Consider the following 143,631-nt stretch of genomic DNA (forward strand, 5'->3'; position numbering starts at 1 on the left):
GACAGTCACCAGGCTCTGTCTGGGACCCTATTCTTTGGGGGGGGGGCGCTGCAGGCTTTGGCACTGCTGTGAGGACTTACCGAAGGCATTTGGTGAGACTCAATTTCAGGGCTGCCAAACGGGAAACCGATGAACTGAAATAGCTCTGACAAGGTCCCCTCAGAGGGTGGCCGAGAGGATGACACTCTACCTCACCCATGAGGCACAGTCCCCAGCTTCATTACTGATGGGCGTTTTGCATCAACTAGAACAGGCCAAGCTTGTTCTGGGAATCTGGGATTGGCCACCAGCTGCTGTGTACACTGTGGGATGGGCCTCTGCCCCCCCAGGGAGTCACGAACACAGAAACTGGGGCCGCAAGGAGAGGAGGGACACCCACAAGATGGGACGGGCCAAGATTTGCCAGAGGAAGCAGGACCTCAGTTGCCATGGGCTTTCCAGATCCCGTGGCTGGTCCCGCCTGGAGTCTTCTCCCTTCTAGCTCCTGCATTCTCCGACATCCTGAAGCCTGCTGTGTATCTTATCCATGCATGCTAGCTATCACGTCCATGTTATGGACAAAGGGTCCCTTGTGTTGACACAGTTGTGTTCATATGAGACTTTTTAGACAGTAGCCTTCTCACCTGTGGTTGCAACAGAAGGCGGGACTGGCCACACCCCCAATGCCTTTCGACCTGCGAAGTGCCGCCACTCTCCATCCTGGTGCTATGGTTTAGATCAGAAATGTCCCCCAAAAGGCCGTGTATTACTGACAGCCCTGTTATAGCCTGGGGCACCGTGAGGAATTATGGGACTCTTAGGATGCGGGGCTTTGTAGAAGGAAGTCTCTGTTGCCTGGCTGCAGCAAGCATCCTTCAGCATGTGCTCCCCACCGTGATGTGCTGCTTAGCTACGGGCCCAGAAGCAACAGGACCAAGTGAGTACGGAATGAAAGCCAATGAGGGTCACATCTCTCTCTTCTCCTAAAGCGATTACTCTGTGTGTATCTCACCCCAATGATAGAAAGCTGGCTAACACACTTGGTACTTACTAGCCAAGTGACTGCATTCTTCGGGCGCCGAGCTGGTGTGCACAGGAAAGCTTAGAGACGGTCTATCGACAGACACAGCACTGAGTCGGGCTGGGTGCTCAGAACGGTCATTAGGGTTTGCTAAGGTGTGGGGAGTCAGAGAGGTGCCTGGCCTCATGGGGGCTGTCAACGGTCTCCAGAGAGGTGGGGCCTAAGATGGATAAAGATGTAAAGTTAAAACGTGCCATCCACAGAGGCAGGAAAGAGATGCTAAAGAGAACTAGCTGTCAGCCGGGTGACAGTAGGGAATTCCGTCCACCTGGCATTTAGAGTAAGCTGGCACGGTGACCCCAAATGGGCAAGGATAGAATACAAAAGATGCCCATGGGCAAATGATACAGGTCAGATGAAAGGCCAGGGCTGGAGTACCTGGTGCCAGAGCAGACAGCATCTATTAAGAGACGGAGTTCACCTTGAATGACCTTGACTGCAATTGTCCTGAATCATGTGCCATCTTACAAAGCCCAAAGTCATGTGACATGTAACAAACTCAAAATCAGAAACAAGTGTCCAGGACTTTGAATCTAAAAAAAGGGGGTGGGGGAGTGGGTGGGTAAGCAGGTGCAGCAGTTGAAGCTTCGGTGGTGTTTCCTTTGTCCCAACCATGACAAACTGGCCACGACAAACTGGGTTAAAGTTCACGAACAAGTAAAAAGGGGCTGCCATGCATGCATCATGTGGCTTTCAGTCTAAAATATGGAACCAAGTGAGGCATGTGACTTTAATTTTGGAAGTGTAAGGGATTCAATTAGTAAAACAACACTAGACTGCTCACAGGACTTGATTCATTACATTTATAACAATTTCAGTTGTTTTGTGCGGAGCCAGGATGTCTCTGCTTAATGTGAATACACCAGAGTCTGAAGTTTAGGATCTTGGGGAGGGAGAACCATTGAGACATTTAAGTATGGTTTAAAACATTCAAAGAAGTTTAATGAAGTTCTCCAATGGGATTGTTATGAGAGAGGGACGAAATCTGCTAAAACGAACAAATGGTTTAAATAGCACGAGATGTATATAAGGGACCCTACAAGCCTGTTTTAAGGGCTGGAGAAATTAACTCAGTGGTATAGTGCTAGCCTGACCCACATAAGGACCTGGGACACATGCTCAGCATTGAAAGAAAACCTAGGTTTAAAATCCGTATCCTCAACAGACTCAAAATTAATTTATGGTGTAATCTGGAGGGCACACTTTTGTTCAAATGACTTGCGTGACTATTAACACTAAACACTTATGAGGGGCTTGCCACCAGGCTTGGTAATCTGAGTTTGATCCCTGGAACCCACATGACGGAAGGGAAGAAGTCAACTCTGTCATCCTGTGACCTTCTCATACTCACTGTGGTACATGCATGACAAGTCTGCTAAGGACACAGATTAAGCACACCTTTGGAAACTGGAGCATCAAAGTTTGTGTTTCCTGGGTCTGAAAAACTTCCAGTTGGAATGATTTCTTCCTCTGAATACCTATATTTATCTTTAGTTAATTTGCATGTAAATAGCTAAGAACCAGTAAGTCTGCCCTCTCAAGATTTTGAAACCAGGACCAGCTACTTCTATGGCTTTCCCTACATAGATAACACTCATTGAGTATACCATTCAATGGCAAACCCAGGCTGAGTGCACAAGAATGCCCCCTGAATCAATTCCCTACAATAGACTTCTCTAGCTCAGCCCAGGAAGTTCTGACTTGGCTTTAGTCCCCTTAACTGAGGGGGCACACCATGTTAAGGATTGTCCCGTTTAAAACAAAACAAAACTTACATTTATTTACTTAGCATATGCAAGTACATGTACCCACATCCGTGTGTCAGAGGACAAGACAACTTTTGAGAGTTGATTGTCTCCATCATGTGGGTCCAGGGATCGAACTCAGGCTCGGCAGCAGGGGCCTTTACCCACCGGGCCACTCACTGTCCCCACTGGCTTACTTTTAAGTGATTCCTCCAACTCAACGGACTCCTTAAAGCGAAAATTAGGTCAACCACAGCCAACATGCATACATACTAGTCTTCTCCGCTCTCTATCTACCACATTTCTAACAGCACCACTTAATAGATTAGGGATGGCAGATCGCCGGTTCACTATTTTTTGGAGGCACAGCTATGCATTTTAAAACTGACTCCAGGCCCAACTCCCAAACACATCTACACAGCTTTACTTACTAAATTATCTTAAACATGATCATTTTCACCACTCTGTACTTTGAGTAGAAGTCTCAAAGACATGGGTAAGGAGAAAGAGGGCTCTGGCAACATGGATTCCCCCATTAAACTTAGATGATAAGTTGGAGTTTATCATATCATCTTAGATGTGTGTGTGTGTGTGTGTGTGTGTGTGTGTGTGTGTGTGTGTGTGTGTAAATGAGCTCCCTGTGAGGCTCAACAGCTGTTATCTGTGGTACATTTTGGGGTTCTAGGGACTAGCATATGCTCATCACATACCTTGCCACCCAGCTACAGCCCCAGCCCTCTCTGTGACATTTAGAGTATGAAAAGGGGAATACAACCCTGACACAACTCCAACTGTCCTCTGTAGCAAAAACAAAATGGCTGGGAGTCATGCAGAAGCCACAGATGCCACAGAGAACCAAGAACAGTGGAGCTCGCCATCAGGGAGATTCCCCTTATGCATTCATGACCTTTCAACTTCCAGTACACTGAGGAAACCATCTTTCCCTTTCCAAAGTAAATACCAGATTCACAATCTAGAGGTGTGTGGGTACAGGTATCCCACCCCATTCTTGACACACCCCACCCTCACTTCTGGAAGTCGGTGAAAGGAGCGAAACGAAGTGGTGTCACGGGAGTGTTGTTTTAATACAGTCTGCCAAGCAACATCATAATCTCCAAGTCCGCCCTATCTTCAATAGGCAATATTCAATTTTTTTTTCAAAAGTCTGCATTCATAAAACAGGCCAGCCACACTTTGGAGGAGACTTAAAAATGAGAAGCCATGAATTATCTTCTTTGAAAAGCAGCCATTTCAAAAGATTTTCTTTAATATCATAAAATATTCTCATGGACAAGTGAGCTAGCAAACACACACGCACCGCTGTGCCTTTGACAAGAGTGCCCACCTACCCCCACTCCCCAGGTGGACACGAGATCAGAGAAATGAATACAGCAGACGGGACAGGAAGAAGGAAAAAAGTCCATAAAAAGAATGGCATGTAACTTTGTGCTTGGTTTTCCTATGTCACAACAAAAACATCTCGGTGCAAATAGTTAATTTTTCCTCTTTTTCCATTTAAGACTGGTGGAGAAAAAAATACTTTTTTTTTTCTATAATAAAATATGTAGTTTTTTGGTTTTTTTAACTTTTTTTTTTAATGTAACTTTTTTTTTTTCCTTTTTTGCAGAAAATAATTTTGTAAACTGTCACTTCGCGGGCAGGGAGGCTTGGGGCCGCCCGGGGTTGCAGCTAGTTCCCTGGTGGCTGAGCTGAAACCGAACCCGGGCAGCCGGACTGGGCGGAGGAGGAGCGGGTGGGCGGAGCGCACGCGCAGAGGGCCGAGGGGGGGGCGGGGGGCGGGGCCCGGTTAGAGGTCACTCTCGCCGTACAGCGCGGTGGAGAAGGACATGTAGTCTAGAGCACCGGGCACGGAGTCGGGGCCCGCGTAGGGGGCCATCCTCGCGATGCAGTATTCGGCCTGGTCAGGGGGCAGCTCGCGGCGCAGCTCGTCCACCGTGATGTAATTCTGCGGAGACAGCATGGTCAGGGTCGCAAAGCTTGGCAGCGGCCGGAAAGCAACGCGGCAGTGCCGCAATTCCTAGGTCGCAAACTTGCCGACAATGTTCGGTACCTGTTTTCTCCCTCCTAGGTCTCCTTGATCCGTACAATACACGCATGCGTACATATAACACAGACATCTGTGTGTATGCACATGTATATTTAAGTGCATATGATGTATTTATATATTACATACCATATGTACATATAATTTTTAAAAACTTTATGTTTTCCATTTTAGTATCCACTTCAACTTTTTTTAAAAAAAGATTGATTTATTTATATTGTATGCAGCATGTATGACTGCAGGCCAGAAGAGGGCACCAGATCTCATTACAGATGGTTGTGAGCCACCATGTGGTTGCTGGGAATTGAACTCAGGACCTCTGGAAGAGCAGCCAGTGCTCTTAACCTCTGAGCCATCTCTCCAGCCCCCCACTTCAACTTGTTTCCAAACTAATTCCGCCCAGATTCTTCTCATTCATCCTACTGGTTTATAGTCACCATGTGCTGGCTCGGTTTCAAAGGTTCTCCAGCAGAATGTAACTTCCTAGGAGCCCTCCACAGCTACTCAACTGGCTCTTTAAAGGCCTCCGCCAGTATCCAAACTTAAGGAGTGTCCCACAGAGTAAAATGAATGTCCAGTTTAGGAATCACAGCTACAGACAGCTCTCTTAACCAGTCTGCAAGTGTGGGTCTTGCCACATACCTCAGCCAGCTCCCAGCCTGGGCCTCTGAACTTCCGTTCCTTCCCCACCCCATAAATCAACTTGGAAGCTGCTGTTTATAGGAGTTGAAGGGGGGGCTGGAGAGATGGCTTAGTGGTTAGGAGCACTGGCTGTTCTTCCAGAGGACACGAATTCAATTCCCAGCACCCACATGACAGCTCACAGCAGTCTGTAACTCCAGTTCCACTGGATCTGATACCTTCATGCATACATAGGAGTTGATGGGTCTAGGATGGCAGCTCTCAACCCATGTGATCTCAACCCATGTGTCGTGAACCCTGTGGGGCTGAATGACCCTTTCACAGAGGTCGCATACTAGATATCCTGCATATCAGATATTTACATTGCGATATATTAACAGTAGCAAAATTTCAGTTATGAAGTAGCAACGAAAATAATTTTATGGTTGGGGGGGGTCACCCCAACATGGAGAACTGTATTAAAGGGTCACAGCAGCATTAGGAAGGTTGAGAACCACTGCCCTAGGACTTACCAAAGACTTTACAGCTCCAAGTGCTACAACTGTGAGTCCCTTGGGCCCCAGTGTGAGGAAGAGTGGGGCTGCCCTCTGTGCACTCCAAAAGTCAGGAGACCACTTCCCCTTTCTGGACTGTTTTCGTCCTCTACAAAATTAGTCATTTCGACTAGACAGCTTCTGGGTCTTACAAGGTGGTTTGACTCCTCCATCTACACATTCCGAAGCACCTGCCTCCTCCACTCAACCCAGTGGCTTTTGGTGACTTGCAGGGTTCCTTGCGATGGCCCTCCTAAGCCAACACCATGTCCCAACAACTTAGCTGAGCCCAAGGGATTATAGATCGGGCCGAGAGGCATAGCAACGAGGCCCTAGGAGGAATGAGCAAGGTGCTCATATCCTAGCCATGTGTCTGACAGACCAGAGTCGAGACGGTGCCTGAGCCACAAGAGACCCACCTTATCTCCAGCCAGGATCTTGAAGGAAGCCATGACCTGATCTGCTGTGTCTGTATCAGCTGTCTCTCGGGACATGAAGTCGATGAAGGCCTGGAACGTCACTACCCCCAAGCGGTTGGGGTCTACAATGCTCATGATGCGGGCAAATTCTGCCTCTCCCTGGAGGAAACAGCCAACCCACACCTGTCAGCTAATGGCCTACTGGAGTGTCTCAGGTAGACCTCGAGCCCTGAGTAGCCTATGGAGGGCACGACAGCCCTCTGCTCTGGCTTGGGTTGCCCCAAGGGTGTGACAAAGACTTAATAGTTGGAGACTCAGGACTTCCCACCCCCTATAGAACCCTAAATTCCCTTTACAGAAAATAATGGTGGTATTGATTATAATGACAATAACATTAGCAAGGATAACACCTATATAGCACGCACTACATGCCAGTTACTATTCGTTCTAAATGTTTTATATGTTATAATTCATTTTATCATCACCACAACTAAATAAAATCATATTATTTCCACTGTATGGAAGTCTGAGGCCAAGACAGGCTAAGTGATTTAAGTCACACAACTAATAAGTAGGAAGCTAGGATTAGAACTCAGACAGTCTGGCTCAAGAATTTGCTGTTTCCCGCCGGGTGGTGGTGGCGCACGCCTTTAATCCCAGCACTCCGGAGGCAGAGCCAGGCGGATCTCTGTGAGTTCGAGGCCAGTCTGGTCTACAAAGCGAGTTCCAGGAAAGGTGCAAAGCTACACAGAGAAACCCTGTCTCAAAAAAACAAACAAACAAAAAAAGAATTTGCTGTTTCCCTATCACTCCATATTTCCTAAGTACCAGTCATGTGCACAGTACTCATAATCACTTTATTTAACTCTTAAAACTAAGGGCTTCCTTCACTTCAGATGAGACTACAAGCTGTTGATGGCAAAGTGGGACTTACTGTGTACACATCTGGCCAAGCCCTTAACCTTGCGGGACATCACATGGGTTTTGTATTTGGCTCAATAGGCCGGAACCACCTGTCTATCCAGCTAAGTGTCCTGTCCTGCTCAGAAAGCTGGATGAAGTGGAGACACACTAGAGAGAGGCCTGGGCCAACCAGAGTGGTGGCTGGCCTGGATGGGGGCTGTTATCAGGGCAGAAATATATGCCTCCATGTCTCACGTAAGGCAAAGCAGAGTTATCATTCCTATATGCCTTGGGGTTGGCCGCCCACAGTTGGTGTCCACCATGGGTATGAAAAGCCCTTTCTCCACAGTAAGTACCATAAGTTGAGCTAGTGCAGAGACCAAGATAATAAGAAGGCCAAGCCTCTCGGCCACACCCTGGCCCCATGGGTCGTCTGGTTTTCAGGTGCCATCTTCCCCAAGGATGGGGGCAAGGGGCTCCCCTGGGGAGGGCAGTGCTAACCTACGGGCCTCAGGTCCACCATTACTAAGACTTAGCTTCTCCGGTTAGGTGGCTGCCTCCCGGCCAGGGCAACAGAAAGCCTGGCAGGTAGAGGATGGGGTTTACGTTACCATGTTGTAACCCATGGAGATAAGGCAGGCGCGGAAATCATCCGTGTCCATCATGCCTGTCTTCTTCTGTGGGGCAGTAGCACCAAGACACAGGACGGACAGACAGGTGGGAGGAGGAAGGGCCAGCCAGAGGCCAGGAAGACAGCAGAGAGGAAGGGCGGAGTTAATGGTGAAGATTCGGAAGAATGGAGCCGAAGAATGGAGGAGGGACACGTTGAAGGAGATCAGAGAAAAGAAATGCAGCGGTCCAGTCCAGAGATGAGACGGGATGAGGGAGGAGAGGCGGATACCCAGGCAGGTAACCAGGAAAGGTAGCCGCGGGCCGAGGACAGAAGTCAGAGGAACCCAACAGGGGACGACAGGCAGGGAGAGCCGAGGAGGACGAGCCCCACGGCCCACAGGAAGGGGGACAGGGAGAGTCAGACAGAGAGAGAGAAGAGAAAAAAGGAGAAACGCGTTATTTCTCGCCCCAGAGGCCACCCTTGAGCGTGCTCCATGCAGGAGGCAAGTACCTGGGGGTCGTTGCCAATATCATAACCCAAGCTGATGAGGCAGGCTTTGAACTCTTCAGGGCCCAGCGTGCCGGAGTGATCCTGGGGCCGTGGTGCGTCAGGCAGCGAGCCATGCGGTGCCAGGGAAGAGGAGGAGGCCGTGAGGGGGTACGGGTGGGGGGTGGGGGGTGGGCCATGCCCCAGGGCGGGAGGTGGTGTGTGTGTGGGGAGACACAGGGACAAAGGCATGCGGGGTGGAGAGGGTGGAGGGGAAGGGGTGGGGGAGAGGGGAAATAAAAGTGCACACAGTTAGACACACGGACAAGGTTCCAGAGGGGGCCCTGTCCCTGGCACACATAGCCCTGCTTGGGAAAGCAGGGCCGGAGGGGGGGACATGATGAGCCACAAGGGTGAGAAGCTCCCAGAAGTGCCCCGGGTTACCTGAGGTCTCCCGGAACCCTACCCCGCCCCCCCACCTCGCCAGATACCTGGAGGGCAGTGACGCAGGCAGGGTGGTGGACTGGACAGCACCTGACCTCATGCCTCGCCTCCCTTGTGGCTGTCCCCACAGGCTCAGGGCACCAGGAATGTGCAGCCCAGTGACAGTGCAGCCTGTCCTGAAGCTGGCGTGAGAAGCCATGACGGTGGACTCTGACGTCCCCAGTAGCAGGTCCCAAAGGCAGCCTCAGTATGGGCAGTCTCTTTTTGCTCCTTTGTCCCAAGGCGGAGGTAAAGGACAGTCCCCACAGCCAGTAGGCACAGGGCTTTACTTGTGGCTCTGACAGCCTCATTCCCAAAGACTGGTTTCTCACAGGAGAGGAACAAGGATGAACGGTTCTCTCTCACCCACGGCAGCACTGTCTTTAGGAATGCCGTGAAAGCTTACAGGGCAGGGCAGGCTTTCCAAGTCCAGCTCAGAAAGCCTGGCTCTAGGGGGTATACTGAGTCAGGGCAGGCTGTTATCAGTTCCTCCCACTCTCTCCTCCTCACCTACCCAAGGACCAGGCTCATGCCCTGGGCAGTGCCCTCCAGGGCTCTGGGTCGGGGGTTGGGGGCCACTCGAGGTGAGCAAGGAGTAGGGCTCTCACCCGGTCGAAGTGATTGAAGGAGGCCCGGAACTCGTTCATCTGCTCCTGGCTGATGCCTTTGGCATCCCGGGTCAAGATCTGGTTCTCCACTTCATTGATGGTCCTGGCAATGGTGGTGAGCAGCTGTTCCCAGCCCACACGGATGTGCTAGGAGCAAGTGACGAGCTTGTCAGCAAGGGACACCAGGCCCGGGCTCCAGGCTGTCTACTTATTCCTCCTTCCAACTCAAAAGTGGTCCAAAGTAGGGGCTAGAGAGATGGCTCAGTGGTTAAGAACATTTGTTGTTCTTCTAGAGGACCCAGGTTTAATTGCCAGCCCCCATATGGTGGCTCACAACCATCTATAACTAGTTCCAGAGAATATATCATGGCACACACATGGTGCATAGACACATACGCAGGCAAAATGCCCATATCCATAAGATAAAATAAATATATATTATTTTTAAAGGCCAAAACAGTTAGCTTGACCATCTATCTGGAGTCACAGTATGACCAGCTGGAGGGACAGAGCACACTCTACCAGGACGGAGGGCCACAAAGGGGCAGGAAGAGCAACAAGAACCAGATTTGCCAGTGAACTTTGTCAGTGAAGGAAGGTAGATTTTGTGGTGGGAAAAACTGAACGACAAAAAAACAGAGCGATCCCCTCCCAGGAGGTCCTACCCCACAAAAACCAAGATTGGCACCACATAATGGCCTTCTGGTCAAAGACAAGCCAAATACATCGTGGTGGTCTCAGTGATCACACAGTAATACTCCAGCCAGTGTAAGCACTCTCTATGATATCTGAACAATGAGGAAGCAGCTGAACAAGGCAAACCTCAGGACACATCCTACCATGAAGGGACGGACAGCAGCTAACATCATCGAGAAAGCAGGTACCCAGGCTGGTCTTGAGCCCACCAGCATCAAAATCACTGGGAAGTGCTTGTTAAAAACTGAGATTCATTAAGTCCCACCCTAGAACAAATGAACTGAATTCTGGAACTAGGGACCAGATGGGTACACCTGCAACAAGGTTCTCTGGGGCATCCAGAAGGTGAGTGGATTGAAGGTGCCGAGTCTGGGGGTAGAGTGAGTGAGCGTTCCTCCTGCTACACCCAGATTCCTCGGGTGACGATGCTCCAAGTGGAGGACAGGAAGGGCCCCCAGCTTCCTCTCAGAGAAGCAGGACCCAGCCTCTTTACCTCCATGGTGTAGTTGGTGTGCTTATTGTCGAAGATAAGCGCCTCCTGGATGAGCTGGTGGTCACACTCCAGCAGGTCAATCTTTGGCTTATAGTTGACAATGCTCTTTTCATACTGCCGCAGGTGGCTGAGCTGGTCCTCCAGGGTGCCGTGCATCTCAATGGAGATCCTCCCAATCTCCTGCGCATCAGGAAGGAGATAACGTCAGACCAGCCCGCTCTGCACTTAGGTGGCAGGGACCAGTCCCCCCCATGGTCACCTCTGCTAGCATCCCAGCCCTAGAGAGGCTAGAACTGGCAACATTGAACATAAAAAAGTTTATTTAGCATGGACATCCCTTGGTAAGGGAGCTGCATCCTGTAGTTTGATAATAAGCCTTGGCACTGGGTGATACATCGTCCACCTTAGCCTGAGGAAAGGGTTGGAAGGCAGGGTCAGTGGCTGACCTGAGTGCTCATTCCTTTGCTTGCTATTTATTTAAATGCCTTCCAGAGCCTTGCTCGCAGCCATTTCCCAACCATCTCACGTTGAGCGGAACCCCTCATATTTCTCAGTTCACCTGGTGTGCCTCCTCTCCAGCTATTTTTGTTCCTGCTCTCCTGCCTCTAGGATGGCTGGCCAAGCCCTGCGGAGCCACCCAACTCCATGAGCCAGGCCTAATGTACACTTCCGCCAGCCCCTGACTCATGGAAGCGGCTCTCAGTAAAAGCAGTTTGTGTTCATTCAGTTCGGTCCTGTTAATATTTACCGAGTATTTACAAGTAGAGTCTTGGGGGTGCGTGTACGTAAGTGCACGTGCCTGCGTGCGTGCGTGCGTGCGCAACCCACATAAGCGCGCGCGTGTGTGTGTGTGCATGTCTGTGTGTGTGTGTGTATGCACACCCACGTAAACTTGACATGGACTCTCTACTCAAGATGCTCAGTGATCACTCATCACACACATCCCACAAAACATTCTATACTTGTTATAAGAGGCTCGTCGGCTCTCTTTCTAAAAAGGATCAGGCCCACTGCCTGGGGGAATGGTAATGGAGACAAGGCCACCCAGAGGGACTGAGCTCACCCGGGCATTCAGTTGTTCTTCCTGTGGAACTTCCTTAGGTAGTTCCTTAGTAGTGTCCTACTTTGCCCCAGTGAGACACAGGGATCAAACCATTGGCATCCCCTGCCACTGAACAATCATGAGCTCAGACCTCAGTCCTCATGGTTCTTCCTAGTAACCAGGTGACTTGGCTGGCTGGAACGGTGCCAGGAAGAGGCAAGACATTCCCAGCCTGCTTCCCATGACAAGACTCACCTCCATCTTGGTCTGGATCCAGGGCCCAATGACATTAGCTTGGGCCCCAAACTGCTTACGTAGCCTCTCATTGTGCTGCTGGCGGGCATGCTCCTCTGTTAGTGCCTGGTCCCTCCGGGGCACCAGTTGCCGTACCTGGGGTGAGAATAACCATGGGACTCTGTAGGTAGGCCAGCCACACATCTCCATACTCCCAGGTGAGGAAATGGGGGTCCCCCGTGAGGGAAAGGGTCAAGTCAGAATGCAGTAAGAGTGAAGGTGTCAGCTTGGACCAGAAATTCATTCACTAATAAATGAAAACCAGTGAGATACAGATAAAAATCCTGCCCTTAAGAAATGTATAATAGTGCTGGGCAGTGGTGGCACACGCCTTTAATCCCAGCACTCAGGAGATAGAGCCAGGCGGATCTCTGTGAGTTCGAGGCCAGCCTAGGCTACCAAGAGAGTTCCAGGAAAAGGTGCAAAGCTACACAGAGAAACCCTGTCTCAAAAAACCAAAAACGAGAAAAAAAGAAATGTATAATAGCCAGGCAGCGGTGGCACTCTCCTTTAATCCCAGCACTCGGGAGGCAGAGTCAGACGGATCTCTGTAAATTTGAGGCCAGCATGATCTACAGAGCAAGATCCAGGACAGGCATCAAAAACTACATGGAAAAACCCTGTCTCGAAAAACCAAACCAAACAAACAAGAATGTATAATGGCTCAGTCTATGCCCATTAGCCCTTCAACTCACATGGTCCCATTTGCCATTGATCTCCTGAGGCGTGATGGTTGTATAGGGGTTGGTGCCGGCCATGTTGACATGATAGGTCTGGACAATCTTGGACACTTCATTGTGGATGCCCAGGATGGCCAGGCGCTCTTTGTCGGCATCTGGGAGGGTGGCCTTGAACTGCTCATGGGCTGTGGTCAGTCCCTGGATAGACAATGGCAGGGTTAGTCAGTGCTCTCTTCAGACAAGATAAGCAAAGGGAGGGGTTGGGGATTTAGCTCAGTGGTAGAGCGCTTGCCTAGCAAGCGCAAGGCCCTGGGTTCGGTCCTCAGCTCTGGAAAAAAGAAAGAAAAAAAGGAAAAAAAAAGATAAGCAAAGGGAACCCAAGAGGTCCCAAATAAAAGGTGGAAGGGCCCTGAAGGCCAAGTTCCACACCTATTGAAGATGTGAAGACACCAAACCAAGTTCTGATGGCAGAGAACCGGCAAGGCAGGGTGGCCAGAGGAAGGCAAAGCCACAGCTGTATCCCAAGGGCTGGTACAGTTGGCGGCCACCATTCTGAGGTGTTCAACACCCCACCACCAGATCAGGGACCTGGGTGGGGCAAGTCCCGCTCCCCAGGTATTCTCTTTCAATACTGGCTCCCTCAGCTTCCTGCAAAACCCTTCTTTCTTCCTCTACCTTGGGAGTGCTGTGGTTAAAGACATGCATCACACATGCTCCATTTTATGCAGAGGTGGGAACTGAACTCAGGGCTTCGAGGGTGCTAGACAAGCACCCTACCAACTGAGCTACATCCCCAGGCCCTGCAAACGTTCTAATCTAAGATGGGAGCCAATGGGAGCCCCACGATTAATGTTAAAGTCAAGATTTGGGATCTGGTATATAATAAAGTCTACATTTTTTGTGTGTACAAAGAACACATAAATAAATACATGTCTGTTGGGCAGTGGTGACACACGCCTTTAATCCCAGCACTCAGGAGGCAGAGGCGGGCGCATCTCTGAGTTCGAGGACAGCCTAGTCTACATAGTGAGTTCTAGACTAGCCAGGAATACATAGTGAGACCCTATCTTTAAAAGGGGGTAGAGGGAGCTGGAGAGATGGCTTAGAGGTTAAAAGCACCGACTACTCTTCCAGACGTCCTGAGTTCAATTCCCAGCACCCATATGGTGGCTCACAACCATCTGTAATGAGATCTGGTGCCCTCTTCTGTATACATAATGAATAAATAAATCTTTGGGAAAAAAAAAAAAAGCCACACAGCTTTCAGGCTGGAGATATGGCTCAGTGGTTAAGAGCACCAACTACTCTTCCAGAGGTCCTGAGTTCAATTCCCAGCAACCACATGGTGGCCACAACCATCTGTAATGAGATCTGGTGCCTCATCTGGCCTGCTGTCATACATGCTGTATACAAAATAAAAAAAATAAAATCTTGGGAAAAAAAATTAAAAAATAAAATAAAAGGGGGTAGAAGGCTAGGAGGCTAGGAGGCTAGGGAGATGACCTCGCAGTTAAAAGCACTTGCTGCTCTTGCAGAGGACCAGGGTTCCATTCCCAGCATACATAGGACTGCCAACAACCATCTGTCACTCCAGTTCCACAGGCATCTGGGCACTGTATCTAAGTGGTGCACATACATACATGCAGACAAAACACCCATAAAAACAACATAAAAATAGAACAATCTTAAAACACACACACACACACACACACACACACACACACACACACACACACACACACGCACACAACCTTATATGCTAACACTTTCAATCTATGGAACCCTTGGGTCTTCAGTTTATCCTAAAGAGGACCGGCCTCTCTGGGATGCCCACCTGGATCTCCTCAATGGTATGTACAATGAAGGTGTCTTGAAGGTCCTCCATGGCTCCCTCCATCCAGTTGTTGAAGGGTGCAGCCCGCTTAGCATACTCCAAGTAGAGCTGGTCAATGGTCTCCAGCAGCTTCTCTGTTCTCTGGGAGTTTCAAGGGGGGTGGAATGTTTAGCAGAGTCACACTCAAAGGCCAACCGCTGCCCCCAAGGCATCTTGGTCTAGAAGCACTGGACCAGATGAGGCAGGAAGAACCAGTGCCTGAGTGGCTCTGGGTCCTGGTTGTCAACTGACAGATCACCTCACACTGGAATCACTTGCCCTGGTCCCAAGAGGGTCTGGTTTACAGAACAGGACAACCCTCCAAAGGTCGGAGCTGGACCAACAAGTTCACTGGGACAGGAGCAGGATCTCCATCAAGGCCAAGTTCACACATTCTTAGCCAAAGGGAGTCTTCCCATTAGGCCAGTGACGGGGATGGTCCAGGGAGTCATGGAAACTTAAAAAGCAGAGAACCGAGGAGGAGGAGGAGCAGGAGGAGGAGGAGACACATGGCACCGCAGGGTCCTCACCTCTAACGCTTCTCTCCGCTTCTGAGTGAGGGCTCCAAGATTGTCCCACTGGTCACAGATCTTTTGGCAACGAGCGTTGACACTGGGTGAGTCATAATAGTCCAGCTCACTGTAGAGTGGGAAGAGGCAGCGGTCAAGTGATGAGCGACACAGGTTGAGGGGGGTGGGTAGGGAGCCTGTCATTCTTGCTCCCGGGGATGCGAGGAGCACTAGCGGTGTTGGGGGGCCCGGGGGTGCTCCCTTCGGCACACCTCCCAGCATCCCTCCCATCCCCGCCTCTTTGGCTTTCAGGAAATGGGGAGCAGGAGACCAAAGGGGTCTGCTCCTCTCCAACAGTCCCTGCCACAGACCAAGTTGGTGGTGACTCTAATGACCAATGACGGGAAGCGGCTGGGGCCCAAGGAAAAAAAGCTCAGAGTCAAGGACTAAGGCTTGGCAGCCGGGCATGGTGGCTCACGCCTCTAATCTTAGCATTCTCCTGGGAGGCTGAGACAGGGGGACTGCCCCGAGTTTGAGGCTAACCTGAGGCACACACTGAGTTCTAGGCCAGTCTGGGCTACAACTGGAATCCCATCTCAAGAGAAGACAAAACAGAACACACAAAAAAAAAATAATAATAAAATAAAATCTGGGCTGGCAAGATGGGCCAGTGGGTGAAGGCACTTGTGCAACCCTGAGGACCTAAGTTCAATTCCTGGAGCTCACAGCAAAAGCAGAGGAAGAACCAACTCCTTCACGTTGTCCCCTCATCACCACCTCTCTCTCTCTCTCTCCTCTCTCTCTCTCTCTCTCTCTCTCTCTCTCTCTCTCTCTCTCTCTCATACACAATTTAGAAAACAAAACAGTACAAAAATGTAACAAACACCATTACTTTTAAGTTAATCTAAAAAAAAAAATAATAATTAAAAGGTAAAGTCATATAAAACAGGGCTTGAGCGCCCCTTGCTCCTATCCTGAAAATCGGTGATGACCAAACGTTTGCACGAGAATGGAATGGACCAGGCTCTCCCCCACCAGGAAGAGTCCTTGCCTTCTGTAATGCCTCCTTGACCACATGGGCACGACTCTTTCCCCCATCAAGCGCCGCCGTCTGTCTGTCTGTCTGTCTATCTATCTGTCTATCCCCTTCCTTCCCACCGTCACCGATAGCAGCTGAGCAAGCAGACCTCGGCTTCACACTGGGGCCCCCAAAGGAAGGAGACCGAAGGGGGCCTACTTGAGCTCCTGGGCGATGGCGGCGATCTGTTCCACGCGGTCCTGGTGGGCGGCCAGGTCACTCTCGAAGGCTTCGTGTTTCTTCAGCAGAGCCTTGATCTCTGACAAGGTGGCCGTCTCGTAATCCTTCTGCTGCAGCATGGCTTCTTTGCCTGGGGTTGGGGTGAGGGAGGCGGGAGACGGGGATGGGACACAGCTGAGCAAGAGCCAGGCAAGTGTGTTTGGTCTGGGCACCTCCTGTGGAAGTGCTCACTGCACACCAATCTACAGTGTAAGAGAGTGGACATGCAGCAAGAATATCCAACTATGGGGAGAGACTGGGAAGACCACTGCCCTCCAGGGAGCATTTCCAGGGCATTTAGACTAGTTGTCTAGGAAGGTTATGCAGGAATATGTAGAAATGCATGAGGCCAGACATCCACTTTCTAACAGTAGGAAACACAGCCATATATGTTCTATGAAATAACGGGGGAGGCGGCGGAGTACCTCATAGGTACTTTTGGATCATAGAATCTCTCTAGTTACTAGGCTAAGTCCTGAAAGCCCTATAGGGATCCCCTTCCCAGATAGTCTCAGCACAGCCAGTGAACCTGTGGCCTCTGCTGCTCACAACCACTGGTGACTAGAGCCTTCTCGGCCCGTCAGTAATGTCCTCACCCCAGGGCAAAGGCAGCGCTTGTATTTTTGGCCCTGCTCTTAAAGGAGGAAGGCAAGGATGAGAAATGACCTCCCTAAAAAGCTTCCAAGTTGCCTGAAGAAGGACCCTCTCAGGACGGGCAAACTTAGCCTTGTGTACACGAACATTCTCTGCCTATGCCATCACAGGACGGCATACCTTCTTGGTCCATAAAGGCCAGCCTGTGAGGCTAAGAGCTATGTCCAGTAGCAAAGCATTTCTTTGTCTCTTCTGGTATTGGGTTGGTTCTTTTGTTTTGTTTTTTTCCCTTTAAAATCATAACACAGTAAGTTTAGATTGAATTTATAAATAAATGCATTTATCTATTCCTATATAAATGTTTTCTGCTTTAATTTTGTTTTGTTTTTTGAGACAGGGTTTCTCTATGTAGTTTTGGTGCCTGTCCTGGAACTCCCTCTGTAGACCAGGCTGGCCTTGAACTCACAGAGATCCGCCCGGCTCTGCCTCCCAAGTACTGGGATTAAAGGCGTGCGCCACCACCGCCTGGCTTGCTTTAAAAATATTTAGCAGCACACACTATGAGAATTTCTACTTGGACCTCAGGGTCTTCCTGGGTACAGTGGTCCTTCAAGATCTGCAGGAGATTCATTTCAGGGCTCCTTAAGAATACCTAAATCCCCCCCCAAAAAAAAAAGAAAGAAAGAAAAAAAAAAGAATACCTAAATCCCAAGATGCTCAGGTCCCTTATATAAGATGACAGAGAGTGAGCGTGTGTGCAAGTGCGTGCGTGCGTGCGTGCGTGCGCGTGTGTATTCTCATATATTCTCCTATATCACTTTAAACTACTCAGAGGTTGCTTACACTATAAATGCTCTCTATGTAAACAGCTGTTTGTCCATAGTCTTCAGGGAATTATGACAAGAAAATAGCCTGTATGAGCTCAGCATAGACATAATTCCTTTTTGTTCTTAACATTTTGCTTCAAAGTTGGTTGAATCCAGAGACACAGAACCCATGGATATGGATAATTTCTTGGCCAGATGTTTCCAGCAGAGCTTCTCATTGCTCTGTGGGTCCTGGATCCCACCCCACCCCAGCCTGTACTGTGCCAGATTTCCCACAGATAACCCTGCGCACACAATGTCTTCCATGTTTAGGTTTAATTCCTTAGTCTCAAGAAATGGAATTCCAGTTGGGAGTGGTGGCACATGCCTTTAATCCCAGCACTAGGGAGGCAGAGGCAGGCGGATCTCTTAGTTCCTGCCCAGCCTGGTCTACACTGTGAGTTCTAGGTCAGCCAAGGCTACATGATGAGCTCCTATTTCAAAATAAAACAAAAATAAAATAAAATAAATACCAGTGGGCGGTCAGAGCCATCTCCACCAATCCCCTTCACACCGTAACTCCATATGCACTTAGATGGAAACCTAAACCCACTCGCTTCACTGGGTGTTTTCCTACCAAGCCAGGCCACTCCCAGGTGGCTACAGAATATAGTCCTCCCTATTCACTTCCAACCCGAGGCCAGAGGAGCATGAACCAGGGCTGGGTAAAAAGATCTTAGGCACCAGCGGCCAGTGGCTCTGCCTCAGGAGCTCTAGCCACTGTGGCCAGGAGCCAGTCCTCACTCGAACCCTAGCCAGTTTCTGGGGGGAAAAGACCATCTCGCAGACAACTGTTGTTAGCCTTTTGGTCAATAAGCAGAGGCCAGCCACCAGCCTAGGAAATGACACAGTGGGACCTCAACATCCATGTTTCAGAAATCTGGAAATAGACAAACAGACACCGCTTCTCAGGGACAACGCCAGGACTGACAGCCACACACTGAAGGACTTGGAAAAGAACGATGCAGAACAAGGAAGAAGTAGCACTTTCCCCAAACTGCCGTCCGTCATCCTCCACAGCACGCTCGTGCCCTCGGCCACTTAGTTCTCACACACCGAGGAGTTGGTACTACGGTTCCTACTTGGCAAACACGGAAACCGAACCCAAGGGTGAATGAACCTGTCTGATGCCAGAGAACTATTCAGAGACAAACAAGAAGACACCAACGAGGGCAAAAGAAAAGAGGTGCAGCCGGCGGCGGCTGGGTGGGAGTCGGAAAGCAGAGACCGGGCGGGGAGGCGGGAGCTGGCTCTGGCTCACCGTCGGTCCAGGCCTCGTGGATGGAGGCTTTCTGCCGGAACTTCTCTGCCAGGTGATCCAACCTCTCCAGCCTCCGGATCTCATTCAGCAGCCACTCTTCATAGCCCTTCTCTGCCTGCTCCAGGCAACCCCAGGCATTGTTGATATCCTGCAGAGGTGGGAGACACGGGCTCAGAGAACCTGGAGGGGTTGCAGCCTTCCAGGCAGAGATGCTCCGGATCTTTGGCCGCCACACACATGGCAGCCCAACATCCAGTCTCGCTCTTCCAGCGCCTATTCGGACGACCCTGCCTCCTGGAGAGGGAGTGGAGCTTGAGCCTACCTCCAGCAATGGCGCCCTCCCCTTCACGGACTAGCTTCCAAACAAACCCTAGCCAGTCTCAGAGGCCCAAGATCAAGCCAGGGGGCCAAACCAATTAAAAACAAAGCAAGCTGACAGTAGGCCTCCAAGATATACACAGTTCTAATAGGCCAAGACTCCCAGATGCTGGCCTTTGGGCTCTGGAGAGTGGCTAGGGAGAGGGAATCAGCCACGATCCTGAGCAGAAAGAAATACACACAACCTTTGTACAAGGCACCCTACAGTTAGCACAAGCACTCAGCTGGAAGAACTCGAGTAGGACCAGTCTGAGGGCCATCCTCCTGGCCATGCACTGGCCATCTGCCCCACATCAGAGGCACGTCCTTCAGCTCTCAGGAGTATCTGTTAGCTGCCAGTGACTCTGACAACCCAAGAGCATCTGATTAAGCCCTGAACTTTAAAGAACTGGTGCTCCAAACTGCATGCACGACACCACAGGCCTGCTTTCTCCCTTCAAGATCACCTTGTTCCTGCCTCCCCCGACCTGGTCCTGCCCAATATGCCTGCTTGTTTTTGTTGTGTTACGCTTTGTTTGAAAGGATAAAAGGTTCTGGCCTTGATGAATTTGTCCTGCATTCTCCTGGCCCATAAAGTCCTGGAGACAGGATAAAGGGGAACGAAGGACAGAACAATAAAAGGGGACACAATGGAAGGGCAACCATGACACAGAAAATTGATCGCAATATTAGGGTTTTGTCTCTATTTTCTAGATAGGACCTAGCTATACTTGCTGTGATCCTCCTGCCTCAGTCTCCCAAGAGCTGGGATTATAGACTTGATTCACACCCAACTTGTTATAGGTGTTTCTGTTTGAAAGAATCTTACTATATAAAACATGCTTTAAGAGTCACTTAAAATTATATTTATAGAAAGATTAAAACTGGACTTGGCAAGCATAGGCCTGTAATCCTAGCTACTTAGAATGTCAAGGCAGAATCTCAAGTTCAAGGCCTTCATGGTTGAGTCCTAGGCCAGCCTGGATGAGTTGACACCCAGGATGAGTTATCTCACAGAAAAATAATAAAAAGGGTGCTGGGGATGTGGTCCTGTATCAGAGCACTTGCCTAACACGCATGAAGACCTAGAGTCAAGGCCTAGAGTCACAAAAATAAATAAATACATAAATAAATAAATAAATAAATAAATAAATAAATAAATAAATAAATAAATGGATCTTTTCAAATTAAAACAAAATCGATGGTAGGTATAAGATTATAAATAACTTCTACTTTTTAATACTTTACTTATTTGTATATTAGAAATACTCTACAAAAAAATAGTTATTTAAGATAATCAAAGTTTTGCTTTGTTTTTGCGGTTGTTATTTTATTTTGAAAGTACTTAAAGTTACATAAAATTAAAAATTAGCCGGGCAGTGGTGGCGCACGCCTTTAATCCCAGCACTCCGGAGGCAGAGCCAGGCGGGATCTCTGTGAGTTCGAGGCCAGCCTGGACTACCAAGTGAGTTCCAGCAAAGGCGCAAAGCTACACAGAGAAACCCTGTCTCGAAAAACCAAAAAATAAAAAATAAAATAAATAAAAAAAATTAAAAATTAACATTATTGCTTGGTTCAGTATGACCACACATCCTGTTTAAAACACTATTTTTTTAAGGGGCAGGGGAAGTTTGGAACGCTCAGGGGTTGAGAAGAGCAAGCCTGACCCAGAGCAGTCAGGGGAGAAGGTGGCTATGGCCTCTGCGCCTGAGCTCAAGCCTGGGCAGCGACAAAGTGAAAGAAACGCGGAACATGGCAGGTAGGTAGAGGAAAACCCACCTCCAGGCACCTGGGGGACGGAGGTGGCCAGGCAGGCCCCACCCAGACCTGCCCCTGGCACTCACCGAGACCATCCTGCCCTCGGAAGGCATGAAGGCGGGCCGGTTGCTGAGCCGGAGCTTGGTCTGCAGCGTGTTGAAGTTGATCTCCAGCTGGCACTTCTCCTGCACCTTGGGCGGCTTGTGCAGGCGCCGGTAGTCTCGGAAGTCCTCCAGCTTCTGCTGCATGGCATGCATGGTGTTCTCGGGCACCCGGTTCTCCAGCCAGGGGATGGTGCGGCGGATCCACTCCAGCAGCTGAGGCGAAAGGGCAGAGACGAGGCATGGGGCGAGGATGCCGGAGGACGGTGTGGGCAAAGGCCAGCTTGTCCTCGCAGGAAGAGGGCTGGCAAAGAGTCTCTCCTGATGGTACACTCCCTTCCCAAGGACCCATTAGGGCCTCACCGTGCCACGTAGGAAGGCTTCCGGGTGCTCCCTCCAAGGTGACCAGGATATGGTCAACCCGGAGCCCATGCCCCTCATCTTCTCTGCCCTGAGAGGGACAAACCAAAGAACCACAACCTGCTTTGCAAGGAGACCTGAAGTCTCAGTTTCTCAATCTATACCAAGCAGGGATGTAACAGAACAGGGATCTCCAGCCTCAAAAAAGAAGAGGCTAGAATCCGGGACAGCCTAGATTTCTATCCGGGAGCCATGGTGGGGATTATGAAGACGTAGGACTGCAAAGATGGATGACAGGAAGCCTACGGGAACACCTGCATATTGCCAGGCATGACCCACGGGGGTGACTCACAGAAATAATCATAGAAATACTACATGGTCAAGTGCTATCAGCACCCCCACATTATGGAGGAGGCACCCAAGGCTCTGCTCTGCCAGGTCACGCAGCTTGCTGTGGTGACTGGCTGAACCGATGAGGCACGGATTAAAGCCTGGGCGTCTGGCTCTCACTAAACTGGAAGGCAGAGCCACCAAAAGGCCAGGGGGAGCAGTCCAAAAGGAGCAGCACTTTAACCCAAGTGACAGGGGGGCAACCGGCTAACTTCTTGCCATCCTGTCCCCTGCTGGCCTGACTAGTGAGCCAGCCTGAGCCAGTACTGAGTCCTCCCAGGTGCGAGGCTTCTCAGAACCTGACATAGCCCTGTACTATCAAGTTTAGACAAAAACTTACAGAGCAGCAGTAGACCAGGCTGCAAAGGCCTCTGAGATCCCAGGGCTCAACTCCCACTCAGTAAGCGAAAGAAAAAACAAGAGCCAGAGAGGTGGAGGCATTCTCCCAGGCTCACTGTAAGCCAGACACCTCCTCCTCCTCTGTCTTCACTTCTGCTCCCCCAGAGGCCCAGAACCAAGCTACCCTAGGTTAACTGTGCTTGGCTCATGCACTGCACCAGCCTGGGACTATGTCCACAGAATGACTGTGCAGGCACTGAGCCTAAGAGCTTTCTTCTCTCAGGGTGTAATGCAGGGCCTGGTGGGGGGGGGGCAGTCTGGAAGAACACAGGGGTACCCACATCACTGGCCAGCTTCTCGTAGTCTTCCATAAGCTGTTCATTCTCTTGATTGACGGCCAAGACTTTGCAGATGCGGTTGGCTGCTGTCTCCGCCTGGCGACGAGATAGAAAAGTCATGACCAGCCTGCCCCAGCAATGGGGGGCCCCCCAACCCCGGACACACCTGTGTCAACAAGCCCCTCCCCTCTGCTACTCCATGTGGTTGGAAAGGAGCCCCTGAGGCCATGTCACACTTCCCTGTCTCCTGCATCATTCTCTTGGCCAGCCCCGGACAAGGGTTGATTCCCGTCATGCATGCTGGGAAGAAATAAACCAAGTAACTGAGGCATTCTAAATCTTAGGCCGGGTGGAGAAAGGAAGAGATTCATGCCCATCCTGGGATTCCAGGGATCACAAGACTTGGGACCTCGGGCTGGATCTGACAGGATTTTGAAGATGGGAGAACTTCAAATCTGAAAGCATGAGAAGGTGCTGGTGGACAGTGAGGCCTCTCAGGTTCCCTGAAGGATCTCCGGAGGCTCCTGGTTCAAAGCCCTTTAGGGAAAAGCTAAAGGCATGGCAGTGTATGGAGGAGGAGATGTAAGGCTCAACCCAGCACAGGTGCCGACGGCTCAGCTAAGATCACACCATGCACCAAGCACTGGACCAGGAGAGACCAGAGACAGAGAAGAATGAGGAGAGATGGAATGGTAACCGGCCACAAGGCCTAGCACCCCACAGAGACCCAGCCTCTGGTGACGGCAAAGGGTCCTGTGTACCCAACATCAGCAGGGATCCTGTGTTCTCAATCCCACTTCACTTTAGTGATTTTGATGTTAGGATCTCACTAGGTAGCCCTGGCTATCCTGAAACTCGCTCCTGTTGACCAGGCTGGCCTCGAACTAACTCATAGAGAGCTGGCCACCTCTGCCTCCCAAGTGCTGGGTGTGTGTAAAGGTGTCCACTGTCACACCTGGCCCACTTGAGTGGTTCTGAATTGAGTTGTGGCCTTGTACATATACCAACCCTAGTCCAAGGAGAAGTGGAATGTGAAGTTTTTTGGGGACCACAGGGCAGAAAGGAGACAGCTGAACCCTGGGACCCTGGAGACAGGTGACCTATAGATGATCAAGGACACCTGGTGTGAGAAAGAGGAAGGCAAAACCCAAATCTGGTTGATGAACAAAAAGAGTTTCTGTTACCACAAAACGAGACTGAGTATAAAGAATTCCTTGAGAACTGGAAGAAATGACTATGATACATGTGGGGTTTTTTTTTCCAAGAAGAATTTTTCAAAGAGGAAATGCCAAGCAAATCACATGCCTTGTGGGGGAGTGAGCTGGGACCCACAGGGGATGATACAGAACAAAACTGTCCTGAAGGTCTCTCAAGTGAACAGTCCAGAGACTGTATCCTACAGTGTGGGTACCGAACAGCTGGGACTCCCAGAAGAGAACTCAAGAACGGCCAGAGAGGGACTCTGGGTCCCCAGCTCAGTCATCATCCCTGCCCTCAAACTCAACCCCGTCCTGGAGACGACAGGGCCCCTTCTCATACAGACGTCCTGCTCGCCTGCCATCTTCTCGAGAACCACTGAGTAACTGTGGCGAAATTCCCTGAGGCGCTGAAGAAATGAGTCGCTTCCCAGGAGCCTATCCCTAAGGGGCAGGATCCAGAAAGAATATAGACTTTTGAGCACCAGGTCAGTAGGCTTCATGAAAACTGGCTGGGATGATGATCCTGCCTGGTGTTACCAAAACTACTTCCACCAAAGTTAAGGCAGAGAGAGGACCACAGACAACCAGGAGGTGGCTGCAGACACTGCCACAAACAAGTCATGGGTAGCTCCTCATTGCAGATAAACAACAGCTGCAGGCTGGCCAGGAACCTCACAAATCTCCTGCTTCTGACCCCAGAGTACTGGCATTAGAGGCATGCACCACCGTGCCAGCTTGCTGCTATCATTGCCAATGTAAATAAATCCCAACTTAAACTTGCAGTCCTCCAGATGCATCCTGAATCCTGCGCTCAGCAGCCGTAAACTTATCTGCCAAGTTGGTAGGCTGGGTGGGGTACGAGTCCGTACAATTTTAAGAGCTGGTCTCTTAGAGCCTTGCCGCAACCTGTAGATAGTTCCACAGCCAAAGAAGAGTCCTTTGGATGAAACCTGGGGAAGACTTCTACATGGAACTCCTGAGGATGTTTTCCCAGGATCTAACGCCTGACCTTTTCAGGCTAGCCTCAGCAGAAGAGAGCTGGAGGACTCTACCAGCATCCCCAAAGGACCAGCTTTGGAGCAAACAGACCCATAGAGCACAAGAGTGCTTTCTTTAAAAAGGTCCCACCTGTGAACACTTGTGGGTCACCTTGAAGGACCTTTGAGAAGCAGGTTCTTGAAACACAGAGGCTAAAGTCCTCAGAATACTGTCTCCCCGCCTCCCCCACTTCCTTCCACAGGCTGCAGCCCTGAGTAAGCCTGCCAGGGGCATAGGGGACACACGCTTTCAAGTGGCCCCCTTATGAAGACGGACAGACCAGTCACTACCAACCTCAGCCAGAGGGAGACAAGGCAACTTGGCTGGCCTTGCCGACCTCACCCACGGAGTGAAGGGAATCAGGCTGCAGATGGCGACAGCAGCCCCGTGACAGCCATCCTAAGCATCTGGCTTCTCGGCTTCCCCTCCCCAGAGCGACAAGAAGCCCAGGGCAGGCTGGGAGTGGAGGGGAAACTTAACAGCAGCACAATGTGTGAGCAATGCTCGCGAGGCTGCTGGAGTTCAGAAACACCAGGGAGGGACTTGGACCAGGAGAGGAAAAAAAAGGGCCCTGGGAGAAAGGCAGAGAGGAAGCCATCCAGAAGAAAACCCGGGTCGGGTTCGGGCTTTGGGTTTTCTATGACGGGACGGGCTGTTCTAAAACCCACGCTAGCGAAGCAGGCTGCCCAAGTCTTTCCGGACGACAGACTGCATGAGATAATGCAAGGAATCATAGACGCCAACGGGTGGGCCGAGAATACACTCCAGAGAAAAAGAGGCCAGATGCATATTCCCACATTCTCCGTGACCACTTTCAACCGTTACTACTGTTGGTACAACTTAACATACAACAATTTTCTTTGTTTTGTTCTGACACAGGGTTTCTCTATGTAGCCCTAGCTGTCCTGAAACTTGCTATAGAGACCAGGTTGCCCTTAAACTCAGAGAGCCACCTGCCTCTCTGCCTCCTAAGTGCTGGGGTTAAAGGCATGCGTCTCCACACCCAGCCACACAACATTCAATTATATATGTATATGTGTGTGTGTGTGTGTGTGTGTGTGTGTGTGTGTGTGTATACATATATATACACATCCATGACCTATTATTCTTAGAGATTCAGCTATCGCTTGCCAGGGTTCCACCCTGATAATCAGAGTGCCAAGTCACCGGAGACAGATCCATCTATAGAGAGGCTGTCATCAATTAGAGTGTCATCAAATATCCAAACCAGGCAAAGCGACACACCAGGGCTCCACCACCCACAACCCACTGTTTATATGAATGCTACAAAGTTCTCATTGGTCATGTTTTTAGCAAAAATTCCCCGAATCTAGCTAAAATTGCCTTCCCTCCTGCCCAGTGACTGCCATCTTGTCTACCCCCACCCCCACAAGCCAGGCTTGCTAAGCCCAACAGATTATGGCTTCTAGCCCCAGAATGGAGCTTCCTCAAGACAAGCAGGCTGGGGTGGGTTTGGGGACACATGTCTGTCCCGCCACCTGTGCCTCGATTTCCCCAGAACTCCCCGTCCTATGGTGACTCAGCAATGCTGCTTTCTTTCCTCCCCTCTCACACCTCAAAGCTTCCGCCTGATCCGTGACGACCTTGTTTGTCCCCGCTGTTAGTAGTGAGTGACTCCTTAGTGACGGTCTCTTCGCCCTTCCCTAGTGGTACCCGAGCCTTTCCTGGGGGAATGTTTTCCCACCCCACACCTCCAAGCTCCCAGCTGCTGCTCAGGGAAGGCACCCTGCAGCCCCCAGCTGTCTCCTCTGGACAGAGCCGCAGCCCAGAAGCCCTGCTGAGGGCGCCTCCTTGTCCTCATGCCTTTCCAGACAGGTACAGCGTCTGTGGATGGGGATACATTTTCTCCCTTAGAAGGCTTACACTCCTGGACCGAGTGATTGATGGACAGGTGGATGGATGCACACAGCTCCACCTGTCCCTAAACATCCAGAAACACGCACAGCAGATCCAGTTTGCCCCTTCGGGGGGCCAGCTCCTAGAAATAGCTCCCAAGAGACCTCCGAAGCACCAGCTGCATAAACAAAACCCTGATACTCTCTCCACCCATTCTAAACCCGGGAAGCAGGGAATCAGAATCCAAACCAGCCTGCCAAACAGAAGCTGGTCCTCACCCAATGAGGACAGTCCCTCAACAGCTGTGTCCATCATATGCTTGCGTGGAAATGTAGAGAGGCACTCGCATGTGTCTATTAACTGGGACCTTTCCACTTCTATTATCCATGAGTGGCCAGAGAGAGGCAAGGAGAAGAGGGTGGGCCGTGGATATGGCTTGGCTCTGGAAGATGTCTGTCATGGGGACCAGGCGCAGAGGCAGTCAAGACAAGAGTGCGAGATGCAGAGAGACTCCTTCATCTCCTTGCCCCCCCCCAACCAGAGGGACACGTCCTTCTGGGGCTGACCACTCTAGGCAGATGCTGTAGAAGTGACTGGGGACAGCTCTGGATCAAGCGAGACACCCCACACCCCGCCACACTGTCTATGCCCCTATCTATCCCGGGATGTAGACAAAAGCATGAAATGGTTGCAACAGGGATGAGAAACGGGAAGAGGGCACAGGGGAGGGAGGGTGTCGGAGGGAGAGCCACACAAATCCCACACTCCCTACTGCACACTGGATACATACACCATACCACATCTCTTCCATGCCATGCCTGTGTGCACGCAAGTGCGCACGCACGCACACGCGCGCAAACACACACACACACACACACACACACACACACACACACACACACACACACAGCCCTCCTGAGCGTCATCATCAGCCAGGCCACAGAGAAGTATCAGAGACAGGCAAGGCCAGTGTCAGGAGGCATGAAGCCCAGGGCAGAATCCCTAAAGGCAAAGGACATGAAAAAGAGGAACGGGATAGTCGGACAGAGGGGACCGGCCACCTCAATCAGCCTGGCCAGGACACTCTGTGTGGTTGGTAGGCTGAGCACACATGCTCAACCAAGGCAAGCAGAGAAGCTGCCCATACTCTGGCTAAGAGGTCAGGGACAGGGTTCCGGAGAGGTTGGCAGGAGAGCAGCAGAGGTGAGGGGCAGAGGAAGAGAAGGAGCCAGGAGGCCAGCAGGAGGACTGGGAAGTTGGAGGCTGGCCACCACTGAGAAAGGCAGGTCTGGGGCACCCATCCAGTGGGTACCAGGGTTACTGCCAGCCCATCTGGTTGTCTTTGGGCATTTTTTTTTAAAGGTACCCTTTATTTAAAAAAAAAAAAGACTGATTTGGTTAGAAGACATTTTACCGCTAGACCTGAAGCTTGGCAGTAAAATGCTTACCTAGGAAGCACCAGGCCCTGGGTTCAAACCCCAGCACCACTACAAAAAGAAAGACAGAGAGTGAAAAGAAAAAGACGTCTTTTGCTGCCATCTGCAGAGTAATTTTATTTTTCTTTTTTTCGGTTTTTCGAGACAGGGTTTCTCTGTGTAGCTTTGCGTCTTTTCCTGGAACTCACTCTGTAGCCCAGGCTGGCCTCAAACTCACAGAGATCCACCTGCCTCTGCCTCCCGAGTACTGGGATTAAAGGCGTGCCACCACCGCCTGGCATGCAGAGTAATTTTAGTAACTAATGTTTGAATCTCCACAGTCCGTGGCACACAGGTGGCACTCTTTTGTATAATTTACAGCTATCCACGAGAGGCCTGGCTGGCAAACGGCATGCAGGACTCTGACCTGGACGTCAGGGAGAAGGCAGAAGACATCTCCCAGCCCTGGCTCCGGCCTAGATTTGAGAAGATGGCCTTGCTCCGGCAGGAAGAAGGGAGGGTCAGCGGGGAAAGGGATTCTGGGTATTTAAGGGAAGGGCTTAGGATCCAGGCTCTGATAGCTTGGCCGCCTTTCCCCTCTGTGGAGTCCACCCAGAGGCTGGGCTTCTCCGGCCTCTGCACGTGGGCATTAACTAACCCTCTCTCCATCAGGGGGAACTGCTGCTGGTGTCCAGCGAGGAGAACAAGATGGGCCAAGGGGCAGCGGCGGGGAGAGTGGGCGAGGCCAAGGGCGAGCTCACCTTCTGCGCCCCAGAAGGCGTGGCAGTGACATGAGACACTAGGTCACATGGCCTCCCCCTCCGGCCTTAGCGTGCCTACACATCTGCACAGAGAAGGAGAAGAGGTTGAGGAAAGAAAGCAGAACAGCGTGGAGCAAACCCGAACAGCAGCAGTGGACAGAGAGCACGAGACAGAAGGGGGACGGACGGACGGACGGACGGGAGGACAGACGGGCGGGAGGAGAGGAGAGGGCCGGAGGGACGTGAGCAGAGAGGGAAATGAGCAAGGGGCGGAGGGAGGGATGGGAGCGGAGCTTCCACTACGCACTTCAGATAGGCCACTCAGAGGCCAAGAGGACCGACCCACGGATCTCCCACACCCAGCCCTCTGGCCTGGGCCACGCAGCGGGTTCCAGAGGACTAGCACTTGCTAAATGTTCTTGGTCCTGATACATGGTGAGAGACCGCAGAGGAGTAGTGTGAGAGAGGAGGCGAACAAGACCTCTTCATAAATACAGCTGGCTAGCCACGAGACCAGAACCCAGGCCTTCCAGACACCTGCACCGGGACATGGAGGGATGGACGACGGGGGGAAGGGTAGGAGGGCATGGCTGGGATCTGGCATGAGGTGTGCCGGGCAGAGAAGGGGCAGGGGTCCCAGGTACCTTCTGGGCTCCAGAGAAGGCATGGTAGAAACTAGACACGTAAGTCATAATGGCTTTCTCATCCGGCCGGGCAGTTCCGACGATGTCTGGAGAGAGATAAAAAGAGAGAGAGAGAGATGCAGTTACAGCTGAAAACTGAACATACCGCGCATCTCACAAGGGGGTGGATGGATGCAGAAGCAACCTTGCCTTTCAAAGGCCCATCCTGAATCTAGCCAGCCTCCAGAGTCAACTTCCACTAACAGGAGCATGGACACAGAGGAATGGGGGAGGTGATACCCCAGGAGGCAAGCAAAGAAGCCCACAGGGAATACCCTACTGGTGGCTCTCCTCAACCACAAGGTCAGCGGCATCAATAAAAGGAAGCAGGGGAAGGGCTGAAGATGGAAATGACATATGGAACTCACCAACCAAACACATGCATGAATACAGCCCACCCATGGACTAAAGCCAGCCCGCTCCCAAGGGCAAGTTTCAACAGGGGACTCTGGCTATGAGCAGGTGATATATCTGGAATTACTGTCACGTTGGCTGGATGTGAAACAGACTTTTAGTGTTTTTGAGAGTCTCACTTAGGTAGCCCAGGTTGGCCTCAAATTCACGATCCTCCTGTCTCAGCCTCCCCAGTGCTGAGATTACAGGCATGTGCCACACATCTGGTCTGTGGACCGTATTTTGATTACATGCAAGATACCCATCTTTCTCCCCTCCCTCCTCCCCAACTTGGTCTTTCAAGATAAAGTTTCTCTGTGTAGCCTTGGCTGTCGTGGAGCTCAGAGATGCGCCTGCCTCTGCCTCCCGAGCGCTGGGATTGAAGGTGTGGGCCACCACCGCCCGGCTAATACCCATATCTTCAAGGCACGTACTTGGAAGCAGGTAGCGGTGACTGAGATTGGATTTAATACAGTCCAACAAAGACAGCAAAAGGATGAAGAAAAATAAGGTGTGATGGACTATCAATAACCCTTCTGGCACGGTGGGCAATACACCATCTCATACTTCTGTGCATGTTTGGAATGTTCCTGAATGCCGCTGGTGGGGTTGCCAGGAGCACAGGGCTGGGGGCAATCTTGGACACCCTCCCCACCCAATCCCCACGCACACCCTAGATTCCCTTCAGTTCAACATGGAGCTGCGGCACTGTAAAATGGTCTCAGCGCTGAAGGGAGCCCAAGGGACAGTGGCCACGGTTCCCGCTTCTTCCAAGGACAAGGGACAGAGGAGGAAGACCTCCGCTCCCCTCCCCTCCCTCCCCTCCCCTCCCCTCCCCTCCCCTCCCCTCTCCAAGAAGCTCGCTCTATGCAGTCTGCGTGCTACCAGCCAGTGCCTCTTCCTCCGAACCACACAGAATCCCTGGCAGGCAAGTGACCCCCAGCTCTTCAAGCTGAGGACCCAGCAAACAGCCCCTCCTGCCTCAGCTGCCGGGGAGCAACGGGGGAATGCCCTCACCTTCGGCATCCAGCATCTTCGGGATGTCCAAGAACTTCTCCGCCACGTCAAAGGCCGTGTTCAGGTTTGTGAGCGGATCGTCCTAAAGGAGAAAAGGGCAAAGTGATGGATCTTACAGAGAGTCACACGTCACAGCCTATCCCAGCTGGGAGGGGACGGGGGGCCCCCCCCCGGCGTGATGACGCTCCCCCAGCTCTTCCCAGGTTCTGGGTAAGGGAGGCTGGCCTCAAGGCCAGGGGCCACTAGCCGGAGGCTTAAAACATTCTCCTTCCCACCTCAAGCTTCAGGGAAAGGGGGTGCAACGCTTGGGCCTCATGCTAGAGTTGGGGTAGGAAAGAAGTGCTAAGAAACGACGCTGGGGGCAGGGACCCATCAGTCCTCACAGGACGCGCGGGTGAGGAACGCAGACGTAGTTTCCTCCCTCCAAACTCAATAGCTGGGCTATGCGCTCCTAACGCCGAAAGGTTAGTTAGAAGCCGAACCCCCCCATCCCACCCCACCCCCCACCGCCACCGTCTTTTTCCCACATGTTGGGTTCTTCTAAGCAGCCATGGCTTTTTGGTAATTCGCACCTCTGCGATCCTCTCCAGAGAGCTAAATGGGGAGAGAGGGGTGCACAAGGCTGTGGGGGATCTTGGGTCCCTGCACCCTGGAATGTACTTCAAACAGGGAGTTAAGGCAAAATGGCGCAGCTGAAGGCCTCCCTAGTCCAGCAGGCAGCAAGCACGTCAGTCTCACAGAACGGTGCAGCTGCCGGGGAGAAGGGCCTGGGAGGGGGGGGGGTCCTCGAAAAATTAAACACCTGCACCTAAGGCCCGGGGATCACTGTGAGAGAGGGGGCAAAAAGACTATAAGAGCCAGAGAGTTTGCTGGGGTCTTGTCTCCTACAGATGCCAGAAACTCTCCCCAAGAAGTCTCACCAACAGGGCTGCCTAAATGTGACTGAACAAAGACGACGTGGACAGACTGGCTAAGGTGGAAGGGAGAAAGCTTCAACCTACATGAAGAACCACAGGCAACTGAGGAGTGCTGAGGGCTGGACAAACAGTCCTCTCCATGCCAAGTGGACATCTAAATGTCATCATATGGTCAGCCCTGAACATACGCAAACAGGTAACGTTATATGGACTGAACAGTTTATGTACTTAGGAACACACACACTAACAACAATAATAACGACAACAACAATAAGAAGAAAGAAGAGGCCACAATTTGAAAGAACAACGGGGAGGGGGGGGTGACGGTTCATGGGAGGGTCTGGAGGGAGGAAGAGGAAAATGATGTCATTTATTTCTCAAAAAAAAAAAAAAAAAAATTCAACACGGAATTCCCATTCCATCTCGTGGTCCACAGGATTCCGAGAGACACCAAAAGAACTGAAAAACATGGTCTCAGACAGATGTGTCTGCTGGTGTTCACGGCAGGCAGCCTTGTTCACGTGTCAGAAAGCGGAAGTCGGAGCTCACCAATGGGCACATGAAATACAGACTTTCCCCCGCAAAAACAGCCAAGCTGGTAGGCTGGGACTCTCTTCTCCCTTAGAGGTTAGCCTGAGAACGGTGGCCCCAGCCCTGGACACTGGGCCAGGCCTCAGGCTCCTCTCCTGAGGAGACGGGCCCTTGCCGGTGAGCAGGGGGGTGGGAATCTGTCTCTCTGTCCTAGCAAATCTTGGAGGGGGGGGCATTGGTTTTGTTTTGGGCAGCTTGCTCATCTACCTACACCCTTAAAAAAGCTGCCAGGGCAAGAACATCTTGGTGAGCAAGATGCTGTGGGGCACAGGTGTGTCTGTGGAGGGTGGGAAGCTAGACTGAACACTGCCCTCAGGTATCCTGGGGGAAGGGGAGAAACAGGCTTGTATTCCTAAAAAGATCCCTTGCCAAGAGGCCTACACACTGGTGGGTTCCATTTCCATTCCATTCCAGGTCAGTGTGCGGCTGGGGGAGCTCGTGACACCAGCTTCATGGCAGGTAAGAATGGTTCAGGCCAGGCCTCAACCAAGGTCAGGGCCAGCATCCTTCCAACAGCTTGGACACCTACAACCACCACGAGCTTACAAAAGGCCAACTCCTCTCCCCCTTAACATACACTTCTCACTCAAGAAAATCATCACTGATACCCAGATATAAACGAAGGTGACATAATGGTACACAACCAGGCTGAGGCAGGAGGATCACTTGAGTCCAGGAGTTGGAGACCAGCCTGAGCAATAGAGTGAAACCCACCACCACCTCAAAAGACATAAATAAAACCGAGTGGCAACACAGGACACCAAACCTACAGCGTCTGCCTATGACTAGACACAGGTCAGGGACACTGGGACAGAATGTCTCTCAGGACATCATCCATAAGTACTGTCGCCTTATGAAACCAGAAATAATGTAAAGGAGAAATGTCACCCAACATCCCATCACTCAAACACTGTGGCCTCCGTGCTGGTCGCTTTCTTGGCGGGCTGTGTATGTACACAGGGATCTGTGACATGCGCACTGGGTAATGAATAGAGAAAGCGATTTTTCTGCTCGCTTCCCGAGCTGGCCCAGAAGGCCCACACCTTTCAGGCTGGGCATTGGGCTCTGAGCGGCAGTCCTGTCCTGTCTTCCCTCCTGACAGGAGAAGACAGCGTGAGATCAGGTGAGCACACGTACCTTCCGCAGCTTGCCATAGTCAATCAACTCAGGCCGGTGGCGGTGGATCAAGGCACAGAAACCAAGGCCGTCCTTCCAACTGTCCAGGGAGAGAGAGAGTGGGCCAAGGTGATGACTTCTGCCATTCATTAGGAAATCCTCTGGAGCAGGATTTAAAAGGCAGGAGAGAAAGGGAGACCTCTGCCTGCCACATTCCCAGGTACTGGGGTCAAGCTTTTCTGAGTGGTTACAAGTGTCGAGAGGAACCTGCCACGTCCACCCTCCCCTTGCTAAGGCCCACACACCTCAAACCGAGCTCTGGAACCCTGGGCCGGGCTTCCTGACATGATCTTTGAGGGGGTCTTGCCAGTATCATAAACATGAACAAAGCTATACCAGGCAGCAGTCAGGCCCAAGACGCTATGGGGAGGGACAGCGGATTCAAAGAGACAACACCCTTCCCCAGAAGGTTTTTTCCCCTGACTCTTCCCACCCAAGGGATGAGGGGAGATCCTGAGGAGGCCGGCCTCTGTGGGAGCCCCTGGCCCCAGCACTCACCTGATGTGGAAGTTCTGGATGTTGACATTTTTATATGGGGCCGTCTTCCTCTGACACCACAGAAGCAACCCTTCTTTAGCCGATGTCTCTGTGAAGATGGGGGACGGGGTCAGTGGGGGGAGGGGAACGGGGTCAGTGGGCTCACCTAGGAGAGTGAGGATGCTGCTACTAAGAGGCCCTATGGGGGCCTCAAGACCCCAACTCTGTTGCTATAAGGAAGAAAGAAGTCCGGGCCACCCTGTCTATTTGTTTGGCAAAGTTGGAAAAAGTTTCCTTAAGAAACAGGAAAGCGATGCCGGGCGGTGGTGGCGCACGCCTTTAATCCCAGCACTTGGGAGGCAGAGCCAGGCGGATCTCTGTGAGTTCGAGGCCAGCCTGGGCTACCAAGTGAGTTCCAGGAAAGGCGCAAAGCTACACAGAGAAACCCTATCTCGAAAAAAAAAAAAAAAAAAAAAAAAAAAAAGAAACAGGAAAGCGGAACTGGAGAGACGGCTCGGTGGTTAAGAGCACTGGCTGCTCCTCCAGAGGTCCTGAGTTCAATTCCCAGCAACCACATGGTGGCTCACAACCGTCAATAATGGGATCTGATGCCCTCTTCTGGCATGTAGGTGTACATGCAGAGCACCCATACATTATAAAAACAAAAACAAAAGGTAGAAAATCAAGCCACTTGCACCATGGACTAAAATGTCCAGACAGCTGCAGCTTGCCAGGGTATCTGCCCAACTCCCTTTTATTCAAGAAGTGATAGTGATAAACAAAAACTCAGCAGCTGCTTTCTACTTCAGGGACAACTGGAAGAGCCTATGAAATTCACATGACCAGAAGCCCCTGGACAGGGGATCACGCAACCTGTGGGGCGAACATGGAGGAACAGGAAGAACGGATTCCTTCCTGTCCAGGTTCATCTGAAGTCAGGCTTCCTCCTGTTACTGCACTGATTTGGCTCTGGTGCCCTGTCCCCTCTCTGAGGGGGAAGGAGGGGGGAGGGCACGGGACTGCAAGGTTACAGACAGCACTGCCTCCCTGTGTTCAGACCTGTGAACTGCAGGTGGCGGCATTTAGTAAAAAGAACCTGACGGACCTCACGTATTTTTAACTAACAAAATGGACTTTAAAATAATGCTAAAGGATCTATAGATCTAAGGATTATAAATTTTCAAGCACAATCAATTGGTACGGGGAGACAGGTGTAGTGGTGCATTCCTTTAATCCCAGCACTCTGGAGGCTGAGGCAGGTGGATCTCTGGGAGTTCAAAGCCAGCCCGGTCTACATGGCAGGTTCCAGGACAGATAGAGGTACATGGTGAAATCCTGTCTCAAAGTAAATTAATTATATTTTTGGTTGTGAGCCTAGCCTTTAACGGCTGAGCCTTCTCTCCAGCCCAAAGTAAATTAATTAAATAAATAATCTGTGTATAAATTGGCATGGGGCTGGAGAGATGGCTCGGCTGTTGAGACCACTTAGTGCTCTCCTAGAGGTTTGGTTCCTCACGCCCATGTTAGAGTAGCTCACAATCATCTGTAACACCAGCCCCAGGAGCCAATGTCTCTGGCATCTGAGGGCACCAGCACCCACCTGTACCTGACCACATATGGACACACATGCAAATACACAATTAAAAAAAAAATAAAATAAATCTTCATGGGACTGGAGAGACGGCTCCAGGGTTAAAAGTACTTGTTGCTCTCCCAGAGGACTCAAGTTCAGTTCTCAGCACTCACACAGGGAAGCTCACAACTGTAATTCAAGTCTCAGGAGAGCCAATGCCCTTTTCTGGACTCTGGGACATGAGGCACACACACAGTAAGTACACAGATATACAGGCAGGTAAAAAAACACCCACACACATAAAAGAAATAATTTAAATATGCATATTTAAAAGCATTTTAATCTCAATCTCATCGTTTAAGAAGGCGGTTTTCATATGCATATACCATGCACATAGCAAACCACAAACAGTAAGTGATAAGAGCACCGTATCAGACACAAAACTCAAAAATGGCGGAGTAAGCAATCATACCAGGGCAACCTGTGCCGACCTGGAAAGTGGCCACCAGGGGGTGCTATGGGAGCAGTGGTGGACAAGGGCCACTCACTTTGCTATGATTAATCCTTTTCCGCTAAGGGCCCAGTGAGGCTTTAAGACTCAACCACAGTGGCCTTGGCCTTCAGGAAATGAGGAATGTTGCTAGGTCAACATATTTTGGGGGAGTTATTTGAAGTCATGGTCATGGTTGCCCCAGGTGAGGAAGTTCTAGATGAGCCTAGAGAAGAGGACTAGGTAAGGGAAGGCAAAGGGAGGGGTAAAAGTTCAAGAGGGAACAGAACACAGCAGAAACCCACCTTCCACAGAGATGTCCTGGATGGCAAAGCGAAGGATGATGGTCCAGATCATGCCCAGGGTCATCTTCACATTCCCATCCACAATTTCTATAGAAACGGTGGCCAGACGGGTTAGGTGGATCATAACAAGACGGACACACATTCCCAGCATTCCCATGTCACTTCCTGTACCCCTCAGAAGTCAAACATCACAAATCCCCCACTTCCAGAAGGGGGAAAAAGTATTTACTTATTTATTTGTGCTGGAGATTGAACCTACGCACCTCGAACAGAGTTCCCCTGGTCTAAGGCACACCCAGCTCCACATAAGAAGTCTGTGAAAGTGAGTGGATCGACCAGGATGGATACCAAGAGAGAAGCCCATCTGAGCAAGATTCTCTTGGAAGAGTGGGTCCATCAGAAGGGACGCTCTACCTGAACCACCGTCACCCAGTCTGACAGACAGGAGGGGACAGATTTCTAAGCTCTCACAGAGGTTCTAAGGAGGGGCAATGAATGACCTAGGGGTCTGTGGCCAATCACAGCTCTTAAAATAGCCACTCATGCAGAGAGCCAGGATGAACACCAGCAAGTCACACACATCCATTTTAAGACTGCCATCTTAACCAACCCTCTGATTGGTCAGCCTCAAAATGCCCTTAGCATTAAAATAGATTTTTGTTTTTAAAACCCATTCAAGACGACAGCTCAGACAACCTGCTATATTTGGGCCTCACATTTTTCAGACCTTATATGCTGCAATTCTATTACATTTCCCTTTCTTCTTTTCTCTCTCTCTCTGTCTGTCTGTCTGTCTGTCTCTCTCTCTCTACACACACACACACACACACACACACACACCCCTCCTAGAAACAGAGAAGTAAAAATATAAATCAGGGCTAGAGAGATGGCTCAGGAGTTAGAGCAGTGGTTGCTCTTCTAGAGGACCCAGGTTCAGTTCCCAGCACCCACACATGGCAGCTCACAACCATCTGTAATTCCAGTTCCAGTGGGTCCAACACCCTCTTCTGGCCTCCACAGGCACCAGGCGAGCACGTGACACACAGACATACATGCAGGCGAGCGCATACAAAATAAAAGCAAGTAAAAGTCCATTCCTCTTCCGAGGACGCGGATTAGTTGGTTATTAATTATTGGGGAGGGCAGAAAAAGAGCAACTTCCCTTGAGGACTCATATCCCCAAGGAGTAGATAAAATACGCATGTAAACAAGTAAATAGACGTACTACATCAGCCTAAGCCACAGAGCTCTCTTGGTCTTGTGTGGGCTGAAAGGTGAGGTTCAGCTGCGCTCCAGACAGTAAGCTGGCCCATGGCGAGGTGCTCAGTGAAGAGCAAGGTACCCCAGGGATATCTCACTTACGCCCCTCTGCAACACTACTGCATTGGGTCTGCACTGGTGTGCTGGGCAAAGGAACACCAGTGTTCACTTGAGACACGAGCCACATTGCTGAGAGAGCCACAGACAGCAATGGGCCACGGGTCCACGTTAAGAGTCGCCGAGAGCCTCGGCAGCAGGCAACCGTTTCCCTGATCAGCACGCTCAGCCAGAGCTTTGCAGGAAATTACTGCTGGGGAGGCGTTTGAATCGGTACGGAGAGCTGGGATGGGGGAGGGTCATGTCCTCAGTCTGACCTGTGGATCTTCCCGCTCCACCTCCCTAAGGCTGGGATTACAGGTGCGCTGCTACCAAGCCCCACCTCATCATGACTTACTTTTTCTAAAGATGTGCTTTCATCTACAACTTCCAGTTCATCAACATCCGTAACACTGAAAACGTTTAAAAGGACAGACACAGACTCTAAGCTCTCACAGGTAAACAGGTGAAGAGACATGAGCGAACACAGAACATGAAAACGGGTCTCATTTTCCCAGACGTTAAATTAGTAAACTTTAAAAACAAATTTAAACGCACACACATTATTATGACACTGTTTACTAGGAGCATAATCTGGCTTTAAAAAGAAAAAAAATCTGGCTGAAAAAGCTGGCAGCGGGAAGTAAGCATCTCAGAGCTGTTCACTTCTGGCAGTGAAATTCTATCTCTGTCCCTGGCCAAAGACCCGCGGTGCGGAGTGAGGTTCCTGTCTAAATACCCTTGTTGTTGAGTTATTTTTCATGGAAACTCTGTTCAAAGGACAAAGAGTGACTTAAGACCCCAGAGCCTGTCTGCTGCTCAAAGCCATGCATGCCTTTCTACCCCACCCAGAGTCCAGTGGCCAGCGAGGCCCTCTTGAACTGGTTGAGCATCCTGGACCCCCTTCCATCCTCGCTGGCATCCTCCTTGTTCCCTCTCCAGGAATATCCACGTGGCCTGTCCCTCCCCTCCCTACAGGCCATCCCACAGTAGCCTTCCTTGACCACCCATCTGACTCCTCCCTGTTCTCCACCTGACATCTGCAGGTTCCTCCCGTTGTCCTCTGGATGGACAAGGGTCAGGACTTGACTTGTCCCGCCATCACCGCTCAGAGCCCAGTACAGGCCTAGCACTGAGGAAGGCCTCCAGGAATGAATGAATGAATGAATGAATGAATGAATGAATGAATGAATGAAGCATGAATGACAGTGAGCACACAGGCTTGTCATTGGCCCTGGAGGACTTAGCAGAGCTCAGCCACTCCCAAGGCAGGCCCAGGTAACAGCTCAGCTGTGCTCAAACAGATATTAACGGAACCATTCAACATTGCATTCCTGAGGTTTTAATGACTCAGAGAAAAAAAATCCTTACAATGAAATTTTACGGGCAGCATTTTGACTCTGAGGGGGATTTTTTTTTTTTTTTTAAAGCTTATAAAAAGATGGACACTGAAGTTCAGCCTTCCTGGAATGGAGGCTCCCCTCCCCTCTGCCCGATTCCCTGAGAGCCAAACACTACGCCCCGACTGGGGACCTTTCCAGCACTAGCAAGACAGTTCTTTTGGGGTCCTCTGGCCCTTCCCCAGAACTTAGTGAATTCTAAGTCACAGTGAAAAGTCAACATTAACACTAGAGAAAAGGAGAGACGGTGGGGTGTGCTTAGCTAAAGAGTCCCTCCCTGCCTCGGCCCCGTTATTCTGCCTTGGACCCCAGGGGACACAGTGGAGCCGGTCAGGATAGATGAGGGTCGGACCTCAGCCCTGGAGCCTGACCTGGGCTCTGCTATGGAGGCGCAGTCCGGTTTAGAGAAACCTGCCATTCTACCTCTCTGGTGATTTTCCTGAGCCTCGGGGGGCCCCCCTCCCCCTAAAAGACGGTCTGTCAAACCCACTCGCTTCACCACTGTCCTGAGGAGGCACCCAGGGATGCTTCCTGCTGGGTCAGCTTCAGGCTAGCCCAGGACACTGACACATCTCCCACCTCTCTCCCTTCCTCTTCGGTTATCCTTGGCCCAATTTTCCTTTCTAAAATTCTGCTTTTTCTGACTTCTTTTTATTTTTAACCAGCCATAGTGGCCCTGCCTTCCCACTCAGCAACAGTTGATGGGATCTATGTGAGCCCATTTTTTGGAAGGAAAAGCTCTTTCCAGTTCACTGCAGTCCCCACCCATCCCTCTTGTTCACCCAAGCCCATTTCCCACACTCTCTCCTTTCCTACCCTAGTGGGGACCTGCACTGGTGCCAGACCATTGAGTGGCATTTTTCTTGGCTTTCCCTGCCTGAGAAAACGTTGCCAGGCTTCACCCTTCCCTAGTAGAACAAGATGTTCTTTTCTTTTTAGTAAGAAGCAAAGAATGTTTTTCCAGCCACAAAGTAAGTACCTGCCACACACTCGTGCTTCGAACACACACCCAGTATCAGTAGCTAGAGGCTGGGGCCACAGGCTGAAGAGACTGCAGCCTCTGTCCTTGAGATGCTCAAAGCCACAGGGGTGCCAGGATCCAGAGGTATGGCTGCCACCTTGAGCACCAACCCCAATAGTTAAGAGAAGGGTCAGCCAACTTTTTCAATACAGGGCTTGCCAGGAAATAGTTTTGGCTTCACTGGCCACATGGTCTCTGCAGCAATGACTGAACTTGACTGCCCACACCCAAAGCATTACCAGATGACGGGCAAACAGATATGGTTTTGTGCTCGGCTGTTCACCAAAACCTTTGTCAACCAGACTCAACCTGACACACTGCAGTTTGCTGCCCCGATTAAAGCTGATGAATGGGCATAAAACCCTTCTGTGTCTAGAGAAAGAAAAAAAAAAAAGAACTTTTCTCGTTACCCACAGGAGATCGGCTCTCACAGATTTAGGGGGAACAATATCATCCTCACCCTGGTGAATTTCTCTGGTATCATACAGAACTGGACTTGTGCCATGGAACAATATTTGTACAGTGTAAATATGTATTACTCTCATTGGCTAATAAAGAAGCTGACTGGCCAATAGCTGAACAGGATAAGGTTACGTGGGAGAGCCAAACTAAGAATGCTGGGAGGAAGAAGGGCGGAGTCAGAGGAGTCGCCATCCAGACACAGAGGAAGCAGGACGTGTATGAAATGAGTTATCTGGCCGGGCGGTGGTGGCACACGCCTTTAATCCCAGCACTCGGGAGGCAGAGCCAGGCAGATCTCTGTGAGTTCGAGGCCAGCCTGGGCTACCAAGTGAGTTCCAGGAAAAGGCGCAAAGCTACACAGAGAAACCCTGTCTCGAAAAACCAAAAAAAAAAAAAAAAAAAAAAAAGAAATGAGTTATCTGGGTTAATTTGTGGGAGCTAGTTAGTAATAAGCCTGTACGATCAGCCGAGCATTTACAATTAATATTGAGTCTCCATATCGGTTATTTAGGAACTGGTGGGCAGGGAAAGAAAAGTCCGCCTACAGACTTGGGTTCTAGCTTGGCCACTTACAGAAGATGGGACCAGAGCAAGCATCATGGTCATCTATAAGCATATTTGTCTACAGTGAGGGTAAGCATTAGATACTCCGCCCTATGGGGTCACAGGTTAAAGCATTTCAACGCGGCTTTCCTCACGACAAATGAGCCCTCATCTGCATAACCAAGGCCACGTCTTGGCCCAGTGAGTCAGATGACGTCTTTCAATCCCTTGGCATCCCGCAGCAAGTGCCCAGTGAACACATGCTGTGTTCATAGATTATGCCGTCAGAGGGACCAGCTAGAATATTCTAGCTGCTCTTCAAGCCGGCACAAGATACACCAGAAGCCCTGCCACATTCTAACTGTGAAGAGCACGCCACAACAATGGCTTCAACAGCTTTTTGTATTTAAAAAAAGAAAGTCTTGATGTGATGGGCAATGAACCAGGGAGAAGCTACTAAGAACACTGCTTTGTGAACAGCAGTGTCTCCCCAGGGCACGGTCAGCCACAGAGCACTCCTGCAGGACACGGAGGGCAGGGAGGTACTGGGTGAGGTGCTCAGCACTCGGGGTGCAGCTGCCCATCATAAGGACTACAGTGAAAGACTGGGGAAGGGGTGAGTCCTGGTGTGGACCTGGCAGGCCAGTCCTGTCGTTACAGGAGTCAAAGCAGAAAGGACCCAGGAAACACCAACCACACAGCATCATTCTCACCTTCGGCCCCGATGGACACCAGCTTGACTCCTTTGCTGGCTATGAAATCCAGGGCCTTGTTGACGTTGGAGATCTTGTGCACTCGCATCTTGCCCCTCTCTGGCTTGGCCAAGCGTTCGCCTGATCAAGAAGGAAGAACATGAAGGTGAGGTAGGATTGTCCAGGAACCAGGGCCACCCTCACCCCCCTCGTCCAAAAAATGCTTCTTAAATGGGCATAGGCATGATTCACCTATCAGATGTTCAGAGTTATCACTCGGGAATCAAAGAGAAGTTGATTCTGTCTCGCTTCTCCCTCTTCCACTTCTCAGAGACAAGCCTGCGTGCATTTGCTCAAAATGTGTGTGTGTGTGTGTGTGTGTGTGTGTGTGTCTGTCTATGCATGCCATGTATGTGCAGGTACTTGAGGAGACCAGAAGAGGGCACTAGATCCCCTCGAGCTAGAGTTACAGGCAATTGTGAGTCATAAGCTGTGGGTATTTGATACCAAACCCAGGTCCTCTGGAAGAGCAGCAAGTCTCAGTCTCTCTGGCCTCAACATTTATTTATTATGTTCCTCATAGATGCCAGAGATTGAGGTGCTGGGTCTATGAGAGCAAACAGGTTTCTTGCCTTTCATGTAATTGTAGTCCAGTAGGAAAGGACAGGTCTTAAAAGGCAGACAAATTAACATATACAGTAACAAATACCACAGCCTTCCCACTATGATGTACTTGCAGGCCCAAATGGCATTTGAAACAGGTGTATGGAAAGCTGTGTATGGAAGAATCAGTAGATGCGGACTAGAGGAGCCCAAGAATGCTATAAACGAAGCTTAAAGATCGCATCTGGTGGGATTCCAGCAACCAGAATAACAACAGAAACAAAGTCAAGTCTGCACTCAGAAGGCTTCAGACAGGAGCAGGCACATGAATGGACTAAAGGCGTTCACGTAACATTTTGGCAAAGAATTGGCCAATATGTTGTTGGTGTCCTGGAACTCTGTGGGAAGCTGGGTTTTAAAGCTAACAGTTGGGTAAAGAAATCTCAAGACAGCCTCACACTCAAGCTGCGGCACAGTTCCTGACAGGTGTTCTTAGCAAGGTTTACAACAAGAATCAAGGGCAAAGTGCAAAAGAATGGAAAGACCTGGAAAAAGCCTGAAGCCTCGCCCCCAAAAGAACAAACTCAAAGTTGTGGACAGACAGGGTGTGACTGCTGGAGATCAGTGACATTAAAAAGAAGCCAAGACAGCATTGATAGGATCCAGCAGTTTCTTCCTCAATGGTCTTCCCAGCTCTTCCTCTCTCCTCTGTGTTGGAGCTAACGACCTGTGGCTAACAGAAATGTTCCGGATTCTATCGACTTAGCACATCACTAGCTTCCATCACCCCAAAGGCTTAGGATGGCATCAGATAGCATCCTGGGCCTACGGAAAAGGCTCCCCCATCTTGCTGTAACTGTCTCTCTGATGTACCCACTACTGTATTTTAAACTTGCCTTGACTTATGATTCCCTTTGTTCTGTAAAACTGTAAAAACTTCACGAAACTGCTTCCACACTAGAACATGGAATTCAGGGTAACTTAAATCTGTGTTTCTGGGCCATGGTCACTCACAACAGCTCCAGAACAAACTATCTCTTATTCTCTTTTTTAAAAACAAAAACAAAACAAAACAAAAGCCAAGTACTTTACAGTGGGTCAAGAGGAAAAATGCCTTAATAAGAAAGATGCCTCTGACACCTCAGGAACTGGTCATCCGCCACAGGCTCCATAATATAAAACTATAAAATCTTTTGAAAGTGTTCCCCTTCACGGGAGGGCCACGAGGAAGGATGAATTAGAATGAAGTGTTAGGGCATGTGCATATACAATAAAACCTATTACTCTGTATGGTGATTTTAATAATACAAAAGTAAGTCACCAGTAAAACAACATTTTCCTTTCAGAAGAGACCTGCTAGGACTTCCTAGGTTCAGCTTCTCAGGCACCCCAGGGGCCACTGCAATGTGAGATAGGGAGGGACAGGCGGAAGCCTTGGCTTCATCCATATGAAGCCGATTTTGCAAGCCTGCAGAATTCAGGAGTTACAGCGCTCTGGTGGCTTCTACCCAGAGTTCAAAGGAAGGCCTGGGAGGCCAGGAAATGTATAACACGGTTGAATTACCTACCAAGCGCTCTGTGGGGGTGAAGCCTAAGCTGCAATGGAAACCCCTTGAAGATGCTGGGAACGTGGAATGTCTGCTAATGAAAGCCCTGGGCAGTGGATGCAGCAGACACGTGGAAGGAAGGGGTACCCAAGCCCGCTGAAGTTGGATCACACCATCATGCCTCCCCAGGACTGGATATGGCTGTACAGGCTGTAATCTTCTGAGTTCTGGTCTGATTTTGGTACTATTCTCCCTCTCCATGCCCCGAGTCCTCTCGTTCGTACCACTGTATGTTAGAGGCACGCAAATTTGATTTACGTATTTATTTATTATGGGGTTCAGAACTAATAGATTGCCTTGCAATTCAGTAGGGACTCTGGATTTAATCTTCAGAACAATGCTGGAATTATTAAGATCATGCAGACTCATGGAGAGAGATCGAATGTAGTCTCTTGGGGTTCAGGGGTGGAATGTTAGGGTTGGACATGACGTGTTTGGGTATCAAGTTGATGCTCAGTCTTAAGTGTTGACTTGAATGGATTAAGAGATGCCGAGATTAGTCAAGCGCAGGTCTGGGTGTTCTCAGAGATCATTAGGGATCTGACCTAATCAACAGATTAATGCCCTGTCAGATTCATAATACGGTGGCATTATTAAAAGGTGGTGAAAAGCAGAAGGTAGGGCTTTTGGAGGAAGTCCATCATTGGAAGATGTTCTGGCCTCTTTGTCTACTCCCTTTTTTGGCCTCTTGCTGCCTTGATGTCCACTGATCTGCTCCTCCACATCCTCCCCGCCACAATGGGCTGACATTTGTGAAACCAAGAGCCAAAGTAAGTAATTCCTCACCAAAAAAAAAAGGCTAAAACGGTTATATTTCCCATTGTATATATTTTGTCCTACCCAGGTTTCACTCTAAAGGATATATGAAAAAGCTGTTCTCAAGGAAGCGAGCCTGTCAGAAGTCCCCAGCAAAGCACAGGGAATGGGACATGTCATGTGGGGAGCCGGGAGAGCTTCCCAGTGTGGCGGAGGGAGGGCCTGAGCGCTGCTACCTTTTTGGGAATAGTTAGTTGGAGACAAAGCAGGTGCCAGCTCCCAAAGGATCCTGAGGGCTCTGCAAAGGAATGTGGACTCCTGCTGGAAGCCCTGGGGAGGCACAAAAGCCTTTGGAGCAGGGAACAGCGTGACCATATTTGGGCTGTCAGAGTGCCGGGAAGCAGCACAGAGCCGGGCTGCAGAGAGGAGGGGAAGGGTGGAGACTGGATCTAAGGTCTTAATGGTATCCTCTAGGTGGGAGTCACCTAGAGGAATGCAAAAGGTTAAAAGGGGGCGTCAAGAAAGAAGGGAACAGAACACAAAGAGTGTAAATTTCTAGTTGGAATGAATGGCAGAGGCAGAGCAGTCTGTGGTCCTAGGTTTAGGTTTAGGATGACCAGATAAAGTCTGCAGCAGTAAGAAAAGAGGGCCAGCTACTGCTTTGGAGCACCCAAGTGGACATGCACGATGCCATGGTTTGTCCCCTAGTGGTTCAGGCCCTGGAGGCTTGGCTCCAGCATGGTGATATTCCAAGTGGCAAGACTTTTAAAAGACAGGGCCTAATAAGGTCATTGGAGTAATCCCTCCACGGAAATAGAATAAGTGATGTGGCATCTTGATTGACCCTTTCTTTGTGATATATATATATATATATATATATATATATATATATATATATGAGTGTTTTGTACTATATACATACACATATGAGTGTTTTGTACTATATACATACACATATGAGTGTTTTGTACTATATACATACACATATGAGTGTTTGTATTATATACATACACATATGAGTGTTTTGTATTATATACATACACATATGAGTGTTTGTATTATATACATACACATATGAGTGTTTTGTATTATATACATACACATGAGTGTTTTGTATTATATACATACATATATATGAGTGTTTTGCCTGTATGTATGTAAATACACCATGTGCTTGCTTGGTGCCCACAGAGGCCAACTATGAATATGGACAGAATACAACCAAGTGTTAGGACAGAGCCCAGAGGGGACCACCATGTCCTGGGCCAGGGCCGGCTCACCTGAGATAACCTCCAGGAGCAGCATGAGCTTCAGGCCATCTCGGAAGTCCTCCTCGATGTTCTCGATCTGTGTCCCTGCCTTCCGCAGGTGGGAGTTGCACCAGGCCGTGAACGTCTGACACGTAAGGGAAGAAAAGCAGGCGGTCAGTCTCCTCATGGGCCATTCGGTCTCTGAGGCCCTCACCGTAGGCCTCGATGGCTTCCAGGACCCCCACCCCACGTCTTCGTTCCAGCTGTTCTGTGGAAGGCCCTCAGCAGACTCATGGCAACCTCACTTGATAAGTCACGGGAAGGGAAGAGGGAGGATGGCCACCCACTCAGCAGAATCCACAGAAACTCTCCCCATGGCTGGGCCACACAGTCATGTCAACCAATCAGAGGGCCCTTTACAGAAATGCAAGGGAGGCAACCAATCAGAGGGCTCTTCACAGAAATGCAAATGAGACACCCTTTGGGGCCTATGGGGGGGTGGGGTGGGAATGAACCCCAGCCCTCCTCAAAAGCATCATTTCTACCCACACCCCAAAGTGCCTCAATCTCATTCTTAGCAATCTCCCTTTACAGTTTTAAGCAAGAGTAACAAGCCAGAAGTTACTTGAGAAACCCACATGCACCTCTGGCTAAGTTATCTTATAAAATCCTTTCCCGCTTGGTAGCCAATCGGGGGAAAGGATTCCTTTGGGTTAGGGACGGAGCTCAGAGGCATGGTGTCGGCATGGAGAGAACCCCAAGTCCCCCAGCATGCATATGTGGGTATCTGGGTTAGGATAAGCATGGAGAAGAGTTTCAGGATGGATGGAAGGAAGCTGATGTAAAGACCATCAACTCTGTAGCCACTTCTCTGTGAGATGGGGATGGGGGCGATCAGGCCACCAACGGTAGGCAGGCCACCAACCAAGGGCTTACCTCCTGGTGGTACAGACATAGAATGGGCTGACTCTGCAAACAACAGGGAACAGACGTATGTATTTCAGTTTCTCATGTCCATTCAAAACTTGGTCAAATCCCAACCCATGACATGAGGCTCAAGAGTCCGGTCCCTGCTCACCTCACTGTAGGGTCTTTCAGCTCTTCCCACCCACCTGCAAATCCCACGGATGAGCAGCATGCCCGGAATGTTCTCATTTAGGGGAGGTCACTCGTGCCCCACCCTCCCCTTGCTTTGGGAACCTCCAAACTGAAGAGGCAACAGGTGGGCAGAGAGAGAACATCAAACTCCCTGTTATCAGGGGAAAATAAAACCTGGCTGTCTGGATTTACGAACAAAGTTTAAGAGCCCGTGACAGTGGGGGTGAGGGGGGTGGGGTGGGGGGGTGGAGAGATGGGAGAGAGAGCTGGTAGAGCTTTGGGCTTCAGTTCTCAGACCTCACCAGTAACTTACCAAGCCAGGGCTCCCTCTCCCCTGCAAACACCCACCACCACGACAGGGGAGAAGGGGTACGGGCCATATCAAATCTTTGAGAAAACCACATCAGATCAAGGTGGGCAGAGGAAAAATAAACCATTCCTCAGTCTGCTCTGTCCTTTGTACCTTGCTTGGCTAGCACATCTGCCTTTTAGGACTGGGTCCAGACGTCACTTCCTCCAGGAAAAGGTATGTCTGGGTTGGGCACAGAGCCCGCAACACCATGTTCTACTGTTGCTTGGACCCAGCAACATGACCACTGTTTGGCCACCGCTCAGCCCGACACCCCAGACTGGCAGCTCCTGAAGGCCAGGCCTCAACGCTCACCTGCGTTATCCTAGGGTACCAAGGGGCAGAATCACAACTGCGGCACCGAGAAAATACAGCAGAAGCCCGGGCCCTGGAGAAGCCGGGCACTGGACAGAACCCGATGCAAACCTCAGGGGGTCCCAAAGAGCCAACAGAGCCTATGGGTGATACTAAGTGGTCAGGGCAGGGAGTGGGTGGGTGGCCATTCTCCCTGGTGCTTAGAGACCCTCTGGCCTCAGAGAACAGCTCAGGAGAAAGGAATGACAGAGGGTAGTATGTACTGGATACCCTGGCAGGGGATGGTGTGCTTCTTAGCTTTTATTTTCATTTTGTTATAGCTTCTTTCGTTGTCATAAAAAAAAAAAAAATTGCAACCAAAGTATTCTTGTGTTGGCATAAAAATACTGCAAAGCATGTTTAAATCTTAGAGTAAGCACAATTACTCTGGTTCTACCATATTCTCTCCCAACATACTTTGGCCCAGAGCCACCACACTGCACATTCACGGGGGGGGGGGGGGGGGGGGGGGGGGCCGCGGTATGGGAGGGTCTTATTCCATGATCAGCATCTCCTATCTCCCAACAGTTTGTCCTTAAACCTCTTCCCAACCCACCCTCCAACTTTCAGCCCCTTCAACCCTCAGCCAAAGGCTTCCTAAGGCCTTGAGGGAAACTGGCTAGTTAGTGCCGGCGCCTGGAAGCTAAGGTTCCCGGTGGGAGTTACCCAGCAGAGGGCTGTGAGCTCTCCCTGTCTATTGACCTGGTCTTGAAGGCAGGCGGGGAGGAGCCGAGGAACCGAGGGAGGAAGAGGCTGTTGTAAGAGGACCGGGCTTGTGAAAGAGGCTAAGGGCGGTAGAAAGCAGCTGGCCCCATTTCCTGGGGAAGCTGCAGGAGCCAAAACAACACCTGTGTTTGTTCAGGCCTCCAGGACAAAGCCCTGGGGCTAAGCCTGCCAGAAGAGTCAATAAAAGCCCTGGTCCCCAGGGCCCCTCGGCTTAGGGCCCTGAACCCCTCCATAAAGGACCCTACAAGCAGTAGCCACAAAGCTCAGGCATGGGGGACGGTGGTGTAATTCAGTGTTAAGAACACACTTCTTCCTGCAGACTGTTCTGAATTCACTGTTCTCTGGCCTTTCCAAAACTCCAGTTCCCTTAGCAGTAAAATGGGGACCTCATGGCACTTCCAAGTCCACAGGATTTAAAAAACGATTTACAAAATGCCTACCATTATATCCACACAACGGCCCCAAAACAACAACAAACCCCAAACGTGCTGGTTGGTGTCTGGGCCTGGAAAGGCTGGCTCTCTCCACAACCCCTCCCTGCCTCCAGCCACCACACTCTCGAGGTCCCACCTTCCAGGTGCTGCTCTGAGGAACCTTTGGGACCCGCGCTACAGTTCCTGAAAGAACTGATAGAGCAGAGGGTGCAGTAAGGTGATTTTAACAGCAGCCCTCTGCAGCCCAGCAGACAAGCCACAGCCACCATGAACCACGCTACCATGTTCTCTCTTCAGGCTACAAGGTCCCCGCAGAATGACCATCTCCTCAGCAACTGCCCCCAGGATTCAGGGAGGAAGAGCTAGCAGCCAAGGGACACCCACCCATTTCAGACACCCCCGGGGCCCCACACAACACCCAGCAGGGTGGGCAGTGCTACACTCAGAGAAGCCTAATGGTCCGACTCTATTCTAATAAAAGGGCAAGGGACCACACGCCTGCCTGCACCCCAGGGGGCCCTGCTTTCTGTAACTTCCACCTCACCCCCAAGTCTTTCACGCCCCTCCTGGAGCCTGCTCATGTCACGTCTAATAAGGAGACAGATGACAGGCTTCCCTTCACTCATGTACTGCGCTCTAGAAATGTGCTCAGGTTGGGAGTGTACCACAAGGTCTCGGGAGCCATGCTTAGGCAAGGACCACACTGGGACCTACTCCCAGAGCTGTGGCGGAGTAAGCATCCCTCTCTGCCTCTGCTTACCTCCCCATACCTCTCCATCTCCCCCCATGCACACGTATACACACATACATGCATGTGTGCGCATATGTGTCCAGCTGCCAGGCTCTGTAGATCTTGGACAGGGAGGGGAAAATGGGAGGAACCAGGGTCCCCTCACCTCTCCATGACCTTGGTACCTAATGGTGGCTTGAGGAGGTAAAGAATGTATCGATGTATCAGGGTTATCTTAGGGTCACAAAGGGTGGGGGTCACAAAGGCCAGTGAGAGACAGGCACTTTGCCCCCAGCTCCTAGGGCCTGGGTCTTGCTTCCTTGGTTTCTACCATGTTCTCATTTTGCCATTAACAACTACCACGGCAACATGTCTCCTTTAATATACCTTGAGAATGCCCCTGGCATTTGAAAACGCATCCTTCCTGGCTCAAAGATGTCTACAACCACAACTTTTGAGTGTGGTTATACCACACCCGAGGTTATATATATACCCTTCTCCATATACCTCAGTTTTCAGAACTGTACAATGGGGACAATAGTTGTCTACCAGACATGCCCAAGGCAAGGCTCCAATGAAATAATACTAACAAAGCAGTAGTATTTGTATTAATAATGGCCCCATCACATTAATGTGTCTGAAATACAGCAGGCCTGATGTGGCCACTGCTGATATCACTCCCTACTGTCTCTATCGTAGTTTCTATAGAAGTCTCCTATAGAGACTGGGGTACAGAAGGTTGTCCCCCGGGCATGAGCCAGGGGCTGAGTTTTTAATGTGTCAGTCCCGGTCTTGACCTTAGTGGAAGGAGGGAAGCAAGAACAGGAAGGCCCACATCCTCCACAGAGCAGGGATCTGCAGGACAGCACAAAGTGGCCACAGAGATGCCCACACAGACTCCACGTCTATCACCGTGGGTGAGTGACCTGTCGCAGCTCCAACAGCAACATCGGAGTAGCAGTGGACACTGTGACCTGTCAACAGAAGCTCTGACGAGAGTCCCCTTAAAACCAAGGGAGGCGGGCATAGGGGTGGTACGCAGCTTTAACCCCTGCAATCGAAAGCAGAGGCAGGGTGGATCTCCATGGGTTCGAGACCAGCCTGGTCTACATGTTAAGTTCCAGGACAGCTAGGGCTACAAAGTAAGAGCCCATCTCAAAATGAAAACAACAAAAACAAAACATGAAGGGGGGACCTGGCCTGGAGCGGGGGTGGTTGCTCAGTAGCTTCTAAGCACCACTGTCTCCATGGCCAGAGAAAGCTACCGTCGTTATAGTACATGCTGTGAGCACACGCCATTGATGACCTCAGGGAGCACCCAACATCCTCACCGTACAACTGAGGGCACATGGGTCGGGCCACCAAACTGCCACCAACTCTAACCCCCCCTCACAACTTCTGCTGTCCAGAAGGACACGGATTTCTGGCTTGGGTATGGGTGGGATGCAGAACCAAGACTGGCATTTGAAGTGGTCAAACCCGTGAGCCAAATTTCATGGCATCCACTGAGAACCTGTCACTGGAAAGTGACAGCACATGCCAGACGGGTTCAGGGGACCTCACCATGTCGGCAGCACTGGCATGAGAAAGGCCGGCCTCTCTGAGCGGCATGGCAGAGAGCCACCGGCGAGGGCGGCGGCACCTGTGGACTGGCTGCCAGGTGACGACTGTCGAGAGAGAGATGGGAGACCACCCAGAAGGGAAGGAGACCAGAAACACATGGGCAGGAGGAACAGGACTCAGGAACTGGGTCTCTGACCAGCAAGAGAGAAGACGTGTTTGAGGAAGTCACCTCACTTCTACAAAGAAGCTGGCCTTGGTGCAGCCCCAGGCAGAACAGACAACAGATGAGAGATGTGGATCCTGCAGCTGGATAAGGAGACAGCTGTACCCAAATGACCCTGTACAGGTGACTTCACTTCTTCTTCCATGGCCATATCTGGAAGATCATTGTGACACGGATCCTAGCCAGCTGCTTTCATGAAGATAAAAGCACAGAGCTCAATGGACTGAGGGGACTCAAACCAGACATGCATTATGTCCCGGGAGAGCACCGTGTAAACACTGTTGAAGGGGTTCACATAGCTCCCAGGCTGAGCTGAGCTGAGCTGAGGACGGCCCTTTATAATCGTGATTCTACAAAAGCCCAGGCAGCCCCTGAAAGTGTTGTTAAGACCAGTGTGAAGGGTTCAGCCACACTAAGAGTGACGTGCATCAGTATATAAGCAGGATGGGGAGATATACATATGGTTTTTTGATACAGAGTTTCTCTATGTAGTTGTGGCTGTCCTGGAACTCGCTCTGTAGACCAGAGATCCGACTGTCTCTGTCTCCCAAGTGCTGGGATTAAAGGTGTGTGCCACTGCTGCCCGGCATATAAGTGGGGTATCTTGACCTTGATACTTTGGGAATCTGGGGTCAGAATATTCCCCGTTGGAAGAGTAGTGTGGTCTTAGACACCATCAGACCATCATGGATCCTACCCACTAGATGTCAATCACAGTCTATCCCAAGCCAGGCAGTGGTGGCACACGCCTTTAATCCCAGCACTCGGGAGGCTGAGGCAGGCGAATCTCTGTGAGTTTGAGGCTAGCCTGGTCTACAGAACAAATTCCAGGACAGCCAGAGTTACACAGAGAAACCCTGTCTCGAAAAAAAAAAAAAAAAAAAAAAAAAAAAAAACCACAAAAAGTCTGTTTCAAACTGAGACACCCCAAAATCATGCCCTGTGGAGAATCTGCTCTAACAGAGGCAAACATGTATGCCACAGATGACAGAAGTGTGTTTATTAAGCACGTATGCACTTAGCGTGGGTTGGACCCTCTTCTGAGTGTTTTACCTTATTTAACTCATCACAGTAACACTCAACAAGAAAAGAAGAAGAGACTTCTAAATGGAACCCCTCGATCTTTAAATGCTGCTACAATTGAAAACAGAATACATGCTACAGGGACCCTGTCTGCCTCAAAAGAGTCAACAGCCAAGTCTAAATTAAGTCTCCCTGGGTATCTCTCTGCTCCCACGGTGGAAAACCATGGGACCTTTCTAAGTCTGCTCACAAAATAAATTATACACACACAACGTGCAGTGCACTCAATCAGCACATAGCCGATACCCGTGCCTGTCACAGGTAACACTCCTAAAGACCACTGACGACATTAGCCATCTTGAGAATCTGGTAGCAAGAACCAAGGGCATTTCTGTCAAAAGTAGAGGGGACATCCTGTGAGGAAGAGAGAATATTCCACAGGTGGAACCGATCAACAGCCCATGTGTTTCAGGAAGGACTTTGGATGACTACACACATTTTGCCATGCCTCGGGAGTTTAAAACAAAGGGTAAAGCCATCGGTCAACTTGACCCAAGCTAGGGTCATCTGGGAAGAGACAACCTCAACTGAGGAACCGCCTCCGTCAGATTAACCTGTAGGTAAATCTCTGGGGGACATGTTACTAACTATTGATTGATGGCGTGGGAGGGCGGGCCATCCCCAGGAAGGCGATCCTGGGAAGGCTAAAAAGGTAGTTGACTGTGAGCAGCTATCTTCCACGATTCCTGCTCCCACTCCTGCTGGAGTACCCGCCCTGATTTCCTCCACTGTCGGAGTATGATTAGGACATGTAAACAAAAATAAATCCTTTCCTCCCCATTACTCGTGGTCACGATGCTTATCTCGGCAATAGAAAGCAAACCAGGACAGCCATCCATTATAGTTGCAAATAGAATCCCTGCTAATTCCTGTTGGTAGAGTGTGCAAGGCAATGCCCCATCCAACTGTGTGCAGGCTGATTGTTACGACTCCAAAGGAAAGCAGCTTGCCAAAGTGAACCAGAACAGGCCTGAACTATACCCCAATTTGGAGACTCTATCCTGGGTATAAAACGCCAAATAAAGAAAAGGCTGGAGGGGCTGGAGGGATGGCTCAGCAGTTAAGAGCACTGGCTGTTCTTGCAGAGGACCAAGATCCACTTTCCAGCACACACATCTGTAACTCTAGTGAAGGGATCCAACACCCTCTTCTGGCCTCCATGGGCACCAGGCACACATGTGGTGCAGAGACATCCAAGCAGGCAAAACACCCACACACATAAAATAAAAAATGTTTTAAAAAGAAAAGGCTTTAAGCATGAAAAGGTGTTCCCTAGCCTTAATGAAGTGAAGAAAACCAAAAATACCCCGAATTACATTAACAAGGTATATAGTTGAGAAAATCACCACGTGTTCACTTAGAAGATGACGAGTATGATGGGTTTTGAAACTACATTATCACAAGAAAATGCTTATATATAATTAACGAAGTCTGAAACAAGCTTGTACGTACTGCCGTTTATAAACACAGGTTTAAAACTGAGTACAGACACACAAATACAACACAGTGTCTAAGACCAAGTGTATTCAAATGCAAGCACACTTGTGCGCCAGGAATTGAAGTTCCCAGGATCCTTAGCTGCTCTCCCGGCCAAACCACCTATAAATACAGTTGGTTTGTGATACTCTCTGCCTTCTCCCTGGCTAGCCTCTTCTTTTGGATATTTATTCTTTAAAACAAAATCCAGGCTGCCCAAGTTCAAGTGACCGACCAGAGAGGCCTCTGGTGACACCAGTACAGAGTAAACAATGCCCTGCAGCCCATTGAGACGGGTCAGGCAGGGGCAGACAGCAGCCTACCACAGGCCCAGGCTTCACCTGCGGGCCACACCTCTCCCGGATACATCTTCCTCTTGGAATCAAGGTTAGCAGCCCTGGTTCACTTCAGGGAAGCTTTTGTTCAAAGGACAGGGGTCAGTCAGGAAGCCTGAGCTTGCCCTGGTTCGGGGAGGCATGTGACCTCAGATAAGTTAACCCCTCAGCTCTGAAATCCCATCATCTGGGGCCTCAACAACACAGCTAAATAGGACACTTGGTAACGACCTTTTGTTCCTCCTCAGTTTCTTCCCAATAAACTCCACAGGGACGGGTGGTTTAACCTCAGGGGACTCAAAACAAGCCCAGTGTTTCAGTCTCAAGATTGCAGCTCCTGACCCTCCCAGACTAACAGATAACTGTTACTAGTCTACTGGATAAGCTAAAGCTTGGGAGCAGGCTGTGCTGGTGGTCCACACCTTCAATCCCAGCACTCACCAGGTAGGGGAAGGAGAATCATCAGTCTGACGTTAACTTGGACTATAATGAAAATTAAAAAAAAAAAAAAAAAAAGCTTGCTGGCAGAATCTCCCTGGCCGATTCAGGAGAACCTGGGAACAGTGGCTGGCTCCAGGGAAGAGGAAGAGAAGCCTGGAACAGGGCAGGGAAAGACATTTGCTTTTCATAGAATATCCTTTTGTTTTCTTTTGACTTTTATACCACATGTTGTCATTATCTATTTAAAAAGTCATGCAAATGTAAAGAAAGTCTGCCTGAAGTGTGTAAATTTCACCATTATCATCAGGCCCCTGGGATGGGACAGAATAGACTTCCTCTTTCTCTGGGATCAGCTGATAGAAGAGTGTTGATGCCGTTACTGTATTATTGACTGTTTCTATAATAAAGAGGGGCAAAGTATCCCTTACATTTAAAAGAGTGAAGGCTGGGGGTAATGACTCATGCTCATACACCCAGCACTGAAAAGCTGGAGGCAGGAGGATCAGGTCCAGGTCATCCTCGGCCACACAGTAAACTGGAGACCAGCCTAGACTACATGTGATGCTGCTTCATAAATCCATGCATGCATACATACACAGAGTAGGACTATGACAGCACTTGGGAGGCAGAGGCAGGCAGGTCTCTGTTACGTTCAAGGCCAGCCTGGTCTGCTATGGAACATTACTGTGTAAAGGTGTGTTGCATTTGTTACGCTGCATTTGTTTCATGATATAAAGATGTGTTGCTTTGCCTGAGGCACCTGACTGGTCTAATAAAAAGCTGAATGGTCAATAGCTAGGCAGTAGAGGGATAGGTGGAGCTCGTGGACAGAGAGAATAAACAGGAGAAGGAATCTAGGCTCGAGAGAGGAGAGAACAAGGAAGAAAGAGCGGGGAGACGCCCACCCCGGCCAGCTGCCAGACAGACACAGAGTAGACACACAGAATGAAAGAAAGGTAAAAAGCCCCAAGGTAAAACACAGATGAAGAGAAACAGGTTAGTTTAAGTTATAAGAGCTAGTGGGACAAACATAAGCTAAGGCCGAACATTTACAACTAATAGTAAGTCTCCATGTCATGATTTGGGAACTGGCTGTTGAAGATAAACCTGCTACAGGTCTACAGAGAGTTCCTGGACAGCCAGGACTACACAGAGAAACCTTGTCTCAAAAAGGGGGGTGGGGTGGGGTGGCTGGAGAGATGTTTCAGTGGTTAAGACCACTGACTGCCTTTCCAGAGGTCCTGAGTTCAATTCCCAGCACCCACATGACGGCTCACAACCATCAATAGTCGTGTCCAATGCCCTCTTCTGGCATGTGGGTGTACATGCAGACAGAACACTTATACATAAAACCACATAAATAAACTTTTAAAAAAAAAAAAGAATATGAGGGAGACGGAGAGCTCTGAGAAAATCCCCTGGTAAAATCCTACAAGTAAAGGCGTAACTAGAAACAGGGACAGAGGACAATTCGGCATCTGGAACACATTTCCTCCATAGCTAAGTCTATAATGGTAAATTGCGGGAAGAGTCAAAGTATAGCCCCTTGGCCACACGGTCCCAGAACCTCCAAAGGAGCAGCTAAGTTTCTTGAAGGTGGCATTGGACTTTCTATACAAGCTGGAAAGTCTAGGAAGAAAAACAAAATCATTGGATCCTATAGTCTTTCATGCTGGTTGAGATGCCTCGGGTACGGGTCAGAGCCAGACCCCAGCTGCATTGTGAAAGCATCAGGGTCCCTGGTGTGCTTGGGTCTAAGTCCCCTACTCCACCTGCCAATTAACAAAGGGAGGGGAGGGTCACTCCCCAGGGCCACCCTAGAGTCCTCTGAGTCCCCACACATGCGGCCAGTTTGGCCAGGGCGTGGGCTGTATAGGTAGTCTGTCTAAGCAAAGACCTAACCCAGAAGAGATCTCAAACGCCTGTGTGCTGGTGATGTAAACAGGAGTGTCTGGTTAACTTATCAAGGGCACTCTGCCAGCCTTTCAGAGTGAGCGTCAGCTGCTTCACCCGCAGATAAAAGGCAGAGCTCCACGGAACATCTCCACCCAGATCTGTTTACTTTCCACCCACCTGGAGTTGCTGTGCAGGAGACCTCAAGCACTGGTTGCTCTCTAAGTCACCCCTCACCCCCCCCAAGCCCTCTCCCACCCCCGAACGGAAGGATGTTGGGGTCAAGGAAACCCAGAATGCAGGTGGCCAAACAAGCTAAGCTTTGGGGGCCAACAGGCTGGGCTTTAGCCCCGGCCTAACCTCTCACTAGCCCTGACTCCTTGGACAAGGTTCTCAGCCTGAAGATCCTCATAGGTAAAATGGGGCTAACTAGACCTATACGTCCACAATGGACAGAGACCTAAAAATGCCAACCCAGCTGGTCCAAGTGGTATTACTTAATTCACCTGGGCCTAAGTACCTGGCCTGACAGAGGGGATAAAACCATGTCCCTACTTCAAGGGCTGTTAGGATCAAGACAACGCATGCTAACCAGTGAGCAGACGCCCTGGTCATAGCGGAAGCCCAATAAATGTCCATTGTCACTTCCTCTCCCTTGTCTGTTTAATCAGAGTTAATCATTCACAGAGTACCAAGTATTAGCAAGAAAGAAGCCCTGTTATTTTTCTCCCACTCCTGAGGAGACCCAAATCAGCCTGTAGCTGAAGGGGAGCTGTGCCTTCTGGTTTGTGTCCATCTAGAGCCCATTTCAGGAGAGGCAGTGCCGGAGACCAGGAGGGTCACCCAGGTCAAAGTGGCTACTGAACCTAAGGAGCATTTCCCTGCTTGTAACGGGCCCACCATGAGGACCTGGCAAGGTCTTCCCTGCCCTGTGCAGACTGAACCTGTGCGCCCTGGGAGAATTCAGGGCGCGGAGACAGAGAATCCCAGTGAAGAAACAGTCTGTCCTCTGAACCCCTAGTTACTGAGAGTCAACTGCACGTACCTATGTGCCACCGTCATACTCCACCCCACCCCCGTCTTGCTCCTAGAGACTGAACAGTCCACAGCAAATGCCCCAGCTGCTGCAAGCTCTGTCCATCACCAGCTTTATAGTCCCAGGCTTGCTTGGTCTCTCTTTCCAGCACTAGTAAAGGGCAAAAACAACCTCAGTTCCAAAGGACTGTTGTGAGCTAGTGCAATGGGCTCAGTCCAGTGCTAGTTCTACTCGTGTGTGTGTGTGTGTGTGTGTGTGTGTGTGTGTGTGTGTGTGTGTTCATTCCATTCCCTTCACAGGGACAGGAAGTATATTAGCAAAGCTAGGCAAAGGGCTCAGGCTGTAATCCCAGCACTTGGGAGTCTGAGGCAGGAGGATTATGAGGTGGAAGCCAACCTCTGGGCTATAGAGCAAGACCCTATATCTCAGAAATAAATCAATATGGCCGGGCGGTGGTGGCACACGCCTTTAATAATCCCAGCACTGAGGAGGCAGAGGCAGGCAGATTTCTGTGGGTTTGAGGCCAGCTTGGTCTACTTAGTGTGTTCCAGGCTAGTCAGAGATACACGGTGAGGTTCTGTCTCCAAAATTAATTAACTAATTAAACAGTGGTTGCTTCTGCTGGGGGCAGAAGAGTGATAGCCAAAGGGTATGAAATGTATTTTCCTATGTTCTCAAATTGGTTGCATTTACCAATAAAATACAGTGAAAAGCATTAAGTTATAAAATTCTAACCTTCCCCCCCATAAAGTGGCTATTTAAGTTTTTCTTAACCCAACAAGTTAAATATTCTAGAATCCCACTAAATCTTTTTTGTCTCTGTCCACTTGGCCCTTTGGAAGAGAGTGGTCTCCAAAGCAGGCCCCGGATCCTTCACTGCTAGAGAAAGGGACTGGGTTCCCTCTACTCCTACCCCTAGGCCTTCAAGCAAGCTGGGATGAGGATTCGAAGGTTGGAGGGGCAGGCCTTCTCTCAGCAGAGTGGCACCCCATTCCAGGAAGCCAGTGGGGCGGGAGGAAGCTATTGTTCCCCCGGACTCACATCCAGAGTGCATGACTCTGCCCCTTGCTGATCTGACAGCACACAGACCTCAGCAAGCTAGGACCCACAGGGCTGGCCTGCACATTCCTTCCCCATAGAAGGAAAAGCCACCTACAAGTGAGCTCATTTGGTTTTTCTTTCTGGCACAGATCCTGAGACCTACAGGTCACCCGGTTCCACAGAGCACTCCCACAGATGACAAGCCCTCTAGTCTTGAACGTGGGGCTCTGTGGTCTGGCAGGGTCTATCCCCTAACACATCTCTTCCATGGTGTTGAAATATGGCACTGACGCACTAATGGTCACACCTGTGCGTGAGAGGATCCATCTACCCCTTCTGGGCTGATGGGAAAACCCTTGATTCACGGTGGGGGCTCAGGAAACAGATTCGGGTTAGCAACCATCTCTTCCTGGGTCATTTCTGTGGAATGCACTGTGCTGACCGGGAGTGAAGAGCTGGACTGGATTCCAGGCCCCTCTGTGGAATCTGCTCTCAGGGGTCAAGGCACAAATCACAATGTGTTTGGATTTGTTTTTGAGACAGTCTCACGTAACCCAGGCTTGGCCTAAAACTCAGAGGCTGACCTTGAACTCCTGATGTTCCTACAGATAGGAGATAGATCCGTTTATGTGATGCATTTTTACCAACTTACCACATCCTCAGCACAAATTCCAAGGAAGGACAAAGTACTGCTCGGGTGAAGAAACTGTCCGCGTCTCCCCTCTGTCACTCTGGACCTTCTGCTCGGCCCTCTACCGCAGGCCACATCCAAGCTCATCTAGACCCTTTGGCACAGTGCCCAGGAACTCCAACCTCCAGGCAATGGCTGGAGACAGCTGGAATCCTGTCCTGTCAACAGGTTTCGGGGATTGGAGGGAGGGGGGCGGTGTTCCTGGAGGTCTCGGGCTCCACAGAGATGTATCTGTCTGTAACACACACCAAGCACCCTGAAGAGCAGTCTGGGCTCAAAGCCTGGGTTCACACAGACTAACCTGTTGTGGAATAATCTTTTTGTACGCTGTGAAGATACGTCATTCTGGTTTGGTTTAATAAAAAGCTGAATGTCCAATAGCTAGGCAGGATTTTCAGGCAACACGGGACACTGGGAAGAAGAGGGGAGTCGCCAGCCAGATGCAGAGGAAGCAGTATGGGCAGTACAGAGTAAAGGTAATAAAGCCACGAGGCAAGAAACAGATCGACAATAGCAGGTTGATTTGAGTTGTAAGAGCTAGTTAACAACAAGCCTAAGCTATCGGCCGATCTTTTATAATTGTTAAGAGATCTCTGTGTGGTGATTTGGGAGCTGGCGGCAGGACAGAAAAACCCACCAACACTAACCCAAATGATGGGAAGGTAGGAGGAGGAATGGGAAGACAGAAGGATGGAGGACAGAAAGACAGAGGAGGCAGCTCAGCGGAATGGGCCTCCCACTGGCACTCACAGCAGAGCCACGGGAGCGCTTGTTAGATTACGGACAGACAGACGGACGGACCGTGCTCCACCACCAGAGCTCCTGCTTCCAATGCTCTGGGAAGGTGGAGACATTCTCTTTCCCCAGGCGCTGCTGCTCTGAGGACCCCACTGTCTAAAGACCTCAGGCTTGGTGGTTAGGACGTAAGTTGACGCACTCTTGGCCTGCCGCTTTACTGACCTGGGGATCTAAATTAATTCCTGGCCCGTGTGAACCCCAGTTTCCAGGATACTTGCTTGCTGGGTGTCACAGAGGGCTTTCAAGGAGCTTGTCCATGCAAACCACCTAGCAGGCCACAAAGAAATCTGAAGTAGAAGAAAGGAAAGGGTAAGGATGGCCAGGCAAAGAAAGGAGACTATGGGAACCATTCTGGGGCAGTCGTGGAGGACGCTGGGTGACAAGTGGGCTCTACAGCACTTCTAGAGAGTGGCCCTGCACCTCAGGAGGGACTTCCATGTGTATTCACTGTACAGCCCAGCAACCCCGTCCAGGGCATTCTCCCATGGCTGAATCCTGGGGTTGCCAAGAGCTGAGGAGGTCTGAGAGGGTCTGTCGTGGGGAGTGCTGTGGAGGAAATGTGGCAGTCACAGTCAGTCATCTGGCATCGACCCACAAATGCACAAAGAACCTAATTACCTCAATTCCCTTAACGTGAGGTCCAATCATGTTTCTTTTCCTCGAGTACACACAGCACAGATCAGCACCTTAAAAAGTAGTCCAGGCCGGGCGGTGGTGGCGCGCCCCTTTAATCCCAGCACTCGGGAGGCAGAGCCAGGCGGATCTCTGTGAGTTCGAGGCCAGCCTGGGCTACCAAGTGAGTCCCAGGAAAGGCGCAAAGCTACACAGAGAAACCCTGTCTCGGAAAAAAAAAAAAAAAAAAAAAAGTAGTCCAGAGCTGGGCAGTGGTAGTGCATGTCTTGAATCCCCTTCACTCAGGAGGCAGAGGCAGGCGGATCTCTGAGTTTGAAGCCAGGCTAGTCTACAGAGCAAGTTCCAGGACAGCCAGGGCTCTACAGAGAGACCCTGTCTCAACCCTCCCCTCAACCACAAAAAAAAAAAAAAAAAAAAAAAAGTAGTCCAGAGAGCTGGGGCCATAGCTCAGCATTGGAGCACTGACTGGTATGTACAAGGCCTTGGATTCAGTTCCCAGAACTACATACGTGCATGTGTGTGCACACACAGAAAACAGCAGACACTCCAAACTCCCTTCAGTAAAGAGAAGCAAGGATCCCTCACCCGTGGTTAGTCAATGGGGCCTGTTACCATCACTGCGCTCCCAGCCTGTCCAGGAGCCCAGCCCAGCAGACCTGCTGCCCTGGCAGCTGGCCATACCCTCAGCATGACCAGCTGGGCTCCAGGGACAGGGCAGACAGATCTGCAGCAGGCCCCTGAGGCACAGGTACGGTCCTGTGGCAGTGTGAAAATGAAGATCTGGCAGACCATTTCTGACTCTGCTGGGATGCTCAGAGACCTCCAGCTAGCGCTCGACCAGAGGCCTTATCTGTGCTTCCTTCGAGATCAAAGAGACTCCACCACTCATTATTAGTCCCCTAGGAGGGCTCCTGGGCTTCAGAGACAGTCCCAGGCCTGCTATCATCAGTCCAGCCTCCTCCAAACCTTAGAGGAAAACACAGTGTCACAGTCCCACTTAAAGGATGGACACTGGATGCAAAGAGAGCGGCTTGGATCCCGGAGGGGAGAGGAAGCAATCAATCAAGCCCTGTAGCTATTCAGTGACTTGGGCTATTAGAACCACCCAGTGAGCGGCTCCCTCCGTAAGTCTCTCCAACTCAGTCACCACCGAGGCATGCGTCATCTCAGCTGATCTGCTCCACAATCCTCCATGAAAGGAGGAGACGGGGTGGGTGGGAGGCAGCGGTGGCCTCCACAGCGGCGGCCGAAGGCAGAACTGAGATCTGCGCTGTGGTTCATGGGACCACAGCTAAGGCTCCTCTAGGGGGGCCACTCAGTCATGAAGACTCCATTTGACTACCCAGATCAGGACACAAGAGCACATGTGGAGATTTTTTCAGCTGTCCCCAGACAGTCTGGGACCGAGAAGGGCAGCTAAAGGGCAGGCCAGGACACAGCCCGGAGACTCACCTCCAATGCTTAGACTGAGCCAGGAGAGGGGCCCTGGCCCTGGGGCTCCCTGGGGATGCAGAATGGGTTGGGTCAGGCATGGCTCTCTGCTAAGGCTCAGTTTTTTGGGAGGTTAGAAAGGGGGTTTGAATTCTTGTCTCTTGGCTTCTGAACACAAAGCCCATTGAAAAAGACAATGAATAATTAAAGAGGCAGCCAAGCCGGTGGTGTGGATGCCAGGGTGTGAGCAACCAGCTTGTTTGGGCTTGGGCTGGCCCCCTCACAGCAGCCTCCCTCGCAGCAGGCCAGTGCAGATCCTCCCTGACCTGCCCATGCTCTCTCCACCTCCCTCAGGGAGTTGGAGCTGACTCACTCATTCATTCACTTGTTCATTCATTCATTCATTCTCACGGAGTACTGATACCGTAAGTAAACAAAACCAGTTCCTAGGTCACGGAACCTAGGGTTTCAGAGGGGAGATCAATGACGAGCGATGGGCATCCAGGAATCGTCAGAGAAGCATGAGGTTATGAGTGGCGGGCGGGTTCTGGCCTGACTCCTGCTCCAAAGAGCGCTACTTACGGGGAAGGTTTGCAAACGTGAGGCTCTGATAATAAAAGCTATCCATATTACATCACCAACGAGAACTGAGCCGCACCCACATGCTGGGGTAAGGGGAGCTGCCATCCAAGCCGAGGAAACAAGACAACTAAGGCTGCAGGTAGGTCAGAAGCCTACTCACAAGAAAAGAAAAAAAAATAGCCCCTGTGGCTAGCACCAGAGGTGAGCACGGTACCAGACTCCCAGGAATCTGGGTGCCCACAGAATGTTAAGATTCTTTCCACTGAGAACAATGGAAACCACCGAAGATCTCTGGTCTGATTTCAGCCAAAATAAATGGAGGGGTGACAAGGTGGGCATGAGATATGGGTGGAGGTTAGCCCACCATGATGCCTGCATCCTGGACGGAGCCTTCAGACTGCGGCGGCAAGCCGGGGTGGACAAAGGGGCAACCTGAGACAAGAGCATCTCAGCCGCGGGTGGTGAAGGCAGAGAAGTAGGTGGAGATGAGAGACACTCTGGGAGAGCGGGAAGCGAGAGTTCAGAGACCATTACACCACTACCCCACCAGTGCAGACCTGGGCTGAGTCTACCAGGGAGTGAAGCGGAAGGTAGCAGAACCGGGCCCCAACCATCCTCGACTACCTCAGCAGCGGCTCCTGCTGCTCACCCACGCTCAGCCAAACCACCCTGGAGTGGAGGGAGCCTCCCCAGTCCACCAGTAGAGCAGGGGTGGAGAGAAGCTAAGGAGCATCTTCTCCAAGGCACCGGGCCAGCAAGCCGGCCTGGCTAGCTGCCACAGCTATACATGCTCCCATCTGAACTGGGGAGCCAGCTTTGCCCAGGCTTCTACAAGGCTCTCCGGACCAACCAAAATGGTCCAGGGACACTGTCTACTCCTGTGACTTCCCCAGCAGCTCGGGATGCACTGCAGCCCTGCCCACCCAGCCTGTGCCCCCTAAAGCATGCCTTTCCGATCTTTTTTACATCCCGACACCTGCTGATGCTCAATGGCTCTGGGAAGAAGCCCGAGGCCCACCAGGCTCACCTGGGTCCCCACCTCGCCATCTGTCCCTCCGTTAGTCTTTATAGGCCCTTAAGACAGCCTGAGCGAGTCACACCCCCTTCCCATCACCCTCGTTCCATGCCCCACTTCTCCATGCTTTGAAGGAACATTTGCAGGAAAACAGACAACATAGCATCGGAAGACCTGAATTCAGATTCTGGGTCCACCACTGGAGACAAGCTTCCCATCTACAGTGCCCCCCACTTCCCGAGGAGTCATACCTGCCTCCTATCAATGGGCTACATACATCTGGTGGAGATCAATTCTACAGGGCGAGTGAGCTAAAGGGGGAGAAAAAAATCACGTTTCTCAGTTGGCCCCATTACATCAAATGCTGTCAGAATCTCACCCTGACCAACGCCACTCCAGTTTAGGAATCCTAGGGTGGGGCCCGCAAATTGGTATTGTAACAGGCATCCCAGGCGAATCCTGTAATCAGGCAAGCTTGGGCAACTGTGGGCTAGAGAAATGCACAAGAAGTCGAGGCCCCTGGCCTTCGCAAAGAAGGATTTGTGGCTAAAAGCAGAGTTTGGTTCACCCTGCTACATTCACACCTCTCTACACAAGCTCACCGGGTATAAGACACCAGCCCAGGTGGCCTACATCCACCATCTTGTTTAGTTCTGTCGGCGTCCGCACAGGGCACACAACCCTCTCTCCACTGATGAAGACCCTGGGGGCCAGGAAGAGGGTCCAGTGGGTAACGTGCTGGCTGCACAAGGTGACCCAGAGCCCCTGTAAAGGCCTGGTGTGGTGACACATGGCAGTCACCGCAGTGCTAAGGAAGCAGAGACCAGCGGTACCTTCAAGCTCCCTGGCCAGCCAGCCCGGCTCAATTAGTGAGCTCCAAGTTCAGTTGGAGCAACTAAAGAAGACGCCTGACATCAAGCCCACATTGCAACCACATGAACACATACCTCAAAAAAAGAAACGAGGGCAAGGGGGGAAACTGAGGCCCAAAGACAAAGATGCTAAGATGCCTACTCTCTCCCAAACACCCTGCAACTGTTGCAGATCTTCTCTCCTGGAACTCAGGTCGCCTACCCATTCCCCAGAGCCTGGACAAGGTCCCACACGGGAGTGGACAGTCATCCTGCAGGAGGAAGGGACACCCGGAGGCATGCAGATGGAGAACAGAGGCCCTGGAGCTTGCCATCTAGAAAGGAAAGTACGGCCCGTCTATGAAACAATTACACAGTAACCAGAGAAGCTGGGATTCTCCGTCCAAATGCCTGGAGCAGGAGTGGAGGAAGGACCTACGACATGCAAGATGAGGGAGCACAGTGCTTCAGAAGGAAGCCCGAAGCGCCCTGGACCCCTTCTCACCCTCACACATAATCCCAGTCTAGAGCACACAGCCGGCACCATGCCAAAGTTTAGTAACTCCTCTTGGCCCAGGGAGGAAGCAATTTCCTTCGGCAAGAGAATGCCCACCACCTGGCACCCCCTTCTTCTCAGGCAGCCTCTCCAAGGAGCCTGGCCTAGAACAGACCAAGGAGAAGCAGAGGAAAAGCACAGGGGACCCCCCCACCCCGAAGTCCCACCCTCCCACAGTCCTCCACAGGCTTCCCCCAGCTAGTGGAGGGACCCATCAAGAGACAGCTGGCCCTTATTCACTCGGCACTTTATACCAAGGGTCACACTTACTCTTCACAGTTTATTAAGAGGCAGGTTGCTTTGATCCCCATTTGAGAGATGGAAGCACCAGGAGGGGTAGGTAGCCAAGAGAGAGCCCCGGGGTGAAAAGATGGCTGTTAGTAAGGTGCTTAATGTGCCAGAGTTCCATCCCTGAGACCCACACAGTGGAAGGAAATGACTCCTACAAGCTGTCCTCTGGCCTCCTCAGGAGCACCATGCTCACACCCATACACATACACATACATGCTAAATGTAGTATTTAAAAAAAAAAAAAAAAAAAGAGCTGGCCCCAAGCCCAAAACCAGAGTTCCCTAACACCAGATCCCTAATTTCCTCTGCCTTCTTGCTGTCTCTGGGTGTCCTCAGTACAGAGGCTCCTGCCTTCCTATGATTGGACTTAATAGTTTGTCCATTTTCTGGTGCTTCTGAAGATGGATTCAGCAGAAACCCTATTGGGATTCTGAACTTTGATCATCCCCCAGGCTAGTAATTTTCAGAATAATCTTCCTGTGATCCTGAGCAGTGGCAGTGACCGCCGTTCCCGGATAGCAGTGCATTCACAAGGGGTGGGGGAGAACTGGGCTGGAGAGATGGCTCAGGAGCAAAGAGCTCATAATTCTCGAATAGGACCCAAGTTCAGCTTCTAGCATCCACGTTGGACAGCTCACAACGACCTGCAACTCCGCCTCCAGGAGATCCAAGACCCTTCTCTCGGTCCTTGGACACCTGCACTCACATGCATGTACCCACACACAAGCAAACACTTAAATCTTAGGCCGGAGAGATGGCTCAGCAGTTAAGATTGTATAATGTTCTTGCAGAGGACCTGAGTTCGATTCCCAACTGCCTGGAACCCCAGCTCGAGAAGATCCAACCCTCCTTGGGCATGCACACAGGCACACGTATGAACACATAAATAATATTAAGTAAGTAAAATCAACTTTAAGTGGTGGGGGAGAGAATAAGTGAACCATTGGCTAAGCTACAGTGCTGGGTAAGTTAGCTGTGTCCCCTGCATCTTGAGAGGCTGTTTCCAACTTCCCAAAGTTTTATTGGGAACGTGGCCTCATTACAAGAAGCATCTGCACAGGGTACTGGACCCATCACTACTAGGCCCTGAGAAAGAATAAAAAATGGCCCCACTCTCAGGGAGCTCCCATTAAGGGGCAGGCCCACTATCAAGGAGGCACATGCTTCATAAGTAGCATAGAGCACCCCGGAGGGGACCACAGGCAGATCTCTGCAGGGAGTGGGTCAGGAATGAACACAGGCAGCTTGGAGTGGAGCCGCACTAGCAGCAGGCAGAGGCCGTGTGCCCGTGGTGACTGAAAGGGCTGGTATCTGGAGGCTGAAATACAGGGGCCAGCCACCCGCTGGCTACAGCAGCCACTGAGAACAGGAATCAGGACAGAGGATCCTGCTGTTAAAAACAGATGGTGCTCAGCTCCAGGGGAAGCGAGGAAGCTTTGCATTAGCGTCTCTGCAACTCACTGGCCAAAAATGTGTCGTAGACTAACCCCTTGAGAGAGGAGCCGCTGGGGGTAAAAAGGGAATGGAAGGAGGTGAGGACAGCCGCAAACGGGAGTGGGGAGTGGGGGGCACTAATCCCTGGGGTGCCTAGGAGGACGGAATCTCCTTCCCCAAGTCTGAGGCTAGAGGAGATGGGGAGGAAGGCAGAGAGGGTGGAGACCTGGCCCTCAAAGCCTCTTTTCTCAGTAGGAGATATTGAAACTTCATATTAGCCCTATATATGGTTCCAGACTTCCCCAGAGCTGTGTGGCAGCCAGGGCTAGACATGGTGCGTCCTTGGGGACGCAGCTGGCTAGCCTAGTGGCCTTTACAGACAGCTACTGTGGCATGCCCAGTCAGGGGGAGAAGGGAATGGAGTCTGTCTAAGCCTTCTGCTGAGCTGCCAGCCTCACCCGGGGGCGCTCCAAGTGCCTCACAAGCACACACACACAGATGCCAAAACTCAACGATCCACCAAAATTCACAGCAATGGTTTTGGGGAGGTTTTTTTTTTTTTGGGGGGGGGGTTCAAGACAGGGTTTCTCTGTGTAACAGCCCCGGCTGTCCTGGAACTCACTCTGTAGACCCAGCTGGTCTCGAACTCAGAGACCAACCTGCCTCTGCCTCCCGAGTGCTGAGATTAAAGGCGTGCGCCACCACCGCCCAGCTTCATAGCAACATTATTCACTATAGTCAAGATGTGAAAGTAACCCAAATGTCTGTTGACCCATAAACAGAGAAATAAAATGTGCTAATACAATAATGGAATATTATTCAGCCTTAAAAGGGAAATTCTGACAAACCCGAAGTGAAACAAACCAATCCCAAAGGTAGGACCACTTCTATGAGGGACCTAGAGTAAGAGTGATCACCTTCACAGGAAATCTGAATGGCAACCAGAGGCTGGGGCAGAGGGTACAGAGTTCCAGTTTTACAGGGTGAAAAATGTTCTGGAAATGATGGTAATCATGGCTGCACAACAATGTAAGTGTTTAATGTCACTCAATTATAAATTTAATATGGCTAAAAATGATAAATATATACATACACACATATGCTTACTACAGTAAATATATGTACATATAACATAGTAAATATATACATACATACACATGCCTATTACAGTAACTATATGTACATATAATATAGTAACTATATATACACACACATGCTTACTACAGTAAATGTATCTATACATATAATATAGTAAATATATACATATACACATATGCTTACTATAATAAATGTATATACATATAACTACAGTAACTATATGTACATATAAATATAGTAAATATATATACATACACACATATGCTGGACATGGAAGCAGAGACATGAAACTCTGAGTCTGAAGCCAATCTGGTCTACATATCAAATTCCGGGACAGCCAGGGCTATATAGAAATCCTGTCTCAAAAAGCAAATGAACAAACAAACAAAAACAGACACGGAAGGTTTATATACCAAAATCATTTCAAACGTGTATACTGGGGGCTGGGCAGTGGTGGCGCAGGCCTTTGATCCCAGCACTGAGGAGGCAGAGGCAGGCAGATCTCTGTGAGTTCGAGGACAGCCTGGTCTACAGAGTGAGTTCCAGGACAGCCAGGACTGCACAGAGAAACCCTGCCTCAAAACAAGACAAACACACACACAAACCAGAGTATATTGAAGAACTGTGAGTTAGACTGTCCCCTGACTCCTCCCCTTCCCGCCAGCTCCAAAAGAGGACTACCCCCTCCCAAGACAATGAAGGCACACTTGAGGTAGAGAAGGGCCCCATCCCGCCTCAGACCCTTCCCTGCCCTCTACCCTGGCACACAGGCAGGAGGGAAGTGCCTCTCCCACGGCCAGGGGAGAAGCAACCCCGGGGGCCCCTCCCCAGGTCCTGACTTCAGGCTGAGTCAGGCTTCAGTTTCTCCAGGAGGAAGTGAGCCAGGCAAGTCTGCGCTTTTCCCCTCTAGGAAGAAGACACAAGGGAATGATTCAACCCAATCCTAGGGGCCCAGATTCCACCTGCACTGGTGATACACACAACCGTCATCCTCCATGACAGGAAGTCACAAAGGACAGGACACGGTCTTCATCTCTACACCCAGTTCCCAGCATCCTACACTCAGCTCCCACCTGAAGTAAGTGCACTGACTGGGAGAAGGGTAAGCAAGACCCGAGCCCAGCCCACTTCGCTCTGCTTTCGGGGTTCTGGTGGCCTGTCCCCTCATCCGTCACGTAGAGCAAGGGGTGGGGCAGAGGAAGCCCTGAGCTTCGAGGCTCCTGGAAGAGCCGGGCTGAGAAAGGACAAGAGAAGACAGGATGTGGCCTTGGAACCAGGCAAGCTTTAAGAACACACACTCATGCCTGGCGCCCCTCCAGAAGCACCGGTTCCAACTGGAACACCTGCGTCACCCCTTCCCCAGAGCCAAGCAATCCCATCACTCAGTGTTTTCTGAGATCCCACCGGCTACTGTTAGCTAAACCCAGCCTCGGAGCCGAGCACAGCCTGATGAACGTCTCTATGGATCTTTAAGACCTGTCCCCGGGGCCTGTGCTTGGGGGCAGGCAGGGTTGAGGGCATGGGTGGGTGATCTGAACAACCAAAGCGAAGGGGAGCCATATGGAACCCCAAGAGACACAAAGGAAGTGGAGAGTCCGGCGTCTGGTTTGAATCCTGCGTCTGTCACTAGCCAGACTCTGGGGGCCCTCTGACAGTCCACACAGGGATCACAGGAGGAAAGCTTGCTGGAGACACCCCTCAGTCTGCCGCTTCCTGTGGCCCCTGCTGGAACCCAGCAGGGGCTGGGACCCCCACCACCACCACCCCGGGGCCTGCAGACTGCAGACCTAGGAGCTGACAGGCAGCCAGCTCTGGAGAGCACCGAGGCACGAGGAACACACAGCTTCAGCCTGGCAAAGCCCAGCTGCTGGAGGCTGTCTGGAGGCAAACATCCGGCTTTAATGGCAGAGATGAAACGGGATGGCCATTTTCTCAGAGTTGGAAACCAGCTGGCTGAGACGGGGTTAGGGAACAAGACGGTGGCTTCGTGCACTGTCTTGGTGCCTCAAGGCCTGGTGCTGGGAAACCGTATCCCTCTCCCCCTCAGCTCTGCCGGATTTTAACCATAAACACAGCCTTTTTTTTTTTTTTTTTTTTTTTTCTTCTAAAGGAAGGGCTTAACACGAACCAGATGCTTGGGGACTTTTCCCCAGCCCCCTCCCTGGCCCTAAAATTAAACGCTCAGTATGGCCTCTGCCAAAATTCACTAGAAGGTCCAGGCCTTAAAGAGCCAGAGCCTCAGGTTCTCACCCTTGCACACTCTCAATAACATCCCCACCTAAACAAAACGTCAAAGTGTCCCCCGGTGTTGAGCACGGTGGACCCCTGAGAGCCTGACACCCGTGCAGCTGGGACCAAACCTGAAAAGAAAGAAGTACTGATTCCCCCATCCCAGGCTGCCACTGGCACAAAGAGACGCAAACAGGGCAACCCTGGGCATGGGAAGGCAGGCTGTCCTAGCTAGCAGGGGATTTGCAAAGCCTAGGCAGAGGGAGCCAGCCTGCACACCAGTTCTGTCCAAAGGGCTCTGTAGACGACAAAGAAGAGTTAGTCTCCTGGACATAGCTCCCAGGGTCTAGAAAACAGGATGAAGGATGGACATCTCACAAAGCTGGGACAGTCTGAACGGGTCTATTTCATGCCAATTGGGATCTGTTACCCTTTTGAGGTTTTCTGGATGATGGGCTCACTGCACGGAGTCAGCTAGTCTCTCCCACAAAAGTATCCATCTCCCACCTTTGGGCTTGGTAGCCACATTCCACAGCGCTCACACCTAATGTTCAGGATAAATGGTCAGAGTTTACTCGAGACTACCAGCTCAAAGGCAGAAGCAGAAGACTAGCTGGAGAGGTAGTGATTCCTCAGGTAGGAACTCCCTGACTTGCTATACAATTTAAACACTACTTTTTAAATCCTAAATCTTAAAACACAACCATTTTCAACTTTGCGTATTGTCTTTCTTATTTGCTCTTGAAACCAACCCTAACGTACATACTATTCAGCAATGCCCACTTTCAACCATCCTTTGATATTTTTTTCCTGTATAATCATCCTACTTAGCATCTTTAAAGACTGCCAAAATAGCCGGGCGGTGGTGGCGCACGCCTTTAATCCCAGCACTCGGGAGGCAGAGGCAGGCGGATCTTTGTGAGTTCGAGGCCAGCCTGGGCTACAGAGTGAGTTTCAGGACAGGCTCCAAAGCTACACAGAGAAACCCTGTCTCAAAAAAAAAAACAAACAAAAAGACTGCAAAAATATCCCACCACCAAGACAGAACGGGATGGTTAGACACGCACAGAAGCCCTTTTCCCTAGTTTCACTCTTATCCACACATAGCACACAGGGACGACATCTACACACTCCTTTCTTTCAGTTGGTCATACCGCTCAGACCCAGTCTTGGGGGAAGAATGGCGGGGCCAACGATCATGCACACTTGGACTGAATTCCCCCTCCCGTTGCCAGCACTGAAGAATGCTGCATCCTGGACCACCTTAAAAAGGAGTATGCCAAGCTAAGCTGTTGTTACCTTGTCCCCTTACAGTTTCACTTTTAAATGTTTTTGTTACACAGATTTATTTATTGGTGGGGGAAGAGCGTGCCCTGGTGTGTAGCTGGAGGTCAGAGGACAACGTTCCAGTATGGGTTTTTCCCCTGTCCATCAGGTAGGTCCCAGGGATTGAACTGGGGCCGTCACGCTTGGCAGTGAGCACCAGTGAGCTATCCTAAGAACCCAGGTTCTCCCTTTTAAAACGGATTCTTAGTTAGGCTGTCTTGACTGAAGATTGCGCCTCCTCTAGACCACAAAATGAAGTGCTCTAGGATCTCATAATCTAAGCCCTTCCTAATGCCCCAGTCCACAACGATGCTGATGGACCTGCCAGGCTGCCTGATACCCCCAGCCCTCAGCCACCCTATTCAATCTCTAAGTTTCCAGATTCCTTTTCTGTGCTGTGGCCCTCATCTCTCCTGAGAAGCTCCCTGGTCACAGAAGGAGCCAGGGGGTTTCTTCTCATAACTCCCCAGCACGCACCCTAGTCTCTCACAGGGCAGCATCAGGGGGTTTCCTGGTAGACTGCATCCTACAAGTCTCCTGGGCTTCTCTCACCAGGGTTCATCTACAAAGACAGTTTGAGTCTGTGCCAGCAAACACAGCTGCTGCCTGACCCCCAGGTGAAATGACCCAGTCTCATGACAGAGAGGGAGCTAGAAGTTCAGTGCTAACAAAAAGCCCTGCTGTCACACTGCCATATGGAAGCCAGGACCAAGGCACAGACCGACAGAATTCGGCTTACTGGGGACTAGGGGAAACCAAGCAAGATGGGATGCAGAGTCAAGAAGCCCTCACTCCACAGGAAGCCAAGCAACAGACCTGGGCAGGTCAGTGAAGGATGTTGTGGGATATTTGTACACTATGTGAAGATGTGTTTGTTGTGATTGGTGTAATAAAAAGCTGAATGACCAATAGATAGGCGGGAGGTATACAGGCAGGATTTCCTGGGACAGAGAGGACTCTGGGAAGGAGAAGGCAGAGTTGACAACTAGAGGCTGAGTGAGGAAATAGCATGGGAAATACAAAGAGATGAGGTTACGAGCCACGCAACAGAACATAGATTAAAATAAATGGGTTAATAGTTACAAGAGCTAGTAATTAATAAGAAGTCTCTGTGTTGTTATTAGGAACTGGCGGTACAGAAAAAGACTTGCTATGGAAGGATATAGCTCAGTGGCCAGGGAGGAACAGCACAGGCTGGAAGGGATCCATGGGCAGTGTAGTGTGAGTTATCTGTGTGCCAGGTAAACAGGCCCAAGAATCCCCAGGATGAATGAAATCCATCAAGTCAAACTCCACTGGAGTCAATGCAATAGTGCTTTAAAGTACCCTTGCAGACTGTCTACCAGCCCGCCAGCTCCAGACCCAACATGACTGACCATACAGAAGGCAACGACATTTTTCTCTCCTTTCTTTCACTCTTAGTAAGAGGAGGTGGGGCTTGGGGTCCAGAGGGAATATGTCATTCCCATTTGAGGGCAGCTAGAATTCACGATCTCAGTCACAAGGAGAGAAGGCTCCACCGGAATGTCCCGGAGGCAAAGGAAGTGAAGAATGAAGGAGCTGGGCGTGTTAAGCTTAACTGCTCCCACAGTCAGACAGAAGTAGTAATAGTCCTCTGCCAAATTCTACAGCTTCATCTAAAAGAAATTGCCTAAGATAATTGTTAGAGGCGCACACCTGGGCTCTGACCGGGGCATGTGGTTCTTAGACCTGGATGGTGCCCAGGAAACCCACAGATCATCCCTTAAAAGGAACGGAGTCCTGAAATGAAAGTCCTCTCGTGGGTGACCGAGATGGTTACAACAGGCGCAGCAGCACACCTACAGAGAAGCTGTGGTCCCTGAGAATGGGTGGCTGTGTAGTAAGGACAAGACAGGACGGGGGATGGACTATGACAGAGGAACTTCTGCATTGGCCACCTCAAAAAAGCCACGGCCTCCTCAAGAGGCCAGCTCTTCTTCATGGCCATCATGATCTTCAGTGGACCCTCCACTGTCTGGGTGCAGAGAAGAAAGGAAGGCCCCGGGCCTACCAAGCAAGACAGAGCAAATCCACTCCCATGGCCCACAGGGCCACAACCCATAGGCAGGACAAGGCCTCAAGGGGGATTACTTTACAAAGACACTACCAGCAGTGGCATCCTCATCACTAATCCTAAGAAATAGCCCCCTGAATGGGAATCTCTCTGGTGCACCCCATGATTCTGATCATCCACAGCCCCTAGAAACTAGAAATCAGTTTCAGAATGCACGTCACGTGGCTAGTATAGGATACAGGCTATCAAGCATCTTCTACATCCATCTCTGAAAAAGCTGTACATGTGGTACAGGGGTGTGGACAACGGTAAGATACCATCATCCATGTGTTTCCCTCTTCCTCCTTCAAGGGACCCCTGGAGACCTTATGACAGTCCTGGTTCAGAAGCCATCCTACTCTATGCAATAGCCAGAGCTGCAGATGTCAGGGACCTTCTGGATGTCAGTGCCTACGCTTTGAGCAGGCCTCAGCCACCCAGGTGAGTCATTGTGTGTGACACACCAAGTCCATGTTGGCATTTGATACCACCTAAGGGGATTTTAACGTTTACTTTTATTATTTTTAAAAATTTTCATGTATATGCTTGTCCGTGTGTATGACCATCTGAGTGTAGGTATCCAAAGGAGAGCATGTGATTTCCCTAGAGCTGGAAATGGTGAGCCACCCAATGTGGGTGCTGGGAACCAAACCCAGGTCCTCTGTAAGAGCTCTATGTGCTCTTAACTCCTAAGCCATGTCTCCTGCCCCATGCTCTGCCAGCTCTCAGAGCAAACCAAGAAAAGGCTTCCTTCCCTGTTTGAGGACAAACAATTCCTCCAGTAGCCGTCTCCTCCTTGTCCCAGCTCCCGGGGAATTCAGAAGATAAAGGCTTGAGCAATAGCAGACTGACCAGAACTCATGCTCTGGGTTAGGAGATCAAGAGGTCAGCCGGCCGGCCAGCCAGCACAGAAGAGGTCCCCAGCCCGGAAGCTTCCTCTTGATGATGGGGGAGTAGAGGGTAGCGTGCACCTGAGTCATGGTATGTTAGCTCAGAGAAGTGAGGAGAGGAAGTAAGAAAGCGGGTTCAGGTTCCCTTCCACTTCCCTTCAGTTTTGCCCAACACCCTGCCTGGTCAGACGAGCCTGAGACAGGCAGGAACTTAGGGGATGTGGTCAGTGGCCCGACCCCAAGCTTGAACACTTCTCCCACCAAACCTCGTCAGCCCTTGCCCACCACCGAGGTCTCACAGTATGGAGGGTCTCACCCTGCTGTGCCTGCTACTGAAGAAATTACCGAGGGGGTAACAGGTAGCGGCGACCTCACCTCTCAGCACTGAGAGTTTCGTTTCCTAAACCACACTCCATGTAGCACCAAACAATTGCCGCCGTGGCCTTCAGAACCTTCCAATGTCAGCCCAAAGTCCGTGGATGAGATACTTTGGGATGGAGGAGCACCTCATTACCCACAAGAAATGGGGTTGTTCCAAGTTCAAAAGGCAAGAGGTTTACTGCAGTAGCATGCCACCCTTGCCCAGGCTCTTGGGATGGTAGAAACTATGATAATCCCCATTTTCTTATTTCCAGACTATGGTGGCTAACTTTGGTGTCCCCTTGACATTCCTGGGAAGAGGAACCTCAATGGAGGAACTGCTTCCATTCCATCAGACCGGTTTGTGGGAATGCCTGTGAGGGGGTTTCTTGATTACTAATGGATGTGGGAGGGCCCAGCCCACTGAGGGTGATCCCATCCCCTGGAAAGGTGGGCCTGGGTGGTTAAAAGAAATGCAGCCTAGATGTTAGCTTGGAAGCAAGCCAGTAAACAGTGTTCCTCCATGTTCTCTGCTTCATTTCCTGTCTCCTGGTTCCTACAAGCACTTAGGAGGCTGAAACAGGAGGATTGACATTCAAGACCAGTATTAACTACATAATGAGACTCACAGACAGACAGACAGACAGAGAGCGAAAGAATATGATCATTGCCTTCCATCAATTTACAGAGTTCTGAGAATGCCAAGAAAGGAATAGTCATTATCTACAATAATCTAAAGCTGGAAAGAAAAATAAAATATGCCATCATGGGGACATCATTGGACATGTTTGCCAGCTGAGACCCGAGACAGCAGGGAAAGGTGACATGCCCAGGCCCAACTAACCATATGGTTCCTTTCCTGAAACACCTCCGCTCTGGTGTGTGAGGAGGCTGAAGCCAGCAGCACCTGTGGGCAAAAGCAGATGCAAAATGGCCTGCAAGAGACAGCTCTGGCCTCCTCAGAATGCTGCAAAGGTGAGGTGGCCGCATTCTCGGGTTCATAACAAAATAGAAGCTCTGGTACCCAGCATGCAAAGCAAACAGCTCTTCTCTTAGTAAAGGCCTTAGAAAAGCCTGTGGACTCTGAGTGGGGACCCCACACAGACTGTCCCCAGCCGAGTCTCCAGGAAATGCTGTGGAGTCTTTCCAAGGACCTGTGTTCCCACGGTTAGGCCTCAAGGAACAGCATCTCTGGATTTCATGACCTCCACTTCCCACAGCAAAGCCTTCAGACAAGTGCAATTTAACACCACGCCTGGGCTTCTACTGTGAGTTCATCTGAAAACCAAGACTACAGAAGAGGTTTCTGAGTGTTCTGTGAACTGCTGACCGCACGTCCAGCACACCTCTCTCCCAGCAGCTCCTGCCCTCTGCGGCTAGGTGCTCGTAAACAAATGAGCCGATAGACTTCCTCATACTTGGAAACAAACAGTTTATTCCTGTTTCCCCTCCTGTTTTGGAGGCTAGAAGGCTCAGAACGAAGGCGGTGCTGACTTATAGAACCAACCACTTTTAATATTAGGCTAATCAAAACAAGCCACACAGAAGGGCAATGAATGCCTGTTTGATCACATGTGAGGAGTCTAAAGGGGAACTCAGAAACAAGAGCAAAGACTGGGGCAGGACTAAGCCAGGCTAGGCTATAAAGACCATGCCTTAAAGAAAAAGATACAGACAGACAGACAGATACACACACACACACACACACACACACACACACACACACACAAGACAGAGGGGGCGGAGGGAGAGGGAGAGAGAGGGAGAGGGAGAGAGAGAGAACACCAAACAAAGACATACACAAAATTTTTTAAAATTAATTTTTGGGAGCCAGGCATGATGACACCTGCCTTCAATTTCAGCGCTCAAGAGGCAGAGGCAGGTGGATCTCTGTCATGAGGTCAGCCAGGGCTATAGAGTGAGTGAGACCGTATCTCAAAATAAAACAAAATTAAAATTAGTTCTGGGCCACTGAGATGGCTCAGCAGGTAAAGGTGCTTGCTGAGGGAGAGTTTAATCCCTGGAACTAAGAAAAGGAGAAAGGAGACAACCAACTCCACAAAGTTGTCCTCTGACCCCCACACATGCCCTGTGGCACACACAACCCATACCCCGTATTATTTATTTACGTTATTTTCTCTCCTCAGCTTTTTTTTTTTCCTTAAGATATAATTGACAAGCGAAAATTATGTTTGTGAGCCAGGTGGTGGTGTCCCATGCCTTTAATCCCAGCCCTGGGAAGGCAGAGGCAGACAGATCTCTGAGTTCAAGGCCAGCCTGGTCTACAGAGTGAGCTCCAGGACAGCCAGGGCTACACAGAGAAACCCTGTCTTGAAAAAAAAAATTAAAAATAAAAATAAATTATGTTTGCGTGTTTTGGTTTGGTGTTGCTTTAATTTACTTATTTATGTGTATTTGCGCCCCCACACACCCATGTGCAAAGGCCAGAGGACATTAGGTGTCCTGCTCTCTTATTCTGCCTCATTCTCTTTACGACAGTCTCTTCCTGAGCCTGCAGTTAGGTTGGCAGCCACGGAGCCCCCAGGACCTCCCTGTCTCCGTGGGCTTATCGTGCCGGTGTTACAGGCATGCCTATGACCAGGCCCAGCTTTTTATGTGGGTTCTGGGGATTTGAACTCAGGTCCTTATGACTGCACAGCAAGTGCTCTTACCCACTGAGCCATCTCTCCAACCCTCTTCCTCTTTGGAGATTTAAAAACATTTTTTTTTCAGATTATTTATTTTATGTGTGTGTTATGCCCACATATAGGTATGTGCAGCGTGTGTGCCCGCTGCTATCAAATTCTCTAGAACTGGAGTTCCAGACGGTTGTGAGCCACTCTGTAGGTGCTGGGAATTGAACTCAGGTCCTCTTAACCGCCGAGCCATCGCTGCAGGCCCAGTGTGGGGTTTTTGTTAAACCGCGCTCTATTCATTTGGTTTGCATGTTTATGTATGTGTGTGGACACACATGCGTCATGGCACGCAGTGGAGGTTAGAAGACAATCTGTGGGATGTGGAATGAGATCTCTCCTTCCATCATGTGAGCCCTGGGGATTGAACTCAGGTCCTCAGGCTCAGTCGCAGACCGAGTCTTAACCCACTGAGGCGTCTCTACCAACCCCGCTACCCTTTTGAAAAGGTTTGAGACAGCGCTCATTTTGTAGCCCACATTGGTCTGGAACGCACCTCTGGCCTCCACCTCTTAGTGTTCTGAAACTACAAGCAATCAACCTCTTAATTCTTGTTTAACTAGTGTATGCAGTGTAGGGGGCACAGACGCACACAAGTGCAGGTGGCCACAGAGGCCAGCACGGTCAGATTCTCCCTGGAGCTCGGGCTACAGGTGGCTGGAAGCTGCCTGTGGTGGGTACTGGAAATAAAAGTTTGGATTTTCTCAAAAAGGAGTAGCACATGCCAGTGACTGCTGAGCCATCTCTCCGACCTCCTAAACTTCTTTTAGCACTGATTTCTCAAGGGCCTCGCCCTGCCCTACCAATGCTCTGGGTCTTATGACTCCACAGCCTGGCTATGCAGAAGCTTGCTCATAAGTCTACCTCGAATGCTTTGGGGGAAAAGAGGCAGGAAATGCATAAATAAATATACGTCTATAAAAACAACCTCTAGCCTTGCTTGGATCTCACTTTCTCTGGGGAAGCAACACAGAGGTTGCAAAGATCTGTAAGAAAAATATGTTTCTGGTAAAACGCCAAATAGGAAAATACAAAAGCCAAGCTAAATGTCATATACACTATGATTACTGCTATCCAAATAATATGGAGCAGATTAAGTCACCAAAGGCTTTCTGAAAACATAAGCGGTTTTGTTTAGGTGACATGGCTAGACGGTCCCTTTCCTGCTGAAGTCATTTATCTTCTCCAATGGGGGCGAGGGGGGGAGACAGACGGGTGAAGCCACTGAATCAAGAGCCAGGAAAGCACAGCTTTCCCATGTCATCTCACAGGCTGCCACACGAAGGGAGGAACAGTCTCCCTCCCCCCCACCTCCAATGGCAATGGTACAAGTGCCTGGTTCCCTCAAATCATGATCTTTCAGATGCTCACAGTCCATTCCCAGCCAATGATTGACAGGTTCTCATCACTTTCTCACGACTGGGCACATTTCGGATGGGCTATCCGGGAAGGAGCCACGATCCAGGACCCTGGGTATCATCTAAACACGTTGTCAGCAAACCTTAGCTTTCTTCCATCAGATTAGCGCCACCCCCACTGCGATAGGTAGTGATGCTCTCCTCATTCACCCCCAAAAAGCCACCCACTACCTGCCAACAGATCCTCACACAGGACTGGAGAGTTGGCTCAGTGGTTGGGAGCACTTGCTCTTGCGAAGGACCTGGGTTCGGTTCTCAGCACCCACACGGGAGTCCCACCATCTCTTCAAGCACCAGGTCCTCACAGAACCTCCACTTCTTAAAAAGTTGAGCCCCATACTACAGCCCCCACTCTCTGCCGTTGGTCCAGCCCCTGACTGGGAACCCTGGGTGTGGCTGGTGCCCAGTCCACTTCAGCTACGGGACTAGCAGAGGATGGATGTCCGCTATGCAGAGGCCCAAAGTTTTGGCTGAGGTGAAAGGAGACTTCCTAGACTCAGAATTTTCGTATTGCCAGAATGAATGGCTGGCAGCCACTTTCACTGTCTGGTGACCGAAGCGCACATCCGGTAGGGCATCAGGGTGGCCTCTTAGGGCAGGCAAGAGGCAGGAGTCTGCAGGCCAAGTCCCCGGCTGGACTTAAAGAGGCAGTAAGTAGGGTGGGCAGGGCTGACTCATCATCACCTTACAGGTAGGATGAGCTCACTCCCTTCTAGGGCATCCTTGCACATGGAAACACGCAGCAGCACAGAGTTCCCATGGCAACAGGCCAGAGCCTCCTCCACAGCCTTCACTGGAGTGCCTAAGCCCACGGTCACCCTCTCCAGCCTAAATTCTTAGAACAGAAGGTAAGGATCCTTGAGAGCGTAGAGCCCTCTCCCTGCACACGCCCCACCCCAGCTTCAGCAGAGAGTCCATCCAAGCACATGCAGGACCACATCACTCCCACTCCATCCATCCCATGCCTCTGCCTAGAGCACTATCGGAAACCAGGCTCAGAGCTAGCCTGCACCCCTGCACGGCTCCCACAGAGACCTATTTCTGCTCAGGCCCACCCACCCCTACGCAGGCCCTCCCATTTAACTGGCAGCCTGTGGCCTTCCCTAACCAGCTCAGCTTCCACCAAAATATCCCCGCAACGCAGTCTCCGCCCTGCCCCGTCCACGAGATTAGATCCATCGATGGCACTTTCAACAGGGGCAAGTTGGACAGCCATGTACTTCAAAGGTCTCGGAACGAGCCTGGCGACTGCTACTTCATCCCTGAAGATGGCCTTAACCCTCTACTGACTCAGGCAGGGCCTGGGACTACCCAGTCCCCACCCCAGTGCCCCCCTACACACACACACACACACACACACGCACGCACGCACGCACGCACGCACGCACGCACACACACACACGCGCACACACACACACATGCACACACACACACACACACATGCACACACACACACACGCACACACACACATGCACACACACACACACACACATGCACACACACACATGCACACACACACACACACACACACACACACACACACACACCCTGCTACCCAGTCCACTCCTTCACACTCACACGCAGCCTCTCTGTCCCCAGAACTTAATGCTCCTTTTTTCCTGCCCTTGGTCACACTCTGCCAGGCCCAACTCCATACACCCTCTACCACTCCAACACATCTGCCTGACCCACACCCCTCTTCCTTCTCTTCCTGTCTTCTTTTTTCCTGGGATGGGGGGAGGGGGAGGAATGACTGATACTCTGTAGCCCGGGCTGTTGCAAAACTCTGTATAATCAAGGCTGGACTCAAACATGCAGTGATCCTCCTGCCTCAGCCTCCCAGTACTAAGATAACAGGTGTGCAGCACCATGCCCAGCTTTGCTTTGGTTTTGTTTTCTTTTCTTTCTCATCCCATGGGGACTTACTATGCAGCCCAGGTTGGTGTCAAACAGGTTCTTGCCTCAGCCTCCCTAGTATTGGAATTATTATATGTGTCCCACTTACTCTGAATTCTTACATATTTGTTCTGTTTTGTTTCCCCTAATACTGGGAACCCAGGGCCTCAGGCATGTTCAGCCAATGCTCTCCCACTGAGCTCTGTCACCTGGAGTCCTCTAGGTTAGATTTTGACTCCAAGCATCACTGTTTCCTTACCTGTTGGATTTTAGCTCAGCGCCACCTTCCTGTCCCCTGCAGGTGGGGCAGGGCCTACCTCTGGGCTCCCTTCACTACCTGATGTAGTGGGTAGCTGTTCCAGCTTTGACCTGGAAGTACTACCCCTAGTGAGGCTTCTGGTAACTGCTGTACCCACCTATGACGTGCCCCTGGGGCGGGGCCAAGACAGGAGTCCTTAAGACCTGAGATCCGGATGTGCCAGCCGTCTTGGTTCCTTGTGGTCCTGGATGCTGGACAGTAGACCAAGCAGAGTTCTCCAGAGAACACCGCTGGACTGCACTTCACCTCTCCTGAATCCTGTAACCAACCCCTTTACTGGCTGTAAACTACCCCAAAATAAACCTTTTTTAACTACCCGGAGTTGCCTTAACAAATCCCCCAATAGCTTATGGCTCCTTAGAACATGCCAGCATGTGACTCTCACTCATTTGTCACCTCAGTGGCAGAGATCACACACCTGGCTGCTACCTGGATGGAACAAGGGCTTAACAGAGGTTGGTACCTCAGAGCCACACATGGAACTACGGGGTCCCTATGGGCCCATGGTCCTGGAAGATTCTAACAGAGCAGAAATTTCCTGTTGCTTAGCAGTCATGTTGTAAGCAGCATGGGTTACAGATGTATAGTTACATTGTTCTTTTTTGGGGTTTTAAGTTTTTCAAGACAGGGTCTCTCTGTGTAGCCTGGGCTGTCCTAGAACTTGCTCTGTAGATCAGACTGGCCTCGAACTCAGAGATTCTCCTGCCTCTGCCTTCCAAGTGGTGAGATTAAAGGTGTGTGCCACCAGCACCCATTTTCTATTGTTCAGCAATGACAGGATCACCTAAAGACTCAGATCTCAAAATGTGTTCCCGTCATGAACTGACTTCTGTTAAATATGGGTGTGAAGCATGTGACATCTTATTAAATGATTCTCTGTACTTCATCATGTTTGGAATGCCATTTTAAAAATGAGAATAATAAGGTGGGCTGAGGAGGTAAATGGCTCAGCAAGTAAGGAAAGATGTATGCTACCAATCCTGAAGACCAGAGTTCGATCCCCAGGACCCACAGTGGAAGGCAAGAAGAAGCTCCGACAAGCTGTCCTTGACCACCCATGCACCTTGTCACAAACAAAAGAAAATTTAAATTTAAAAAAACGATCCACAGCAAATGTGGACTGAGCAGAGGAACCAGGCCCAGCTGGCTGGAGTGCTTCCATTCCCAACACAATGAGTGAGAATCCCATGCACCTACTAGCCACCCCCTTGGCCCCCTTCAGACACGGTCATGTCTGAGCCAGCCAATGATGTACGCTGTTAGTGCCAGCCCTTAGGTAACTTTCTGCACGAGGCAAGGGTGAGCGCTCATTTGCACTAAGACAGCATCTCCTCTCCCCTTAGCCTTCCCACCCCAGCCACTCCCAGCAGGTCACCCAAGCTCACCCATCTCTGTGCACTACAACAATCGGGACCGTGAACTATTTCAGGCATGTTCTGATGATAATTCACATTCCTCCTTCTGTGTCTACATGCAAATTTCCTGCAAGTTTTAAAGAAAATCCATGCAGGCAACACACAGGCGTCATGGATTAAAGGCAGGGGTAGGAAGCAGCCTCCCAGGAGATGACACCTTCTTAAAAGTCTAAATTACTTGTTATCCTCACTCAATGCAGAAATGAACTAGCTGGTGGCATTTGTGACCAAAAGTAAGAAAAAGGGAAAGAGAGGCTTCTGCAAAGCAGGAGCAGAAGCCTTCTGAACCCCACCTACTTACTACACCTAAACTTGAATTATCCCCCACCCCAAACAGTGACTACAGGAAGCCAGGGGAGGAACTCTGAGGAGCCTTACATCCCCAGTGGGTACCATGGCAGGATTCCCTCCAAATGAGAGGCCACTTTTCTTCAAGGCTCAGGGCTCCAAACTATCCAATCTATCCTTACAGCTTTTCTGAGGGTTCACTAGATACCAGGTGCTGTGCCAGCTTTGGGGATATAACCTACACAGAGGCCTCTGCAAAAGAACCATGGTCTTAGCCAGAGAGGGTGGCTAACACCTGTAATCCCAGTTGCCGAGGCAGAATGCTATTAAGTTTGAAGTCTGTTGTATACAGTAAGATACAGGCCAGCCTGGGCTATACAGGATGGGAACCTCTCTCAAAGAAAAAAAAAAAAAGAAGGAAGAATCATAGCCCTTAAGACTCAAATCCTAGCTCTGCCATTTACTATATATACCTCTCTGGACCTCAGTTTCCCCAGCTGTAAAATGGAGGAAACAAGACCTTGCGTAGGTTCTTATGTGGCAAGTACTTGCTGGGGTGCTTTTCTGTTAAAAAAAAAAAAAAAAAAAAAGAACAGAGCACAGCCCCATCCTCACACTGTGAGAAGGGTCTACACCCACACCTCCCAACATTACTATTAAAATCACCATTCTTGCCATGCATCACTCGGTAATGAGGACATCTCTGGGCCCTGCCTACACGGTCAGGAGGGTTTTGTCATTGTGTAAACATGACTGCGCACTCACACAAAGCTAGGTGGCATGGCCTCCTGTCACCTAGATTAGATGCTGTAGCCTATTGTTCTAGAGGACAGTCTATAGAACACACCACTGTACTGTGACAGGCAAGCGTAACACAATGGCACTAGAGAGGTGCAGTAGGAACCCTAAGCAAGGGCTGACACCGTGGCTCAGTTGGTAGTGTACCCGCTTAGCATGCACCAAGCCTCAGGTTTGATCCCCGGCACAGCTTAAATACGGTGTGATACCCCAGCCCAGCACCTGACGGAGGCTGGAGAATCAGAAGTCCAAAGTCATCCTCAGTCACATAGTGCACTTGAGGCCAGCGTGGGCTACCAAAGAGGAAGAGAAAGAGAGGGGGAAGCTGGGAAGAGGAGGCAGAGGCGGCAATGGCAGCAAGATCGTCATCATCATCATCATCATCGTCAGCAGCAGCAGCAGCAAGAATTTTTCAACTTTATCATACTCTTATGGGAGAACCAGGTCCCCAGTGTCACAATGATACATGCAACCCACCAGGTTCCCATGGCCCCCATCAACAGATCCACGTGATAGTGGGTGGGTACCTAAAATTTTACTTGAAAAGGAATCACAGAGACAAGGCCGTTGGAGGGACAGCCTCGGACTGACTTCTGGTTATCTTTATATCATGTGTTCACCTGCCTGGGTTTTCTGCAATGAATGGCCCAGCACCAAGCCAGCCACACTATAACAAAGGGAGATGTTCCCAGGAGCCTGGTGACCGCTTCTCATTCAGACTCTCACAGGCCCAGGATGCTGTGGGCCAGGCTGGAGAGGCGTGTTGGAGGATCTGGGGACGAGCCACCTACCACTTTCTGTTGACGCTGGTGTTGGGGAGCGGGGGGCCTTTAGTCTTACAGACCCGGTGTGGCTGTCAGTCTGCCCTAACAGCCTCAGTGAGTTCTCAAAGTTTGGATTGGGGCGCCTGTGTCCCCTACATTGTTAGGGGGACAAATCAAGACAGCGTTTGGAAAGCAAGCAGTCAGCAGGGGTTCTGTAAGAGAGGGCCACGACCACAGCAGCTCCGGATAGGGTGGAGACCTGGAACATCTACAGAGCAGTCTCTACCCAGCCGCCACACCAGGGAGCTGCTTCGTCAGGGCAGCCTACAGTGGCAGGGCCAGCACCAGGTTCCTAGGAGCTAGAAGAGCGGCCTTGACGGAAGATGTCGCCGCCAAGACCATCCTTGGTACTGGGCTGTGGCTACAACTACAGAGCAGACGGGAGGGAGGGAGGGAGGGAGGGAGGGAGGGAGGGAAGGTCTAGAAAAGAAGTGTGGTGGTATGAAAAGCCTCCACATGGCCCCAGGCTACCCCCATTTCCACTACTTGACCCATGTGGGACTTCAGCTTCCGGGACCAGACAGGGTCACCTCCTTGCTCCTTAAGAAGGTGCGGGTCGGGGCTGGAGAGATGGCTCAGTGGTTAAGAGCACTGACTGTTCTCCCAGAGGACCTGGGTTCAATTCCCAGCACCCACATGGCGGCTCACAACTGTGGATAACTCCAGTTCCAGGGGACCTGACACCCAGGGCAAAAACACCCACGTACATAAAACAGAAATAAGTCAATAAAAGAATGTTCCGGTCAAGAGAGAGAAGTTCCTGGGACCTGAGGAAGTAGAGATTCGGCTCCGTCTCTGAGGGGCTTCCCTGTGGCAGACAGGGCTGGAGCAGGTGCCCATCCCCAGCAGCAAGTATTTCACGTGCTCTGAGCAAGGCCATGTTTAGTCTCCCACAAAGAACTTGTATAAGTCGAGGCAAGTGACTTAACCAAAGCCTAGGACATTTTTGCCAATATCAGACGGAGTGCCATTTCTCTAGAAGGTGGTTACAATGAATGACTCACCGATAGTGCAGGAACTGGACTCAGCACAGGACTGAGCACGTGGTAATGAGTGTGAGCTGTGATCCCCAGGACCGCCGCCACCATGGCCACCACCTCCACACGGCTGTGTCCCGGCTCACCTACACACTCAGGGGCCATGCCAGGAAGACTGGCGCAGAGAAGCTCGCCTGCCCATCACCACCTCTAACTTGCAGGATTCAACAGAAACGGGCCACCCCCATGCTGGCCAGAAGCCCAGCAACTTTATCTGCCTCAAGAATACGGTGTGTCAGAGCTGGGTGCATCCACTCCGAGGTTCTTGAGCCCGCTTGCAGGGATGGGAGAAGATGGTTGCCATGTACTCTGAACCCTTCAAGAAGCCAGCCTTACGGGGGAACGAAATCGGGGCAGTGTGACCCTGGCCAAATCAGACCGCCACAATGGACTTCACTTTCTTCATCCACATAACCTTCAAGGACCCTTGACTTGGCATTCTATGATTTGCTTTCTTCAAACTGCTGCAGGGTAAGAAGGGCAAGAGCAGGCTCTAAGAGCAGACAAGTGAGGAACAAGGCCACCTATCACGCACGCACGCACGCACGCACGCACGCACGCACGCCAGGTTCTTAGACCCACTGAGCCCACCGGGCAAGCAGCCCCCCTCACACAGGCAATGGCAGCCGAGGTAACACAGGGGCTGATTATGATATCCCTGCCTAGCGAAGGGTAGAGATCATCCCCATTCTTCCTTGACCCTAGATCACGCCTGCCTAGGGCACCCAGGCTAAGGGACAAAGCTAAGGCACCACTCCTAACCCCAAACAAGGCCTCACTCCGACGTCCTGGGGCAACTGGCTTCCCACCCCGGGCCACACCCTAGCCAGGCATTTCCATGGTCAGAGAAGGCTGGGCCGATTTCAAGGTCACCTGAAGAATCTGCTTCGTAACCCATAGGGCAGGGGGGATGGCTCAGTGGTTAAGAGCGCAAACTTCTCAGTTCAATCCTCAGCACCAATGTTAGGTGGCTCAGAACCACCTCTCACTCAAGCTCCATATCTGAGGCTCTCTTCTGGCGCAAGTGTACAAATACTCACACAGACACATGAATAAAAACAAACCTAAAAACACAACAATGAACCAAGAACCATGGCACACACCTTTAATTCCTGCACTTGGGAGGCAGAGGCAAGAGGTGGACGGATCTCTCTGAGATCCAGCGGGCGGTCACCTAGAGAGTTCCAGGCAGCCAGAGCTACACAGTAAGACCCTGTCTCAACAGCAAACAAACAAACAGAAAAAAAAGGGGACAGAACCAGAACACTGGCATGGCCCAGGCCTTGGAGATGATTCCCACGTGGCGACCGAGTCAAGGCCCTGAGAACCAACCACCAACATGGAGCACCGACCACCATTCTGTGATGCAGGCTCCTGGGTTATGAGCGATGCTCAGATATGGCTGGTCCAGCATGACAAGAGACACACGCAGCACCAGCAAAAGCCCCATGGCCTCCCGAGGCCCTGGCACTTCGCGGCACCAAGGTGCCTGTGCTGAGAGAACAGGACAGGACTCCACCAAGCAGCTCTTGGAGCTAATAGTTCAAAGAAGACAGTGTCCCAAATGCCACTCTCCAAAGTCCCAATAGGGGGAAGGTGGTAAGAGAACCAGGCCTTACTGGACACCATGTCCTGGCCAGCTGGAGGCCCCATGGCTCTATCTAGTTCCACACCCCAAGGGTAAGGTTGCTAAAGACAGCAGGCTAAGGTCCGCCCCTCAGGAAGAACACACATTACGCCATCCATGGAAGGAGAAGAAAAACCGAGACCATACATTGACTTCCTGTGGGGGCCCCAGACTCACACAAGGGGACCAGAAACTCCCTAAGATTTTCTGAAGCAGGGATCCCAGCCAAATGCAATCATCCCAGCCTCCAGGGAGAAAGGGCAGGGTACTGTGGGAGGGGCCGGCATGCCTAGTTCCTCAGGAGAGGAATCTGGAGTGTGCAGATGGTCAGGAGGAAAACCGCAGCTGGACTATCTCCAAGAGAGCTGGGGAGGTCATCGACAGCACCCTACCACCCTGTGACTGAACACAACAGGAGCGTAAAACGAGAGGCGTGGCGGGGTCTAAACTCGTCCAAGGCTCTGACCCAGTCCAGTGACGAGGATGGCCCCCAGGTACATCTGAATCTGGGGAGCAAAGCAGACCTCTGTCCTGAACCCAGGAAGCAACCTCATGGCTGGAGTGGCACTGGTCACTCGGACCATGACACCCAAGAGTTTCCTGCTGGACCATGGCCACCCAGACACCTGGCGAGAGACACCCTATGAGTTAGGGAACCACTACTACACACAAGCTTTTGTGTGCCTTGTCTTCAGGGAGCTGGGCGCCACCAGTCAGGAAGGCTTCTGAGGACTCACACTTGCTAGGGGACTCGGGAAACATATACTTTCTACTGTCCCAGGCACCTCAGATCATTGATCCTCCAAATGTCCCCAGAGCCACGAGTTTCACGGTGACTCTCTCAGACCGTATAGCAAGGCTGCCTGCCAACAGCCTGCCAACACATCTGTCTCTCCCAGACTTCTCACCAGCCCATCCTGGAGCCCAGGTGCCAACCGGGCAAGGCAACAAACAGGTAGTGGCTGACAGGAGAGAAGAACGGGGAGCAGAGACGCCAGGCCGGGACGGAGGTGACATGCTTGTCATCCCGCTAGCTGTCCTCAGGGCCTGGGAATGGGACTGACCAAGAGTGGCCCTACCATACCCGTGCCATGACCCAAAACTCTTCTCTTCCCCCGAGCCCCGCCCCATCGGGAGAGTCTGTCCTACAGGGTACCATTAGATTCCGGATACTGCACCTCGCCTCGGTGAGGCATGAACGATGAATCCACTTTTAAGTTTGTAGTGACAGATTTGCTTCACCAAGCAGTAATAAATACAGCTAGGGAGGGATGTAGCCCAGCAGCAGGTAGAAAGCCAGGGATTCAATCTTCAGTAAGGGCAAGCAGTGAGTATCTGGGGGGGGGGCACTCAGAACCCCAGAGCTCAGAAACGTGATACAGGAGGATCAAGCTCCACTTCGTAGTATAGTAAGACTCTTCTCAAAAAAAAAAAAAAAAAAGGGGGTGGGGGGGGTGGGGGGCGGGATGTGGCTCAGTTGGTAGCGAACCAACGCACAAACCCTGCTTTCAATCCCCATCGCTGCAGAAAACCAGGCTTGGAGGAACACACCTATAATTCCAGGGCTTGGAGACAGAAGGAAAAGGATCAGCAGTCCAAGGTCTACTTTGGCTACATAACAAACCTAAAATACATGAGACCCTATCTCAAGCAAACAAAAACAGTAAGTAAGTAAATAAGGCGAGTGAGCTACTATTCTGAAAAGACAATAACAAGGTGGGGTGTGGGTCCTCAAGACCCTGACCTCAAAGCCCCAGGATGGCAGGCAGGACATGAGAGCAGGTAACCATAAAGGCACAGAAGCCAGATGCCAAAAACATGCCTAGGAAGCAAAGACTGATTTCTGCCCTCCTACCAGAGGCAGGAAGCTAGGTTTACCTGTCACCTGCAAGGAGCCACGGGACTTGGGCAAAGCCTCCAGGCCTCAGTTGGAAATGGGATGCAGCGCTCCATCACAGATGTGCACAAACAGAGCAACACACATCGAACTGAGGGGCTACGAGCGTGTCTCCAGTTTTAAAACAGGCACAGTACACGCCAGCTGCTGGGCAGGGTTGACATGATCATACGCTTTATTAATAAAAACATCGAACTCAGGATGCAGGTCCATGCCAACAGGGGGGCTAATGAGATTCCAGAGAATTCTGGGGCCTCAACTCCAATGTGCCGTTTCCTTAAAATAGAACTCTCAAGTCGGCATGCTCTTTGTGAACTAGCTTCAGAAGCAGACACTCTAGAAATACCTGCAGTCTCACCTGAACCTTCCGGGTCTTCCCAGAAAGGCTTCACCTTCTGCCAGCCACCTCACCACAGGAAGCCTAAATGGAAGGCTGGGAAACACGGAGAATGGGCCCAGGCCAACCCACGGTACTGTGGACGGCTCTTGTGCTTTAGTGGGACTGGGGCACATCCCCAGTCACAGTCACTGGTCTAGTATGGTTAGACCTTAAGTTAGACCTGCTCCTCAACCAGGGGCTTCCATGGAGAGAGGCCTGGGAGGTTTCCCAGTCGGCCAGCCTGGGCGCCTGAGTGACCTTACTGCGCATGCCAAGCGGCCTCAATTTGAGGGCAGTGGTAGACAGACTCAGATGCAAGCACCAAAGTAGCAGTTCTTAATCTGTTTGTTTGTTTGTGTTTGTTTTTTTGAGACAGGGTTTCTCTGTGTAGCTTTGATGCCTGTCCTGGATCTCGCTCTGTAGACCAGACTGGCCTCGAACTCACAGAGATCCACCTGCCTCTGCCACCAGAGGCTGGGATTAAATCCTAAAAATAAATGTATAAAGCCAGGAGTGGTGGTGCACCTCCTCAATCCCAGCACTCCGGAAGCAGAGGCCAGTGGGCCTCTGAGTTCCAGGCCAGGCTGTCTACAGAGTCCCAGGACAGCCAGGGATACGTAGACAAACCCCGTCTCAAAAATCCAAACACTGAATGAATGAATGAATGAATAGGTGTATGTCTTGATGTGTGTGTGTGTACATATATATTTATTTACACACAAACATACATAAGATAAAGTTAAATACATATTTAACTACTCAGGCTATAAATTTCATTTATCAATACTTAACTTTTTAAAACTTTATTCCGTTACACCTGAACTTATTATGTGCACCTGGGCACATACGTGGCGGTCAGAGGACGGCCTCCAGGAACGGGGTCTTTTCTTCCACTCTGCGAGTTCCAGGGACCGAACTCAGGCTGTCAGGAGTGGGTGCAAGTCCGTTTACCTGCTGACAGCCACCTCACCAGCCCCATGTTGCTAGACTTAAATTATATTAAAAAAAAAAAAGGAGAGTGATGATGTCACCCTGGTCTACTATGCACAAGGTCCTAGATCCCGATCCCAGAACCATGGAACTGAACAATTAAGGGGGGAAAGGTGTCACAGAATGAAGGGGGTAGGTGAGCAAGCTCGGGGCCACATGTGTACAAAGACACCTCTAGTCCTGGCCATAGTAATCCAAAGGGCAGGAAACAGGGATCCCAGCCCAGTTCCCGCCTCCAGGAAAACACATTCATGTGCCTCCTCCTCCTCCTCCTCCTCCCAGCTCCCAGAGCTGAGTCTGGAAAAGCACTTTGGGTTCCTGGAAAGAAAGGCCCTTCGGAAATATCGGGAACTCGGCTGGAAGGTGCCATTATTTATTATCTGGAGGATGTCTGTGGTGTTTGAAGGGAACCACTCCACCTTCAAAGCCAAGGCTACGGCCAAAAATAACAGAGGGGCTGCTGGCAGCCAGAGAGACACAAAGGGGCCTGTGCTTGGACAACTTTCTCTTCATCCCCAAACCACAAGCTGTATGTATGGTCAGTCTCTCCATAGGGTACGAGACAGGACCTGGTCCTCACAGCCCTCCACGTTTCTAGACAGGTCCAACAGGGAAAGACAAGATACATCCAGACATCTGCCTGAGAGAGGCCACTCACCTCCAGGTTCCTCCCCCTGTGACATTTCACTTACAGAGGACTGGGGGGAAAAATGGAATCCAGCACCAATCCATCTTTCTCCCATCATATCCACTTCTGCAGATGGCTTTCAAAGAAATTCTTAGGAGGGCAACTTTCCCTGGAGGAGCCCATAGCCACATTTGATCATGCCCTGCCTCTTTCTGAGATTTCACTTTGAGAAACCCACACCACCCATGCTCTCGGGTTCGTCTTACTTTCTTCTGAGCACCTTTCTTTCTCTTAATCCTCATGTTTCAACCTATACTAAAATATCTTCAGGAGCTGGGCATGGTAGCTCACACCTATAACGTGCCTGTAATCCAGCACTCAGGAGACTGAGGCAGGAGAATTGTTGCCCATTTGTGGCCAGAGTGGGCTGCACAATGAGTTCCAGGTCAGCCCGGGCTACAGAGCAAAAAAAAACCTGTCTCAAACAACTACAAGAAATAAATCTACAAGCCCTGGCCTGGCAACACAATCCTATGGCCTGTAACCCTACCCCAGACAGGCCCACAGGCCCCAACCACCAAGCAGGAGTCATAAGGTAACCGAAGAGACACTCTCCCCGACTGACTGCCTTTCCACCCAGAAGAGACCTGGTTTAAGGCCCTTCCAGGCCCTACAATGTTCAATGCTAGGGCTCAAAATGACACTGGTGGTGTTGTAATCAGCCTGGCCCAAAAAAGTCCAGCACTGTCACCCTAAAAGCCAACCTAAGCCCCCAAACCTTTGTGCACAGTACTCTCAAGGCTTAAAGTATAGATGCCTACACTCAAAATAACCTTAATGAGCCCTGCTGCCTGGAGCAAAGCCTTCCTGGTCCCCCAGGTGAACCCAAACAAAGGGCAGAGCAGGTGAGAGCGGGAAGCAGCGGGGATGAGCTGCTGAACCCCAAAGCAGGGGAGGCCACTCCCTAAAAGCTGGAGTCAGGGCTAGGAGCAGTTTGGGGGTACACAAGGTGGCCACTGGCACCCCCACTTCCTTTCCAACCTGTCTCTAAGAAAAGACTAAGAAAAGTCACTTCAGAAGTGTCCGCATCAGCCAGGCTCTGTCATTCCAAGATTTTCATCAAAATTCACCCTAAACGTTCAAGTTGTGTCCAAGACCTAGGTAAAGTCACCTGACTTTCCTGAGCCTCGCTTTCTCTACCCTAAAATAGAGATTCGTCCTCACAGGTTTGCTCATCGCCATTAATGGCAAGTAATCACATCATGATTAATACAAAAGTAAAAATGTGAAAAACCATGAATCATAAAATAAGCACTTGATTACACACCACCCCGAGTTATTATTCACTCACATTTAAGACTAAAGTCTCAGTGAAAACACAAGCCCCTTCACAGCCGAGGGTGTGTCTGCATATATGGTTAAAATCAGAATTCTGAAGTTAATCTTCCTAACTTTGTTCATAACCCAGTGTACTGACCGCCAGTCAGCTCCTGGGCAGGTTACTTCTCTGGGTATCAATTGCCCCATCTAGCAAAATATACTAACAGTGCCTTCCTCGAAGATTTGTGCAGACCAAGGTCATCTAAATCATTCAGCCTTGAATCATCAGGAACCGTTGGTCCTTTTACTTACTTGGAGAACCTAAATACTAGTTGGTTGAGTGATGAAAAACAGACCATTCTCCTAGCCAATCCGCCTTCAAGAATCTTCTCTTTCCTCCCCCAGGAGATGGACAGTGTTTAGACTTCCCTCTCGGTATCTTGGCCTTCTGAAACGCTTCAAACCAAAATGAACACCTGGGTCTGCATGTCCAGCCCTTTCTCTGTGTGCCTGGGAGCAGGTCACTCTTTATCTTTAAGTTCAGATCATTCTAGGAAGAATGACCTTCCCACATCCCTGCTCCCTGCTGCTGGGAATGCTAACGGAGGCCACTGATGGAACATGGCTGACTTACGGTCTGGCATGCAAGGATTCCTCCATGTCCTCCACCCTGGACCTTTTGGGACACAGGCCTGGAGAGGCCTCTGATTCCTCTCAGTGGAGAGCAAATCATAGCCCCACGAGAGGCCCATGGTAGCCAAGGACCAAGCAGGCAGTTTCCAGGGGAACAGCATCCCTGGAAACGCATCTACGCCCAGTTCCCATCCTCACTGCCTTTTATTCTCCTCCCACCTCTGTAGTGGGCTAAGTCACCTACCCACTATTGCTAGGCAACTTCCCAGGGAAGCGCGGCTGCCTCTCCAGCCCATGCCTGCCTCGGACCCTGAGGAAAGCCGCCCTTGCTGCTGACCCTGGGGATGACAGAAGGCAAGAAGTGAGAAGTGACCACAGTCCAACAGGGTTTCATATCTGAACATCCCCAAGTCAGGCAGGGACTTGGGAAGATAAGAAAAGCCACCTTTCTGCCCCAGCCCTGTTCTCTTGTGCTTATGTGTCCTATATTCTCAAGACAGTTTCCAAGAGCAGAGCCCACCACACTCTACAGAAATGCACACCTTTGATCCCAGCACTCGGGAGGCAGAGCCGGGGGGATCTCTGTGAGTTCGAGGCCAGTCTGGTCTATAGAGCAAGATCCAAGACAGGCACCAAAAACAACACAGAGAAACCCTGTCTCGAAAAAAGAAAGAAAAAGAAAGAAATGGTTCTCTTCCTGATGACTCTTCAGCTCTTCTACCGTGGTTCCTGGCTCCAAATCCCAGCTTAGGAGCAGGTAGCAAGCAAGGAGGAAGGGGTGAGGGCGGGGCGGGGAGTTGCACAAGTAAGGATAAGTTATGAGGATGGCAGATGCCATCCTAACTCCCGCGACAGCATTCACATTTGGGAGGGTAGGATGACAGGCATCTGTCAGCGTCTTCCTTCCATTAGTCTTTTCTTGGATTTTTCAAAATTGGGACCTGAGTCCCATCACATCGGTGTTACCATTTGCTACGCACAATCCAGTAATTCTGAATCTATTCACAAGGCCATGCATCCATCACCACTGTCTAATTCCAGAACATGTCCACCCCTGGGGTTTTATTTGCACACGTCCATCTTTGCTTCACGTTCCTACGCACACAGGCTATTTTATAAGTGGCGCGGCAAAGCAAACACCAGAGCGGGGCGGGTGGAACCACCAGCTTCAGATCCTAAAGCCACGTCGTCGCCCTGACCTTGAGATCCTGAAAAAATGTCAGAGAGTTCTCCACGTGTGAAATGTCACAGCAGCAGGGCCCAAACTCACAGGAACACATGTGCACACAGGCCCTCAGGATAGCTACTGTAGGCTGGACTCCTAGTGCTCCACCCACCAAAGTCCCGTGAAACACCCGCCATCCCCAGTCAATAGAAGGCCATGAGAGAAGGCCTGAGGAACTCTCTGTCCCCTCATCTTCATGTGCAGGGAAGAAAGGATGGGAACAGACGGCAAGGCTTGGTGGTACACTGGGACAGGAAAGTGGACCCCCGGGAGGCTCTAAGCTCTGCTCTCCTGGGTCGTCTCGGTCCCTGTCCCCTCAAGGCTCCTTGCCTGGGTCAGGGCCAGGTTGGAGTGAGCAGAAACCTGACCTGAAGAGTAAGTAGGACCACACTGACCCACATGAACAGTACTGGTACACGGAGCTGCAAGGGTTCCTCTGCCTGTGGCCTCTGCGCCACGACCTCTCTGAGGAGCTGCAGACTAAAACCGTTGAAAACCACCTCCAGTGGAAAGGCTGTAGAACCTGCCAAGATTTTCATTTGGGCAGGGTCTCGCTCGGTAGCCTTTGGATGGCCCGGAACTCACCACAGAGACCAGGCTGACAGATGTACCTGCCTCTGTCTCCTAAGTTAGGTGCTGCGATTAAAGGCACTCGCGTCACACCTGGCCCTGCCAGTATCCAGTATTCTTGCTGAATAAATGAGCCCAGCTCACAGGACTACTCCCGCAGAGCTGTGAGGCCGCTGGCCATCTCAAGAGGAGAAAAAGCAGAGACAGGAGGGCAGGTGATCCCCGGCTGCATGTCAGACGACTGCGGATCACTGAGGCTGTCTGGCTGGGATGACCCCAACTGTACCTGAAGAGGTGTGGGCCTTTTAAGAGTCTGACCAGTGACCTGCTTGGACAACCTGGCCTAACCATCATTCTCAGAAAGTGAAGGGGGGGGGGTGTTGAGGGGGGTTGGGTAGGTTGCCAAGTTGGTAGAATGCTTGCCCACCATGCATGCAACTCTTCTGAGTTCAATTCCCAGCACCACGGTGTATGCTGTTACATATCTATACTCCCAGCACTTAGAACACAGAAGCAGGAGATCATTCCCAGCTACACAGAAAATTCCAGGCCAGCCTGAGCTACATGAGACCCTGTCCCCTCCCCCTCCTGGGGGGGGGGAAGCAAAGGGGAAGAAAGGAAAGAGAGAAGTAGGGTGAGCCCATGGCCAAATGAAGATCGACGCTCAGAGAGAAAGAACATTGAGAGGGTGTCCCCAGTACCTGACTCTTGGTGGCTTGCTCTGCCCCTCCCAAGCCTCGCATCTCACCCTTTCTGAATCCTGCAGCACGCTCGGTTTCCCAGCAGAAAGCTCTTTCTTTATACCCTTTTATTCAGACTACACATGCAGGACACCGTCTCCACCCCAGGCTGTGTGCAGACTCCGTCCCGACCACAGCCTCGAAGTCCGTCAGCCACTCACTCCATCAACTAGAACTGACACAGCCTAGCAGTATGACTGCGGGTCTTTCTGGTCCCCTCTCCACCTCAGCGGTGGTTGTCATGACCCACAGGGCAGCGCACCCAGGGTGGTCTTCACTTAACACTCTGGAACTGGTTCCGGTAGTCATCTCAACAGTCCGACTGCATCAAGGACTGGACTCTCTCCAGGAGCCACACATCAGTACACCTGGAACCAGGTCATAGCTCAGGCTGGGGCTATCCCACTCCAGCTCTAGACCCACAGAGAGTCCCACATCTCGTGTGACAAGCCCTCGAGCCCAATTTCCGGTCTGTGGCCAGGTGGCCAGGTGCCCGGCGCCAAGGCTTTTTAGAGAGGGTGGGGAGGTAGCAGCCTTGAAGCACCTCTCAAAGCCTGCCTCAAGGAAGAGATTCCTCTGGAAGACATTGACCATGTACCCTTCAGGAGCCTACCAGTCTCTTCTTCCTACAAGCTCACCTCCAGTGTCTCATTGTTGGACACTCTGGTTTTCGGGCCCCAAGCCAGGCCTTCTCACACCTGCCTGGTCTAGGGCCAGCTGGCACCTGGGGCCTGATGGCCCAACCCTTCCCTCCCCCACTTCTCCTTCAGGTTTTATCCATTGCTTAACCAGTGGGGCACCTGTTCCCAGCCTACCCATGTGGAGCAGGGTTTGGAGAGGAAAGAGCTACATCCAGTGAGCTTTGGGGAAGGTGCTGGAAGGTGTGAGGGCAGAGCAAATTCCTGGGCTAAATGGCTCTTAAAGGACATTCGCTCTCTGTGTGTCCTTCTTGTGCTGTAACACAATGACACAAGTTTTGAGTACTTTTTTTCCAGGGGGCGGGAGAAAGAGGGCTTTGAGACAGGGTCTCATTATGTAGACCAAGCTGGCCTAGAATTCACTAAGCAGTTCCAAAATGGCACAGCTAGTCAATGAAGGAACCAACACTTACACACACACACACTCACACACACACACACACACAGAGTGAACATTCATCTGCAGAAGCTGGAGCCAGGATGCAGGTCTAGGATTGGGTCTTTATTAGAAACAGAGCATCCACATCCTCAACCAAGCCCTATCCCTGTGCTCAGCACCAGGAATGCAGCAAAGACCAGGACAGCCTGGGTTCTTGCCTGCCCCCCCCTCCCCCCCACTGTCACAGGTACTAGGCAGTCAAGAGGACAGAAAAGGATGGCTCCGAGGGTGGCCCTGATTTGGGATGTTAGTCCTTCCCATCCATTCAAGCCCTTTCTTTCCCTTGGGAAATCCTGGGTGAGCTCCCAGGAGATGGTCCAGCTACCCAGAAAACAGTGTGAATGAGGAGGCCTGTCTCCCCGAGACCCAGCCTACCACTGGTGCAGCGTTGGGATCTGGGTCTTAGCCACAGCCATTTCCATTCACCTGCCAACGCCGCTCTGTTTCAACAGCTACTCACTCAACAAGTATTGATTAGATGTCTTATTGTGAAAAAGCACCAGGGCCGACACCTGTGGGACTACACGGTCACCCAGAACCTCCGAGACATCAGAGAGGAGAATATAGTTGAACGACAAGACCACCTCCTCACATCTCCAGTTAAAACGGCATCAGCTAGTTTTCACAACTATGGAGCCCAAAGCAGAAAGGAGCCGGCCCAAGGTCACAGTGAGCGGACAGGTCCGGGACCTAACACCAAGTCAGTATTCTCTTTAGTCCGCTTGACTTCTGTGCACGTACATCTTAGGGTGTGGTAAGATCTCTGTGAGGGAACACAGAGAGGTCTTTGGCCATCACGAAAAGAACTGTCTCGGGAGAGAAAGATGGCTTCAGACCTCAGCCTGGAAGTCAGGAAGGCGACCAGAGCTGCATCTCCTCCAGTTCACAGGTTCTGTGCCACGGCGGCATTTGGAAGTATGCAGACCAGCCAAGAACTCTGCCCCAAAGCATTCTTTGGCGAAGGGTTATAAGCACAGCCATCCCACCCCCCTTGGGCTCCTTGAGTCATACCTCCTGCCTGCTCAGGCTTCTACCTGCATCCACCTCCACCAAGGAAGCAGTTCCTACCACATCATTTCATAGGAACGGGTAAGAGCTGGGAGAAGGGGAGTCTCGTAGGGCAGAAACACATCAGGTTCTATCTTACTCGGCGTTCCACGACCAACACCTAGAACTCGACCAAGCTCACAGTCACTGCTCACAAGCATTTGTGGAACTATATCTAGAAAAAAGCCAGGGTTGGGGAGATGGTTCAGTCACTAAGGGACTTTCTGCATTAAGTACCTAATCCAATCTCTAGCACCCACATAAAAAGCTGGGTACAGTGGCATATGCCTGTAACCCCAGCAGTGGCAGGGGCAGAGAGACATCCCTGGAGCTTGCTGACCCTCCAGACTGGCTGAATCAAGAGCTCCAGGTTCAGTGAGAGAAACTCTGTTTTCAAAAATAAAGGAGAGTTGGCAACATGTGGAGACAAAGGCATGTAATCTCTCTGTGAGTTCGAGGCCAGCCTGTTCTACATTGCAGAGTTCCAGGTTAGCCAGGGCGGGACATAGAGAGACCCTATCTCAATAAATAAAGTGGAGAGTAACTCAGGAAGACACCAGACACCAGCCTCTAGCCACCACACAGGCAGACCCACACATAAACCACGCAGAGAGAGCCGACAGAAGGAAATGATTTGCCCACAGTCTCACCAACAGCCACGCTGCACCAGGGCTAAGCTAAAAGCAGGCAGGCTCTCCTCTGCCTTCTGTGATGTAACCTTTGACTCCAACTGCACATTGCCACCACCACCACCCCAATTCTCCCCTGCCTCTTTCAGCCCTGTTCCGTTGTGGGCAATGGTCCCATACAACACCCTCTCCATTCCCAGTCTGTAGAAAGAAAATCAAAACCTACAAGATGCTGCTCTGCCTTAAGAAATGGCCCCTCTGTGTATCCCTATCATTCTCCTGAGAACTAGGCAGGGCCAAAATTCTGCAGACAGGGAACCTGACGTTCACAAAAGGCTACACAGAGAATGAATGGCCCAGGCCACAACCTTGGACCAGGTTTTCCAAGTCAAAAGCAGGGGGTCTTCTGTGAGGCCCCCACTATCAACCCAAGCAGATACGGATTCCCAGATACCAAAACCCTCTGGCTTGGGATGTCAGACCTAGCTCCCTTCCCATCCTTCCTCCAGCTACCTCCCGGTCCACCACACACCAGCCCCCAGCCCGGGCTACTTCTCTCTTATCCTGGTTTACTCATCCTTACATGTGTCTGGCTCACAGAGCTGCTGGGATCTACGAGATAGAACAGGTACCACGCTGGCACACATTAGCCAACATCAGCCTACCTGTGTTACATACGCCCAGAGATGACCAAATCCCCTAGATGGTCTGATCCTCCCAGGTCAGAGTTCTCTGGGAATCTATCATTTTCTCTCCAACCTCACTGAATACGTTCATTCAGCCATTCATTCATTCCTTAATAATGAGTGAACACATAGACCCAAGACTCAGTGTCTGGATGCCAGGACCGGAGTCCCACAGCCCTCACTGGGTCTGGCTCTAACAGCTCCACCACCCCGGTCTCTTCCAGCTCAAAGGTGAACCCCTGAAAGGGACTTCTATTCTCCGTGGAAGATCCCAAGATTTCCACCATTGCCATCCCAGCCCTCCTGACCCTCTTGAGAAAGTTTTTGGGTTTTTTTGTTTTGTTTTGCTTTCTGTTTCTTTCTTTTCTTTCTTTTTTTTTTTTGAAAGAGAACCGAGCAGAGGAGAGAGATCCCTTGTCCGCCGTGGGAGTCTCGGATCAGCTCACCGCGTTTTTCTCCTCCCATTCCAGGAAATAAAACTACTCAGTGAGTAAAACAGGGAGAAAGACCCTCAGCCCTCAGCTCCAGAAGAGGGGGAGGGGGCGGACAGGAAGAGGGCGGAGTCTTTAAGCTACCAATACATTACAAAGAACTCAGTTCAAAGCCAAGGGACTCTCTTAAGTCGATGTTGCTGTAGGAGACAGGGGCAGGGCCCCAGGTCGCCTGCTTAAGGAAGCCCATTGTGGTGTGTTTTAAATTACCTCTGCTTGTCTGATGAAGTGAGTAAAAGGGCACCGTTTCAGGGCTTAGGAATCCTGAGTGAGCTAATACAGGATGCCTTTAGTTGAAGGGGAAAAAAAAACTTCAGTCAGCTCTCTAAACTCCCCCCCCCCTTTTAAGTTTAAAAAGGGAATGAATGTTACCATTTTTGGACATGAGCATTCTCCCTCAAGCCCAGCCCTAACCGCACTATCCAGAGGGACGCGCCATCCTGTCCCCCCCCCCATACCCAGATCACGAAGGGAGGGGAGGTATGAAATGGGGAGGAACTGGACGGGAATGGGAGGGGGGTTCAGGGTACGTGGCTGTCTAGGGAAAGGGCTTTCTGCGCAGGCAGGAAGCCGCAGCAGGGTTAATACCCTCCCCACCCACCCTACCCCCATCCCCCCTGGCCAAAAGTGGTTTCTGACCTCTTCCTACCACTAGCCATTACACTCGGGACCCATCGCCAATTCCCCAGCCCAGACCGGGCAGCAGATCCAGGACCTCGCCTGATGGCGTCTAGGACACAGCTCGTGGCTAAGCAGGGATCCTCAGAGAAGGACCTCAAATATCTTCTGAGACTATCCCTCACCCCGGAGCCCCTCAACTAGAGCCAAGCTACCCCAACTCGCGTTTCACCAGGAAAAGAGCGAGTCGGTGGAGCAGAACGCAGACGCTAGGCTTGCAGCCACCAGCTCACCGAGTTAAGCAATAAAACGGTTCACCGTCCTGACCCCGCCCCCACAGGGCCCTGGGGAGCCCGCGAACGCCCCCCGATTTTTCTCGGCCCCAGCCGCACTCCAGCACGTCCACTTCCAGGTAGATGTCGAGGTGGCCGCCAAACCCTCCGGCACCCGCTCGGACTGACTGTCTGCCGACCCGGCTAGGGGCGCAGAGTCCAGGGCAGCTCGCCCCTACGGTACAGAGCCCCAGGGGCGGCCCAGGAAGCGCGCTGCCACCGCACGCCATATGGAGGCGCCAGGAAGAAGGGGAGGAAGGGGAAAATCGATCCCGAGTAAAGCAGCCATGGAGCCGAAGTCTCAGCCCCAGCCTCTGGAGCACCGCCCCCACGCCCTGCCCACGCCGGCATGGTTTCGGCAGCAGCGGGGTGGCCTAGACCACCCGCCCCGAGGCGACCTGCCCGCCGGCGGGGCCACCTCCCGGAGCTGCGGCTCGCCGTTCGCGGGCTACAGGGCAGGGGTGCTCCCCTCTTCCGCCCGGTGCCTGTAACCCAATACCCCACCTCACAGTGGCCGCGCTGTCCCCGCCTCCGCTCTTGCGCGCCGGGAACTGGTTTCCAGCCGGGAGCCCAGGAGTGCGGCGGGCAGAGGGGATCAGGACCCGGGGATGCGGCGGGTGGGGGTAGCTGCTAACCTTCCTCTGCTGCTTCTCCCAGGCCGGATCCAGGAGCAGGTCCCGGTCCCAGTCCTCTTCGGGCTGCATGTAGTCGTTGGTCTGCTGGGAATCATAATGGTCCATGATGGTGCGCGCGTGCTAGGGGCTGGATTTTTTTTTTTCCTCCACCTTCTCTCCAGGCGACGGCAGCTGCTGCCCGGGCGTGGGGAGGGAGTCGGCAGGGCTGGGCTGGGCTGGGCTGGGCTGGCGGGGCCGGGCTCGCTCCCCTGAGCCCGCTTCCGCCGCGGCTCTGCTAGCGGAGGCTGCTGCTGCGGCTGCGGCTGACGGCGGCGGCTGGAGCTCGCGGACTGCCTTCCTGGGGCGCGCGCTCCGACCTAATCTCCACGCACACTGCGCTCGGTGAACACTCGCGCTGCCGGAGCCGAGGCGGGCGGGGGCGGGGAGAAGGGGCAGAGCCCTCCCGAGGTTCTCCATTGGCCAGGCCGAGTTGCCCAAACTTCCCCCCAGCGCCTCTCATTGGGAATTCCTGGCATCCGTCAGGCCGGTCCCTGTGCATATAGGTGGACTGGGCGGCCCCCTCCGGGCGTGCACGCCACCGCCCACTCCCTGGGTTCCCACTCCCCCGCAGCTCATGTGACACCACCTTAAGCTGAACCGGAGTGGAGCCGGGGGACGCCTCCCGGAGCTCGGGGACCAAACAGCACTGAGCTCAGGAGTCGCGGGAGTCGCCGAGGATTGGCCCGGTTCCCTGGCGGCGGGAAGGCCTGGAACTTGGGCGCACCGGTGTTGCTGCGGTCCCACGAGAGCTCCGAACCCCAGATCTGCGAGGGGAAACCCGAGGCGTATTTCGTTTTCTTTTTCCCGGGGAACCTGGGTCGGGACAAGTCAGTACCCTGGAAAGGGGTGGCGAGGGCCTACAGTAAAAAGGAATTTCCTGATTCCACCGCCGCTGCTCTGGTCCCGCCCCTTGGGACCAGGCTGATCCCTGCCCTGCCGGAGCCAGGTTTGTGACCAGCCAACGGTTCTCAGGCCACTGAGCGTCCCTACCTCGCCAAGGGTCCTTTGGATACTTCTCTAGGGCCGGGGGCACTGGCCAGCTGCGGGCTTCATGGGTGGCCGGCTTCCTAGGCTCCCGGGCGGGCACGTATGCCCGGGTGGACTGACACACTGAAGCTGCCTTCTCGAGGTCAGCGTCCTCTTTCCCATCCACTTCTCCAGCTTCCTTACATCTTCCTGAAAACTAGGAAGGGCCCTGAAATCATCTACCTATACCACGATCCTTCCAAATACATATACCTGACAGATGTGGACACAGGCTCAAAGAGCTGAGCTGGGCGAGAGACTTAGCAGACATGGACTCTTCAAGTCCATTCTTTATCTAACCTTGTGCCTGACAGAATCTTACTGTCCTCAGAGGAGGACGAAACAGCGCGAGAAACAACTAAACTGCTTGGTGCCTGGCGCTACTCTCTGGGCTCAGAGAAGGAGGGTGGAAATTTGTTGGTCCGGTAGCGTTGCATCCTGGGAAGAGGCTGCCGACTTCCTCGTGGTCTCTTGAAGGATGCTGAGTATGAAAAGCAGTAGCAAGTCAGCCTGCAGTTTGGTTGCCCACTCTGATGTGGACAACAGTATTGATATTCATCAGTAGGGCTTAATTTATACAGCCATCCCTTAATATTCAGGGAAGCTGATTCCAGGACCGCTGCAGATACCAAAATCTGCAAATGCTTAAATCTCACAGATATATCATGGCGCCAGATTGATGTGTAACCTACATACATCCACTGTACACTTTAAATCATTCCCAGATAGCAATGCCATGTGACTACTTACACTGTTGAGGAAATCCCAACAGGATAAAGAAGTCTACACGGTCAGCTATCCCCTACCCTTGGGATACTTTTAATCTGTGGTCAGTTCAATCCAAGTTTCTAACTTGTGAAAATGGAGGCCAAGCTGCATTTGTAGGGTGGGGGGTTAATCCAGAGGCTAGTGTAGTCTAACAAGTCACACAGAGATGTTTGCTGACAGGACGAGTTCTAAATTAGAGCACTTGAAAGCCCACAGTGGTCAGAGCGGGAGGAAAAACAGCGTGCCTCTGGTTGGCAGAGGACACAGAGATGCTGGTGTAAGCAGATGTCAGCCGTACACATGTTCATGCCAGTGTTACCACCAGCGCTGGCTCCTCTCTAAGCCCCTGGCCAAGGAAACAACTGTTTCTGAGCTGAAGACAGCAGATTTATGATCTATTTCATAAGCACTTCCAGACTATCGCTCTAAGACCTAACATAGAGGGCGATGATGGTGCTATATCTGTTCATTCACTCCATAAATTTTTTTTTTTCTGAATACCTTCTGTGTGTCGGGAAACATGCTAGACATCATGTATATAATAAAGATGGGGGGAAAAATCCACAATCCCTTCCCTACACAGCCCATCAGAGACAGACTTGGAAACAAAGATGTGACTAAATGAGACAGAAGCAAGGGGGAGGTCTGATGAGGTTCTGCAGAACCTCGGGGAACACAGAGCCCCATGGGGAAGAAGGCTCCAGGTAGAAATTGAGTAAGCTTTAAGGAATAAGAGTGGGATGAATGCGGGAGATTATTCCAGGGAGAGGGACCAGGGAAGCCAGCACAAAGGGGCAGGAGACACCATGACATACAGCTGGATGTCTACCATTTCAGGGTACCTAGACAAGCTATAAGGGGAGTCGGGGCTGGAGAGGAGCCCCCAGTGTGCCCTGTGAAGAAGTCGGAGGGAAATGGCTGGCTGCACACTGCAAGACCAGTTGCGGAAATCCAGGACAAAATAGGAAAGATATGGATAGATGCAATACTCGGAACTGCAAAACTGGAAGGCACAGGAGTTTGGATATAAAGAGGAGAGAGAACAGACCACAACCTGTGACAAATATTTAAATTCCATCTAACAGAAAATAAATCAAAGCCCAGAGAGAGGTAGAACCTTGTCCAAGTCACATATGATACCTAGATGCATGCCTTTTATCTAGTAACTTTCAACCCTAGTTTTTTGTTTTGGTTTGTTTTTTTTGAGACAGGGTTTCTCTATGTAGCTCTGGCTGTCCTGGAACTCACTTTGTAGACCAGGCTGGCCTCAAACTCATAGAGATCCTCCTGCCTCTGCTCTACAACCGAGGACACCACTACAACCTGGCTGTAACAACCCATTCCTAAGCTGGTGTCCCTGGGACCCCCATGTTTCTGTCCCAAGAAGTTCCTGCCACCCCTCAATCTTTCTCTCCTTTATGTTTTCAGTCCTCTCCTCCAAATTGGATCCATCCTTCAGACTACACATAACTCAAGTTTCTATTTTGAAGAAATCTTCCTTTGACTGTAGCCTCCCCCGTCCATCGCCACTGCTTCTTTCTTCTGTGTTCATGATCTTCATTCATTCACCACTTAATGGCTCTTAAGCTCACAGCTATGGCTGCTCCACTGAAAGCCCAGACAAATGAATTGTCAGCTATGGGATCCAGAGAACGATGTTTTAGGCCTTGTACCCAGGCTTTTCTGGTATCTGATGTGACCCATTTCCCTCACCTTGAAAACCTATCCCCCCCTGTACTTCCATGGTATGGGGAAACTCCAAGCTCTCTGCTTCCCCTCTGCCTGGCTGTTTGTAACATCCACCTTTTAAATCAGAGCATAACTCTTTATAAAGTACATTAATCAAGTGTATCGATCCATGTGTCTATATCCCTGTCAGCCAAGTGAAGACACAAGGCGTTCCCAGAACCCAGTCCAGCTCAGATCCCCAAGCCAGCCATTCTTACCATTGTCTCACTATATAGCCCTGGCTGGCCTAGCACTCACTATGTAGACCAGGCTGACCCAGCACTCACTATGTAGACCAGGCTGGCCCTGAACTCAACAGGATCAGCATGCTTCTGTCTCCAAGAGCTGAAAATAAAGGCATTCACCACCATGCCTGGCTTAGCTATGTTATTGTCTCATTTTGAGATACTGTTTCCTATAGCCCAGGCTGGTCTCTAATTTCCTATGTAGCTGAGGATGACCCTGAACTTCTTTATACCATGCCTGATATATGCACTACTGGGAACTGAACCCAGGGCTTTATGAATGTTCGGCTACATTCTATCAAACGAGGTGCATCCCCAGCCCTGTGCCATGAGAGTGTGTGTGTGTGTGTGTGTGTGTGTGTGTGTGTGTGTGTGTTGTATTTTTCCATAAGAGTGTATCCTGAGTAATTGTTCTGTTATCCTGTCCATAGGTATCTTCACTGCGTGCTGGTTGGAACTACCATGACAAAAGCCACCATGAACATTTCGGGGTGTGTTTTTGATGAACGCATGCATTCATTTCTCTTGAATGTATACTTCCAAGCATAACTGCCCGGTCTCAGGGTTGGCATATGTGTCTCTTTAGTAAGTATTGTCAAACAGTTTTTCAAATTGGCCATAACAACTTACTCTCTAGCAGCAGGAGATGAGGATTTCAGTTGCTGCACATCCTCCGACCACCTGGTATTGTTTAAAGAAAAAAAAAAGCCATTATGGTGGGTAAACAATAGGTTCTTTTTTGGTAAGTCTTTTCGTGTGCTATTGATCATCTGAATGAAAAATAACTCCTATTCCCGCCATCACGGATTCTAGTAGTAATTCATGCTCTATTTGCCATTTACTTGCATATCTCACTAATTCCCCAAGTTTCATTCATTCATTCATTCATTCATCCATTCACCAGGTATTTATCTATGCCTGACACTGTGCTGGAGGTAGAGAGTGAGGAAAGGGGCTGGGTGTGGCAGGCTTTCTTTTGGGCCACCAGCCAGCTCCCCAATCATGACACGGGGACTTATTATTAGTTATGAATACTCGGCCTTATCTTCTCTTTGTCCCACTGGCTCTTAACTTCACTTAACCTGTTTCTTTTCATCTACTTTTTGCCTCGGGGCTTTTACCTTTCTTTCTGTGTTGTCCTACTTTCCTGTTCCTCTGTGGCTGGCTGGTGTCTCCCTCTCTTCCCCCTCATTCTCCCCTCTCTCTTGAGCCTGATTCCTCCTCCTACTTATTCTCTCTGCCTAGCTATTGGCCATTCAGCTTTTTCTTAGACCAATCAGGTGCCTTAGCCACGCACAGCAGCGCCTCTTTACATCGTTAAGCAAAGTTTAAACTAACACACCTTTCCATAGTTAAAGTAATAGTCCACGACAGCTGGGGAGGTGTTTCGTTCCATAAAGTGCTGTGTGAGCAGGAGGACTTGGTCCTCAGCACCTGCATAAAAGCTGGGCACAGTAGCACATGCCTGTAATCCCAGCACTGGGAAGACAGAGACAGGAGGATTCCAGGTACTCTCGGGCCGGCCAGTCTAACTGAATTGGCAGGCTTCAGATTCAGGAAGTGAGCTTGTCTCAGAAAGTAAGTTGTAGAGTGAGGAAAATGCTTGACATCAACCTCTGGCCTATAAACACACACACACACACACACACACACACACACACACACACACACGAGTGTAGAAGCTGGGTGTGATGACACAAATCTATAATCCCAGCACTTGCAAAACAAAGACAAGATCTTGAGTTCAAGACTTGACTTAGCACCATAGCAACTGCTGTCTCAGATATAAAAATAAGGTGCAAAGCCGGCTATGGTGGAGCACACCTTCAATCCCAGCACTTGGGAAGCAGAGGCTGGCCGATCTCTGTGAGTTGGAGGCCAGCCTGGGCTACATGGTGAGTTCCAAGACAGCTAGGGCTGTTACACAGAGAAATCCTGTCTCAAAAATAAATAGATAGATAGATAGATAGATAAATGGCTTGGGTAGAATTGAGAAGCTGAATAAAGTCTATTTTATATGACATTTCAATTGACTTTGGTTTTATTTCTTGTTTTTTGAGGGGGGGGTTGTTTTGATTTGTTTTTGAGACAAGATCTCAATATAGAACCCTAGCCAGCCTAGAACTTGCTATATATACGAGGCTAACCTTGAACTCACAGAAAGCCATGTGGCCTGTGCCTCCTGAGTGCTGGGATTAAAGTGCCTTCATCCCTCAGCTGACATTTCAAATGAAAGTTTAAAGGAAAAAGTTAATATGTACACATACACACACACACACACACACACAAACAACTGGGCACAATGACACATACCCATAGTCTAACTATAGTAGAAATAGAGACCAGAGAATCTGTGACGCAAAGCTAAACCAACAGGACAGAACAGAATCCTGGGCTGGAGGTGTAGCTCAGTGGTGGAGGCATGCTTAGCACGTTTGGAGCCCTGGGTTCGAGCCCCATCACTCCCAGGAGTTCTGTGTGCAGAGGAAATGGAGTGAGGTGAGATGGTGAATGCAGGACAGAGGGGAAGAGTAACCTGAGGGACCACACCGACTCCTCCCAGAAGCTCAGCTGTTTCGGTCCCTTTGCATCCTTTGGATTACTCTGGTTGTAAAAACAAAGGAACCCAGGGGTGTGGGAAGAGTCTTCACCATTATACACGCTGGTGGGTGGGGACTGAAACTGGAGAAATTTGCTCAGGTGGTGGACAGGAAGAGAATACTGGAGTTGCTTCTCCACTAGGTGAGCCTTTTCACCGTGGAGCTGCTCAAGAAAGATGCCTCCACCTCCCACTTTGCCGCAGCCTCCTCCCTCGCCCACGCTCAGGAGAGAGCTACTTCAGTGAGTCACTGAGAGCCACAGGGGCCCCGTTGTCGAGGGAGCCTTGCTCTAGGTAGAGGAGCAAACCTCCCTGGGAAAGCAGGGGCCATGGAGATGCCTGAGAATTCTGGGAATGTACAGCACGCACCCAGTCCATGCCAGTCACACAGCAGCTACTTACAGACAGGCACAGTCTAAGAGAAATGGAAACGGACTCCTGTTTGTCAAAGCAACAAATCAGTGTTTTCTTTTTCTTTTCTGGCAGGGCTGAAGATTGAACCTAGGCCTTCATGAATGTTAGGCAAGCACTCTTCCCCTGATCTACAGCCCTGGCCCGTGGACAGACATATGAAGACACAAAGACAGAATGCCAGCCCAGGGCCTGGTAGACAACAGGCCTCTACAACAGTCATTCACTCTCCTTGCCCTACTAGGAGGTGTTAGCCCTGCAGAGCCCTGTACGGAAACACAGACAAGTAGGTTCTATAAGATACTGGAAACTGCCAGGTGATGGTGACCTACACCTTTAATCCCAGCAGAGGCAGGTGGATCTCTGAGTTCAAGGCCAGCCTAGTCCCCGCAGCAAGTTCCAGGACAACCAGGGCTACAGAGAGAAACTATCTGGGACCTCCCTCCTCAAAAAAAAAAAGATTCTGGAAACTTTTTCACTGTGAGATCCCTAGTGCAGCAGTCCAGGGATTTCCTCCTTTGTATCCTGGCTCTCTCCCTTTACAGGGTGAGAGTCATGGATTCCTAAGGGCACAGAGGCACCGTGGTCATTTGAAGACAGAATTGAGTTCATATCCTTAATCTGAACCTCCAAACTTTGCTTGTTTGGTTATTTTTATTTACTTATTTTGTTTTGTTATTTTTTAAGAGCCCAGGCTGGTCTTGAACTCTACATAGCTAAAGATGACCTGAGCTCTGGTCCTCTTTCTTTCTCCTCCCAAGTGCCAGAAAAAATGTCTACTTTTTTTTTATTTATTGATATTACGTGTATTGGTGTTTTGTCTGCATGTAATTCTGTTCACCACATGTCCACCTGGTGTCCGAGGAGGCAGAAAAAGGCAATGGATTCCTCCTGGGACTAGAGTTACAGAAGGCCATGAGCTGCCATGTGGGTGCTGGTAATTGAATCCAGGTCCTCTAGAAGAGTAGTCGGTGCTCTTAGCCTCTGAACCATCTCTCCAGCCCCCCAGGTGCTGGGATTCCAGGCATGCATCACCATGCCCAGTGAAATTCAAAATGTGAAATGTTCCCTGAATCAAAACTTTTAGCGTGCCAACATAACACCACGGTGGAAAATTCCACACCTCCCCTCACGTGCTAGATTGCAGCCAGCATGCAGATGTACTAAAAATATTGTGTAAAATTACCTTTAGGCTGCATACTTGCAACAGAAATTAATTTTGCATGAAGACTTTCTACTCCATTCCTGAGATAGCACATTATGTATATGCAAATACTCCCAAATCAGGGGTGGGGGCCCTGAAATGTGAAACACGTCTAGGCCTAAACACTTTGAATAGAGGAAATTCTACTTTAAGCCATAGAAGGCTGGAAGGAGGCAGGAAAAACTCGCCATGCCTCCTAGTTAGCCTCAGCTCTCAACCCAGAGTTATCTGAAGAGTCTCAACGTGGGAACCACATCAATCAGGCTGGCTTGTGGGCATCTCTGTGGGGCATTTCTTAATTGCTAATTGATGCAAGAGGGCCCAGCCCTCTGTGGGGAGTATCATCCCTAGCCAGGGAGGGTGGGCTGTGTAAGAAAGCCAGCTGAACAGAAGCCAGGGAGAGCAAGCCAGTAAGCAGTATTCTTCGGTGGTCTCTGCTTCAGTGCCTGCCTCCAGGTTCCTGCCCTGACTTCCTTTCCTGATAAACTGTTACCTGGAGGTGGAAGATTAAATAAACCCTTTCTTCCCAGACTTGGTTTTTAATCATGGTGTTTATCATGGTAACACACAGCGACACTGTGGATTCTTGGGTTTCTAAGTCAGAAAGGCAGAAACTTTGTCCTCAGACCCAGTAACAAACTCTTACAGCTGACACATCATTCTCTGCTTTATTTGTCCACATTTTCCACCTCCTGTGGTCCTATAAGGCATTTGCTGTAGGAAATATGGCTTTAGTAAAATTCCATGTCCTCTGCCTCAGTTTCCCTATCAAACCTGAGACAGGCCCTGGGAAGCCAGTCCTTTGTCGTGGTCCACACAAGCAGTTCCTCAGTCCTTGAGCCTTCCGGGAAGGTGATGCTGGAGACACTGAGTGGGTTGTGTCCCTTGAGTGCCCCAGTCAACAGCTCTGAGGCCTCGTCTTCTGCTTAGCTGGGACTGTTTCCTGAGAGCCATTCCTCACTCCCACCACAGACTGCAGGGTGTGGGGGACAGTGGGCACATTGCCCTTACAGGATCTCTAAGAAAAGACTGGCCTGGCGCAGGCAAAAGAGTTTCTTTGCTTTCCACGCTGCCCAGCTCTCTGGTCTCGGGACAGAACAGCTGGCTTTCTGGTACCCTGTTTTCCTCAATGAGCACGCTTCCATCTCTCTCCCAACTTCCTGGGCTTAAAAGCTATCTCCAGCTCCAGCGGCAACTCTGAGGTCAGCTCTGAGAACAAAGATAGCCATGCTTGACAGCTGCCCTGCCTAGGCCTGCTAAGAAAAGCTGGCAAGACCTCCCAGATATCTCTAGTTCCCAGCAAATACCAGCAGGCAAACGCCCAAAGTACAGCTGGGAATTCCTGGTGAGTAATCCCCTCCCCAACCAGGGTGCTGGCGGGCAGATTCCTGGGGCTGGGGGAGGCAGAGGCAGGAGTGTTTGCTCTCAGCCCCAGAGGCGGACCAGGTCACTTCCTGGCTTGCCTGGGAGGGGTCGGTTCTTCCTAGGTGGGAGGCAGGAAAGGTCAGGACTAGAGATCAGCTGCGTAAACCCAGGCTTTACTCAGAGCGGCAGGACTGGCCAGGTGATCTTTAAGCTCCTGACCCTTTTCTTGGTATCTTCTCAGACTCCTCCCTCGAGTGTCAAGGACAAAGAAAGGTTAGACTCTTTCCAAAGTGTTTGGCCACCTTGAGTAGTAAGTAAGTTTCTTTATAAAGATACAAGTGTTCACAAACCCATTAGTTTTTGTTTGAATGTTTGAATCAGTTACTTTTGTTAGCATACAAAGTGACGGGTTAACACTGTAACACTGTAACATCGCATATATCGCCACACTTTGTTATTTTTCTCACTTCCTCTCTTCTGTTTCTTCTTTTTCTTTTCCCTGTTCTTTTTCTCTCTCCTTCCTTTCCCCTTCCTCTCTTTTCTCTTTTCATCCTTCCCTTTCCCTTTCCCCTTCTTTTCCTTTTTTTTTGAAACAAAGTCTCATTCTGTAGTCCAAGCTAGACTGTGGATCAAACTAGCCTCAAACACACAGCAATCCTCCTGCTTCAGTTTCCTCCATTCAGGGGGTTACAAGCTGCCATGCCCAGTTTTTAAAATATGTTTCCGGTATGCACAAACATAAAACAGGGTGCAAACTCTAGGTTTTTCTGTTTAGGGGTAACAATAAAATCAAAACAAATTCTGTTTAAAAGAAGCTATAAAGCCAGCGTGGTTCAAATGAGCCACGTTCATTTAAAAGTGACAGTTGCTATTTGCTGAAACTAAATTACTACGCTCTGCTTGATTCAGGTCTAGCTGGGCTGGAGCAGGTGCGTCCTTAGCACCTGGGATGTCTGTCTTACCAACAGCCAGAAGATGATGACTCAGGGCTCCTGCTACTTTCTCAGTCTGAATGGCTGCCATCGGGTGTCTTCTAACCTTCCCTTGGTGGGAACACACTATAATGCATGAAGTTCCCCTCTGCTGTTTTCTCATTAACACTCAACAATTAGTGTTTAAAACAAAAACTTGAGCAGCTCCTTAATTTTCAGGGCCTCGTCTGTAACCGCAGGAGCCTGGCCTTCATCTCAGCTACTTCACCGGGTAGTTGTACACACCCATTCCTTCATTTAGCCATTGTTTATAAAGTACCCACTGTGTGTTGGACACTGTCCTAGGTAGAAAGATACAGCAGCGACCAGAGTGGACAGAAATCTCTGTCCTGTGGAGCTTGCATTTCAGTGGGAGAGGCTGATAAAATAAAAATTTGTCTCAAGGGGGAAAAAAAAGCCAGAAGGGAATCCAGAAGAAAGGATAGGAGAGAAGACACTAACTTCTTAAAAGTAGGTTCCAATCAGAGAGATGGCTCAGTGTTGAAGAGCACTTGCTGCACAGATATAAGGGTCTGAGTTCAAATCCCCAAGTAAAAAAGCCCATGGCTTGGGGGCTAGAGAGATGGCTCAGCAGTTAGGAGCGTTGACTATTCTTCCAGAGGACCCAGGTTCAATTCCAACACCACCCACTAATTGCAGCTCACAACTACCTGTAACTCCAAGATCTGACACCCGCACACAGACATACATGCAGGCAAAAAAAAACCACCAATGCAAATGAATAAATGCCATCCTCCTGCTTCAGTTCCCTCAGTGCGTGAGCTGCCATACCCAATTTTTAAAATATCCTCTTGATATGCACAAACATAAAACTAGGTATAAACGCTTTAGGTTTTTCCCTTTGGCATTATTTTTTCCCTTAGCACCCATGGCAGTGTGTGTGCCTGTAACCCCAGCGATGAGGGGCGAGAGAGGAGGATCATCGGAGCTTGCTGTTTGCCAGACCTAGCTCCAGGTTCAGGGAGAGACCCTGTCTCAAAGGAACAAGGCAAGGAGCAATCGAGCAGGATATCCGTATCCTCCTGTGGCACCAGTGCATGCACGTGTGTATATGGCACACACAAACACGCCCATGCTCACACACCACAGGCACAGACACATTCACGTACAAAACGGCAAACTTAAGAGTGTTGAAGGGAGTCTTGTTGAAGGGTGGCATTCAAGACCAAAATGAGAGGAAGAAACAAGAGCATTCTACAAACAGCCAGGAAGCCAGGCGGCTTGAGAGGGACAGCGCCGAGACCCACAGAAGCACACAGTAAAAACGCAGGGACAATAAGTCTCTGTTGTTCGGCTGCTTGGCAACCACTTCTGCTCCCGGCAACTGTGCCTCTATATTCCTCTGGGAAAGCACCGCCCCTGTGCTACAGGTAGAGTTGACCCCGCCCCTTACAAGCCTAACCAACCAGGCATAATAGTTGATTTAGGAGTGATCACGACACCCAACCAGAATGAAGGACGAGTGAGAAGCTGCCTTCCCCTGAGATCCCAGCAGTAAGGATCGACCTACAGCAGTCAGGTGTCTCGTGTGAGCTGAGGGGGGGAGGGAAGAGGGGACACCTAAGAAAATAAAATAAATAAATAAATAAAGTTCCAGGCACCAGAACTCCTGGAACTGGAGTTAAGGATGGTTGTGAGCCACCATGTGGGTGCTGAGAACTGAACCACAGTCCCTAGCAGCAGGTGCTCTGTTAGCCTTCTGGCCCGTATTGAGGACCCGCCCAGCGTCCTGACGTCATCTTACGTAAAGTCTCCTTTAAGAGAAAACCCCTCCCCCTTCTCTCTCTCCGGTCCTCTTTTCCTCTCTCTCCTTCCATGAAGGCTGCACGTACCTCCGCTTTTTCTCTTTCTTTCTCTCTCTTTCCCTCTCCCTCCCTCCCCCTCTCTTTCTCTCTCTTCCCTCTCCCCTCCTTCTTTAATAATAAAACTTTCCACAGGGATGCCTTGTCTACGTGGTGCAACTTTCATGCGTGTGCATGGCGTGGCTGTCTTTTCACGTTGGCTCAAATCGGCCAAGGCCACCGCGTGCCATTTTACAACACTTAACCTTAGCCATCTCTCCAGCCCACCATCTCTATTGTTAAAATTTTTGTTGGGACATAATGGATGTCACACAACCCAGGCAGGCCTCAAGGGCTCTGTGTATCTGAGGATGATCTTGACTCTCTGATCCTCCTGTCTCCACCTCCAAGGGTTGGGATTCTAGATGCGTGCAACCACCCCTGGTTTATCCTGCTATCTCGAGCCCTTGAATTCAAGTTTTACCTACTTGAAGGTATCTCACTTGCATGCAGCAAAGCAGCCGCTCCCTGCGTAAGGCAATGGCTCGTGGTCCTTGCTGCATGATAAGGTACTGCAAAAGTTGTCAGCCTCAAAGGAGAAGAAGTCCGGCGCTGCTGAGGAGCAGAGCTGGGGAGCCCTAAGCTGTGGCTCAGGGTCTCTTTGGTGACTTCAGACTTAAGCCTGAAGGGTGTGCTGTCACAACGGTACCCCACCGTGGCTTGCTCCTTGCCACCCTGGCTGTCTGTAAATTAAATGTCCTTGTGACAACGGTACTGGGGGACGCAAGAGAGAGCAAGTTCATCACCATTTTTGACCTCGTCTCTGAAGTATCGCGTGGTCGCCTCCACTTGTTTCTGCTCACCTCCAGTCATGAATCCATGGCCCAGCATTTCCAGGCTCCTTACATTGTCCCATTTTTACAAACAAGAAAGTTCCAGATTCTCTGGAGATGGCAGGGATGCCTGTGGTCACGCAGGTGCTGAGGTGCAGAATGTTGGCTCTTCCTTTCTCTGCTCCTGAGCCATTGTTCAGTGCTGTGTGTTGAGAGGCTGTGACCTTCTTGAGGGCCTGGCTCCCTTCATGGATGGCCGTCTTTCACAGAGCATGTGGGAAGTGCAATGAATGGTTAATGTCCATTTTCTTTTTTGTTTCCTTTTTTTCTTTTGGTTTTTTGAGACAGGGTTTCTCTGTGTAGTTTTGATGCCTGTCCTGGATCTTGCTCTGTAGCCCAGGCTGGCCTCGAACTCACAGAGATCTGCTTGGCTCTGCCACCCGAGTGTTGGGATTAAAGATGTGTACCACCACCACCTGGCTTGTTTCCTTTTTTAAAAAAATAATTATTTAACTTTCTTTTATGTGCATTGGTGTGAAGGTGTCAGATCTCCTGGAACTGGAGTTACAGACAGTTGTGAGCTGCCATGCGAGTGCTGAGAATTGAACCCAGGTCCTCTGGAAGAGCAGCCAGTGCTCCTAATCCCTGAGTCATCTCTCCAGCCCCTAATGTCCATTTTCTGAAGAAGAAGAAGAAGAAGGAGAAGGAGAAGGAGAAGGAGAAGGAGAAGGAGAAGGAGAAGGAGAAGAGGAAGAAGCAAGACCACAGAAAGATGTGACCAAAGTCTACCTCCAAACGTCACATCCTAGCGCCCTGCCTGACAGTAGAGGATGATGGAGCAAGTGTTCCGAAAGCACATGCTAGAATACACGAGGTGTGCATCTCCAGCCTCTGGGCGAACTTGGGCAGTTCTTTCTACAGCTAAGGACGGAGCAGTGCTAGGTGGGATTATGAGATGACTCCAGATGGAGAAAGGCATCCTTGGCCTGCCTGGCTCAGCCACACAGGACTCAGAACCCTGCCCCCTCCCCACTAGGCACACTGCTTGCCCTGGTAGGGAGGACCTCTGCCTAGCTACTAAGAGCCACTTCCTGTGACTGGCCCTCATATATTGACTGGGGTATCACCCTGAGCCCTACCTCTCATAAAAGGATGTTAAAATTAGGTAGGGTGACATGCTTTATTATACCAGCACTCAAGAGGCTGAGGCAAAAGGATTGCAAGTTTCATGGCCAGCCTAGTCTACTTATGAGTTGCAGGACAGAATGGGCAACGTAGAGAGACCCTGTCAGGGAGGGAGGAAGGGAGGGAGGGAGGGATGGAGGGAGGGAGGGAGGGAGGGATGGAGGGAGGGAGGTAAGATGATCAGCACCTCAAGCCTTTCCTCGCCTGTATTCAAGCTAAATTTGAACTGCCACCCTTGCTGGGGCCCAGAGGCCATTAACTCTGCCTTAACCCATCTGGGCTTTCTTGCAGACCTCAGCCAGCCGAAACGTGTTTGGATCAAAGACAAACTTCATCAGCTCATGTCCGCCTCCAGCCTTCACTATGCACATGAGGCAACCGCAGCCGCAGGTTGGCCTCTGTGGGCACCATTGTCACAGCTGTTGTTACAGACACAAGTGCTAGGCAGGATAATAACTCGGGAATAAATGGTCCTTTAACCAGAGGCCCCGAGAACTCTGGGAACATTACCTCATGCCCACCTGACACACTCCCACATACCTTTTTTCCAAGTCCCTCTGACGTGTTGGAAAGGCCTCCACCATCCCAGTAACTCCATCTTGGCACAGCTTCCCACTCTGTTTATGGGCTTTTTTTGAAGGGCTGCTTTGAGGAAAGAGAGACCTTGAGGAGGCCTTCCTAGCCCCCACCACGCCCAGCTCCTCCACAGCTGCCTTCCTATGCTTGAACGGAGAAAGGATTGCTGACAGTGTGTGTTGAAGTGTTTTCAAATGCCAAGAATGGAAACCGGTGGATACGTGTCATTTTGTAGCTGGCATGTGGCATGCTGAAATTGTTAGTACCCTCATAGTCAGTGTGCCCAATTTATAGGTTACCTGCAAATACAAGCTGTTCTTACAACATTTTATATTCTAGACCTGGTTGCTGAGTACTGTTGCTCATTCCTTTCAGGCTTTCTCTCTTTCTTCTTCTTTCTTTTCTTTCTGCCATATAAGAATCAAGATGCTGGCCCAGCAGAACCCAGTTCCTGCCGAGACACAAATAACTCGTTCCTCCTCCAATGAGCTTCTGGGAACCATAGCAGATCAAAATGTGTGGGCCCTCAAAGCACTGATCCTCTCTTGTTTTGGAAATAAACCTGCGGGCAGGCATGGATTATGCAGAATGCAAAAGGAAGTACAAAGAGGTTTGTTGAGAGAGCAGAGCCTTCTGTCCAAAGTGATTGACAGCAAAGTGAAATAATGCGGGGTCTGAGATATTTGCAACTGCATAAGGAAGAAGTGACAGTGGGACCAGGGACACAGTCAGTGTCTGTTTCAGTCACTGTGAACATCTGTTGGCCAGTTCCCTGGAAAAAGGCATTATCATAAACTGGGTTGACTGCGGATGAGGGCTGGTGAGGGAGTGTCTGGCTGCACAGGTGAGTTGAACAGACTCAGACATGGGGAGGAAGGAGGGAGAGAATCAGGGGAGAGGGCCTGCTGTTGGAGGGTAGTGGATGCCTGAGTGGATGCCCATGGTCCATGTCAGGAGAGCAAGTTCTGATCCAGAGCCAAGTGGGGAAGTTCTTGAACACAGAAAAAAAAAAAAATCCAGTGTTCTCTGGTTCCTCAGGGACAGAGGCTGACCCTAAGCCTAGGAGTAGCCCCCTACCCAGGTTCAGGCTCTCTAGGAGGACCCCGTGGTTGAGGAAGGATCATTGGTGGGGGCCCCAGTGTGAAACTGCAGAACTTAATTAAGCTTGCTTCAAGTCCTTGCTCCAGCAGTAACACTGACCATGATACATGATGGACCATCTTCCAGGGTAGCTCCATGGTGCAGTCACTGGTGGCTCTGACTCGGAAACATGCTTTCATCTATAAATAGGGGATGTTGCAAGGTGTGTGTGTGTGTGTGTGTGTGTGTGTGTGTGTGTGTGTGTGTGTGTGTGTTAGGAAGAAACCTCTCTACCATGGGGAGAGTGAAGCTTTCTGTTCTATTCCAGCCTTCAGCAACTGGACAAGGTCCGTTCACAATGGGGAGCACACTCGGTTTTACTCACTCTAATAGTTCAAATGTGGTCTCGTCCAATAAAATGCCCTCACTGACAAGCAAGAATAATGTTGCCCAAACTGCTGGCCACCTCTATACCTCTGTACAGCTGACCGGTAAAATTAACCATGACACAAGGTTACTTCAAGCATAAACCAAATGCAATCCCAAGCACGGGATGAACTGCACAGATGAAAGCCAGGTAGGGAAATCACAGTGGAGTTTGTTGTTGACCTGAAATTCTTGAGCTGAGGAAGGGGCAGCCATGGAGGAAAAGGGAAAGGGAGGGACCACTGATCCAAAGGCCTGAGATCACAGCCAGGACTAGAGCATCCATCCATGTAGCTTTGTGCTTGAGAGACTGCCAGACAGGCCAAAATGGACTCTCACATACTCGGTTTCTCTGTTTCTCTGTCTCTGTCTATCTCTCTTTTGTTTGTTTGCTTGTTTGTTTGTTCGTTTGTTTTGTGAGACAGGGTTTCTCTGTGTAATAGCCCTGGCTGTCCTGGAACTTGCTCTGTAGACCAGGCTGGCCTCAAACTCACAGAGATCCATCTGCCCCTGCCTCCCAAGTACTGGGATTAAAGGTATACACCACCAGTAGCCAGCTTTCTCTCTCTCATTTTAGAATGAATTAGATGAGAATTCAGCATCTTTTGACTTTTCGAGACAGGGTTTCTCTGTATAGCGTTGGAGCCTGCCCTGGAACTTGCTCTGTAGACCACGATGGCCTTGAACTCACAGAGATCCACCTGCTTCTGCCTCCCAAGTGCTAGGTTTAAAGGCATGCAGCATCACCACCTAGCAAGGATTCAGAATCTTATTGGGGCTGGAGATGCAGCTCAGCGATGGAGCATTTGCCTAGCACATGAAGGATTGTTCCCCGGACCACTTTCCCTGGCCTAGGACTCACTGATTAGTCCTGGCCAGCAATGCCCAGGTATCTGCCTGTCTTCACTTCCCTGTATGAGGATTACAGGCTTATACCACTGTTGCTGGAGAGCTTCTCTCCAGGTTCCACCAAGTCCCGCAGTCCCACAATCCACTTATAAAATAATCACTCAGACGCTTATATTACTTACAAACTGTATGGCCGTGGCAGGCTTCTTGCTAACTGTTCTTATATCTTAAATTAACCCATTTTTATAAATCTATACCTTGCCACGTGGCTGGTGGCTTACCGGCGTCTTTACATGCTGCTTATCCTGGCGGTGGCTGCAGTGTCTCTCCCTTCTTCTTCCTGTTTCCCCAATTCTCCTCTCTCCTTGTCCCACCTATACTTCCTGTCTGGTCACTGGCCATCAGTGTTTTATTTATATAGAGCGATATCCACAGCACACCACTACACTCAGCTCTTTTTTTTTTTTTTAACATGGGTTCTGGAAATCTAACCCAATTCTTCATGTTCACACACTAACCGCTTTACCAACTGAGCCCAGCTCTGCTCTTCTCTATGCTAAATTTACCTTTTGGTCTTGAGGAAAAACATCATACCTGGGCCTAAGCACATCCCACAGATAGACTGTGTGGGCTGGACCCCAGGGGCTACTGTGTATCTCTGTATTTTCTAACTTGCTGCTTCTAGTCTGCCTGGGCCAGTCAGCAGACAATGAGGCTTGCTAGGAGAGATGGGCTGAGGGTTTTTTGCCTTTGGGTTCAAATTGGAGCCATAGAAGCCAGTGACAAGGAGGCAGATCGAGGTTCAGGCTGGGCAGACATTCCTCACCACCCCAGAAACAGTTTTTCTGTCGCTGCCTTCATGGCCAGCTCAGAACCACTCAAGATCACCAAACTTGTGCAAGCGTATAGAGAGCGTGCCTCGTTGTGCCAAGATGGATGACTTACTCACTGTGGCAAATGCCCTCAGCTCTCCCCTGTTTCCAAAATTCAAGCCGTTTCTAAGAATTCTTGTCGGGCCACCGCTGGCCAGCAAGTCCGTGGCCTCCCCGACCACCATGCTTCACTGTGGTGACAGACACCATGAAAGGCTGTTAATGCCCTATATGTCCTGCTTGTTCCTGATGGCAGACAGACTCTCACATCTGCAGTGAGTGTCTGAAAGACTGTATTCATTATTCATTCCCAGCTCTGAGAGTCTGTCTATCTGCACGGGATAAGGATGAGATCAGACAGCCTGAGTTCCACTCCCGGCTTCCTCATTCCACAGGGATATGATTCTCCGGACCTCAGTTTCCCCCATTGTTATGTCAGGGTTTTGTGGGCTCCTGTCTGTAAAGCCCTGAGCACAGACCCTCATCTCCGCCACATACGCTGTAAACCCTGATGTCCTGTTCTCACTGTGCTCCTTGGAGTCAACCCGGTGGCTGCATCGGTACTAGGCTGATTGTTTTGGGATATTCAGATGTCATTACGAAAGCAGCCCCCAAGTCTGTGGCCACAGCTGGCCCAGAGGCTTGCTGACATCTGTTCCCATCCAGGTGCTTGGTTCCAATCCACCCTCACCCCCCACCCACCCAGCTCAGCTGGGCCTGAAATCAGAAGCCCAGCAAAACGCTTGCTTTGGAACAAAGGAGGGACAGAGATGTGTTTCCGGAGGTGTTTGTCATCTCAGAGCATGGAGTCATCTGTTTCTCCTAAGGAGTGTGGAGTGGAACTCACTTGCTGGAACTCTCTGGGATAGCTCATTACCTGTCCCGCGGAAGCTCTTGTGGGTCAGGACCAAACCCCAGCACAGCCATGCTACACTGTGAATGTGAACTTGAATGCACTGGAGTTTTCAAGAATAAGACCTTAGACCTTTGCAAAGGCAGGCCTCCTCTCTTTCACAGCTGTGTGTGTATGTGGTGGTGGGGCAGGTCTTCAGGGGAGCAGCTCTCCAGATTGGCTCTCAAAAAGACCACAGGTGAAGGCACTGCTAACGACCTAAAGGTTATTTTGTGTGTTTTCTCTCCCATTGTACCAGCTCTTGAAATGTTGCCCCTGCACCCCCCCCAACCCCCCAGTCTCAAACTCCTAGACTCCTGCTTGTCGTCATTAGGTACCAGTGGCTCAGCGGCTTCACCACATCACTTCCTGTCTGAGTTCCAAGACGTTGCTTTTCTCAGTAGGCTACCAGCTCATCTGAGAGCTCATCTCAGACAAACCCAGTATAGGCCAGTAGGAACCAGGAAAAGGTGTTCTTCTATAGGCTACCTTGCTTTCTTTCTCTCTCTCTCTCTCTGTCTCTCTCTCTCTCTCTCTCTCTCTCCCTCCCTCCCTCTCCTCTCCCCCACCTTCCTTTCTCTCTCTCCCTGTTGAGGATTCGGTCATGGTTTTCTGCCAACATTGCTACCTTTACTTACAAAACACAAAGGCCCTCACAGCTCACTTTTCTTTTTATTGCTGTCCGGGCAAGGGCGAGGTGAGATGCCAGCGCCCTGAATGCTGACATTCCTAAATGTTTCTTTTGCACTCTCGGCCAGATCATGATGGGGTAAGAAGACTCTCACCCGCTAGGCCCCAGCAGTCCAGTTGATGGGGGGAGGGGGCGGGGAGTGGCTGGGGAAGGTGGTGTTGTCACGGCTTGTTACAAATGGAAAATGGACGTCAGTGGCTGTCAGAGGAGCATCTCTCAACAGTCCCAAATTACTGCCTCAGGATTTATACGAAACAAAACGGGTAGTGTGGAAAGACAGAACTCTGTTCCCTGCCTCATGCATAACAGGGATTGTGTGTCAGCTTCAGTGAGGAACTATTGACCTCCAGCTGTATTGTTGTGTTTTTACTCTTGGCTCTTTGCTCTTTGGGAGTCACCGCCCAGCTCCCACATAAATACACACACATGGGGACTTATTCTTACTTCTAAATGCCCAACCTTAGCTTGGCTTTTTTCTAGCCAGCTTTTCTTAAAGTATCACGTCTATCTTTTGCCTCTGAGGTTTTATCTTTCTTTATTCTATATACCTTTCTTTCTTACTCCATTGCTGGTTATGTAGCTGGGCGGGTGGCCCCTGTGTCCTCCTCTCCTCCTTTTCTTGCTCCCTGATCTTTTTTCTCTCTTTTTCTCCTTCTATTTATTCTCTCTGCCTGCCAGCCCTGCCTATCCTTTCTCCTGCCTTGCTATTGGCTGTCCTTGTCTTTATTAGACCAATCAGGTGTTTTAGACAGGCAAAGTAACACAGCTTTACGGAATTAAACAAATGTAACATAAAAGAATGCAACACATAGCCAGGCAGTGGTGGCACATGCCTTTAATCCCAGCACTCGGGAGGCAGAGGCAGGCGGATCTTTGTGAGTTCAAGGCCAGCCTGGTCTACAGAGCAAGTTGCAGGACAGGACCCAAAGCTACACAAAGAAACCCTGTCTCGAAAACAAACAAACAAACAAAAAAAGATTGCAACATATCTTTGCATCATTAAACAAATGTCCACATCATAAACAAATGTAACACATTTTAAAATAATATTCTACAACATCAGCTATGTCCCAGAGGCCTATGGGAAGGCCTGATCAGGTGGGCTTACCTCCCTTTGCCATGGAAGGGAAGACTAAGATTCTCCATTGAGCTCAGAGCATGTCATTATACTCCATTACTAAACCTTCACCACAAACCAGGTAGAATAGCTGTTACTCTCTCAAAGAGGGGGAAACTGAGCCTCAGGTTGTATTGGGCAGTATAGACTAGGCTATGCAGCAGTAACAAAGAGTCCCATAACGAATATGTTTTTCCCCATCATGCAGATGCCTAGCTGTTTTGTCTGATGTTTCCACCCCTTTAATAAAGAACATAAAGAACATCCTCTATCATTACCAGAGTGGGAAGGGAGTCATGTTACAATATTTCACTCTGCTTAGATGTGGACTTCTTCTCATGTCATTTCTTTTAAAAAAATATTTTGTTTATTATTGTGGGGAGACCAGTGCACGTATGTGGAGGTCAGAGGCCAACTTTCAGAGCTCTCTCTTTTCACCCATGTGAGTCCTGGAGATGGAACTCAGTCATTAGGCTCTGCCAGAGGCGCCTTTACCCTCTGAGTCATCTCTCTCTAACCCCCTCTCTCGTAATTTCATTGGCCAGGACTAATCCTGCCCCACCCCCTGGCAAGAGAGCTAAGAAGCTGGTCAGGGGAAGAGGACTGGAGGCTGGTGAGCCAGGATCTGTCTAAAGTCCATGCTCAGGTTCTGTCCAGTGCCAGCTAGAGGGATCCCTTCCTGTCAGCCTCAGGAGGCAAATGGCATGTATGCACATCTCATGTACGTATGCATCCTTTGTAGTCATATGCCATGTGTGTGTACATCATGTGTGTGTGTGTGTGTGTGTGTGTGTGTGTGTATCCTGTGACAATCATTCATAACTCCATTTTACAAATAGCTCAAGAATACGAAGCCAGGAGGGTGAAAAGAACTGGCACACCAGAGCTGGTAACTGAGCTCCCCAGCCTGAGCATCTCCTGGGGCTTACATGTGGTTTGAGTGTCCCCAAGAGTCCCAGCAAAAATTGCTGCAGGAAGCCAAGGGTGGTAGTGCACACTTCTAATCTCAGCACTTGAGAGTTAGAGACCGGAGGGTCAAGAGTTCAAAGTCATTCTCAGCTACACAATAAGCTTGAGACCAGCCTGGGCTATGTGAGACTCTACCTCAAAACAAAAACAAAACAAAAGTTAATGAGAGCAAGTGGCAAAATCCCCATATTTGTGGTCCTCTGTGTATGTGAACTCATACATTTTATAAAAAGTGGACACATGTCCCAATGTCAGGCCCTCATCCTAGCCACCTGGTTTCCCATGCCTCTTTGGAAGCTGATCAAGCAGTGAGAGCAAGGAGAAGGGGGTCTATAGCCTGTAATAGCCTGTAGCCTGTGTCTATGGTCATCGGAGAACAAAACTTGGGTATATACCACCATAGGAACTCGCTCCCAGGCCCTGATAAATGGGCTAGATCCACAGCTTGTGGCAAGGCCTAGATTTCCCTGATGCCAATTCTATCTGCCACTAAGACTTGAAGCCAGAGAACATTCTGGTGACAGATGGTGGGACAGTCGAGCTGGCATTAACCTATCCAGATGATCTATACTGTGGCCATTATACTCTGGCCCATGCTCAGCAAGGCCTTCTGCAGTCTCCATACCTGTGGACATGCGGGTCAGTGGCTGTATCTTTGAGATGATGTTCCGCCAAGAGCCTTCTGTACAGACTCGGAAGCTTGAGTTGAGTACAGTCTTGGATCTGATCAGGCTCCCCTTGAGCTCTGCTTTCCCCCAGGCTAGTGGTTCTCAACCGGTCATGACAACTTTGGCAAACCTCTAGCTCCAAAAATTTTTACATTACGATTCATAACTAGCAAAATTACAGTTATGAAGTAGCAGCAAAAATAATCTTATGATTGGGGGCGGTTACCACAACATGAGGGTCGCTGCATTAAGGAAGGTTGAGGACCACTACCTAGAGCCTCACCCAGAGCAGTTCATAGTGCTGAAGATGGAGGCGTCCAGGGCACTGCTGGAAATGCTGACTTCCTTTGTTTGTGACTGTGTGTGTGCGCAAGCGAACACATGTGTGTGTGTACGCATGGTCTGTGTGCTTGTCTGTGTTTGGGCCAATGCATGTGTGAGTGCATGTGTGTGTGGTGCCTGTGTATGTGTGGGCATGCTTGGGAAGGCCAGAGGGCAACGTTAGGAGATGTTCCTCGGGTGCTGTCACCCACTCTGTTGTTGTTTTAGTTTGTGTGCAGGGTCTCTCACTGGCTTGGAGCTGGCCAAGGGGGCCAAACCGGCTGGACAGGAATCTACCTGTCTCTGCTTCCCTCACACTCGGACAAGCCCGAGATGCCACTCCTGGCTGCCGCGTGGGTGTTGGGGGGTCTAACTCGGTCCTTGTGCTTGCCCAGCTTACCAGCTGAGCTATCTCCCCACTCTCTCCCTCCCACACCGTTTTCTGTTTCCTTTTTGGGTTTCTCTGTGGAGCCCCGGCTGCCCTGGAACTCTGTAGACCAGGCTGGCCTCGAACTTGAAGATCTGCCTGCCTCTGCCACCCAAGTGCTGGGATTAAAGGCCTGTGCCACCACTGCCTGTCCCCTTCCCCCTTTCCATGCAGTGCTGAGAATAGAACCCAGGACCTCATTTTTAGATATAACATTTTTAGTTCACTCTTGGAGAATTTCATGCTCTTTAAAAATCTGAAACAGGGTCCTATTCTGTAGCCCAGGCTAACCTGGAACTCACTATGTGGCCCAGGGTGGCCTTGAACCCATGATGATTCTCTTGCCTCAGCTTTCTGAGGTTTGAGCCTTCTAGTTTTTCTACTTTTTCTAAAAACGACAAATTTCTCCCCACACCAATCTTCCTGTGGCAATTTCCCATCTGCAACCCCAGATGGTCTTGACAGGACATTATGTTAGTTTCTCGTCACTATAATGAAGCACCTGAGGCAGCCTATTTGTGTAGAAAAGAGGTTTATTTAACTCGGGGTCTGGAGGTTCAAAGGTCAACAACAGTGACCCCCATTGGTGAAGTCAGCCTGTGACATCCCCTCATGGCAGAGCACAGGCATGAGCAAGTAGTCACAACTGGAACCATGACACAGAGAGAGTAGGAGGGGCCAGGCTTGTTCCTTTTATAGCCATCTTCTCCAGAGAACTACACCACAGGGTTTTAGGAGTGACCCAGGGACCTCCCACAAGCCCCCACCTCTCAGAGGATCCACTGCCTCCCAATCCTGCCATTCTGGGGACCAAGCCTCCTGGGGCCCTTGGGGACGCTCAAACCACAGGTAAGGCCCAGGAGCTGTTCAGGCAGGTCTTGGCTCCAGTTACAGCCTCCAAGTGTCCACCCCGGGATCCTTGTCTACGCTTGTGCTCTCTCACAACCGCCTTTCATTTTACCCAGCATCACTTTCCCCTAACATCTGTCACCGTCTGGAATTGCTTTGTCTAACTGTTGGTTCCTCAGTTGTCTGTCCCCTTCAGCATCCCATCTTAAGTCCCTGCCAAGCGAGCCTTTCCACCAGGCAGTGGTGGCGCACGCCTTTAATCCACAGCACTAGGGAGGCAGAGGCAGGCGGATCTCTGAGTTCGAGGCCAGCCTGGGCTACAGAGTGAGTTCCAGGACAGCCAGGGCTACACAGAGAAACTTTGTCTCAAAAAACAAAACAAAAAACAAGAGGGAGGAGGTGGTATTTGCCGCCAGCTTTGCTCAGTCCCTGGTACAGAGTCACCTGTGTGGTGGCATATGCCTGTAATCCCAGCTCTCTGGAGGCTGAGAGAGGAGGGCCATGAGTTCCAAGCCGCCCTGAGCTACAAAGTGAGACTTGTCTAAAACTGGAAAGCATCTATCCTAGTCGGGAGGACTAATGTGTGCTTATGAAACTGACAAAGCACTGGGGCACAAGCTGTTCTTCAGACCCCAGACAACTGCCGCAGCAAGTGCATTTCTCGTTTCTCCTGGCCAGCCGGACCCCGGCTTTTCTCCCCGCAGAATGGCCGCCATTCAGACGTGGCTACAGAGCCTACCCTCTGCCCCTTCTCTAAACCCTTCTGTCTTGGCTTCTAGCACACAGCAAAGGTGAAGAAAGCCTGGCCAGGCCAGAGGCTCTGTCCAAACAACACTCAAGCCGCACGTAATTAAGCGCAGTCATTAGAGGGCCTCTCGAGTCAGACAATGGAAACACTAAGAGTTTCCAGTGAAACGTGAACTTGGCGGAGCAGGCTGGACCTCAGGAGCCTCTGTGCACACCCAGAGATGAGAAAGCCTTCCTGTGTGGCCCGGGGGCGGGCGTGGGAGTGGATGAGGAGCAGCTGGGAAAAGGGGAGCCTGGGTCCTCCTCTAGTGACTTTCCCTTTTCTCCCTGGAATAAAATCAAACCTTACCATAGGGAAATACTCTTGGAGGTAAAGGTAGGTGGCAGAGGGCTTTGGCCCTGCCTCACTCTAGTGTTTTTGTTTGGGTTTAGTTTTTGGCATAAATACGCTTTCAACAATGAATGTGATCATACCTGCACTGCCCCGTACTCTTCTTCTCACTTCTCACACCATTACATGCTATTCAGCACTGGATTTTTATGATTGTATAGTACTCCACTATGTGTTAGTTATTCCGTCTAACTAGTCCTTAGTCATTAGACATTTGAGTTGTATCCAATGTTCTTTCCAGTTGTTTCCAATTTTTATGAGCAGCTTGGAATTTGTCCAGGAACAAAAGCAATATTTCTATATTAAGAGGTTTCTAACGCCGGGCGGTGGTGGCGCACGCCTTTAATCCCAGCACTCGGGAGGCAGAGGCAGGCGGATCTCCGTGAGTTCGAGGCCAGCCTGGGCTACCAAGTGAGTTCCAGGAAAGGCGCAAAGCTACACAGAGAAACCCTGTCTCAAAAAAAAAAAAAAAAAAAAAAAAAAAAAAAGAGGTTTCTATGCAGCTAGTTTGGGCAATGCCTTTTGAATTTACTTTTTTTTTTTTTTTTTTTGGTTTTTTTGAGACAGGGTTTCTCTGTGTAGCTTTGCACCTTTCCTGGAACTCACTTGGTAGCCCAGGCTGGCCTTGAACTCACAGAGATTCTCCTGCCTCTGCCTCCCGAGTGCTGGGATTAAAGGTGTGTGCCGCCACCGCCCGGCTTGAATTTACTTCTGTCTATCTATCTATCTATCTATCTATCTATCTATCTATCTATCTATCTATCTACCTACCTACCTACCACCTATTTTTCAAGACAAGGTTTCTCTGGGTAGCCTTGGCTATCTTGGAACTCACTCTGTAGACCACGCTAGCCTCAAGATCGAAATCAGAGATCTGTCTGCTTCTGCCTCCCGAGGGCTGGGATTGAAGGTGCACAGCACCACGGCAGCTGAAGTGTATTTGTTGTTGTTGTTGTTTGGTTGTTTTGAGTTAGGGTTTCTCTGTGTAGCCCTGGCTGCCCTGGATCTCGCTCTGTAGATCAGACTGGACTTGAACTCACAGAGATCCGCCTGCCTCTGCCTCCTGAGTGCTGGGTTTAAAGGCCTGAGCCACCACTGTCCAGCTTACAGTGCATTTTTAATTTGAAGAGTGTTAATAACTGCAGTCCACTACTTTATTTTTTAATCACTATTTTTTGTTCTGTTTTGTTTTGTTGTTTCTGTTTTTTGTTTGTCTGGAGACAAGATTTCTCTGTGTAACATCTCTGGCTGTCCTGGAAATTTGTAGACCAGGCTGGCCTCGAACTCAGAGATCTGCCTGCCTCTGCCTCCCGAGTCAACAAACTCTTTTAGCCTCCTTCTCCATCTTTGGTTTCCTACTACGGAAGCTAGGAAAAGTCAAAATTCACTTCTTCAGATTATGTTGCAGCGTAGGGTGACCTGCATGTGCTCAGTGAGAGTCAAGAGATCTCTCCTGAAGCGCCTCGGAAAGTATTTTCCTTCTTGATGAAAGGAGAGAAGCCACATAGTATGCTATCTCTTATTACATTTGACCTGTGCCCTCTTCCTGACCTCCGACTCTCATCATGCGAATGCATGATGAGCTCTGACAGCCATCTAGTAACCATGAAGTAAGAAGCCTAAGGAGAAAAAAACCCTCATCATAGTAAGTCCTTTTTTTTATGTCTTAAGGCTACTGAATCTGCCTGGAGATGCATTACAATACAACTACCAAAGAGATGCCTGTGGTTCCCATAGTCAGTGGTTCAATAAGCCTATAGAACTCCCTGTCTCCCAAGCTGCAGCACAACTGAGTCGAATCTGACTATCTGAAAAGTATGGAGACGCCAAGGCATCAGTGATGTACTTTTTGGGGGGCGCAGGGAGGCTTGAGACAAAGTCTCACTCAGTACATAGTATTCCTGGCTAGCCTGGAGCTTGCTGTGTAGACTAGGCTGGACTTGTAAAGATCTTCCCAGGTGCTAGGACTGTAGATGTTCTACACTGTGCCTGGCTTGCTGCAGTTGGTGTTGCTTGTTTTGTTTTTTGTTGAGACAGAGTCTCATTCAGAAACCCACCCTGGCCTGGCCTGGAACTCACTATGTAGACCAGGTTGTCCTCAAACGCATAGCACACTGGGAATAAGGGTGTGAGCCACTATGCCTAGCTACTCCTGGGCTTTTTAGAGTTCTGCAGGTGATTCCAAAACACATCGTCTGAGAGTCCATGGTGTAGCAGGTGCTCTCAAGCTTTCGTGTGCAGACAGGCCACCCACGCATTTTGTGAAGCTCCACGCCTGACTCCGTAGCTACAAAGCCTACAAAGCCGGGCTGGGAAGGTGGCGAGTCAATGGCTGCCGGTCCAGGGACTGTGGGAGGTGTGGCAGTTCTTGCGCTCACAGATAAGTACTAGGAAAATCAGGAATGTTAAACAGATAGGGAGAGGTGCACAACCTATTCTCTGCCCAGAAGCCTGGGAGAGGACATGGTTAATAGCCTGGTGACCTTTGCACTAATTGTGCTGCCGAGGCCACACTGGATCCTCCTCCCAGACACTTATCATGAGCTCGTCTTCTCCAGATCCCATCTTTATGGAAGATGTTATATGTACTTTACAAAGAGTTTGGATGTAGCCACGTCTTAGGCTTTATTGTGCACATAGGACTGAGTTATTTATCACTAGGAAAGTTTTCACCCAATTGTGCTATGCTTAAATATGCCTGTACTAAACTACTCAGGGTCGGACTCTCAAAGTTTGAACCAACACAGGCTACTTAGTCGTGTTGAACCGAACTATCTTCTTGCCTCCTTCAGGTTGCTCCTCTGTTGGCCATGGTGGTCACAGAAACCCCTGCAAGGGACCGCTGTCACCCTGGCTGGAGCGGGGCCTCTTCTTTCTGTCCCGGGAACTCTGAGAAAACAGGAAGAGCTGCTCCCTGCCCAGGCTCCCTCAGCCTGTACGTGTGACGCCAGTCCTGAGCTGTGGCCAGCGGGTTCGGCCGCTGGTACATCAACTGAGCTTAGCGACAGCCTGAGTGTACTGTTCACCGTGGGCCACTGCTGCTCCTCCAATGGGAGCAGCTCCTGAGGCAGCAATTAGCTCCCCTTAGACAGTCAGGGTGGGGCTCAGGGTGGGTCCTGAGCTAGCCACACAGCACACAGGTCCACTACCCTGACAGAGGTAGTAGCACACAGTCACCTCTGTGGGTGGGCGGAGGGGGATGTGCGGACGGACCCCTTAATGGCTTCATCAAGTATGTACTTAAGAGAGCCTGTTTCACAAAAATAATAAATAAATAAAACAAAACCAGCTCCAATAAAGATTACCTCAGACTCCAATTCTTGCCATAGGATCCATGAATGACCACTAGGCAGTGCAGTAGGGTTTGCCTTTCTTGGAACACCTCTGACTCTCAAGAGTTTTCCTTCCTTCTCCTTAATAAGTCTATGCTCGCCTTTCCTTGTTGCGTAATATTTGTTTACGCTGTGTGAAGCAGTGTCACCATGATTGGTTTAACAAAGAGCTAAATGGCCAATAATTAGGCAGGAGAGAATAGGCGAGATGTCCAGGGAGAGAGAGAACTCTGGAAGAAGAGAGGCAGAGAGACGCCAGCTAGACTCTGAAGAAGGTGGATTTAACAGTACACAGCAGAGGTAACTGAGTCACGTGGCAGAAGGTAGATGAATAGAAACAGGTTAATTTCAGTTGTAAGAGCTAGTGGGAAAAAGCCTAAGCTAAGGCCAAACTTTCATAATTAATAAGTCTCCGCAGCATTATTTGTGAGCTGGTGGCCCAAAGAAAAATCTGACTGTGAGTCCTTATTATCCTTCAGAGACACCAAGCTCTGAAGCCATTGGCTCAGGGTGGCTTTGGTGAGTACTGGTGTCTGGCACCCTAGCTCCCCAAGTTAAGCTCATCAAGATCCAAGAAAGGCTCCATCACTCTCAAAAAAATCTCCAGCATGGCTTTCTCTCCCCGCCTTCCCGTGGCCTTCACCTCACCTCAGTTTCACATTTAGCTGTCTGTCAAGGGTAGGCTGTTTAGGTAGCATCTTTTTTCTTTAGTTTCTGTTTCCCATTATTCTAAAAAACCCAGCTTCCAAAAACAGTGCTAGTCAGACTGGGTTTGGTGGCACACTCCTGTGACCCCAGCACTCAGAGGCAGGAAGATCAGGAGTTTAAGGTCAGCCTCTGGTACGTAAGGAATTTGAGACCTTCTGGAATAAGTGTGACACTGTCTCAAAACAAGCAAACATAAAGACGTTTCCCAGGAAGCACAAGCAGAGAGATTGCAACCGTCTAGGCCAGCCTCGTCTACATAGTGAGTCCCAGCCAACCCGAGTCCCAGAGTAAGATACTGTTTGAAAAACCAAACCACTGGCACTGGTAAGGTGGCCAGCAAAGAAGGGTGCTTGATGCCAAGACTAGAGACCCGAGTTCCATCCCTGGGACCCACGTGGTAGGAAGAGAACTGACCACAAGCTGTCCTCTGACCTCCACATGCAGCCTCAGGCTGTGCTGATAGGGATGTGTGTGTGTGTGTGTGTGTGTGTGTGTGTGTACACTGTAACTAGTTAAGTGGTTGGGTGGTTGTTGTTGTTTTAAGACAGGGTCTCACGATGTCGCTCTGGATGTCCCTGAACTCACTATGTAGACCAGGCTGGCCTGGAACTCATAGAGATCCACCTGCTTCTGTCTCCTGAGTGCTGGATTAAAGGCATGCACTACTATGCTCATTTTAGTTAAGTGTTTAAAAAAAAAAAAGAAAGAAAGAAAGAAAGAAAGGGAGGAAGGAAAGGAAAGAAAAGAGGTGTTGATGGTACTTCAGGCCACTGAGAAATTCGGGCAGATGCCTGCCATCCCTACACCTGCTCCTACTTCCTCCTGTGCCGGCTCCACCCGTGGGAGCCTGCTCCCACATTTTGAAGGGGTCTTAGGTGGAGGAGAGAGGAATTAGAAATGATAGATAGAAAGAGAGACCTAGCTGACAAGAAGAAAGACAGAAACACAGGATAGCATCAGGAGGGCCTGGGTCAATACCCAACAGCCCCATCCTTTATTGAAAGGGGCTTTTTATAAAATGCCAAGGGGAGAGGCAAAAGATCCCCCCCCCTGCAAGATCAAAGCACACCATACAGCCAAGCGTAGATCCTTCCAAACACCTGGTAAACACGCCCGTGGCCAAATCATCACCTTCTGTAGCCCTGCTGGGTAAAGCAAGCCCAGATTCTCTGAGCCTGAGTAAGTTCTCACTAGGAAGCCTCTGTGGGTCTCCACATCCACCCACGCCTGACCAGCCCAGCATCCTCCAGCTGTGCTGCAGCTCTGAAGCCTCTGCCAGAATGTACCCGATTAGCCTCTCCCTCCCCTACACATCTGCCGGGCTAGTCTATTTTGCTCACTTCCTCTGGTCCCCTTTTCAGCATATTCCCTCAACTAACTTGCAGCTCCTTGATGCTCCCTAACATCCCATTCTCTTCTGATCTTGACCTTGAGACTACCCTGACCTCCGACTCGGGGTTTAAACACTGGGGCTGCTCAATGGCTGCTAGTCTTCCTAAATGAGGTTGTAAGGGTGGGGCCCTTGTCCAATAGATTAGAGGAAAACACAGGAGAGCAAGTGTGTGCTCCACCGGTCCCCATCCCTTCTCCCTCCTTCTCTCTTCTCCCCTCTCCCTGTCACAGAAAAGGTACTGGATACCCAGCAAGAAGGCAGCTGTCTGAGGAGAACAGAATTTAGACTGAAAGGTGGCCTGTACGCATCTTGATCTTAGACTTTTCTGCCTTCGAATCATGAGAAAGAAATGTGTGTTAAGGCTCTCACCTGTGGCATCTTGTTATTGTAGCCGCAACAGACTGCCACATCCACCCAAGAGGCTCGGCAGCCCTAGGGCCAGCAGATGACCCAGGCAGGGGACAGGGGACAGAATCTGTGCTACCTTACTCTCTAGCCAGTCCCTCAAAGCCTACCTAGAGAGCTTGCCCCAAGGAATGTACCAGGCAGCCTCTGGATGACACTCTCCCTGTCCCTTCAGAGAGTCACACACACACACACACACACACACACACACATATACACACACACACACACACACTCAGCAAAGTCCCTTCCAGGCACATACATGCGCTCATCCACCCACTGAAGGGTGTCAGTCAGCTGAGCCTGTTCGTGTCTCTGTCTGGGTTCCTGTCAGTAGAGATTCCTAAAGTTTACTGGGGAAACAGAAGAAAAAAGTCAATCTCCAGGGAAGGGGGTTAAGGGCTAAATCCTAGTGCCCACTCCCAGAGCCCCGTGCATCCTGCCGTGTCCTGCCCCTGAGTCTGTAACTTAAACAAAGAGAACTGCAAGGTCAGCTGGTGACAGACCCTGCTTTCTTTGGGCTGGGTCGGTATCCTGAGCATCAGAACTTTGCAGCCCTCTCTTGTTCTCCATCCTTTCCCCACTCTGCTGGGCAGTCCCAGTTGAGACCCAGCACTTACTGTGTACTCCAGCAAGTACTGACCTGAGGGTTGCTAGATCGATCCGGGCATCATCCTGGGAGGGGTGAGTCATTCCTGCGGGCTGCCAGCTGCCAACAGTTGGGTCTGGCCAGCAGCTCCAGAGCGCTGCTGGTTGCTGAGGAAATACAAAGAGACATTACTGTCTCAGAGTTTCCACCCCCATGGAAGCCAGTGCTGGGAAGTACTTCACAGCCAGCCTGGGCGCCGGGATGAAGGATAAGGGGGTGTCTGTGGCGCCGGGTGTCCACTCTGTGCCAGGAAAGCTCCAGCCCAGGCTGTGTCTGGACTAGTCCAGTCTTCCCAGCAGACTTGCAAGTTGGGGTGTCACAGGTGAGAAGATGAGGTCCACAAATATGAGGTGGCTGACCATGAAGAAAGGTGGGTGTGACCTGGACCGGGCATCTCTCTAAGCACCGCATGGTACCGAAGCAGGCCCTGGCATCGAGCCCAGCACTTGCCTCTTGCGCACTGTGGGACCTGGGAGTCTACTGAGCAGGAGGGTTGAGGGGGCGTCACCCCCAGAAATGTCTCATTCCCCCTGCTCTGGCCTGATTGCCCCCCACAGAACATGAATGAGATCCAGGTTGAGCAAGACCCCATTCCACCCACCATGATTATCCACTTCTTCAGGGCAGAGAGCATTCAGCAAGGTCTGCGAATGGAGGGCAAGTCCTGAGGTGATCCAAGAGCTACAAAGTTGGGGTGGCCAGGGAGGACAGAGAAGCCAGCGTTCCCAAGCAAGGTTACCCAGCCCAGCTGAGTGGCTCTGACTTGTCCCTTAAAATGACCGTGCCTCTGTGTCTTCCTCTACAAATGTAGAGTGTCTCTGTTGCGCATGTGAGGACTGGACACATCACAAGCAATGAATTGTCAAGTTACTGTTCTGACCACAGGTGCCATTATGGTTTGGTTATTGTTGCCTGTTCTCTGGTTGGATGCTGGGCCACTGGACCAGATTGAGACTGGACCACAATCCTGGGCCTCTTCAGTCTCATCTTAGGGATGCTCAGAGCAGGTGCCACAGCAAATGGACTTGGTGGACTTGAGAATGGCCCCCAGGAAGCCAGTGAGTGGTGCTCGACCTGGGTTGCATGTTAAAACCACCTGCGGAGCTTTTAGAGATTCTCATACCCCTAAATTAAAACCCCTGGGAGTAGGAGTCAGGCCTGAGTGTTTTTGAAAGTTCCCAGAAGATTCCAGGCAGCAGAGTTGGAAGCAGAATTCCAAGCCACTGACTCATGCACAGGAGAGACAACATTTGTTGATTGTAGCCAGGCCCTGGGAGTCAGAGGAGTTTGGCCTTTGACCTACTGGCAACTTAATCTTGAGAATGTTTAAGGTAGCAAAGACTCAGTTTCTTTATTTGTAAGGTGGGGGATGACAGCCATTAACAGACAGGTCTTGAAGAACAGATTTAAGTTAAATATGGTGCCTGACATATAACAGACATTTATTATATATAATTATTATAGTCCATAGCTGAAAATCCCTCAGTGATGGGACCTCTTTCCAACAACCATATAAATTGTTATAACACCACACACACACACAAACACACACACACACACACACACACAGACATGCATACATACACTGCACATACTCATGTGCAAACATGTGCATGTGCACACACACACACACACACTCACACACATGCTCACACACCACAGGTGAACACTCTCCTGTTCTAAGCCTTGCCAGCTGCCCTCTCCCCTCCCCCTTGCTTCCTGAGATTGTAATGTTTATGGGATTGCCCCTGGGAACCATCTCAGATCTCACTTTAGGACCATCCTTGGGTCCCATTTGATGGCACTGCTGCCCCTGGGAGATTCTTCTGGGCAGGGCTTTCTTATTTAGAGCTTTCAAATTCCGGGGCTAGGAATGGGGGAGGGGTTCCCAATGCATCCACCCAGCAAAAGCTGCACACCCTGGCTCCAGAGTTTAGTTTCCTTGCTTTGGGCTAAATTTATCTTACCCCGTGCTGATTGGAGACTCTGGCAACTGAATCCTTTCAATTAATTAAAATGCAGAAATGTCAATTATTACTTATTATGCATGTTCTTTCCCACAAATCTCTCAAGTATGTGATTTCTAGAGAAGGAATCTCAGCAGCACAAGGGTCTGCAGGGGAATGGGATTCTTAGATTGGTCGGCAGGTTGGGGGTCACTGAGACTGGACCCCTCCCTCATAGTCAGCAGCTTGGGGATCCAGAAACTGGAACAGCAAGACTCTGGGGACTCGTCAAAAGGGTGGAGGATGAGTTCTTTCCTTTCCTTTCCTTTCCTTTCCTTTCCTTTCCTTTCCTTTCCTTTCCTTTCCTTTCCTTTCCTTTCCTTTCCTTTCCTTTCCTTTCCTTCTTTCCTTTCCTTTCCTTTCCTTTCCTTTCCTTTCCTTTCCTTTCCTTTCCTTTCCTCCCTTCCCTTCCCTTCCCTTCCCTTCCCTTCCCTTCCTTCCTTCCTTCCTTCCTTCCTTCCTTCCTTCCTTCCTTCCTTCTTTCTTTCTTTCTTTCTTTCTTTCTTTCTTTCTTTCTTTCTCTCTTTCTCTCTTTCTCTCTCTCTTTATTTCCCTGAGACAGGGTTTCTCTGTGTAGTTCCAGCTGTCCTGGAACTCACTCTGTGGACCAGGCTGACCTCGAACTTAGAGATCTGCCTGCCTCTGTTTTCTGAGTGCCAGGACTAAAGGCATGCGCCAGCACAGCCTGGCTTATGAGTTGAACCTTTGGAGTTACAGGATCATTACAAGCTGTAGCAGAAGGCTTGTGGAAATCAGTAGAGACATACCGTTGTCCCTCTGGGAAGAGTTGGTCTAAACAGGGCCTGGGGCTGTAGTTCAGCGGTAGAGCACTTGCCTGGCATGTATGGGGCTTAGGTTCAATCCTCAGTACTGCCAAGAAAGTTAGTTCAAACGAGCCTGTCAACCACCTGGACAGGAAACATGCCTCAGGAAACTCCCAGAAACTTCAAGAAACAGTATAAAGCCTACCCCAAAACGTAGGTCAGCACAGTGCACTCTCAGTCCCGAGAGTGTTTTCCTGTGCAATGGACACTTTGGCCATTGTCCTTTACCGCCCTTCAGAGGGGCTATGATTTTGTAATAAACTCCACCTGTCTTCTATACCTCACTCAGTGTGTCTTGTTTGAATTCACTTGACAGAGATTGTAAGGACCATGGAACCAAGCAGAGACCAGAGGGAGATCCTACTAGTAATGTGATCAGGGACCCCATCTCGGACAGGACCAATCAGGAAGTGGTTGTGTAACAGACAAGCATAGGAAATAACTTGGTACCCTGGGACCCCATTTGGCTTTGTGATGCACATTCCCTCTTCTTGTAGTGATGCCCTTGGAGGCCTGGTTCCTTCCCCGGCAGATACTATATACATATGCACATCTTCAAACAATGTACCTGAAACCCTCAGAGATTCTGACTCCCCCACCTGCATTGGGATCCATGTCTTCCCACCTCTGAACAACAGTATGAGTTTCCCTGGTAACAATCAAACGTCGACAGTTTCTAATCAAGTCTATTCCCCCTGTATCCAGGTCTGAAGAATAGAAGGGCCAATGCTGCCTGAACTACTTTTGGGTGCATGCGCAGAAGACAAAACAGTGTCCTTTAGTAACCTTTCCGGGAGAACCCCGTAGTTACCATCTTATGCCTATGTATAACTTGGGTGTGTATATAATTAAAATCAGATGCATTATGGGAAGGAATATTTGCAGTAGAGAAATGATTATATAACCTAACCTATCAATCAAATTAGGAAACCACCCAAACTACAACCCTTCAAAAACAGCTCCCCCCACCCCCGGCTTCCCTTAGACTCCGTAAAAAGAGACCCCAGGCTGTAGCCATGGACCCTTGAGTATTCTCACTCATGTGGCCTGCTGTCCATCTTGATAGTGCGGCCCTCTCTCATCTGACTGTCACTTTGCTCCAGGTAAAAATCATCTCGCATCTTTTGCAAATCTGTGCAAACCCTTATGTTCAGGTCTTTGGATAAGAGGTCAAGAACCTGGAAACACCTAGCCCAGACACCAACCACTGTAAACAATTTATCTTCAGGCATGAGCTCAGGTCAGAAACTCAGCTACTGGGGCCATTCTGGTGGGAAGGGCTGACCTATATTCTCTTGAGAAGCAGCAGGAAGTCGCGCCCACTACTTGCCTTCGTCTTAGGCCAGGACTATCATCTAGGAGGTGGGTGAGAACTTAGTCAAGGGAAGCCATTTTTGTAGGTCTTTGCCTTCATAGACAAGAATATCGTAGTATTTACCTTTTCTGAAGTCCCACCATATGCCAAGATGTTACATGTTCTCTTACTGAATTCTCTCAACAACCTTCAATGTTAGGTGCTGATGCCTCCAGACAAGGGCCTTCATTCAGTTATTTAAAATGTTTATTGAAGGGCTGAGGCAATAGCTTAGTTGGTAAAGTATTTTCTATACAAGTTTGAGGACCTGAGTTTGGGTCCTCTGCACCCATGTAACACACATGGCAGCATACCCCTCTAATGCCAACGCTGGGGAGGCAGAGACAGGTGGGTTTCTGGGGCTTGTGGTCAGCCAACCTAGCTGGATCAATGAGACCCAAGTTAATCTGGAGACCCTGTCTCTAAAAATACGGTGGGGAATGATTGAGGAAGACACTCAAGGTTAACATCTGGCCTCCATGCAAGTGCACAGGCACGCATTTATTGGTATGTTGGCACGTGTCTGTAATGCAAGCATTCAGAAGCCAGAAGCAAGATAACTGCAAGTTTAAGGAAACTTGGACTATAGAGTGAGTCCGGGCCAGTGGGGCGACAACAGCAAGGCTGTCTCAGAAAGACCAAAGACAGTGGATGTGGCTCAGAGATACAGTGTAGCAGGAATCTCAAAAGTTCTTATTAATAAAATCAAACCTGAGGCCAGTTATTGGGGTCAATGCTGGTAGATCAGAGAGACAGAACAAGCCACAGCTATTTCACCTCGCCGGATCCTCAGTTGGTCCTGTTTCCTCAGACTGGAAGCTTCTGTGTCCTCATCCCAATGGCTCTCAGCTGAACTGCTGCTTAAAAGCCTGAATGCTTAACCAGCCAAAAGCTTAACCAGCCAAAAGCTTAACCAGCCAAATGCCTCTAGTTTCTGGTTCTCACGCCTTATATATCTTTCTTCTTTCTACCACCACTCCCTGGGATTAAAGGCTGGCTTTCTGGGATTAAAGGCGTGTCACCATGCTTGGCTATTTCCAATGTGGCCTTGAACTCACAGAGATCCAGAGGGATTTCTATCTCTGGAATGCTAGGATTAAAGGTGTGAGTGCCACCATTTTCTGGCCTTTGTATCTAGTGGCTGTCTGTTCTCTGACCCCAGATAAATTTATTAGAATACACAATACCACCACAATACAGTGTTTGCCTAGCATGCATAAGGTGCTGAGTTTAATCCCCAGGTGTGTGTGTGTGTGTGTGTGTGTGTGTGTTTTCACATATTTGGCCCTAGGGATTAAACACACACACACACACACACACACACACACACACACACACACACACACACTCACTCACTCACTCACTCACTCACTCACTGAGATCCCCACCACGTCATCAATTCCTTTCAGAAGGTGGGTACTCCTCAAGGCGTCCTCCCTTGGGTTGAGACCATGGACTTCTTCCCTCTGTGTCTTTACCTTGCTGTTCTGGGCCCACAGACTCGAGAGTAATTTCTTCTATTATGTCCATGCTCTTCGGAGTCTTAATCTGTAATATCGACGGATCCCTCAGGGACTTGTGCTCTGATGGGCAGTGAGGTCATTGTCCAACTGGAGGAGCGGTTGATCTTATCCGAATGGTTGGAAATTTCCATTCCAGAAGGCTCTCTTTCTGTGATATAGAAATGTTACTGAAAATACTTGAAGACACACAGCTGAACTCAAACAAACAAGGAAAAACCCCAGCTTCCCGGGATGATGGAGGAGCTCCAAACCAGACAGAGAAGGAAAGCGGAGCCTGGGGCTGGAGGATTTGATCTAGATAAAGGGCCTCAGTCCTTTGAAAGAAGCAGCTCCAACTGTTTGATTCAGGATGTAAGAAACTGTTCTGTTTTGTTTTCTACCAATGATGGACAGCCCTCCGAAGACCAATATTCCATAACCGCCCCATCTTGAAACACGTGTGTGGGTCTGTTTGTTTACACCTGTACGTTCCTGAGACTTGCCTCGAGCATGGTTTCCCCTTTTGCACAGATTAGGAATTAGCCAACTGTGTCATGTTGTAAGGTCAAGGACCCATCAATGGGACGAGATACAGTCACCACCATGTTAGAATTGAAGCTAAGTGACCTGTCCACCTCGGTGTTTGGGTCATGACATGTCCTTTTTGTAAAAAAGAATTTGCCTTGCCAGGTTACTGTTGCTCTGTTCACATGATTCTTTGTGTGACACTGGAAATATTCTCTTCCAACTAGGAGAGGAACTAATCTCCCTCAATAGAGTTTAGAATCTTAAAGAACATTCTAGGCAGAGAACAAAATCTGGAAAAACTACCAACCAGGCCAGGAGTGGCGGTGCCCATCTCTAATTCCAGAACTCAGGAGGCAGAGGCAGGCAGATCTCTGTGAGTTCAAAGTCAGCCTCATCTACATAGTAAGAACCAGTCTCAAAACAAAACAAAAACTTAAAAGAACCCAATTCCCTTGAAGCTCAAATTCTTTATTGTTGTTGTTTTGAGACAGGGTTTCTCTGTATAGCTTTGGTACCTGTCCTGGATCTCACTCTCTAGACCAGGCTGGCCTCAAACTCACAGAGATCTGCTTGGCTCTGCCTCCCGAGTGTTGGGATCAAAGGTGTGCACCACCACCAACTGGCTTGTAGCTCGAATTCTAATTGGTCTTAATAAAAACCCAGAGTGGGATATTGGGGTAAATGCTGAAAGATCAGAGAAGTAAAGGAGCAGCCAAAGTCACCTCTTACCTCCATGAGGACTCAGACCGAAAAGGCTTGAGCTCCTTTCTCCTCCCGCATTACATTCCTCTCTCTGTCCAGCCATATCATTTCCTGTCTCCACCTCCTTAGTGCTGGGATTAAAGGCATGTCCCACCACTGGCTGGCTTCTATGGTTAACTAGTGGCTAGCTCCACACTCTGATCTCCAGGCAAGCTTTATTTGTTAGAGCACAAACAAAATATCACCACATCCCCAAACAACAAAAACAAACTAACAAACAAAAAACCCACAACAACCAATCAATTCTGCAGGAGGAGAAACAGAGACACCTCACTGTCCAGGGCTTGGGTGTGAAAAGGTACTATAAAAGATGGATGGTCCAGGCCTGTTCTGTATGGAGGAGAGCCAGATGGTCCCCTTTGCATCCTTCTGTACCCAGCTGCCTTGTGCCCCTGCCTTTGTTTGTCAGACTATTGAAACAAAAGACACACCCCACCCCAACACACACCCAAAATCAAATTCTCTCAGGAGCATATTCCCAGAGAAAAGGTTGAAGTTAAAACTTGTCAGGTGATCTTGTAAGGAGACTCTGAGCCGAAACAACAGTGGGTGAGGACCACATCTTTACCAGACTGTTTAGTCACACATCTCACTTGCCTTCTGTTAGTCTCCATTTTTTTTTTAAGGCAGGATATCTCTAAAATGTATCTCTGGCTGTTCTGGAACTCACTCTGTAGACCAGGCTAGCCTCGAACTCAGAGCTCTGCCTGCCTCTGCCCCCTGAGTGCTGGGATTAAAGGGGTGTGACATCGTGCCTGGCCTTCTTGCCTTCTACTTAAACCTTACCCCATGCCAGTGTCTTGAAGATGAACTTGGAATTGTGTGTGGCTCCTATTGTCCTTCTTTCCAATATGACCACATTGGGGGAAAAAACATCCTTTTTCTCCTTTTCACTGTTGACTAGGTTCTTTTAGTTTGCTTATTGAGGATGGGATCCACTCTGGGCTAAGGTGGAGCTTCCTGTGGGTATGGTAGATTATTCTGGGCTCCAGGAGTTCGGTAGTTACACAGACATTAGTAGCCTTGGGGGCCATTGAGGACAATCTCTCTCTTATGGTCAGCTTTGGCCCCCACCTCCTGTTTTCCTGCAAGCTATTTCCTTCTGACCACAAGAATGGCCCTGGGTAGAGAGAGACATGACATTCTGATTGGTCCCAAAGATTAGGACCCTACATACTATTGTCTCCTCGCTTAAGACTTAATTCAAATGGTAAGACTGGCAAAACCACTCAGTGGGTAAAGACACCGACAGCCTGAGTTCAATTCCCTGGATCCACAGGGTAGAAGGAGATAACCAGCCCCTGCAAGTTATTCTGTGATTTCCACATGCACACTGTGGCACCATGTGTTGGGTGGGCGGGCACACACACACACACACACACACACACACACACACACACACACACTCACTCACACACACAGCTAATCTAACATAGTGTCTCAAGAAAGCTGATTCACCTGAAGATCTACTAAGGAGATGGGAGGAATAATTATCCCCTTAAGGAGATAATGTGTTCACACCTCCCAGAAGTCCTGCCCCCACACAGCAGCTGGTAGAGTATCTGCCTTACAGTGCTGTTAAGTCTAGCCATTTTATGAGTTCTAACTTCTAACTCAAAAAGTGTTCTTCCCTTTTCTCCTGCATTATTATTATTATTATTATTTTATTTCCAAGACAGGGTTTCTCTATAGACCAGGCTGGCCCTCAAATTCAGGGATCTGCCTGCCTCTGCCTCCCAAGTGCTGGGATTAAAGGCCTGTGCCTCCATGCCTGGCCCTTTTTTATCTTTTTTTTTTTTTTTTTTTTTTGATACTTCTGTCGATGCTTTGGGACTTCTGCCTCTCTGAGGACACCCTCCTCGCGGATTCTATAGCTGTTTGCACACATCCATTGCTGACCATGCCGACTTTCTTGAACTGTAACTTGGAAGGTGTGACCTTTTCTCTTTTCCATCACCCTCCTCCTCCTGGCAGCTGCCAAGATTTACAACAGGTTGCTCTGTTGTTTTTCTCTCAACTCTGATAAAACTGTCCTCAAGCTTCCTTCCAAGTCTGCTTCTAAATTCTTTTATTAACAAGACTGGGAACCCATAAAATGGAATCCAGTTTCCTCAGAACATGAGCCAACTGCCCATGGACCAAGATGGCAGCCTGGGATGCAAACAGATTGTCTAGCTTCCTAGATGATGTCTCCCAGGAAAGGAGGCCAGAAGTTCCACAAGGAGCTGGATTTTTATCACTCTCTGTCACTACGTTGGTGCTGAACACTTAACCCAGAGCATGATGAAGGAAGGCCACATGTACCTCCAGGAAGCGTGAAGATGCAGGTTTCTCTAGGCCAGGCTCACATGGAGCTGTAACTTGCCAGAATTGTTTCAATATTGGAAGGCTTCCCTTTGGTCAGTAGTCCTGAGCCACCAAGTCCCCACGGACTCTAGCTGTTCCTGCTCCTCCCAGAGGTCCCTCCACCTCAAGGATTCTGCCCCTGCCCCTCAAGCTACAGCCAATTCTATATGGTCAGCGCCCTCCCACAAGGGGTCAATGACTATGTGGAATGTCACCACTGTTCATGGGTCTTCTCTGCGGTGGGAGCAGCTACTTCCTGGCAGAGGGATTTGACATGACAATGCTCATACAAACCACTTAGCTGAGACCACAAGGACAGATTCATGTGGGCACAGCATGTCAAGTGACACTGACCTTAATTTTTTTTTTTCTAGCCCTGGTGGCATTCACTTTTAATCCTAGCTCTCATGAGGCAGGGCCAGGCAGATCTCTGAAAATCTTCATAGCAATTTCTAAGATAGCCAAGGCTACACAGAGAGACCCTGTCTCAAAAACAAAACAAAACAAAACAAAAACCATTAAAAAGTTTTCTATCGATTTATGTATTTTGTGTATATGTGTGTGCTTGTGTGGGAAAATACATGTCATGGCACACACGTGGATGCCAGAGGACAATTTGTGGGACTCAGTTCTCTCTTGCTACCACGTAGGACACAGGGATTGAAACTGAGTCATTCGGTTTGGCAGCAAATGCCTTTACCTGCATCTCACCAGCCCATTTAAAACATTTTTTACTTTAACTTATTTTTATTTAATTAAAATTAATTAATTATCAATTAATTAATTAATTAGAGACAGAGTTTCACTGTGTAGCCCTAGCTGTCCTGGAACTCACTCTGCAGACCAGGTTGGCCTCGAATTCACAAAGACCCACCTGCTTCTGCCTCTGGAGTGCTGAGATTAAAGGTGTGTGCCACTACTGTCCGGCTTATTTTTATTTTTACATTTACGTTTTATTTATCGGTACCTTTATTAATTACTTTTCTCATCCTTGTAACAAACCACTTGACAGAAGCGTCTTAAATGTGGAGGGCTTTATTTGGCCTCCTGGTGGGGAAGACGTAGCTCGG

At 50.2% G+C, this 143,631-nt stretch overlaps 1 protein-coding gene and 1 long non-coding RNA gene across 4 annotated transcripts; one reads left to right on the plus strand and one right to left on the minus strand.

Moving 5' to 3' along the window:
• Window positions 1-3,871: 3,871 nt before the first annotated feature.
• On the minus strand, window positions 3,872-102,075 carry Actn1 (actinin alpha 1). Of its 3 annotated transcripts, XM_028876128.2 has the most exons (22): window positions 101,702-102,070; window positions 46,418-46,532; window positions 42,193-42,312; window positions 36,698-36,784; window positions 34,351-34,438; window positions 33,814-33,892; window positions 31,169-31,250; window positions 29,720-29,805; window positions 22,809-22,901; window positions 21,364-21,594; window positions 19,163-19,310; window positions 16,382-16,532; window positions 15,166-15,274; window positions 14,597-14,737; window positions 12,778-12,960; window positions 12,044-12,178; window positions 10,747-10,926; window positions 9,558-9,704; window positions 8,491-8,571; window positions 7,979-8,044; window positions 6,465-6,623; window positions 4,037-4,771 (listed from the first exon to the last, which is right to left on the minus strand). In XM_028876128.2, exons 1-22 carry the CDS (start codon window positions 101,804-101,806, stop codon window positions 4,613-4,615), a joined length of 2,745 nt encoding a protein of 914 aa, XP_028731961.1. In that variant the 5' UTR covers window positions 101,807-102,070; the 3' UTR covers window positions 4,037-4,612. The 3 variants fall into 3 exon arrangements, with proteins under 3 accessions (XP_028731962.1, XP_028731961.1, XP_028731963.1); XM_028876129.2 differs by lacking the exon at window positions 7,979-8,044 and having other exon boundaries at window positions 3,872-4,771; XM_028876130.2 differs by lacking the exon at window positions 8,491-8,571 and having other exon boundaries at window positions 101,702-102,075.
• Window positions 102,076-102,198: 123 nt separating this feature from the next.
• LOC119089000 lies at window positions 102,199-108,918 on the plus strand. Its single transcript, XR_005092768.1, has 3 exons — window positions 102,199-102,686; window positions 105,939-106,092; window positions 108,593-108,918. It is a non-coding gene; the product is annotated as an uncharacterized LOC119089000 (long non-coding RNA).
• The last annotated feature ends 34,713 nt before the right edge of the window (window positions 108,919-143,631 follow it).

Source organism: Peromyscus leucopus, chromosome 14, assembly GCF_004664715.2.
Source record: "Peromyscus leucopus breed LL Stock chromosome 14, UCI_PerLeu_2.1, whole genome shotgun sequence".
NCBI classification, from domain to species: domain Eukaryota; kingdom Metazoa; phylum Chordata; class Mammalia; order Rodentia; family Cricetidae; genus Peromyscus; species Peromyscus leucopus.

Coding starts and splice junctions, on each gene's coding strand:
- Actn1 (XM_028876128.2), bottom strand. CDS start 101,806: ATGGACCATTATGATTCCCAGCAGACCAACGACTACATGCAGCCCGAA. Junction 22,902..29,719: donor CCTTCTCTGGAGCCCAGAAG/GTACCTGGGACC, acceptor TCTCGTCGCCAG/GCGGAGACAGCAGCCAACCG. Junction 21,595..22,808: donor ACGAGAAGCTGGCCAGTGAT/GTGGGTACCCCT, acceptor CTTTCGCCTCAG/CTGCTGGAGTGGATCCGCCG.